We start from the raw sequence: 144179 nt of genomic DNA on the forward strand, positions 1-144179 counted from the left end.
TGCCATACAGCCCCCCCCCACCTCCCCCTTGTAGACAGTGCCTCCAAACAAAAATTGTACTCAACTAGGCCCCGTTGCCACGACGAATTGAGCTGCTCCACGAAGGGATCCTTGCGTAGGCCGGCGTAATCCTGTAGCCGAGTACAGAGTTTCCTGACCTTTTCGGACTCGAGGCAGCACTAGAAAAATAATATTTACTCAGGTCACCCGTACCAAAAATTGTTTCCAGAAAGACAGAAAACTGATAAAAACAAGCACTACACTTGTAGGGTGTGTTCACAGAGCGTTTTTTGTAAGGCAAAAAAAAATCTGCTTCAATATTTGTTCAGGAATTGACAGCGTTGTTTAACCATGTTTTTTGCGTTATTTCTTAAGCCGTTAAAGCTAATGCAAAAGACGCAGGAAAAAAAAGCACAAAACGGGCGCCGCAGGTATTTTCTGCCTTCTATTCATTTCAATTGGAGGTGAGAGGTGGAAACCACTTGAAGACCATCAGCCCCCCACTCACAGTAATATGACCATCAGCCCGCCACTCACAGTAATATGACCATCAGCCCGCCAATCACAGTAATATGACCATCAGCCCGCCAATCACAGTAATATGACCATCAGCCCGCCAATCACAGTAATATGACCGTCAGCCCCCCACTCACAGTAATATAACAGTCAGCCCCCCACTCACAGTAATATGACCATCAGCCCGCCACTCACAGTAATATGACCATCAGCCCGCCAATCACAGTAATATGACCATCAGCCCGCCAATCACAGTAATATGACCATCAGCCCCCCACTCACAGTAATATGACCATCAGCCCGCCAATCACAGTAATATGACCATCAGCCCGCCAATCACAGTAATATGACCATCAGCCCCCCACTCACAGTAATATGACCATCAGCCCGCCAATCACAGTAATATGACCATCAGCCCGCCAATCACAGTAATATGACCATCAGCCCCCCACTCACAGTAATATGACCATCAGCCCCCTCACTCACAGTAATATAACCGTCAGCCCGCCACTCACAGTAAAATGACCATCAGCTCGCCAATCACAGTAAAATGACCATCAGCCCCCCACTCACAGTAATATGACAATCAGCCCTCTCACTCACAGTAATATGACCATCAGCCCCCCACTCACAGTAATATGACCATCAGCCCCCCACTCACAGTAATATGACCATCAGCCCCCCACTCACAGTAAAATGACCATCAGCCCGCCACTCACAGTAATATGACCATCAGCCTCCTCACACACAGTAAAATAACCATCAGCCCCCCACTCACAGCAAAATGACCATGAGCTCGCCAATCACAGTAAAATGACCATCAGCCCCCCATTTACAGTAAAATGACCATGAGCCCACTATTTACAAATTCCCCCAGTAGATAGTGCCACACAGCCCCTTCTAGGTAGTGCCACACAGCCCCTTGTAGATAGCGACACACAGCCCCCTTGTAGATAGCGCCACACAGCCCACTTGTAGAGAGCGCCACACAGCCCCCATTGTAGAGAGCGCCACACAGCCCCCATTGTAGAGAGCGCCACACAGCCCCCTTGTAGAGAGCGCCACACAGCCCCCTTGTAGAGAGCGCCACACAGCCCCCTTGTAGAGAGCGCCACACAGCCCCCTTGTAGAGAGCGCCACACAGCCCCCTTGTAGAGAGCGCCACACAGCCCCCTTGTAGAGAGCGCCACACAGCCCCCTTGTAGAGAGCGCCACACAGCCCCCTTGTAGAGAGCGCCACACAGCCCCCTTGTAGAGAGCACCACACAGCCCCCTGTAAAGAGCACCACACAGCCCCCTGTAAAGAGCAACACACAGCCCCCTGGTAGGGAGCGCCACACAGCCCCCTGGTAGGGAGCGCCACACAGCCCCCTGGTAGGGAGCGCCACACAGCCCCCTGGTAGGGAGTGCCACACAGCCCCCTGGTAGGGAGTGCCACACAGCCCCCTGGTAGGGAGTGCCACACAGCCGCCTGGTAGGTTGTGCCACACAGCCCCCTTGTAGGAAGTTCCACACAGCCCCCTTGTCGGTAGTGCCACACTGCCCACAGCCCCCTTATTGGTAGTGCCACACAGCCCACAGCCCCCTTGTAGGTAGTGCCACACAGCCCCCTTGAAGATAGTGACAAACAGCCCTCTTGTAGATAGCGTCACACAGCCCCCTTGTAGATAGCGCCACACAGCCCCCTGGTAGTGCCACACAACCCCCTTGTAGGTAGTGCCACACAGCCCCCTTGTAGGTAGTGCCACACAGCCCACAGCACCCTTGTTGGTAGTCCCACACAGCCCCCAGCCCCCTTGTAGGTAGTGCCACAAAGCCCCCTTGTAGGTAGTGCCACACGGCCCCCAGCCCCCTTGTAGGTAGTGCCACAAAGCCCCCTTGTAGGTAGTGACACACAGCCCACAGCCCCCTTGTAGATAGCAACCCCACCCCCCCCCTTCCTGTAGATAGCGGCACTATAGCTTCCTAAAAGAGCGGAATCCCCGTGTGGCAGGGGATTCCGTTCCTGGAGCGTTTCGCTTGATTTCTCTGTCCATATACGGACAGTCACATCAGGGAAACTCCTGAAGTGGAATCCCCGTCCACAGCGTTGCCGACGATGTGACCGTGGATTCCACTCAAGGAGAAGCTCCGGTCGTCTGTGTCCATTTACAAACAAATACAATTTTTTATTTTTTTTGCAAAAGTGGTAAAACATAAAATACTATATAAATCTGGTATAGCTGTAGCTGTAACGACCCGTAAAATGCAGTTAAGTTATTTATAACACAAGGTAAATGGCGTAAAATTTAAAATCCCAAAAAGAATGAATAGATCTGGGGTTTTTTCATTGGCCACTAAAAAAGTTAATATAAGTAAACCAATAAATTATACGTACCCCAAATTGATTCCATTAAGAAATACAACTTGTCCTGCAAAAAACAAGACGGCTATGACTATGGAAAAATACAAAAGTTCTATACCATGACTATCCCCAGCAGTGGCCATTACTCACCTACATGCCTGGACAGCCCCAGCTCCTCATTGAGTCACTGGCAGATGATGGCAGGCATGGGTCTCGCCTGCCCGGGATCATCACATGCCGCTCGTTACCCTGCAGTTGTCACCGGAGCTTCAAGGCCGCATCCTGTCTCTATGACGACCGGTACCATAGCGACCGTTAACAAGGCCACAGTGTACTGGCTAGCTGGCTATATTACTCTAGTACGCCACCTGCTGTCAGGTGATGTCCAGTACTCCAGGAGGTCAGATAACTTCAGCACTCCTGCTGTTATGAAACTACAACACCCAGCATGCCCTGACAACTACAGACTTCATTTTCCAGGCAAAGGCTGTGAATTGTAGTTTCACATAAGCTGGCGTGCTGAAGGTTACTGACCCCTTGTTTATAAATCATATAGTAACCTCCTGTCACATTATAATATAACTACAGTCACTAACGTCACCTGTCAGGGTGAATTTTGATGGGGCACGTGACATATTTGAATATAAGGCGATGTTCACACACTGGCGTAATGGTTTATGTTTAGAATGGCGCTGTAATGTTTCCATCGTACGACAGATCAAAATTGTGGCCTATAAACCCCACTGAATTACAATGGGGTCAATCTGGCTTCTGTTGAGGTTTACGCCATTGTGACGGCACAGAGAAAACGCCGCATGCTGCGCTATTTTTGCCCTCAAAAGGGGCGGAAACCTTGACAGATTCCCCGAAAAGAACGCCGAACGAGGAAAGTGAATGTTACACTTTTCTATAATAAATAATTGTAATGAATACTGATTGTTATCTGGGCTTCATATGTTGCGGTACTGCGCGCACGGTCATAAATCAAGCACGTTTTACCGCCAATTAAAATGGTTTTACAACACAGTTGTGTCCATCCCGGCATCATCTGCTGCAGAACCTCATAATACACATCTCAGCTGCAGCAGAACCTCATAATACACAACTCAGCTGCTGCAGAACCTCATAATACACATCTCAGCTGCTGCAGAGCCTCATAATACACATCTCAGATGCTGCAGATCCTATTACACATCTCAGCTGCTGCAGAACCTCATAATACACATCTCAGCTGCTGCAGAACCTCATAATACACATCTCAGCTGCTGCAGAACCTCATAATACATATCCAGCTGCTGTAGAACCTCATAATACACATAGCTGCTGCAGAGCCTCATAATACACATCTCAGCTGCTGCAGAACCTCATAATACAAATAAGGGTGTTACATATCAGTCAGTGGTGAACAGGACTCACCCACTTAGGCTTTATACACACGTTGCGTAATTTGATGCGGAAAATACGCATCAAAACCGCAAGGAACCGCAAGAAATTCGCAGGTAAAAACTGCACCCAACTGCGCGTTTTTTGATGCGGTTTTTACGTTCTGATGCGTAAAACGGTGCGTGTTCATGCTGCCGATTTTGGTGTGTTTTTCCCTAGAACTAGGCAGATACAATTTGCAAGCGGAAACGCAGCATGTACATGAGATTTTCGTACACAAAACCGCAAGTAATACGCATTGTGTGCATTGAACCTTAGGCTTCATACACACGTTGAAGAGTTCAATACGGAAAATTCAGATCAAAACCGCAGATAAACGCAAGTAAAATTCGAACTTAAAACCGTTGTTAGGTGCTGTTTTTACTTTCGACGCGGAAATATGCGGATTATATCATTTCAACGACGGTGATGCAAAATAAATTAACATGCTGTATGTGTATATATATATATATATATATATATATATATATATATATATTGTATTATCACAGAAGACATCTTTCCATTCCGCTATATGGAGTCATTATTTGGCTGCAAGTAACATGGCCGCCTGACTGCAATGATGTCACAAAGCTAAAATCAGGGTTGAAGGTCACTTATTATGAGGGTGTGGTCACTGCAATGATGTCACAGAGCTAATATCAGGGTTGAAGGTCACTTATTATGACAGGGTGTGGTCACTGTAGTGATGTCACAGAGCTAATATCAGGGTTGGGGCTCACTTATTATGACAGGTTGTGGTCACTGCAATGATGTCACAGAGCTAATATTAGGGTTGGGGGTCACTTATTATGAGAGGGTGTGGTCACTGTAGTGATGTCACAGAGCTAATATCAGGGTTGGAGGTCACTTATGAGAGGGTGAGGTCACACTCACATATGATGTCATAATGATACTCAGATATGATGTCATAATGACAAAAAGTTATATAAACCCTGAGCACGGTGACATCAGCGCCATTTCCGGAGTTGATGCTTTTGCTGACACTTCATTTTGGTTCCGGAAGAGCGATCTAGTTTGTATTACACATCTAGTGTTTACTTCCCGAGCATCTTATTGATCCTTGATCAAGGCCCAATAACACCGGGGCCACCTGAGAACATAGTTCTCGAATTTTCCATCAATCCAGCCTCAAGTAACTAAGCCATGAGTTCCCGAGAACTGCGTCAGCTGACTGCTGACAATGATGCATGGCTGAGCCGACCTGAAAATCAAGGTAAGTGACATGTTTGGGGAGATAGACAATATTCCTACCCTGTAGGAACTTTCCTGGGAGGGGTTATCCCTGGGGTCTGTTGGGCAATGTTTTAGTTAGACAGTGCATTTTCCAACTTTATTTATTTTCCTTGGGGGCGGTTTTACCTTCAGCCCAGTTCCACCCCTGCCTTGTGACGTCTATACTCAGCAGCTTTACTCAGACCATAGTTGAACTGATCTTTGCAAGGGCTCCCCTCTCCCTAATTCCCATAACAGCAGCAGGGTCCGTCCCTATGACCCAAAAGTAATTGATAAAAACTTGTAAAATTCTAATAAATTATAACCTCTTTATAGGTCAGGCCATTATTATACAAAGACTCAGGTCTTCCCAAATAGAACAGGGAAGACCTTCTACCATAGATGATGTCACTGGGAGGAGAGAGAGACGGGTCAGAGTTCCTCTGCGGCGCAGGGGACAAGAAGAGAGCAGGGAAAGAAGCCGCTCTCCACTAAGACCCGTCCCAGCGGAGCCCTCCAGAATAACAGGAGAGAGCGGCAGGGATGACGGCCGTCAAGCAAGTGGATCTGCAACCAGCACCACAGGATTTGAATTCAGACGGCCAAATGCCATTCCACCCCTCCGCAGACCCATAGAGGTACCAGCTCCGAGCAGACCTCCTGCCGTGATGACACCACCGCCACAGGCAATGCCACAGGTGCAGCCACCACCACCACCTGCACAAAACCTGCCTATGCAGGGAAGACGGCAGCCTAGGCCCAGAGGGAGAGCGCTGCTAATTCAGAACCTCCCAACAAGGAATATATCATCTCCGGAGGAGGCAGAGTCATGTGTCATCTGCATGACTGAGTATGAGACCGAGGAGCTGGTCACAGTGCTACCATGTACTCATACCTTCCATCAGGGCTGCATCTCTACCTGGCTCCACACCAACCCTCAGTGCCCCCTGTGCCGTAGCCACTGCTTCCAATGAAGCACCAAAAACCAACAAAAAGCTTCAAGAAAGAGGAGAAGATCCTGGCGCTGGCAGGGGAAGAGAACATCTTGTATTCATAGGAACACTGATCCCATCATGTGCGGTGATCCTGATAACTGCGACATCTCCAGACTCGGATGTTGTCATATATTCCATCCATTGTCAAATTATTCCGAAATATAAAACTATTTACCATATTTATATCTGGTGTGTAGAGTTATTGTTTACTAAATACATCATACTATACACCACAGCTGCTGCAGAACCTCATAATACAGAATACACACCTCAGCTAATGCAGAACGTCATAATACACACCTCAGCTAACGCAGAACTTCATAATACACACCTCAGCTGCTGCAGAACTTCATAATACATACCTCAGCTGCTGCAGAACCTTATGAAAGTCCTCAGCTGCTTTAGAATATTATAATACACACCTCAGCTGCTGTAGAATATTATAATACATACCTCAGCTGCTGCAGAACATCAAAATACAGACCTCAGCTGCTGCATAACATTATAAAACACACATCAGCTGCTGCAGAATATTATAATACACACCTCAGCTGCTGCAGAACATCACAACACAGACCTCAGCTGCTGCAGAACATTATAATACACACCTCAGCTGCTGCAGAACATTACAAAACCCACCACAGCTGCGTCAGAGAAACACAATACAGACCTCAGCTGCTGCAGAACATCACAATAGAGACCTCAGCTGCTGCAGAACACGATAATATATAATACACACCACAACTGCTGCAGAACCTCATAATACACACCTCAGCAGCTGCAACATTTTATTAAAAGAATGATCGTGCTACATATCACTTAATGGTTAAAATGAATATCTCTCTACTCTTTAGAAAGAGGTTCTGGAGCAGCTGGGTGTGTATATAAGAAATAATGTGCCTCTACTATGAAGTATAAAGAACATGAGGAGTCCCCTACGTCCTTGTGCTTTTCTATGGTCACAGGTGATCTTGGGCTTGTGTGCAGCGACCATGGAAACCCATTTTATGAAGCTCTGGACACAGATCTGGTGCTGATGTCACTTCTAGAAGCAGTGTGGATCTCTGTAGTGAGTGATATACCAGAGGACAGGGGATTTTTACACTCCACGATTCAGCACTTGGCGGCCCTGCTTTTTGAGTTTGCATGGTCCACCGCTTTGTATCTGAGCTATTGTTACTCCTAAAAGCTTCTACTTTACAATATTAGCGCTTAAAACTGATCGGGGCAGATCAAGCAGATAATAATAACACTTACAGGTGACTGGCGCAGATTTAGCAGATAATAATAATAGCACTTACAGGTGATCAGGGCAGATCTAGCAGATAATAATAATAGCACTTACAGGTGACCAGGGCAGATCTAGCAGATAATAATAACAACAGGAAAAACGAAAGAATAGAGGATCCAGCGCAATTAGTTAAAATAGAACATTGTTCCAATTTTATTTTGAGTATTTAAAACAAGATCGGTCCCGAGTGTAATACTTAGAGATAGATAGATAGATAGATAGATAGATAGATAGATAGATAGATAGATAGATAGATAGATAGATAGATAGATAGATAGATAGATAGATAGATAGATAGTTGCCTACGTGTTTCAGACGCACACCACGTCCTTCCTCATGGCTTTTTGTTAAATGACAAACTATCAGGGAGAGGTTTATATCCGGTTACCTACAGGTGGTAATTAAAACTGGTAGCTGCAACTAGTTCAGCAAAGTAATGCTGTTGGTTCAGCCAAGTGATGCTGTCCAGCATATTGGTTTTTAAACACAAGAGGGCGCACAACTGGTTTAAGCAATTTATGAATGGGAGCTATCTAGCGTAATGGAGCTGTCCAGCAGAGTGGTGCTGAACTGGAACGCCGGTGAAGTATTATGTTGTTATTCTATAGTAGTTGTCATGTTTATCATATTATTGACACTGAAAATGTCCAAAGTGATGGGGATACCACAATATTCCAGTTGTCGCTTGATCTCACAAATGAAATGCTATTTCATTTGTAAGGCTGACGGATTTGCTCATTGCTCATATGTTAGACCAACAAAAACTTTCAGAGATTCAGATAATGTAAATAATTTCACAATCCAAAATCACATCAATTGCAATAGTGAAGCACTAATTTACATTATAGAGTGTAATACATGCAATCTCATGTACATGGGATGTACCAGCCGTAAATTTAAAAGTGAGAATATTGGAACATCTGGGTTATATTAAAAATCCAAACATTGCAAACATTTCCAATGTTGCAAGACATTTTATAACCCAACATAATAGATCCACTACAAGCCTTCAATGTTATGCCATAGAAAAAGTAAAAACACCAATTAGAGGGGGGAACATAAAACATAAAATCTTATCACGAGAAGCCTACTGGATATTCACTCTAAAAACGAGGGTCCCCGATGGATTAAACTTCAGAAAAGAACTTATGTTCCATTTCTAATGAGTAAAAATAATATAGAACCAGTAACACAAACTTAGAAACTTTAAAACATTGGTCAAAGTAATATTATAACTATAAATGCCATCTAAATGGCTATATGTGTTTGTCGGGTTATATTATTCTGCATAATGTGTATTATATCCCAATCGTGAGTAATGAATAAAAATAATGAACAAAAATAATATAGAAATAACTAATGCCAAACTAGAAATATCAAAAGTTTGGCTAACAAAGCAATATTGTAACTATAGTGCCATCTGATTGGCCATTTGTCGGGTCATATTATTCTGTACGATGTCCACCTGTCATAGTATCCATGGGTAAGAAAATAATACTGATACCTGTCCCATTACCCAAACACTTAATTATAGTCATCTTTTCAGTTCAGAACTTATTTTAAATTGTTTGAAATATTGTATTTTTTTAGCCTATAATACATATTTTTAATTTCTCGATGTGAGCAAAAAAGAGGTTTATATCCGTCAGCCTCACAAATGAAATAGCAGTTCATTTGTCAGATCAAGCGGCAACTGGAATATTGTGGTATCCCCATCACTTTGGACATTTTCAGTGTCAATGATATGATAAACATGACAAGTACTATAGAATAACAACTTTACCGGCGTTCCAGTTCAGCACCACTCTGCTGGACAGCTCCATTACGCTAGATTGCTCCCATTCATAAATTGCACAAGCCAGTTGTGCGCCCTCTTGTGTTCAAAAATCAATATGCTGGACAGCATCACTTTGCTGAACCAACAGCATCACTTTGCTGAACCAACAGCATCACTTTGCTGAACCAACAGCATCACTTTGCTGAACCAACAGCATCACTTTGCTGAACCAACAGCATCACTTTGCTGAACCAACAGCATCACTTTGCTGAACCAACAGCATCACTTTGCTGAACCAACAGCATCACTTTGCTGAACCAAGAGCATCACTTTGCTGAACCAAGAGCATCACTTTGCTGAACCAACAGCATCGCTTTGCTGAACTAGTTGCAGCTACTAAGTTTAATTACCACCTGTAGGTAACCGTATATAAACCTCTCAATGATAGTTTGTCATTTAACAAAAAGCCATGAGGAAGGACGTGGTGTGCATCTGAAACGCGTAGGCACTTATCTATCTATCTATCTATCTCTAAGCATTACACTTGGGACCGATCTTGTTTTAAATACTCCAAATAAAATTCAGATCAAAACCGCAGATAAACGCAAGTAAAATCCGAACTTAAAACCGTTGTGAGGTGCTGGTTTTACTTTTGACGCAGAAATACGCAGATTATATCATTTCAACGACGGTGATGCAAAATAAATTAACATGCTGTATATATATATATATATACATACACACACATACACACATACATACATACATATACACACACACACACACACACACACACACACACACTACCATTCAAAAGTTTAGGGTCACTTAGAAATTTCCTTATTTTTGCAAGAAATGCACAGTTTTTTTTAAGCGAAGATAACATTAAATGAATCAGAAATACACTCTATACATTGTTAATGTGCTAAATGACTATTCTAGCTGCAAACGTCTGGTTTTTAATGCAATATCTACATAGGTGTATAGAGGCCCATTTCCAGCAACCATCACTCCGGTGTTCTAATGGTACATTGTGTTTGCTAACTGTGTTAGAAGGCTAATGGATGATTAGAAAACACTTGAAAACCCTTGTGCAATTATGTTAGCACCGCTGTAAACAGTTTTGCTGTTTAGAGGAGCTATAAAACTGACCTTCCTTTGAGCTAGTTAAGAATCTGGAGCATTACATTTGTGGGTTCGATTAAACTCTCAAAATGGCTAGAAAGAGAGAGCTTTCATGTGAAACTCGACAGTCTATTCTAGTTGTTAGAAATGAAGGCTATTCCATGCGAGAAATTGCCAAGAAACTGAAGATTCCCTACAACGGTGTGTACTACCCCCTTCAGAGGACAGCACACACAGGCTCTAACCAGAGTAGAAAGAGAAGTGGGAGGCCCCGCTGTACAACTGAGCAACAAGACAAGTACATTAGAGTCTCTAGTTTGAGAAATAGACACCTCACAGGTCCTAAACTGGCAGCTTCATTAAATAGTACCCGCAAAACGCCAGTGTCAACGTCTACAGTGAAGAGGCGACTCCGGGATGCTGGCCTTCAGGGCAGAGTGGCAAAGAAAAAGCCATATCTGAGACTGGCTAATAAAAGGAAAAGATTAATATGGGCAAAAGCACACAGACATTGGACAGAGGAAGATTGGAAAAAAGTGTTATGGACAGACGAATCGAAGTTTGAGGTGTTTGGATCACACAGAAGAACATTTGTGAGACGCAGAACAACTGAAAAGATGCTGGAAGAGTGCCTGACGCCATCTGTCAAGCATGGTGGAGATAATGTGATGGTCTGGGGTTGCTTTGGTGCTGGTAAAGTGGGAGATTTGTACAAGGTAAAAGGGATTTTGACTAAGGAAGGCTATCACTCCATTTTGCAACGCCATGCCATACCCTGTGGACAGCGCTTGATTGGAGCCAATTTCATCCTACAACAGGACAATGACCCAAAGCACACCTCCAAATGATGCAAGAACTATTTAGGGAAGAAGCAGGCAGCTGGTATTCTATCTGTAATGGAGTGGCCTGTGCAGTCACCAGATCTCAACCCCATAGAGCTGTTGTGGGAGCAGCTTGACCGTATGGTACGCAAGAAGTGCCCATCAAGCCAATCCAACTTGTGGGAGGGCCTTCTGGAAGCATGGGGTGAAACTTCTCCCGATTACCTCAGCAAATTAGCAGCTAGAATGCCAAAGGTCTGCAATGCTGTAATTGCTGCAAATGGAGCATTCCAAGACCAAAGCAAAGTCTGAAGGAGAAAATTATTATTTCAAATAAAAATCATTATTTCTAACCTTGTCAATGTCTTGACTATATTTTCTAGTCATTTTGAAACTCATTTGATAAATATAAGTGTGAGGTTTCATGGAAAACACAAAATTGTCTGGGTGACCCCAAATTTTTGAACGGTAGTGTGTGTATATATATATATATATATATATATATATATATATGGTGATTAACTTATATAAATATATGAATGGCGCATACAAAAAATATGGTGAAATCCTGTTCCATGTAAAACCCCCTCAAAAAACAAGGGGGCACTCCCTCCGTCTGGAGAAAAAAAGGTTCAACCTGCAGAGGCGACAAGCCTTCTTTACTGTGAGAACTGTGAATCTATGGAATAGTTACCGCAGGAGCTGGTCGCAGCAGGGACAGTAGATGGCTTTAAAAAAGGCTTAGATAATTTCCTAGAACAAAAAAATATTAACTGCTATGTGTAGAAATTTTTTACTTCCCCTTTCCCATCCCTTGGTTGAACTTGATGGACATGTGTCTTTTTTCAACCGTACAAACTATGTAACTATGTAATATATACAAGAAAAAATGTGAAAAAAATCCTCCAGCTCACCTTGTCACAAGAAGGGTATAGGAATCGGCACACGGATCCTCGTGTCGGCACACGCAGGAGATACAGCAAAAACAGGGGAATTGGATCCAGCGCTGAAAGGTGCAATTTCTATTAAAACGGGAATCTGTTCCCAAGTTTTATTTAGTCTTGGTTAAAATCGCAGCAACTACGAGACAGCAGTTAGTGACGGGTAGGTATAGTCCAAAGTAACAGAGAGAAAAGGAGGATAGGCGGTAACCTACGCGTTTCAGACCTTCACTAGGTCCTTAGTCCTTGACCATAAGCCATGACTAACTGCTGTCTCGTAGTTGCTGCGATTTTAACCAAGACTAAATAAAACTTGGGAACAGATTCCCGTTTTAATAGAAATTGCACCTTTCAGCGCTGGATCCAATTCCCCTGTTTTTGCTGTATGTAATATATATATATATATATATATACACATAATATTATAACAGAAGACATCTTTCCAAATCAGGGCTGAATGTCACTTATTATGGAAGGGTGTGGTCACTGTAGTGATGTCACAGAGCTAATATCAGGGTTGGGGGTCACTTATTATGACAGGGTGTGGTCACTGTAGTGATGTCAAAGAGCTAATATCAGGGTTGGGGGCCACTTATGACAGGGTGTGGTCACTGTAGTGATGTCACAGAGCTAATATCAGGGTTGGGGGCCACTTATTATGACAGGGTGTGGTCACTGTAGTGATGTCACAGAGCTAATATCAGGGTTGGGGGTCACTTATTATGGAAGGGTGTGATCACTGTAGTGATGTCACAGAGCTAATACCAGAGTTGGGGGGGGGGTCACTTATTATGAGAGGGTGAGGTCACACTCACATATGATGTCATAATGACAATCACATATGATGTCATAATGACATGAAGTTATATAAGCCCTGAGCATGGTGGCATCAGCGCCATTTCCTGAGTTGATGCTTTTGCTGACACTTCATTTTGGTTCCGGAAGAGCGATCTAGTTTGTATTACAAATCTAGTATTTACTTCCCGAGCTTCTTATTGATCCTTGATCAAGGCCCAATAACACTGGGGCCACCTGAGAACATAGTTCTCGAATTTTCCATCAATCCAGCCTCAAGAAACTAAGCCATGAGTTCCCGAGAGCTGCGTCAGCTGACTGCTGACAATGATGCATGGCTGAGCCAACCCGGAAATCAAGGTAAGTGACATGTTTGGGGAGAGATAGACAATATTCCCACCCTGTAGGAGCTTTCCTGGGAGGGGTTATCCCTGGGGTCTGTTGGGCAATGGTTTAGTTAGACAGTGCATTTTCCAACTTTATTTTCCTTGGAGGCGGTTTTACCTTCAGCCCAGTTCCACCCCTGCCTTGTGACGTCTATACTCAGCAGCTTTACTCAGCCCATAGTTGAACTGATCTTTGCAAAGGTTCCCCTCTCCCTAATTCCCATAACAGCAGCAGGGTCGGTCCCTATGACCCAAAAGTAACTGATAAAAATTGGTAAAATTGTAATCAATTATAACCTCTTTATAGGTCAGGCAATTATAATCCAAAGACTCAGGTCTTCCCAAAGAGAACAGGGAAGACCTCCTACCATAGATGATGTCACTGGGAGGAGAGAGAGATGGGTCAGAGTTCCTCTGCGGCGCAGGGGACAAGAAGAGAGCAGGGAAAGAAGCCGCTCTCCACTAAGACCCGTCCCAGCGGAGCCCTCCAGAATAACAGGAGAGAGCAGAAGGGATGACGGCCGTCAAGCAAGTGGATCTGCAACCAGCGCCACTGGATTTGAATTCAGACGGCCAAATGCCTTTCCACCCCTCCGCAGACCCATAGAGGTACCAGCTCCGAGCAGACCTCCTGCCGTGATGACACCACCGCCACAGGCAATGCCACAGATGCAGCCACCACCACCACCTGCACAAAACCTGCCTATGCAGGGAAGACGGCAGCCTAGGCCCAGAGGGAGAGCGCTGCAAATTCAGAACCTCCCAACAAGAAATATATTATGTCCAGAGGAGACAGAGTCATGTGTCATCTGCATGACTGAGTATGAGACCGGGGAGCTGGTCACAGTGCTACCATGTACTCATACCTTCCATCAGGGCTGCGTGTCTACCTGGCTCCGAACCAACCCTCAGTGCCCCCTCTGCCGCAGCCACTGCTTCCAATGAAGCACCAAAAAAACAACTTAAAGCTTCAAGAAGGAGGAGAAGATCATGGCGCTGGCAGGGGAAGAGAACATCTTGTATTCATAGGAACACTGATCCCATCATGTGCGGTGATCCTGATAACTGCGACATCTCCAGACTCGGATGTTGTCATATATTCCATCCATTGTCAAATTATTCCTAAATATTAAAACTATTTACTATCTTTATTACTGGCGTGTAGAGTTATTGTTTACTAAATATATCATAGTACACCACAGCTGCTGCAGAACATCATAATACAGTATACACACCACAGCTGCTGCAGGACCTCATAATACAGAATACACACCACAGCTCACGCGGATCATAATACACACCTCTGCTGCTGCAGAACTTCATAATACATACCTCAGCTGCTGCAGAACCTTATAAAAGTCCTCAGCTGCTGTAGAATATTATAATACCCACGTCAGCTGCTGCAGAATGTTATAAAAGGCACCTCAGATGGTACAGAATTTCATGATAGAGAATACATACCTCAGCTGCTGTAGAACATCATATTAGGAGTCCCCTGCGGCCTTGTGCTTTTCTATGGTCACAGGTGATCTTGGGCTTGTGTGCAGCGACCATGGAAACCCATTTTATGAAGCTCTGGACACAGATCTGGTGCTGATGTCACTTCTAGACGCAGTGTGGATCTCTGTAGTGAGTGATATACCAGAGGACAGGAGATTTTTACACTCCACGATTCAGCACTTGGCGGCCCTGCTTTTTGAGTTTGCATGGTCCACCGCTTTGTATCTGAGCTGTCGTTACTCCTAAAAGCTTCTACTTTACAATATTAGCGCTTAAAACTCATCAGGGCAGATCTAGCAGATAATAATAATAATAGCACAAACAGGTGATCGGCAAAGATCTAGCAGATAATAATAATAATAGCACATACAGGTGATCGGCAAAGATCTAGCAGATAATACCAACACTTACAGGTAATCCGGGCAGATCTAGCAGATAATAACTAATAATAATAGAACTTACAGGTGACCGGGGCAGATCTAGCAGATACTGTTTCCAGCAGCCACAGGTAGAGGAGGAGTCAGTGGTGCTGGAGCTCATTTCCAGCTAGTTTCTTGGGGGAATCAGGAGTTTGTGGAGAGCTGCTCCCTTTCTCTCCAAGAGAGAGTGATTTCTCCAAACCAACTAATCAGTTTTCAGAATCACAGCCTATCTGCAGGAATATGAGGATACAGGCAAGAAACGGAGACTGCTCGAAGAGCAGCTAAATGGTGCCCGTTCACGAGCAAACAATTAATCCAGAGCTAAAAGAATGGCGATTAATAAGGAGATAAATTCTCTAAAAGAACATATTGAGTTGTGGAAAGAAAATACATAAGGTTCAACAGCGGTCCCTTTAAAGAAAACTATGTAATGATGATCGTTTTTTTGAGATGGCAAAAGAGAAGGCGCTGAAGGGGTTAAAGCCAAGCCAGGTCATTCATTAAGAACAAGACTCACCTGGCTGCCTGCAAGTCAATCTGCAGGCATCACACAATGGAATTCCCCCAGAGCAGATACCACTACCATCCACCTCAGAGTCCTGCTCTGATTTAGCCGGAAGAGGATCTGACAGCAGCGGCCCGGGAGGGAGACATCATCAGGACTCTGGAATCCCCGATGCGGCTCGAGGCTTTTTCCTGTGGAGCCGATCTGCCGTGGAGGGCACAGGACAGAGGAGAGAGAATAACAAAGGTAAAAATAAAGAAGTGGTGAGCATGAACTTTGTCCCCTGCCCAGTGGCCCCCCGAGCCGGCCGAGGGGGTAGTACATTGTGTGACACCCGTAGCACAACCCCGCGTGGACTCTGAAGTGGGCCCAGTGCACACTCCTGCTCGTGGTAGCAAAAAAAGTGGTGCAGTGATGCAATCGTCCGAAAGGCCAGACAGTGGTGTTAAAAATGATGATCACAGTGGAGTTTGCGGTGTTCCCAGTAAGGACTCGAATGTCTCTATGTCAGGCGGCGGGGACACTGTCGAGATGGTGGGTATAGGAACAAATGAAAAATTTGCGGTTATGGCGTCTCGAGGCCGGGGCCCTTCCTGGTCTGGCCAAGGGAGTTACCAAGAAAGGAGGGGACTCTGGGCGGCAAGTCCCCTCTACAATCCAAAATATTGTGACGGTCAAGTTGATGGGTCTAGCAAAATGGACAGAGATAAGCAGTGCCTGTGTGCAGATAATCGGCATCTAGCAGACAGTGATATCTATCAGCGGGTATTTGCTAAAGGCAGATGAGCAATTAAACGGCGCCCCCCCTCCTGGTGATTCTCATATGCAGATTGAAGATGACAGAGATAAGCGGCACCAAGGTTCAGCAGCTAATGAGGTGGAGGGTGCAAAGGGGACAGAGAGTAACCCTATCCTAAGTATGGTGGGGGTACCTTGGTCCTCCACACTCAATGAAACGGAGGCTCCCAAAAAGTCTGGTCCAGAAGTAATGAATGTTGCCACAAATAATGATGCTAATATTGTGGGCGATGGAGGGCATGGATACCGTTGGTGATGCTAGTGTTGGGGAGGGTCCATCTGCCCCCCTCCCCCAGCTGTGGCAGCTCCAGCTAGGAGCTATGCATCTGTCACCGCTGGGGTGTCCTTGTCTTCTAGCTCTGGGGACGGTGCTTTACAGCAGCATTTCTTGGAGGCTTTGAAGCCTGGGGAGAGATCAATTATGGTAGAGGGTAGAGAAGTCGAGTTATCATTTTGGATAGAGAAGCACAGGCTCTCAACATTCCAAAAGCAAAGGAGGGGAGAGACTAAAATGGTCCCTTCCTACAACTGGGCCCGGAGGCACTAGGAGGAATGTAGCCCGTCTTAGGTGGATTAGCAGTGATACTTACCCCTCGAGAACAAAAGTTGTTGAGCTTTTCCTGAAGATGAGCTTCAGGGTAGGGGGCATCTTTACCCGGATACATCCCCATGGGTCTCCTGTGTTTGATGTCCGCTTCACGCAGGCTGAGGAGCATGAGATCTTCTATTATGAGCTGGCACGGACAGAGCCCGGATGGCGGGGCTTTGCTTTTCAGACAGTGTCCCGCAAGAACGATACTAAGAGGGTGACCCTTTTAACATGTAACGATTCTCTCTCGTGACGATATTACCACTTGGCTTGGTCTCTACGGCAAAGTTGTGAATGTACCCCAAAAGAACGGTGATGAGTTTGGTATCTGGTCAGGGGCCTGGACGTTCATGGTCTAGCTAAGACGTTCAGGTAACACCATTCCCTCCTCAACCCTCTTGGGGAGGGATAGGATCTTGATTTTCTAGCTGACGAACAACCACAACAGTCAATTACCAATCAAGCACCTAAGTTCGCAACGAAGATTCCGAAGTTCTATCCAATACAGTCCCGGACTGAGTTCATGGACACTTTCCAACTGGTCATAGAAAGGGAATTGCATAAAATCAAGAAACAAATGGGACTTCGCAAAACTACCCACAATTTGACCATCATGGAAAAACAAGCCATCAAATCCTTACGAGATAATGAGGACATTGTGATTCGCATGGCGGATAAGGGAGGTTCTATTACGATCATGAACAAAGATATGTACACAGATCAGATTCATCAATTATTGGATGATATTAATACTTATGTTAAATTATGCTATAATCCTACTAATGATTTTTCCATTGCTTTGAAAAATATACTTGATGAGGGTCTAGATCAAGGCTCGATTACTAGGAAACAGTATGATTATTTATATGTGGAATTTCCAGTGGTACCCATATTGCATGCTTTACCAAAAACACACAAGGGCATTATCCCTCCCCCGATGCGGCCTATAGTATCGGGTATAGGTTCTCTGACGGAGAGAATATCAGAATGGCTTGATTGCCTTTTACAACCACTTGTTTCAAGGGTACCTGGTCACCTGAGGGACACGAAAGATGTGTTATCCATCTTTCAAAACAAAATTTGGAATCGGGACCACACGTGGTTAAGCTGCGATGTGGTCTCTTTATATACTAGTATTCCACACTTGATTGCCATTAAAGCCCTCACCCACCATCTCCACAAATATAGTGGATACGATTTGACATTACAAAATTATATCATCGAAGTGACAAACTTCCTCATGATACAATTATTTTAATTTTTCTGGTACCTTTTATCTCCAACAGAGAGGGGTGTCTATGGGGGCCAAGTTTTCCCCATCCCTGGCCAATTTGGTAATGGCCTGGTGGGAGGAATTAGTTTTGTTCTCCACTTCCAATCCATACGCGGGCTACGTCCACTGGTATGGCAGATACATCGATGACCTCCTATTCATATGGGAGGGCGATGTGTCTGCCATACCGGATTTTCTGGCTTTCATCAATAACAATGATCTGAACCTCAGATTTACCCACAACACAAATGACACAACCATTGATTTTCTAGACATCAGGTTCAGGTCTGAGATTGGATCCAAGGTTTGCACAGAAATCTACCACAAACCTATATCGGGCAACACTTTATTACACGCTACTAGTTGCCACCCAAGACATACAATTTCGGCAATACCTGTGGGCGAATTGACAAGAGCTAAAAGGAATTGCAGCACAGAGACAGGATATGCCAGAGAAGAGTCTAACATATGTCGCAGACTAACGGCACGGGGGTATAGAAAGTGGACACTCGAGAGGGCCAAAACTATTGTTAATGCCAAAGATAGAGATTTTCTCCTGTCTATGGAACGTAATGCAGATACCAACAAGTCCATTAAAACAGATCCTAATATACCAACATTGGTACTTCAGTATAGTAACCAATTTAATCTAATCAAGAACATGGTGCTCAAATATATTCCTCGGTTATATGAGGATGCTAAACTGGAAGAGGTACTGGGTAACGGATGTAGAGTGGTGTCACGGAGAGCTCCCACTCTCGGGAACATGCTAGCCCCCTCACTATTAACAACAAGTTTCCCCAAACCCACATGGTTAACCTATAAAGGTTATTTCAGGTGTGGAACACAACCCTGTAAAGTTTGCAGTTTTTCTAAAAATACAAAAGAGTTTACAAATTCCTCAGGAAACATCAACTTCCCAATCAAGTCTTATATCAACTGCAACAGCAATAACGTAGTTTATGTTATTGAATGCACGAGTTGCAACCTAAAGTACGTGGGATGTACAATAAGAAAGTTTAAACTACGGGTTCTAGAACATTTGGGTTATATTAGGAATCCTAATATTATGAACATTTCAAAACGTAGGCAGACATTTCATCTCTCACCATAATCGATGCACTAGCTCGTTTTGCTCTTATGCAGTAGAGAAAGTCAGGGGAACCATTAGAGGGGGTAACATCAGACATCGCCTCTTGACAAGAGAGGCTTTTTGGATTTACAATCTGGAAACACGTTTTCCCCTAGGTCTCAACGTTAAAAAGGAACTTATGTTTCATTATTGAATTGATAAATCAAATATCATCCTTTTTACATACATGTTCAACTCTGTCCCCACTGGGTGCAAATAGACTAATCACTAACAGTCTTAAAGGGAATGTGTTGCCAGCAAAACATGTTTTGTTTTTTTTAAGTAAACATTTAGTGTGTAGGTGATTAAACATTGTTCAAATTTTTTTTATTTTTTTCACGAGTCAGGAAATATTATAAATTAGATTCTAATTTATAATATTTCCCATTGCTGGTCACTAGATGGAGCTATTCCCAAAATTGCAGCATTGCATGTGGTAAAGCAACCACATTGCTTTTTGCTGCAAAATTGGGAAAAAAAGCACTCGCTCTAGTGAGCTCTGAGAATCCCCCCCTCCTTTATCCTGGCTAGTGCCGGGATAAACGAGGGGATTGAACGGTCTAACCTCCTACACTGTCGCCATTTTTTGAGCTAACACACACAGTGTAGTAGGTTTACATACAGTAGTAAACACACACAAACACGAACATACATAGAAATCTCTTACCTGCTCCTGCCGCCGCGGCTCCCTCCGGCCCGTCCGCTCCGTCTGCTGCCGCTGGTCCAAGTGCACAAGTCCGGAAGCCGCGACCGGAAGTAGTAATCTTACTGTCCGGCCGCGACTTCCGGTCCACAGGAAAATGGCGCCGGACGGCGCGCATTTCAAATTGGACTGTGTGGGAGCGGCGCATGCGCAGTTCCCACACAGACGGCGTACACAGAAGTGGATGGGACGGGACCCATTCGCAGTCCCTATGGGACTGTGGCTGCCGTATTCCATGTCTGTATGTGTCGTTAATCGACACATACAGAAATGGAAAAAAAAATGGCAGCCCCCATAGGGAAGAAAAAGTGAAAAAATAGAAAAAAGTAACACACAAACACACAAATAAATAAAAACGTTTTTAATAAAACACTAACATTAAACTGACATGAAAATTTTTTTTGTGGTGACACTGTTCCTTTAAGTTCTCCCTTTCAAATGGCATTGAATTTCATAGTTTGAAGCACATTCAGCACCACACACTATGGACAGCGCCAATAGGAATGCGAAGCATTTCTACAACACTCGGTATGCATTTCTGATTTACTATAATTAACGAGAATATTGCTTCGCTATAGCGGTATATCAATGGAGGGCACTCATTCCATAGGTTACACTCTGGAATTGTCTAGCACGAGATAATTTTCAGGACCAATAATATCTACGTAGTCCTTCTAACTCCTAACCCGCATTCATACTTAATCTCGGCTGTATTTATATATTTTATTACAGCTCCAAAAACGTCCAAAGAAGTGTCCTGCACTTCTTTTGACGAGGCTGTATTTTTACGCGTCGTCGTTTGACAGCTGTCAAACGACGACGCGTAAATAACAGGTCGTCTGCACAGTACGTCGGCAAACCCATTCAAATGAATGGGCAGATGTTTGCCGACGTATTTGAGACGTATTTCCAGACGTAAAACGAGGCAAAATACGCCTCGTATACGTCTGAAATTTGGCCATGTGAACATACCCTTAAGGACACTTTGGTTTAAATTAGTATTTCTTCGGGCTCTCTACCAAAGTCAACGAGGAGGTCAGCTCTGATCATCCTGTCAAAGGGTAAAGATCCGTCACGTATTGAGAACTGGCATCCCATAGTGCTGCTAAATACGGACAGAAAGATTCTGGCAAAAGTGCTTTTCAATAGGTAGGCACAAGTGAAATTTTCCCCCCAGCTTCTTTCACCGGCTCAGCACTGCCCTGTTCCAGGCCGCAGTACCTTTGGTGCTGTGCTTGGTGTCCGCGAGGCTGTAGAGCAGAGCAGGGTGGGTCCCTGGATCAGGAAAAAGTGTTTGATCGGATTGATCACGAGTATCTCTGGCCCACTCTTTTGAGATCTGGTCTGCCAGGGGGGGTTTGCAGATTGGCTGAAGACATTATACACAGGGGCCGAGTGTTACCCACTGGTGAACGGTTGGATTGGTCGCTCTTTTTGAGGTAGGTTCAGGTGTTGGTCATGGCTGTCCTTTAAGCCCTCATCTATGTTATTGCGATCGATCCCTTCCTTAGGAGGGTAGATCGTGGGCCATTGGTGGGGGTTGGAATGGACCCGAGGTGGATCGCTACTCTGAGGCACCCGGGTACAAGATCAACCGGGAAAAGTGTGGAAGTCTCTGGTTGGGAGAAGACCTAGATTTTGGTCTCCCAGACAACCTCCCTGTGTCACAAGATTCTGCAAAGATCCTGGGCATTGAATTCAGCCAGGGGGATTACCCCACGAAAAACTGGGAGAGCAGGCTGAAGATTGCCGCTCATAAAGGTAAACCAGTGAAAGGGCTGATCTTTGACCCTCAGAGAAAGGCTCAATCTGATCAAAAAATTCCTGCTTCCGCTGTTAATATATTTGGGCAGTGTTTGCATTTTACCAGAACCACTCTGGACTCGGATCTATGGGCTGTTTTTCCAAAATGTTATGGGGAAACAAACTGAACCTAATTAAGGGAGAGGTGACATACTGCACGAGGAGACTTGGTGGGTTGTGTATGGTCAACCCTGTGGTGTTCCTAGTGAACACTTCTTTAAAAATCAATTTGTCAAGCCTCTGGAAAGAGAGGGCTCCTACGTCGGTAAGTCCTGTCGACCCATTTTCGTAAACCACTGACCCTCAGGGACTGCCCAGGTCGGGATCTGTAGGTAGGGTTGAGTCTTTTAAATGCAGTTCGGATCCCTTTCGAAGTTTTGGGACTTGACCTGCGCTGCTTTCATGGTAAGCTATATGTAAGGGATAATTTGAAGTACAGGAACTCTGAGGTAAAGGGTTGTCCCCGGGAAGAGTGTGGCGACACGCTGGATGGCATGGAGCACTTGGTGCTTCAATGTCTATTTAATATAGAGGTTTACAATTGGGTGGGGGCTTCCATTGGTTGGCCTCAGTTGCCGAGCCTCTTCTATGCGGAGTGGGCCTATGGGGCATTCAGAGGCCTGGGTGATCGGGACCGGAACAATTTATCCTTAGTTAGTGCTGTGGTTATGTTCTACAATTGGAATGCACAGTTTATTTTCGATGCGTCAGAAAGTCCTCCCAGTAGAAGAGGTAAGTAGGAACATCCTTGGTGACCTTGTGAAGGTACGCTCTTTGGAATGTAAAAAGCTGGGTGCATCCAAGGCATCCTTTCTTTGGAGGGGTGTCTCTTTTAGGGCGCTGTAGCCTCCAACATCCTGGCGGTGGGCTGAAACATCGGTCACCCTTATTTTTTGTTTTAAAATATAGATTGTTTAGAATGAAAGGCTTACATGACACTGAACCAGGGTCTCTGGGTTTTGTATATTGTTTTGGATGCAGTAATATAGGGTGTAAAGGATCTGGCAGACACAGCTTCTGTGTCGACGCCCATAGGTAATCAGTCTGCACCTGCTTCTATGTCTGTGAGACTGACTCCATCTTCCACCACCCAGGATGGCAGGCTTAGGAGTGGGAGAGCCTATAACAGCCTGGCCAGACGGAGCTAGCTCCCGCCCTCTGTCTATTTATACCTGCCTTTCCTGTTCCTCCTTTGCTTGTGATTCTTCTCTGTTGGTTTCCTGGCCCTGCTGCAGCTTCTTGAACTACTGATCCTCTGCTTGTGATTAACCTTGGCTTTTCTGACCACTCTTCTGCTCTGCGTTTTTGTACCTCGCTCATCTCCTGGTTTGACTCGGCTCGTTCACCTCGCTTGTTGCTCACGGTGTTCCCGTGGGCAACTTCCCCATTTCCCTGGCTTCTTTGTACCCTTGTCTGTTTGTCTGTCGTGCACCTATTGAGTGTAGGGACCGTCGCCCAGTTGTACCCCGTTGCCTAGGGCGGGTCGTTGCAAGTAGGCAGGGACTGAGTGGCGGGTAGATTAGGGCTCACTTGTCTGTTTCCCTTCCCCGACATTACATAGGGTTTATATTGTTTGTCTTGTATTGCAAATTGAGTGTGATTAGATGTTGTATTTGTATATATTGTATATTTATATTATAAGGGATGTGGAAAGGGAAGGAAGAAAGAAGAAAAGAGGGAAAATGAGATAAAAATGTTTTTGTTTGTTATGAAAACTATGCTTGATTTAATTACTATATTATGTTAAGTAAATATGTGGATTTGATTTGTTTTGTGTTCTGTTTTTGATTATTTGTTTTGATCAATTTTCACTTTTTAACCCCTTAAAGCATTAGCACGTAACTGTACGTGATAAGGGGAAGTATGGAACGAGCTTACGGGCTGAGCTCGCTCCATACACAGCCGACACCTCACTGCACCGGGCGTAATCAAAGTTCACTTTGATTCCGCCCGTTTAACACCTTAAATGCCACGGTCAATCGCAACCGCAGCATTAAAAGTGTTATAATCAGGGGGGCGCCCCCTCAAACAAGCCATCGCTCCTCGACAGTTAGTTTTTTTTATGTTCCGATAAAAAAAAGTATTAAAAGTTAAAAAAAAAAAAAAAAAACCTGATTTAGGAAACAATTTGAAATGTTAAAAAAAATAAAATTTTTTTTAAAAAGTTAACATAACTGGTATTGCCACGTCCGTAAAAGTCCGAACCATCACAATATAGCTTTGCTTAACCCGCTCGGTGAACGGCGTAAAAAATAAATATATATAAAACACGCAAATTGCTGTTTTTTGGTCACAGCGCTCCAAAAAAATGAAATACAAAGTGAACAAAAAGTCGAATATACCCCAAAATGGTATCGGTGAGAACTACAGCTCGTCCCGCAAAATGTAAGCCCTCACATCGCTAAATTGATGGAAAAATGAAAAAAGTTATGGCTCTCAGATCATGGCGACACAAAAGATTTTAATTTTGCAAATAGTTTTATTTTTTTAAAAGTGGTAAAAGAGAAAACAAAACAAATTTGGTATCGCCGTAATCATATCAACCTGAAGAAGAGGTGAATGTCGTTTTTATCGCCTGATGGACACTGTAAAAACAAAACCCACAAAAAAAATGGCGTAATCGCTGTTTTTTTGCCCTTTTCAGCCCACAAATATTTTTCTTTTCAGCTTCCCATACATTATGCGGTACAATAAACGGTGCCATGAAAAACTACAACTTGTCCCGCCAAAAACAATCCTTCGTATGGCTATAGAGACGGGGAAAAAAAAATTATAGCTTTTGGAAGGTGGGGAGGAAAAAAACTGTGAAAATCCCAAAAATGGCTGAGGGAAGGGGTTAAGCAGTTTTAGAGGCAAATGGGCCATGATTAGTGGGAGTTATTGTATTGTTTGGTAGTATTATTTGGTAGTGTGGCTAGATTAGTATTGGTACGGGAGTGTGGCTGGACCAGTCTTATAACATATATTATGTCTTATTTGTATTGTTATGTTGAGGTTTATTTGGAGTATATGATCGCATTATGTTTATCGAGGGGGAAAGGGGTGAAAGGATAAAAAGGAGAAAAAAAGAAAAAAAAGGAAATGTTTATGAAAACTATGATTGATTTTGATTACTATATTAGTTTTGTTTTGATCAATTTTTACTTAATGTTTTATAATTTTGATATAAAAGAAGAGCTCTAGCAGATAATAATAATAGCACTTACAGGTGACCGGAGCAGATCTAGCAGATAATATCACTTACATGTATATGGGAAAGATCTAGCAGATCAGAAATTTCATGAACTGACTGGTGGTAAAGGTGGCATCCTACGACAGTGCCACGTGTAAAGTCACTAATCTCTGCAGTACGATCCATACTACTAGCAATGTCTGTTAATGGAGATTACATGACTGTGTGCTTGATTTTATGCACCTGTTTGCAATTGGTGTGGCTGAAACACCTGAACTCGATAATTGGAGGGGTGTCCAAAGTCTTTTGGCCATATTGTATGTCTGCCTTTGTTCGGCATCTTTCATGATCATTTGGGGCAGGAAAAGATATTAACAGAAAATGATCTAAATAAACCTTTTTCATCACGAGTGGACCAAGACTATAGGACCTGAAGGAAAGGTTTATTTTTGTGTATCTTCTGACAGGTCAGATGTCATTGGGGGGGCATATTATCAGGGACCGCACCACCGCTTGTTTGACCGCTATTTGAATGGGACTGTAATGCAGATGCTCGGTAGAGTCCCAAAGATGGACCCTGTCTAATCCCACAACTGTTGTGGGGGGTAGGAAATGCAGCAAAAATCGCTACAGCTGCTTACTATTCATTACCCAGCATGCAATGTGGTCAAGAACCAGAACCTCTTTTGAGATGGTCTTTCTAATCTGAATAAAAGAGGGGAGCCTAAGTGTGTACACCCCCATCCCATTACCAACAGCTTTGCCCTAATGCCTCCACCTTTTAATAAGTTAAACTCCTGGATGTCTTATGTAACTATGTAAAGAAACGGATCCAAAAAGTGATGAGTGTTAAAGTTTTCTATATACAGGATTTTATTCCATGCAAACAGATAACGTGACAGCTCGTTGCATGACAAATTAAAAAACTAAAATTGCCAAAAAGAAATGATAAAAAATACTCCACGGAATAACTTAACAGAATTAAAGATTATTTAATAAATACAGTCCTAAAAATCCTTCACACCGGCTTGAACGTTAAGGCAAAGAGAAGAGTCCAAGTCACGATTCAGAAGACCGGTCTTGTCCCCCATCACCCATAATGGTATCACCCGCTAATTACAGCTCTCAATATTAAGATAAACTATTTAAATCCAGACTGATAATTACATCCTAAATATGTACATCCTGGACAAAAGGTGAAAACATAAATAATACAATTGTTCTGTCGGTTTGTTTTTTAGAGGGTTATCGCAGTTTTATAAAGTGATGCCATATTGTGATGATCTGCCATTAATTTCTGACTAGTGGGGGTCCGACTTCCGGGACCTACACTGATCCGGAGAATAAAAGGGCCACAATGCTAGTTCAGTGCTGTGGCCCCTTTAAAAGTTATTTCCTTCACAGCGATGCTCCCGGCCATTGGCTGTGCAGGGAACTTCAACCTGACCCCATTCACTTGAATAGAGCTGTGCGGCAGTTCTCCAGCAGTCGGGCCCCCAAAGATCAGAAAGTGATGTCATACCTGAAGTCGTACCATATGCCATCACTTTATAAAGATAGGAATACCCCTTTAAGGTTCACATAAGGGCTGCTAGTCTTGAGTATAGTCGGCTATAGTAACGATAGTTAGAAACAAAAACAACGCATATAAGTACATCCCCAATGATAATTTGACTTTGCGGTAAAATTTCAATGTTTTCTCATAGGAAAACATTTAAGTCAGAGTGGTCACGTGATTTTACGGACGTTCCTAATTTCTTTGGTTGCCAATAATACCCTCTATCTAAGGAGATAATAAAGCAAAGAAATGCCCTGCAGCCTATCAGTAGACACGGGTTGATTTACAACAGCCACAGAATACAGACTGTATAACATGGTGACCTGTATTCTGCACAAAAGCATGGACCCAAGGCCGACCTGTATGTGAAAGAGAGACTTTTTACACTAAGTATTTTATTCATATGATCAGCCTTCCATGCTCCAGATCTTGAGAACAGTAAATTGTCTGTTCTTCCACAAACATAATTGTAAAAATCTCAGCTAGCACTTGTCACCACTAGGGGGCCGTTCAGTATACAACTGCATACAACTCCTATAGATTTGATTAGGAGCCACATACAGATTGCCCTCTAATGGTGGTATCAGGCGGACATTTTTACAAGTTTTGGAGTGCAGAGGTAGAGGAACGATGCTCTGTAGTAAAGAAATGGAGCATGGTAGAGAAAAATGTGTAACAGGACGTATATTTTATGCAATTTTTCCGAATGATGTCCACTGCGATTTCACTAATAATCACTCAAGAGTCATCATGAATTCCACAATGATTAATTTACTAGTGGCTGGTGCAAGCAAGTAATATACAGGTTGTACTCCATTTGTAGCGGTTATAGTAGTATTAGTAAGAAGAGGAGTGGTAGGAGTAGTAGCAGCAGCAGTAGTAGTTAGAGGAGTAGTAGTATTAGGAGGCGGAGTAGTAGTAGTATTAGGAGGCGGAGTAGTAGTAGTATTAGGAGGCGGAGTAGTAGTAGTATTAGGAGGCGGAGTAGTAGTAGTATTAGGAGGCGGAGTAGTAGTAGTAAGAGGAGGCTGAGTAGTAGTAGTATTAGGAGGCTGAGTAGTAGTATTAGGAGGCTGAGTAGTAGTATTAGGAGGCTGAGTAGTAGTAGTAGTAGTAGTAGTAGTAGTAGTAGTAGTAGTAAGAGGTGGAGGAGTAGTGGTAGTAGTAGAAGTAGTAGAAGGAGGCGGAGTAGTAGTAGTACGAGGAGTAGGAGTAGTAGTAGGAGTAGTAGAAGTGGTAGTAAGGAGTTCCTGCAGCTGACATGAATAGCTCCACTGTACAATAATGAAATTTCCATCTTCCAGTTCACAAGAACATAAAAATAAAATGTCTTGATGACAACAGATATTTTAAAAGGAGATGTAAAAACAAAAATAAAAAAGCATTTGCGCAAAAATTCCTTGCAGAGCCTCCGGGTGCATGTGGGCTGTCATGCGGGCGTTTCCTAAACATGTGCGAGTATGCGCGCTATTATGAATCTCATTGTGACTGCCTTGGACTTCCCACTGCACTAAGTTTCCACTACTGGTATTTACAGAACAGAACTATAAGGGTATGTTCACACGAGGTGTTTCAGCAGTTTTTCGGGCCGTATACGTCCCGAAAAATGGCTGAAAAAAAAAAAAATCGGAAGCAGAACGCCTCCAAACACCTGCCCATTGATTTCAATGGGAAAAACAGCGTTCTGTTCCGCGTAAAAAAACGGCTGCGCAAAAAAGTACATGTCACTTCTTGAGCAGTTTTTCATAGACTATAGAAAAACAGCTCCAAAAACGGCCGTTAAAAACGCGACTTGGATTTTCCTTTGAAAACAGCTCCGTATTTTCAGATGTTTTTGAGTTTGTGTGTGCACATACCCATAAAGTGCGGGAAGTCCCTGGGAATCAGGTTCTAAAAAACAAATGTTGGATATTTTAACAAGTCCATGTGCAATGACATTTGCAAAAATGTAGAAAAAAAATTAATTAGAAATATTAAATAAGATAAAGCTTTTTAGTGCATGTTCATTCTATGGGGATTGGGGGGATAAGTGGTTACCAGACATCTGATGCCGCTGGTCTCTGCGGACAATAGAAAGCAAAGTCCAACCTATTTCCCCATGACATGAGAAGTCAGATGAGGAGACATTAGTTGGTCGTGGACAATAAAATCTGTTAGATCTAATAACTTTATAATATGCAGACATGAAGCGGTGGGGTCGTTGTTACCTGCTTTTCAGCTCCGCACCATCAGTGGCTCCAGAGTAGCTGCACTGTCTAATGGGAGTTAAAATAACTCACCTCATATCTCATCAGAGACTCAGACGGCTGTTTTGTCCTACCTCCATACTTTACACTGCAGCTCTGCTTTTTTTTATATTGGCTGCTGTGTAGAAGCACAAGCTCACCATGGAAATCAGTGATACAGTAAGAGCTAAATGTCATTACAGGAAGGACTGAATCATTATAAACTAGAAAGCAACTAAACCACCAATGAGATAAAGACTCCAGAAAGCCGATATACAAAAAGTTCTTCCATATCAATAGTGCAAACGCTCCAAAAACGGAATGACTAATAGCACACTGAGCGTAAACCAAAGAAATAACCGTCATTCAACAAAATATATGATCCCCACCCCAATACTCTGCATAGTGATGTATTGTAGAAGACACAGTACATTATATATATATATATATATATAAATAATATTTTCTTCACACACCGCTACAGACCACTGCTCTGACTCTAGCATGGAACACAGCTCCCCCTAGTGGTGACTACAGCCAATTTTATCATCCAACTATGGCTACAGACTCGGTCTAATCTATGTCTCAAAAGAATATTCCAGTTTCAACAAATAAAACGTATTCTTTGCATAATGAAAAGTTAAACAATTTTTCCAATATACTTCCTGTGTCAATTCCTTGCAGTTTTCAAGATCTCTGCTTGCGGTCATTCAATAGAAACAGTCGTTATTTACTTCCAGTGGATAAAACTCTGTCCATGGTCATGTGATGGACACACAGGTGCACGTCTCGTTTCAAGACACAGCTCTGATAAGGTAACGAGCCGTGCACCTGTGTGCCCATCACATGATCAGGACATTTTTATTTTTTTTGTCCCCCTAAAATTCTGCCCACCTATGTGGCATATATATATGCCAGATGGAATCTATCCAAATGGCCTTTCAATTTACACCAATACCAGAAGAAAAAAAAAAAAATCACAGTAGGTTTAATGCAAAAGACAAGGACCCACCGGAAGAGCCCATAGCTAGAACATTAATGGCGCTGCCCATTCAGGACAAACACTGTCCACACGCCCTATTAGGCCGTATCATGGGGGTAGAGGGGCCCGAAAACTACTACATACTAATAGGGGGGGGGGGGGGAGTAAGCTGCCCCATACAACAGAACGAACAGTTCCAGCGAATCTCCACCTTTTATCATCATGTCGTTTTTAAGTCCAAAATTCTGCGCTGATCAATTTTAAAATATTTCTTCCTAGAAGTCAGAGATCTATTTTTATGATACTAAGCTCCAAATCTTATGCACGAGAGGTAAATGCTATAATTCAGACTGCCTGCAGTCACCACTAGGGGGAGCTTAACGGGAACGTGTCACCAGCATTTCACCTATTGAACTCTCCTCACCCCTCACAGGCTGCGGCTGTCAAAAGTTCATTGGCGTTATCCCCTCTTCTCTACTCCTCCTCCGACCGTAAGTATCGGTCTGCAAAAATTTTGCGCCTATTATGGTAATAATCCAGCAATCTCATTTGTTCCTCTTCTTATGCCCACCCACCACTCTGATTAGTCTGGCCCTCAAATCTAGTTACTGCACATGCGCCGCTATGGTGTCCCGTTGTGCACACGCACCAGGACAGGACATCGATCCGCAAGCGCAGGATTTCGTGTGTGCTGTGGGGAGGCCGAGGAACTGTCAATCAAAAGTAAGGAGGCGGGGTTAACTCGGAAAGGCTTGTGGAATGAAGATATGACTCTTTTCTGCTCATTAGCATACGGCACAAGAATACTAAAAAAACTGAATACTAAAAGGTACAGAGCTACTTAGAAGATAATTGTAGGTTACATAATGATTTTTCACCCACTATACCCCTGGTATTGCCGGTTTAATAGGTGAAATGCTGGTAACGGGTTCCCTTTAAGAGCTTACTGCATACTGGTTTATTATGGAGCTCGCTGTATAACCGTATACAGTAAGCTCCCTCTAGTGGTGGCTGCAGGAAGATAGAATTTTTATCTTGTAAATCTGGGGATTTGGAGCTCTGCATCAGAAAGACAGGGGTATGACTACTATAAAGATATTACAAAAATGTATTAGCACTAAAATTTGAATGTATTAAAAAAAAAAAAAAATACATGTTCAAGGGTGAATATTACATTAATGGTCAAAATATCGCCGTAGTTAATTCTGACAGCTCTTAAACTCCCACATTAACATGCAGACTTGGTGTCGTCCTCATGAAGTGTAGTCCATCTGTACAGGGTCATAAATGGTGGCCAGACACCACTGGCGCCACTTATCTACAAAGGGAACAATTGATCCGAAAAGGCAAAAATCCAACCTGCCATAGACAGAGGACTATTATAGATTGTCAAACAGAAGCCTAATGTCTATGGGAAGATGAAAGCCGCATATGGTCATAAAATACAACAACTGGAATGTCATATCCCCCATTAACAAGTAAGCAGAGGGAAAGGACAATGGGATACAATAGATGAGCAGCTGCCAGAGATCTCCGATGCCCCTTAGACCACCAAATCTGTGTATACGGAGACGGGAGATAGAATACCTCCATAATAAGTCATGTGATGGAATATGCCACATTTGTTTTGGGGGTACACTATGGGCCCTATAGATTTCTATGGGGCCGTTTTAAGTATCTGTACAACATGGGTCTGTAATACAGCGGAGGGGTTTAATGAGTGACTCACATCAGGTCCTACATGGCTTATCTTACACAGCATTAGTATCTTGGACTGGGCCCTTCCCGTCCAATGACATTATGATTAGCTGAAATACTCTATTGTCTATACCTGTCCCTTTAAAAAATTCAGACCATGGCCATCCAAAATACTGAAGGAAAGTTGCATGTAAAGAAACCATAGGGTCCTGCGTACTTCAATGATTGACGTATTTACTATATTCAATTGTGTCCATCGGATATGGTTGCGTCGGGACGCTATACCTCATGGAGATACGGAATGGAGTAAGGCCAAGTACGTTAGAGAATTCTTCTGCCACGTATAGGGTATACTGCAAAATGCAGAATAATCAGCGCAGATTTTTTTCAGTTGTATTGTACTATATACATTGCTGCAGATTTCGGATGGAAAATTTGCAATAAATCCTCGGAAGACGATATATACGGAGTAGTGCGCCATTTTTTCTATGCGATGAAGCCAGGAATGGGCGGTGTTTTTACGGTACCAGGACTTCTAGCAGCGAGAACAGCAGAGAAAACCGTAATAAAGCAGCAGCGCTTGCACTGATGATATATAAGCGACATCCACTATACAGCAGCGGGGAACGTGATCAGGATTCTGTTTCACTTTTATACAGTAAGTTTCTCGTCTCCTCTTTCGGTCGGTTGCAGAGTGTAAATATGTGCATGCGGTTAATGGACACGCCACGGTCTATTGTGGTAAGTGAATACATGTGAGCACGCTCCTGCACTACGCTTACGCGTCCTGTACCGGTGTCACCTGTAAATATATACCCTGCCAGACGCGCCCCCCCCCCCCCCCCCCCCAGTATTTGATGTCACGTTGGGTGCATGAGACAGGACGTTAACATGAGATCTTTAGTGTTGAGACATTCGTTCTCCAGGTCCAGTGCAGACATTATACATCATCAAATATTCTGCTGTTAGACTGAGACATGGATAAATACCGTCCAGTTGGCGGATATCTAAATGCCGGAGAAAAAGGGGAAGAAAAAAAAATGCATGAAAAAAACCAAGTATACAAACAGCAACACAATGTGGCGGGAGGAGACGTTCCACCCTACAGTCAATACAGCGGTAACGCTTAAAGGGGTTGACCGCTTGTTACAAGGGCCTTTTTGAGCAAAGAGACCAAGCTGATCACATGGGCCTTCTAGCAAACAGGGTCAATCTGCAAAGGAAGCCGGCAGCAAGAGTTCAATTTTCCTGCAGCACCTCCACAGGGAAAATGAGGAATTACACGTTTCTCATTGACATCAATGGGTCGGCTGTGTACTGCATGGTCACATCTGGTCTTCCAAAGACTGAGACTAATTGATGTAGGGTCCTAAACTAGCTAGACCCCCCCTATAAACTCAGAATAACCTAATGGGGTATTACTGCTCTAAATCAGACAAGCTCTTGAATGCATTTGATCAACTTTGAGGAGTGAAAGATATACTAGAGAACTGTAAATACTTCTATGTTTGGGGCTGATCTGATAAAAGGGAAAGGGCATAACATCAGGGAGGAGTCAAATTCTATGCAGCTTCTCCACCGCCGCCACAGCAGCAGACACGTTTCAAAAAACGATCCAATACCGAACCACAGATAAAATATACCATCTTCTCTGCCTGCGGCACCATAAACAGAATACAGGCTGCCATAAACAGCTGCAAGTTTCTTCCTGTAGCTTCAAATAACATGGAAGACCCAGGACTGCTCTGCTTATGATGGGATTACATCAGCTCATAGCGAAATTAATTCCAACAACAGAAATACATAAGACATCCACATTATATGAAGATCACTAATATAGAAGCTTCGCTTCATCTATTTTAACCCCTTCAGGACTGAGCCTGTTTTGGCCTTGTGGACGCAGCTGATTTTTGGAAATCTGACATGTGTCACTTTATGTGGTAATAACTTGGAAATGCTTTTAGCTATCCAAGCGATTGTAAGATTGTTTTCTTGTGATATATTGTACTTTATGATAGTGGAAAAATGTGATCAATAAATTCAGTATTTGTTTAAAAACACCAAACTTTAGAGAAAATTTGCAAAAATTAGCATTTTTCAAAATTTAAAATGTATCGGTTTGTAAAACAGATAGTAATACCACACAAAATAGTCACTAGTTAACATTTCCCATATGTCTACTTTAGTTTGGCATTGGTTTTTGAACATCCTTTTATTTTTTGGGGACGTTACATGGCTTAGAACTTTAGCGGCAATTTCTCACATTTTCAGGAAAATTTCCAAAACCTATTTTTATAGGTACCAGTTCAGTTCTGAAGTGGCTTTGAGGGCCTTATATATTGGAAACCCCCCCACAAAAAAAAGTCACCCAAATTTAAAAACTGCACCCTCAAAGTTTTTAAAACAGCATTCAAAGTTTCTTAACCCTTTAGGTGTTTCACAGGAATTTACAAATTTCTTCTTTTTTTTTTTTTAACAGAAAATCCATTTTAATCCATTTTTTTCTGTAACACAAAAGGTTTTACCAGAGAAATGCAACTCCATGTTTATTACCCAGATTCTGCAGTTTTTAGGAATATCCCACATGTGGCCCTACTGGACTGAACATAGGCCTCAGAAGCAAAAGGTGCACCTAGAGGATTTTGGGGCCTCCTTTTTATTAGAATATATTTTAGGCACCGTGTCAGGTTTGAAGAGGTCTTGTGGGGCCAAAATAGTGGAAACCCCCCAAAAAGACACTATTTGGCAAACTACACCCCCAAGGAATTTATCAAGGGGTATAGTGCATTTTAACCCCACAGGTTTTTTTGCTGAATTTAATGGAATTAGGCCGTGAAAACTTGTATTGTTTTTTTTTACGGCGTTCACCGTGCGCTATAAATGACATATTTAATTTATTCTGCGGGTCGATGCGATTACGGCGATACCATATGTATATAGGGTTTTTATGTTTTACGTTGTTTGCACGATAAAATCACGGTTTTAAAAAAATGATTTCGTTTTTGTGTTGCCATATTCTAAGAGCCACAACTTTTTTATTTTTCCACCAAGAAAGCCGTGTGAGGGCTTGTTTTTTGCGGAACAAACTGTAGTTTTCATTGGTACCATTTTTTAGTACATGCGACTTTTTGATCCCTATTTATTCTATATTGTGAGAGCTGAAGTGACAAAAAATAGAGATTCTGGTATAGTTTTTTATTATTTTTTTATGGCGGTCACCGTGTGGGATAAATGACATTATATTCTTATAGTTCAGGCTGTTACGGACGCGGCGATAATTATGCAGTTTATTATTTTTTTTCCTAATAATAAAGGACTCTATATGGGAAAGAGGGAGATTTTTAATTTTATTATTTTGAAATGTTACTTTTGTCAATTTTTTTTGTAACTTTTTTTTTCTTTAGTCCCACTAGGGACTTAAAGATCAAATTGTTGTATCGTTGTTATAATACCCTGCAATAATTCTGTATTTCAGGGTATTATACCTGTCAGTTACGTACTGACAGGGGGCATATTAGCCTTCCATTGATGGCAGACCGGAGGCCTTTGTTAGGCTTCCGGTTGCCATAGCAACAATCAGCCCCCGCAATCGCGTTGCGGTGTGCCGATGTTGTTATAACAACTTAAATGCAGCGGTAGCTATTGACCGCCACATTTGAGGGGTTAATCGGCAGGGATCACGGCTGTGATCCGACCCGATATTTTCCCCCAGTACGAAGGCTGCTAGTAGCGGCCTGTACTGGGAGATGCCGGCTGCGGGGAGCGCCTGTGCGCTCTGTTAGGAGCACACGTAGATTAACGAGCTGCAGGCACAAGGACAAGCGCTGCAGCCCGCTAATCTACGTGGGGTGGTCGGGAAGGGTTTACTTAGAGAGAAAAAAATAACGCAGCAGAAGGAAAGCAAGACAGCAGGCACTTTAGTAAGTAAGGTGTTTTGTATGCAATATATATATATTATACAGTATATTGTTTTTTTTTCTTAAGGCATCTGTTAGTCCTGAGCTAAAAGGTTCAGACCTGGTTTCAGATTTTATTTAATATATAACCGAGAACATCAGAGGCATCGTGTGGATGGAACCATTAAAGGGGTTTTCCATCTGGGACATAAATCCCTGATAAATGTAGGTCCCAACTCTGGGACACGCACTTATCTCTAGAGCAGTGACCCCCTGACCCCCAAAGTATCTTGCTCAGCTCCCACTGCTTCCAGGCCACTGTCGGACGAGACGGTCAGGAGTTAGAGAAAAGGCGTAGCTCAGCGAGCTACGATGTTTGCAGGATTTAGGAGCTATAGAAACAGCTCGCCATGTTATGCTTTTTCCGTAACTCCCATTCACTTCTATGAGAATCACGGAAACGGGGTAGATCAGCGAGCTTGACTGCATCCATAACTCCCGACCACCTTGTCAGACAATGACCCGGGGAGCAGCAGATGAGCAAGGTAGGACGGGGGTCAGAGGGCCCGGATCTAGATATAGGTGTAGTTCTCAGAGGTGGGACCCGCCTCTACTGGACATTAATGGCATATCCTGTGGATTTTATTAAAGGTGTATTCTGGTTTTAGTCAATAAAACGTTATTCTTCGTATAATGAAAAGTTGAACAATATTCCAATATACTTTCTGTATCAATTTTTCACTGGTTTCAAGATCTCTGCTTGATGCTATTACATAATTATTTACTCCAAGGAGATAAAAGTTATTAGTTATAACCGCTATTAGAGATATGCACCTGTGTGTCCACCACACGACCTGGACAGATTTTATCCACTTAGGCCTCATGCACACGACCGTAAAAACTCCCGTTATTACGGGTCGTAATCACGACCCGTAATAACGGGCTCATAGACTTCTATTGGCGACGGGTGCCTTCCCGTTTTCTCACGGGAAGGTGCCCGTTCCGTTAAAAAAGATAGAACATGTCCTATTTCTGGCCGTAATAACGGCACGGACAGTCCATAGAAGTCTATGGAGCTCTCGTAATAACGGGTGGCTACATGTGTGCACCCGTCATTACGGCAGCGTTGCTAAGCGACGTCAGTAAATAGTCACTGTCCAGGGAGCTGAAAGAGTTAACTGATCGGCAGTAACTCTTTCAGCACCCTGGACAGTGACTACCGATCAGTATAAACCTGTAAAAAATAAAAATAAAAGACGTTCATACTTACCGACAACTTCCTGCTTCCTCCAGTCCGGTCTCCCGCCCGTTGCCTTGGTGACGCGTCTCTCTCGACATCCGGCCCGACGTCCTGGATGACGTTTCAGGCCATGTGACCGCTGCAGCCAATCACAGGTCAATCACAGGCTGCAGCGGTCACATGGACTGCCGCGTCATCCAGGGATGTCGGGCTGGATGTGAAGAGAGGGACGCGTCACCAAGACAACGGCCGGTAAGGATGAATTTCTTTAACTTTTATTACAGAAAAGGCTGTCCCTTCTCTCTATCCTGCACTGATAGAGAGAAGGGGCTGCCGATTAGTGCAGCACTATTTTGCCGCCAAAAACGTGCTCGTAAATACGGGTGGAATACGTGTGACACCGGACCCATATTTACGAGCACGGGTTCGTAAATACTGGTGCAAAACGGGTGGAATACGTGTGACACCGGACCCGTATTTACGCCAGTATTTACGGGTGGGAAAAAATACGGTCGTGTGCATGAGAAAGCGCCTATTAAATGACAGCAAGCAGAGATCTTGAAAACAAACAGTAATTACCGAACGTATATTGAAAAAAAATTATAACTTTTTATTACACATATTTGCCAAAACCCTATATTAGTTTCCAAAGCATTCTTACATCCCTCTCCAGCCTAACATTTTTAATTTCACAAGTTTATTCTGGCAATTGTGCCGACACAAAACGAACCTTCCAGACTCTGAATCCAGTGGATCATCTGTGAAATTGTCTGCATTAAAATCCTGCGGTTCTGCATCCTGCAGGAGCTCTATCCGGTCCCGCTCTGTTCGGTTATTCGACCTTGTATACTTCGATGCTAAAACGAAATGGGGGAAATGTATCAAAACAAGTGTGATATGAGACCCGACTATTGCAACCAATCAAGTTCCAACGCTCGTTTGCAGAAGGCTACAACCTAATAACTATGGGCTATTCCTCCTTAATGCGCATCGTCATATGATTAGGCAACGCTGTCGCTCTATTTATACTGCTTGTTCTTTTGAATGCCCTTAAAGGCATTTCCAAAGTTAGAAAAAGATGGGCTGTCCATGGGTTGTGTCTGGTATTGCAGCTCAGTTCTACTGAAGTGAATAGGGCTGAGCTGCAATACCACACACAACCTGTGGATAAGGGTATGTGCACACACACTAATTACGTCCGTAATTGACGGACGTATTTCGGCCGCAAGTCCCGGACCGAACTCAGTGCAGGGAGCCGGGCTCCTAGCATCATAGTTATATACGATGCTAGGAGTCCCTGCCTCTCTGCAGGACAACTGTCCCGTACTGTAATCATGTTTTCAGTACGGGACAGTTGTCCTGCAGCGAGGCAAAGTATTGGTTCACAATTGCAGAGGCTCTGATGTGAAATAATAAAAAAACTGCACCCCTTAAGGCATTTATTAAGGGGTGTAGTGAGCATTTTCACCCCACAGGTCTTTTCCATAAATGATTGCGCTGCGGATGATGCAAAGTAAAAATTTCAAATTTTCCCTAGATCTCACATTTCAGTGGGAAATATGTTGTGCCCAGCTTGTGCCACACACCACAAAAATTGTTAAAAGGGTTCTCCCGGGTATGGCGATGCCATATATGTGGAAGTAAACAGCCGTTTGGGGATGCCGTAGGGTTCAGAGTGGAGGGAGCACCATTTGGCTTTTCGAGCGTGGATTTGCTTGGTAGTTGATTTGTTTGAGTATTGCTGGTGTTTCCGTTTATAATGTGGGGGTACATGTAAGCTGAGCAGAGTACATCAGGGGCATAGTCAGGTGGTATAATAATTGGGTTAATAAAAAACACAGTAAAATGATCCATAGATGTGTGTTGGTCCACACTCCGCACATTTGCAGTTTGGGGAATTGTGCTGGGAAAGTGTTGTCCTGGTATAATGCGGGTGCCCTCGCTTCCAGCGGATATGTTTGAGCTCTCCCCTTCCTGGTTCTCTAATTTTAGGGCCTTGATAATTCGTCTCTTAAAACAGAAGAAATGTTCCCCTCCGTCTGTATTTCTTTTTTGCGGGACGAGATGTAGTTATTGGTACCATTTTGGGGTCCACGCAACTTTTTATCCTATTTTTTTGTAAGGCAAGTTGACCAAAAGGGCGGGTTCACACGTGGCGGAATTTCACTTAAATTCCGCTGCGGACACTCCGCAGCGTTAATCCGCAGCGGTGCCGTTTGTCCATTGACTTACACTTTAATTTAGCAGTGTTCGTTTAGACGAGGCGTAAAATTCCGCTGCGGAGCATAGGCTGCGGAGCGGAATTTGGTGTCCGCAGCATGCTCTGTCTGTTGCGGAGCAGTGGCGGACTCATGGCGGAATTTCTCCATTGACTTCAATGGAGAGTCAAAATTCCGCAATGAAGTCCGCAGATCTTATGTGTGCTGCGGAGCGTATTGTTTTTACTACCATGACATTTCTTCATTCTGGCTGGACCTATGTATTTCTAGGTCCACAGCCAGACTGAGGAAGTCAATGGGGCTCCCGTAATGGCGGGAGCGTTGCTAGGAGACGTCTGTAAATAGTCACTGTCCAGGGTGCTGAAAGAGTTAAGCGATCGGCAGTAACTGTTTCTGCACCCGGGACAGTGACTACCGATCTCAATATACATGTATCTGTAAAAAACATATAAGTTCATACTTACCGAGAACTCCCTGCGTCTGTCTCCAGTCCGGCCTCCCAGGATGACGTTTCAGTGTAAGTGACGGCTGCAGCCAATCACAGGCCAAGCACAGGCTGCAGCGGTCACATGGACTGGTGCGTCATCCAGGGAGGTCGGGCTGGATGCCGAAAGAGGGACGCGTCACCAAGACAACGGCCGGTAAGTATGAAATTCTTTTACTTTCCCTAGGGAAAGTGCTGTCCCTTCTCTCTATCCTGCACTGATAGAGAGAAGGGAAGCACTTTTCCCGCAGTCCGCAGCAGCTAGTCCGCATCAATTTTCTGCACATTTTGGGCAGATCCGCTGCAGAATCTGCAACGCAGATTCTGTGCGGCATTGATGCGGACAGTTGCGGAGGAAATCCGCAACGTGTGGTCATGCCCAAAGACAGCAATTCTGGCACAGTTTTTTTTATACAGCGTTCACCATGCGTTATTAACAACATATTAACTTTATTCTGCGGGTCAGTCCGATTCCGGCGGTACCAAATTTATAACACTTTATGTTTTACAACTTTTTGCACAATAAAATTACTTTTGTAAAAAGAATGTATTTTTTTCTGTCGCGAAGTTGTGAGAACCAGAACATCTTAATTTTTTCGTCGACGGAGGTGTATGAGGACTTGTTTTTTTTTGCGAAACGAGCTATAGTTTTTATAGGTATCATTTTTGGATACGTGCGACTTTTTGATCACTTTTTATTCCAATATTTGTATTGCAAAGTGACCAAAAAACAAATTCTGGTATAGTTTGTTTTTTTTACGCGGTTCATCTGTGGGATAAAGAACATAATATTTTTATAGCTCAGGCCGTTACGGTCGCGGCGATAACAAATATGTATGGTATATTTTATTTTTTTCAATAATAAAAGGACTTTAAAGGGAAAAAGGGCGAATGTGTTTTCTTTTTTTTTAATCAAGTAATTATTATTTTTTCCGCAAAAAAGACCCCATTTGTGATACAACACAACACCCCAAAGACAGAATCCCCCCTCCCCCCATCTTCCAGAGCAAATATGACCATGATTACACATTATTCGGACATATAAAAATACAAAAAACATTGCATAGCATGTACAGTTCCAAAATACATAAATATAATGATTACCAAAATCTCACATAGGCCAACAAGCTACACTCAGCAGCACACATATACTAGAAAGCCATTACGGTCCAAAACGCGTCTCAGCAACAGCATCAGGCAAGGAATTCAGGCCTTGTCGCAGAACCCAAGGGGACCATATTTTATCGAACTTGTGTTTAGCATTCCTGAATGTATAGATGTGTTTTACCATAGACGTTAGCCAATTTATTCCAAAATTCTGACAATGTAGGGGGTCTATCATCCAGCCAGTGTTGTGCAATAAGCTTCCTAGCTACATACGAGCAACAGCCAAGGTGACATGCTCAGAGACAGAAATATCCTCCACGTACCCCAAAACACAAACAAATGGAGTGAAATCTACCGATACCTGATATACAGAAGAAATAAGGTCCACTACCTCAGACCAAAACTGCCGCAGTTGTACACATTGCCACATCATGTGTATCAACGTGCCCGGTTCCCCACCGCATCTGGGACAAGCAGAGGAATCCCGAAACCCAATTTCATTCAAAAACACTGGTGTTCTATAAACCCTATGTATCAGAAATAAATGAGAGCTACGATGCGCCTCATTCATGGACAATCTAGGAATCCGCGACAAAATATCACCCCACTGGCTTTCTTGTATGGGCCCAAGATCTCTTTCCCATTTACCTCTCAACACAGAAGGAAATCCATCTATGAATCTCATCAATAGACCTCTGTATAGACGAGATATAAGGCCAGAAGTGTGACTAGCCGTGCCGATAACTCCGATCAGGACATTGCCCATTACCGTGATATCAGTAGACCTACTCTCAACGCCGTACGCGTGCCGAAGTTGAAGGTATTTATAAAATGGAGTATGAGGAAGACCAAATTCTGACTGTGGACATGAGAATAACTCGAAATCTTGATTCTCCAACAGCTTCTCTATTCTACGGACCCCTTTGCTCTTCCTCAAGGCAAAATCTGTTAGTGTATTCATATGAGACATCCACGGAGTATCCCAAATAGCCGTATACTGCGTACATCCCGTAATACCTTGCATATTCCTAACACACCACCAGACCTTATGCATCAAATAGAACATTGGATATTTTTTAGTACGCGGTTTAAATTTATGCGCCTCTAACGCCTCGTACAGTGAATCCGTACATAGGAATTGTTGCAGCATCAGCTTGATGGAGTCAACCGAGTCAGCAATATCCCAACCTCTGAGAAGCCAAATAGTATAATCTAGGGTTAGGAACCGCCAGACCTCCGTCCGTCTTATCTCTTTTCCAACTTTATGCGTGCATGCCCTGTATTCCAAATAAGAGATCGAAATAACACGCTGACCTTATAAAAAAAGGTAACCAAATAGGCGCATTGTGCAGAAGATATAACCACTGAGGCATCCATATCATTTTGATGAAATTGCACCTGCCAATGACAGGGATATAATTCACACCACACCTCTAACTTAAACCTGGCCAGTAAGGGAGTCATAAAATTTTTCAAAATCCTCCATTTTCATGGATATTTCCACACCTAGATATTTAAAGGAAGTAACACACTTCATAGGGAGATCTTCATATGTCACCTGTGCGGATGCACCATCCACCCGCATCAGAACAGACTTGGACCAATTAATGGTCAATCCCGAGAATTGACCAAACTCTACAATTGCAGACATGGCGGCATCCAAGGAGGCAGCATCATCCTCCAGAAACAGTAGAATGTCATCAGCGTACAACGCGAATTTATCCTCCTGTTCTCCATGACGGAATCCAACAATATCTACCGAACCCCGGATCAAAACTGGTAATGGCTCAATAGCTATGGCAAAGAGCAGTGGAGAAAGCGGGGAGCCCTGCCGCGTACCTCTACCCAATGGAAATGTATCAGTCAGAAAGTTATTCACCCGAAGTCTAGCCACAGGTCTATCATACCGCATCCTAATCCATGAGATAAACGAGTCCCCAAAGCCCATCTTCCTAAGCACTGCCCATAAATACACCCATTCCACACTGTCAAAGGCTTTTGATGCGTCTAAGGAGAAAAGCACCCGTCTACCGGAGTTATCAGCTTGAAGTTTGTAAATTCATAAATAGCCTTCTGAGATTTATAGCTGTAGACTTTTTGAGGCATAAAGCCAGTTTGATCAGGATGTATTACAGTCGTGATGATCTTAGAGACGAGAACGGCCGGCTACGGCCTTAGCGATTATTTTAATATCTACTGGTAAGAGAGATATCGGTCTATACGATTCAGCAAGCAAAAGATCTTTACCACTATCATTGCCTCTCTCATAATGTCAGGTAAACCCTGATCTCTAACAGCTGACATAAAAACATCAAAGAGGTGCGGCAAAAGAACATCACCCAATTTTTTAAAAATTTCCCCCGGAAGACCATCCGACCCCAGAGCCTTATTTTATTACTTTAAACTTTTATTATAGGTTTTAAAACTTTCCACACTTTTTTTTCCAAGTCCCACTAGGGGACTTGAAGGTCCAACTGTGATTTTTTTTCCCTAATATATTGCACTACCTATGTAGTGCAATGTATTAGATCTGTCAGTCATTCACTCACAGCAAGCCGATTAGGTTTCGCCTCCCGGCGGGGCCTAATCAGCTTTTGTAATGGCAGAGCAGGAGGCCATTGTTAGGCCTCCTGTTGCCATAGCAGCAGTTGGCAGCCCTGATTGCATAGCAGGGCTGCTGATCTGCTAGCAACCTCTAAGATGAAGCGATCGATTCCGATTGCTGCATCTAAGGGGTTAATGGCAGGAATCGGAGCTAGCCCCTGTTCCTGCCGTTACAGGTGGATGTCAGCTATAACATGCAGCTGACTTCCACCGCTGATGACGCTGGCTCAGCTCATGAGCCGGCGCCATCTTGCAGTCGGCTACGGAAGCCTTTCAGGCCCTGTCTCTGGGTGGGGCTTGGAAGGTTTCTGTGCTAGGCAGAGCGGGAGGCCAGTATTAGGCCTCCAGTTGCCATTGCAGCCACCGAAACCGCTGCAATTTAATTGCTGGCGTGCCGATGAGCAGCAAACAACTTAAATGCAGCGATCGCTTTTGACCGCTGCATTTAAGGGGCTAATGGCGGGGATGGAAGCTAATTTCGGTCCCCACCATTACAGTCGGATGTCAGCTGTAATACACCGCTGACATCCGGCGACGATGGCACCGACTCAGCTTCTGAGCCGGAGCCATGCATTTGTCCTATGGATACGGCAAAATGCAGGAAGAACTAGCTTTCCATGACGTATCCATACGGGAAATGTCGGGAAGGGGTTAAAGAAGCAATCCATCACATTTTCAAACAGGGGAAAGCAGAAAAATAAAATGATTAGAGCGCAAGGTAGTTCGGTGTATTGGCTTACCGAATGCTTTATTTCACGGGTAGCCGCTCCGTTCCAGGCCGCCGTTGGGTTACGGGATCTCTATTCTGCCTCTCTGCAATTCTATGAGAGCCTCTGTGTGAGTCTTATAAACTTGCATTGAGACTGACCTGAGGTTTCTACATGTTGGGTGGTCAGAATGGAGATCACGTAAACCAACGGCGGCCCAGAACGGAAACCCATAAAATAAAGCACCCTGTAAGCAAATACACCGCACTACATTTCACTTAATCACATTTTCAAATGAGTGGGTGAGAGAAAAAAAATTAATTGCTGGAGCGCTTCTTTAACCAGTTCAGGACCGGGCTATTTTGAGCCTTCAGGACCAGACACCGTTTAGCCCTTTTTAGCACGTGTTAGTTAAACGGCTATAACTTTTTTTTTTATTTGTTGGGCTAACGACGTGATTTGTGCTTTGTTTTTTCCGTAGACAATGCAGGTTTCTTTTTTGTTATTTTTATACACATCCTTTTTGCTATTTTAGAATTTTTAGGCTTAAAGTTTAAAAATAATAGTAAAAAAATAAAAATCTTTTTTTACTTGTTAGCCATTTTTTTTTGGTAATAACATAGTTTTACCCTAAAATAGACCTTTTATTTGTGATCGTCATTGTCTACCGTAAATTGTAATATATTACATGTCTATTTTAGGGTAATTGTCTCAGGGCTAGCGTTACGACAACGATTGGCTGGGGGGACGGGACTTTTTTTGGAGTGGGTATTTTATGTGTATTTATTATTACTTTTTTTGCACTTTACGTTTGTTTTTTTATTACTATGGTCTGTCCCTCAAAGGTCAGAAAAGACCTTTGGGGGACTATTTTTTCTTTCTTTCTTTTTTCGCTGTAACTGGGGCTGGTGTGTTAGAGGGGAAATCAGCCCTCTTATAATGACTATTGTCACGAATAGGGCTGTGCCAGGTCTAGTAAGACCCAGCAGCAGCCTGCCACTAACGGAACCCGGCGATCATGTGACCAGTCACATGATCACCGGGACCAATAGAGGCAGCGGAAATACCGCTGCCTCTATTCATAGACACAGTGCTCATTGAGCGCTGTGTGCAAGAGATCAGAGAAGACAGAAGCAGCGAAAGCCGCTTCTATCTTCTCCTCAGGGCCCCCGGCAGTCACGGACAGCCGGAGACCCAACATTCAGCTGCCCGATTGCTCGGGCAGCAAGCAAAAACTCGCTGTTAATAGTCTATGGCGTGGGTTTTAAGGACCCTGACCGCTGGCCGTAAATACACAGCCAGTGCTCGGGAAAAAGTTAAAGAACGTTATAGTTCTAAAGTACAAGTGGTAAGTATGCCCTAAGAACAGGCAACTAGACAGATGGCCCTAGGGTCCTTTATTGGACCCGGTTGTGTCTACCCATATAAAGTATGAGTATCGATACCGTGATATCATCCTTTGCTTTATTCTTTGATGAGCTTTGATCCCTATACAAGGGGTTGAACAGCAAAGATAATTGTTTTCTCTGATCTCCGTCCTTGTATTACAGCCGTTATCCTGCTCTTGATCACACTGGTACAGTAACACCACAAATGTGATCAGTGTGCCGTAATAGTAAAGCGCAGGTCCTGTGAAGACTTGGCGCATTGTACCATTGCTGCAGCAGTTGGTAAGGGGTTAAAAAGTTATATATATTTAACCCTTTTCCGCATCATGAGGTAACTGTATGTCATGGCGCAGTGGGAGAAGTATGGAGCGGGCTCACGAGCTGAGCCCACTCCATACGTAGCAGGGGTCAGCTGTGTATTACAGCGGACACCTCGCACCAATGGCCGGGATCGGAGTTAACTCAGATCCCAGCCGTTTAATTACCGAGATGCCACGGTCAATAGCGACCGCGGCATTTAGTGTGAAACGTTTAAAAGTGGAGGTATACTCAGCAACCACGTATATCAAGAACCTAGTAAAAGCAGCGCCTCCACTGAATGACACTCACATCGGCTGGTGGTCATCTCTGTGTATGTCGGCTCCTTCGGTTCAGAGTTGATGTTCCTATTTCGGCTGGAGTCCTCCCGGTTACTGGCATAACGCTCCTTCCACTCCTGCAACAACAGATCAATCAATAATCATACAAGCAATGGTTTATGGACGGTATGCAAATGTGAAAGTTAAAAATAGGATTTTGTTTTGCAACAGTGATGTAAAGTAGATACAACTGCTACCTCAGAAGGCAAGGTTTTTTCCATTGCGGATTTTGGTGTAAAACTTGCTTGTGTTACAGTCATTCCAAAATCCACAATGAAAATCTGTGGCAAAATCCACATGTATTGTCCATTAGTGGTCCTGTCACACAAAAGGGTGAACTGAAAAAGAATATTTTTCAGTTTCTAGGACTATGGAATGGTCTCTGTGACCTAACAGGAGAAGAAAAAGGTATTTTCAAAAAAATGTAAAAAATTCGGAGCGAATAGATAAGGGCCCCCAGCTTAGGATCCTCAACTATTAGACAAAGTGAAGCACGGCAACCCAATACATTGATGCATCTCATAGCCAGTCCATTGATTTTAATTGGCACCATGTAATGCTTAATTTCACCTGTTGTGGCGCTGCAGGAAAACAGAACACTTGCTTCATGGTCCAGCCAAATAGAACAGCTGATCACTGGGGGTGCCAGCAGCAGGATGACTTGTGATCAGCTTATTATCAGTGGGAAAAAGGGGATCGTCCATAGTGGACAACCTACTTAACAAATTACAGGTGGAATCCAGTTTCTTTTTTTTTTTTTTTTTACAAAAACACCACTTCATCTTACCCTTCTGCGGGTTTCTCCATCCTCATGCCTTTGACGTTTTCTTTTCTCTGGAATAAGAAGCAACACATTATTTTATGCTTTTCATTTCTTACAATGGATAGCTCTATACGGGGATATAGACATTGGTTAAGTATCGACTGAAAGTTGGCAATTCGGCATGATACGGAGGCGGTCTAGCCATCTACTCTCTCCGCCATCAATAATCTCAGAGAAAAATAAAAGAAATCCAACATTGGGAAGGGGGTTGCCAAATAGAACAATTAGACAAAAAAAAGTCAATGCGGCTACTTTTTTTCTTTTTTGCTGGCATTTCCCTTTAAATGTAGGAAAAAAAAAAATGATACTTGTGTTTTCCTCAAAACAAATGTCCCATTTAATCGTCGGCAGCAGATCATCTCACATTGTCTTACGTCGTTTATTTTGAGAACGTACCTCTCCTTATTAACTCCTTTCCCTCGTCCGTCAGGTCAGAGGTCATGTCGTTGTCCCCCATAAACTGCTGAAAGCCGAGCAAGTTCAAACAGCGTGTCCCCAAACTGAGATATAAACACAGAGAACAATGAAGAAGAGACTGAAGAACTCTGGGTACAACAAAAGATCAGTCATCCACATAGGTCCTACGTCGCCGCCAGAGGTCCTAACTAAAGCTTCCCAAACACTTTACATTATTGTTGACGGAACCTACCGATTTTGTATGGATTTGCTGACAACCTATTTTCTATGGGGGCTGTCAGATCATACTCCAACATCTTCCGTCTGGATGGAAAAAGGGAATTGAGGAAGATTCCCTGACCCCTTGAGATAAGCAGCTACTACACATCCCTGGTTCCGCTTATCTCAGATATTTAACATGCATATTAATGAGGGAATAAAGATTTGCCACCAACAGATCGTGTGTGACAGTTGGCAGGTAACCCCAATACTCACAGATATGGGGAGTCCATAGATATGGGGGGTCCTCACACTAGACAGATTGAGGTGAGCAGGATTTATTTCCCTAACTAACAAAACGGATTCTGTTGGGTAACAAAACAAAGAAATAAAGCTATGCAGTGTGATGACCCTTCCAAAGAGCTCCCTATACGTCAGCTTCATTGCCACCTGGGACTACAATATATTCTGCCCTATCCCTTGGGGTGTATGTGGATGAAGGAGACAGTGAAGTGGAAGAAGGCTGCGCAGGAGGGATTGCTCACCCCGACGTGAACGCAATAGACCACCTTTACAAAGTTATCTTACACCAGTCTTAGTAAAAAAAAGGTAGATAGAGCGATATGTGCCAAATTTATTTAAAGAGGCTCTGTCACCAGATTATAAGTGCCCTATCTCCCACATAATCTGATCGGCGCTGCAATGTAGATAACAACAGTGGTTTTTATTTCGAAAAACTATAATTTTTTAGCAAGTTATGAGCAATTTTGGATTTATGCTAATTAGTTTCTTAAAGACCAACTGGGCGTGTTTTTACTTTTGACCAAGTGGGTGTTGTAAAGAAGTGTATGATGCTGACCAATCAGTGACCAATCAGTGACCAATCAGCCTCATACACTTCTCATTGTTCCAGCCCAGCTTCTTTCACTGCACAATCACACTGTGACAATGGGCTGGAACAATGAGTAGTGTATGTCACTGATTGGTCAGCGTCATACACTCCTCTGTACAACACTCACTTGGTCAAAAGTAAAAACACGCCCATTTGGTCTTTAAGAAACGAATTAGCATAAATATAAAATTGCTCATAACTTGCTCAAAAATGATCGTTTTTCGAAATAAAAACCACTGTTATCTACATTCCAGCGCCGATCAGATTATGTAGGAGACAGGGCACTTATAATCTGGTGACAGAGCATCTTTAAAGGTATACGCCTAATAAATTTAGTGCCTTTGAACGGTCTATGAGGCAGAAATTCAAATCAAGTGCAGATTTGCACCATTTTCAGTTATTCCTCTTAGTAAATTTGACTTAAAGTACGTATCGGAAACTCTATTTTCTTGTTACTTTTTGGAGAGTGACAAGAAAAATCACAATTTACCTTAAAGGGAAGGGGTCATTACATTTTTATTTTTTTATCATATTGCTTTTAATATGATATTAACATAAATTTTAAATTTATTTGTGTTCTCATGTTCTACTTTTTACTTTGTTCTTACTTTTACTTCTCTATGGGGGCTGCCATTTTTTTTTTCATCTCAATGTGTCGATTAACGGCACATACAGAGATGGAATACAGCACATACATCCCTATAGAGAATACGAACAGGAGCCGTTCCATTCTCTGAAGCGAACGCCGTCTGTGTGGGAACGGCGCATGCGCCGCTCCAACACAGATCAAAACGAAGCTCGTTCGCAGAGCGAAATACGGCGCCATTTTCATGTGGACCGGAAGCCGCTGCCGGACAGTAAGATGACGACTTCCGGCCCGAAGGCGCATGGAATAGGAGCGGAGGCGGCAGCATGAGGAGGTAATTTATGTTTGTGTATGTGATGTGTGTATTATGTTCGTATATTACTGTCTGCACAGTGTAGGAGGATTAGATACAGTGCTTAGCAGTCGCTCAGAAAATGGCGGCACAGTGTAGGAGGTTTGAAGATTCAAATCCCTCTTTATCCTGGCACTAGCCAGAATAAGGGAGGGGGGATTGTGTGAGGACACTAGAGAGAGCGTCTACCCCAAATTTGCAGCATAAAGCAATGAGGTTGCTTTACCACATTGACCATGCTGCAATTTTGGGAACTGCTCCCTCTAGTGGCCAGCACATGGAAATATTCTAAATTAGAACCTAATTTATAATATTTCCTGACTTTTGAAAAAATTAAAACAATGTATAATCACTTAAATAATAATTGCTTAACTAAAAAAAAAAAAAAAATTCTAGCGACACATTCCCTTTAAGCACAAAAAAAACATTGCAAATCTTACCTAAAATAAGTAGCAATACATAGAAGGACAACCAGCATGGGGTAATAGATGTAAAATCCTCCAGCGATAAGTGGCAAAACTTTTAAAGACCCCATAATCTGCGGTGGGAAAACAAGAGACATTTTTCTAACACTATTTTCATGGGACTGCGTTCAGAAAATAACACGTTCCCGTACTTACAGATGTGTAGGCCGTCTGCTCTGTATTTTGGTGGGAAATGGACCCATCCATGTGAGTCAGACCCAAGAAATTCAGACATAATGGTGGCGTCAGCCGACAAAACAACCTAGGGGAAGATACACAGAAGAGTGGTCAGAAAGGCTCCTACACCCATCATATAACGTGATAGCCTACGCTTTAACGGTCCTAGCGATATGCCCAGACTTGAATTTTTCATTTACGAGCCGGAGACTGGAGTGACCATATGGTTGTACGGTGCAGCAGCGTGAAAGTCATTAGAATTACTGTACAAATCTATCAGCGGAATACAGGCTGCCATCGAGGCTAGAATGACTTCTGCCTAGGGCTACATTGTGCATCGAAAATCTGCGACAAATTACAGTACAAAATAAGTGAATTGGGTTTTTTGTTGCTCCCAATAAACCGGTTTTCAGACCGTCCCTCCTTTACCCTGCAGCTTCATTCTCCTATAGATGGGGGTTCATCCTTTAGTGGCAACAAAGTACATATCCTTCACTACCACTTGGGGCTCCAGTAGTCCACAGTCTGGTCTGCTTTTCTTCATACTTTAACTTCTCCCCCCATTGATGGACTCAGCTCTGCACATTGGCCTCTGCTGTGCTGTCAGTCAGAGACCCCCTCACAACGCAGGAAGAGGCCACAATTGGCTAATCAATCTCATTGAATACCAACAACTTCTTTCAGTTTCCGTTTAATTTCCAATATACTTTATGTACCAATACCTCACGGTTTTCAAAATCTCTGCCTGCTGTCAAGGTGTACGGCTCGTTACAGTACAGTTATGAGAGCCGTGCCTTGTAACGAGCCGGGCACCTGTGTGATCATCACAAGACCAGGTCAGATTTTTATGCAATGGAAGTAAACTCTGAAAGTTCCAATTGAATGACAGCAAGCAGAGATCTTAACCCGTGAGGAAATGATACAGAAAGTATGCAGCATAAAAAAAAACCCTCACCAACAACATAATAGCAAGAATATGCTACCAAGGACAAGTACGTGAAAGGGCCGGTGTTCTAGTACACACCACAAAAGGACAATTGACTTACATCCCACTGAACAGGAGACTGTATGCGTCTGTTTGGTGATGGGAAGCAAAATAGTAATAGTTAAATACCCGGATCCTGAAGACTGTTGAATAAACACAGATACTCAAGAAGAAAATGGTCAGGAAACAGGCCACCTAAAAAAACACAAGGACACAAAATATCGATGAGAAAAACGGCATGTTGTCATTACTACAAGAGAGAGAGGCATACACCTTAAAGGGGCAGCGTTAACAAAAGTCAATAGATCGACATCTCGGTCTGGCCAACCACCGAGAAAGTTTCTATTAGGACTTATTTAGACGTGACATTTAATTCTGAACAAGATGTAGGAAGAAAAAGGGACCTCTGTTTTTGGGGTCGATGGGGGTCCAAAAGGTCGGACCCCCACCAATTGGAATGTTATGCATTATAATATCGATGTTATATGGATAGAAAAATGTGTAAAGTGCCGAGTATGGAAACCACGAAGCAGAAGCTACAAGGAACATTAAAGGGGTATTCCGAGCAGAGAGGAAAGTGAAGAAACGGCACTCACCCACGCAGTATTCGTTCTTTTACTGTGGCATGCAGCAAAAAATTAAAAGCGTTCAAGGGAGGACAGAACAGATAGCATGGCAGGTTACAGCCGGGAATAGCGCTTCTTCTGGGGTATTCCCATGTAATAATGGAATTGCATATCGCCATTGCACAGTATAACATTCCGATTGGCGGGACCACCACCGACCCCAAAAACAAAGGTTACTTTGACAGATTTTTTTCTTTGCACACCAGTCCTCTGGACTCCCCGCTGTAAAGGGAACTGAACTACAGCCCCATACAAGCGACTGGAGCGGTATTGTAGTCCTCTGCACAGGGTAGAACCGGGAGCGCTGCGGTGCAGGGAAAATCTGTGAAGGAGATGCATTACGGCACCGATCCTGGCATTTAGACCTTTGCCAAGAGAAAGTGATGGCATATCTTAGAAATATGCCATCACCTACTGGTGGGAAAACAACTTCAATACATCTATGAAGGCAAACATACAAATGTCCCACTGACACAGCTGGCTGGTGGAACATTATTCGTTCCGGATATGACATCATCCACTCTCGGGCCATCTGTGTGAAGTCACCATAAAAGGTAGGTCAAATTCATCCAATTTCTAGGAGTCAATAATTTGGCGCTGTTACATTACTGCTAGTACCAGGATGACTCATGGCGTCTTGTGGTCATCACAGGGTGAGGTTTCGTCCTTGCCCTCAATAGGATGATCTCAACTATGGACGACCATAATGATTGGCTGCGATGGTCATGTGGTTTTATCGTCTTTACATAAATCGCAGCATAATGTCGCGGCATTGCTGCGATTATGAAAATTGTGGTAAAAAAAATGTGACAAAACCGTGAAAAAAAACCACGGATATACACAGTCTCCTGAACAGCCTCACCCTCCTTTCAAGTACAGCCGCTCACATTCTCCAGACCTAGTGGGGGTTCAATAGCACACGTCTTCCCCCTCCAACCAATCAGCTGCAGATCTACTCACAGCCAATAGTAAGAGACTGTGAGTAAAAGAACCCTTTTCATTGGCTGAAGGAGAGGAGAATTTAGACTTAACAGTATAAGTATTGTGCGCGGCGCACCTTTTCCTCTATGTTCAGTAGGAACACACAGGAGACTGATTTGAAAGCATGACAAAAGGCGCTATTGCGATCTGGGGGCAATAAACAATCCTACAACCGTGGCAAACTTTAGGACACATTCGGCTGAAGAATATAGCGAAAAAATATAAAATATAAATACCTCAATATAAATATAATTATAGGTTCTTTCAGCTTGTTGTATGAACACAGCAAAGAGAGACAAGACGGGATGCGTGCTGAAGAAAGTGCACTCGGACCACACCACTACGGCGGAAAATATCGCCAGGACGACAGCCAAGATCCGGGAACACCAGGGACGCAACAAACACTCCCAGTACCACTCTGCAGGAGAAGAAACACTCGTCACATCACAGGACAATTAGGTAAAAACAGCATGGCCACCAAATCTCCACCAATGTTGTATCTATACGTGGACCCCAATGGTGTCCCAGCATGAATACGATTCCCACCATCCTGCGTTTTACTTTAGACATATACGGCATTTCCACAAGACTCACTTGGTCTATTACAGAATGTACTCCCTTCCATAATTTTACAGCATTTCTTCATAGAATTTAGCATTGTGCTATTCCTCGGAGATTCCTGGAAATGTATGAATAAATTAACCACTGAATGCTACCATTGCCCTTGTCAATAAGGCGAGACCCTACACAGTCGGATACGGTCAGCACTGGTTAGTGTGAGAATTGTTTTATTGGAAATTCAAGTATTTACTAAATCAGACATGTCAGCAGGACGGTGGACAGTTTGTCTATACTAGGGATGTCACGATACCAGAATTTGGACTTCGATACCGATACTTCGTTTAGTATTCCGATTTCTATACTTTGCCAACAGTAATAAAAAAAAAAAAGTTCTTCCGTTTTCTGATGTGAGGCGCGGGGTGTGATTACTAGTCATTAACCCCATCATGTTTCTCAGTCATAATGGGTTAATGTGTAAGGTACATGATGGGGTTAATTTCTATTAATGTGAGGCACATGGAGGTTAAATTCATCGCACCTCGTGCCCCACAATAAGTGATAGAAAGCAGTTTTTATTTTATTTGTTACAGAGTACACATCATAAATGATACAAAAAAATAGTTGTGAAGGTTATTACGGCCGCGCCAATACGGAATGTGTATATTTTATGCATTGAGACTTATTTTAATGTTTATTGTAAAAATGGTGTATGTGTATTTTTTGAATTTAACATTACTTTGTTTTTACTTTATTTTTATATCAGATATGTGCCAGTACATTAGCCTGTGGACCGATAGTAGACAGGCAGTTGTTAGGACATATCTCAGTATGCCCTAACAACAAGAAATATGGTAAGACAGCCCTGGGGTCGGTCAATAGACCCTGTGCTGTCTGCCCATATACGGTATGGCCCTCTATTGCATCACAGGAATTCCCTGTGACGAAATCCATGGGCATCCCCCCCTTCTCATTTTCTCATGAATGCTGCAGTCCGCTTTGATGGCAGCATTCAGGGGAATAGCGGCGGCGATGAGCGGTTTCTCTGATCTCCGCCGTTATAGAGCGGGGCTGCGGCTATGTAATACAGTCATTGCCCAGCTTCTAACAGGAAGTGCGTGGTCAGCATGGGGTGATGCGGCCAGCGCTGCAGTAATAAGCGGCGGTTCAGGCACTGAAGACACAACATAGGGGTGTTTTGTAGTGCACCCGCCATGTTGTCTTCAGTGCCGCCGCTCATTAGTGCAGCACTGGCCCCATCATATCATCCTGACAGCGCGCACTTGTTATCTGGACTCAGGAGCGGGGAAATGGCTGTATTACACAGCCGCAGCCCCGCTCTCATACAGTCAGGTGTCACTATACTTAGCTGTGCGGCTGCGCAGCTAAGTATCGAAATACAGGAAATAGCGGTATCGAACCGTTTGGGGATGAACAGTATCGAAGTTTCGATGCATCGTGCATCCCTAGTCTATACTACACCACACAGGAAAGCTGACGGATTCTCTAAACTACACCACACAGGAGAACTGACAGATCCTCTATACTACACCACACAGGTGAGCTGACAGGTCCTCTATACTACACCACACAGGAGAGCTGACAGATCCTCTATACTGCACCACACAGGAGAGCTGACAGATCCTCTATACTACACCACACAGGAGAGCTGATAGATCCTCTATACTATACCACACAGGAGAACTGACAGATCCTCTATACAACACCAAACAGGAGAGCTGACAGATGCGCTATACAACACCACACAGGAGAGCTGACAGATGCGCTATACTACACCACACAGGAGAGTAGACAGATCCTCTATACTACACCAAACAGGAGAGCTGACAGATCCTCTATACTACACCACACAGGAGAGCTGACAGCTCCTCTACACCACACCGGAGAACTGACAGCTCCTCTACACCACACAGGAGAACTGACAGCTCCTCTACACCACACAGGAGAACTGACAGCTCCTCTACACCACACAGGAGAACTGACAGCTCCTCTATACTACAGCACACAGGAGAGCTGACATATCCTCTATACTACACCACACAGGAGAACTGACAGCTCCTCTATACTACACCACACAGGAGAGCTGACAGCTCCTCTATACTACACCACACAGGAGATCTGACAGATCCTCTATAATACACCACACAGGAGAGCTGACAGATCCTCTATACTACACCACACAGGAGAGCTGACAGATCCTCTATACTACACCACACAGGAGAGCTGACAGCTCCTCTATACTACATCACACAGGAGAGCTGACAGCTCCTCAACACCACACCACACAGGAGAACTGACAGATCCTCTACACCACACAGGAGAACGAACAGATCCTCTATACTACAGCACACAGGAGAGCTGACAGATCCTCTATACTACAACACACAGGAGAACTGACAGGTCCTTTATACCGCACCACACAGGAGAGCTGACAGCTCCTCTATACTACACCACACAGGAGAGCTGACATGTCATCTATACTACACCACACAGGAGAGCTGACAGATCCTCTATACTACACCACACAGGAGATCTGACAGATCCTCTATACTACACCACACAGGAGAGCTGACAGATCCTCTATACTACACCACACAGGAGAGCTGACAGCTCCTCTACACCACACCACACAGGAGAACTGACAGCTCCTCTACACCACACAGGAGAACTGACAGCTCCTCTATACTACAGCACACAGGAGAGCTGACATATCCTCTATACTACAGCACACAGGAGAGCTGACATATCCTCTATACTACAGCACACAGGAGAGCTGACAGCTCCTCTATACTACACCACACAGGAGAGCTGACAGATCTTCTATACTACACCACACAGGAGAACTGACAGGTCCTCTATACTACACCACACAGGAGAGCTGACAGATCCTCTATACTACACCACACAGGAGATCTGACAGATCCTCTATAATACACCACACAGGAGAGCTGACAGATCCTCTATACTACACCACACAGGAGAGCTGGCAGATCCTCTATACTACACCACACAGGAGAGCTGACAGCTCCTCTATACTACATCACACAGGAGAACTGACAGATCCTCTACACCACACAGGAGAACGAACAGATCCTCTATACTACAGCACACAGGAGAGCTGACATATCCTCTATACTACACCACACAGGAGAACTGACAGCTCCTCTATACTACACCACACAGGAGAACTGACACCTCCTCTATATTACACCACCACACAGGAGAGCTGACAGATCCTCTATACTACACCACACAGGAGAGCTGGCAGATCCTCTATACTACACCACACAGGAGAGCTGACAGCTCCTCTATACTACACCACACAGGAGAGCCGACAGCTCCTCTATACTACACCACACAGGAGAGTAGACAGATCCACTATACTACACCACACAAGAGATCTCACGGACATCACAGCAGCAGGGTGATGCGTGTGCAGGGCTACGTTTACAGCAGCCTGTGTTCTATGAACCAATGTGCACAGACTATCACAATGTACTGATGAGGCATCACTGTCGTCCCTGTGAGTGGAGTGGCCCATTCTGAGGATAGAGGCTGCCAAAAAACGAAATCCTGCACACTCATTATGAGACTCACTCCCATTTGCAAAGTGAGCATTCCTGATAATCACATATTATGGAATGGATCATAATGCATTTCCTCATTTTAAGTGGCTCCAAGATTTCAAATCAATTTGCGGCGGTCGTAAGCTACGTTCCTACAACTTACTGACTACACAGAGAAAGAAGGCAGAACTGAAGATTTTATATGCCAGGACCAGCCACATCAGTATAACGTTTCACATAAACAGCAATATGAAATGCTAGGTGGACTTTAAATCTAATACAAATGGTCAAAAATGATCTTGTATTATATCTTCAGGACGGACAGGTTAGACTACATACCAACAGCGGGAGTGTAGAAATGCCTGGTGATCCAGCTTTCTGGCTCTTGAGGTGGGAAGGTATGTACAAATTGTTTGGCGGCACTTGTCTCGTTTTTTGCTACATCCTCCAGGTGAAACGCTTGTTCCAGGAGCATTCGCCACTGGACCTGGGTGCGGTTATGTCTCTGGACAGAATAGATCGCCTGTCAACAAAATAGTAAAAGAGTTTTAGACATAAGCAATGATAATAAAGGTGGTGTGAAAGGGGAGTTTAAAGGGGTCTTATCATAGAAAGTGATGGTATATCGCAAAGAAATGCTATCGCTTACTGTTCGATGAGGGTCAATCTGCCACAGAGGTAGCTAAGCTCTGCAAATCGTTCTGAGTGTGAGTGTTTGCCTGCACACAATACTCCCTGCCACTCACTCTGCAGGGAATTGCACCTCAGCTCCATTCACTTAAAGAGGCTCTGTCACCAGATTATAAGTGCCCTATCTCCTACATAGTCTGATCGGCGCTGCAATGTAGATAACAGCAAAGTTTTTGTTTTTTTTTGAACAACGATAATTTTTGCCCAAGTTGTGAGCAATTTTATATTTATGCAAATGAGCTTTTCAATGGACAACTGGGCGTGTTTTGTGTTTTTACCAACTGGGCGTGTTTTGTGTTTTTACCAACTGGGCGTGTTTTGTGTTTTTACCAACTGGGCGTGTATTGTGTTTTTACCAACTGGGCGTGTATTGTGTTTTTACCAACTGGGCGTGTATTGTGTTTTTACCAACTGGGAGTCATACACTTCTCATCGTTCCCACCCAGCTTCTTTCACTGCAGCGTGACGTCACCCACAGGTCCTTCAACCTTGACGTCGGACAGAGAAAATACATGGGCTCCAGCCGTTCGAGAAGGTAATATGCTCTTCTCTAGGGAGTTTACTATGCTTACCTGCACACTGTGATGCTGCTGCAGATTCAACTGTACTCTCTCGGACGCCTGGAGCCGATGTGTCTTCTCTCGTCCGACGCCAAGGTTGAAGGACCGGTGGGTGACCTCATCGTTCCCACCCAGCTTCTGTCACTGCAGACACACAGCGTGACGTCACCCACAGGTCCTTCAACCTTGGTGTCGGAAGAGAGAAGACACATCGGCTCCAGGCGTCCGAGAGAGTACAGTTGAATCTGCAGCAGCATCACCGTGTGCAGGTAAGCATAGTAAACTCCCTAGAGACGAGAATATTCCCTTCTCCGACGGCTGGAGCCCATGTATCTTCTCTGTCCGACGCCAAGGTTGAAGGACCTGTGGGTGACGTCACGCTGTGTGTCTGCAGTGAAAGAAGCTGGGCGGGAACGATGAGAAGTGTATGAAGCTGATTTGTCAGTGTCATACACTTCTATTCACAACGCCCAGTTGGTAAAAACACATTACACGCCCAGTTGGTAAAACGAGAAATCACACCCAGTTGTCCATTGAAAAGCTAATTTGCATAAATATTAAATTGCTCATAACTTGGGCAAAAATTATCGTTTTTAAAAAAAACAAAAAAAACAAAACGTTGCGGTTATCTACATTGCTGCGCCGATCACATTCAATAGGAGATAGGGATTTGATAATCTGGTGACAGAGCCTCTTTAAATGGAACTGGGTTACAAATTCCTGCAAAGTGGGCGGCCAGCGGCGCCGCTATGCCAGAGGGAACACGCAGGGGATCTCTGTCCCTTCATTCTCCTTATTGGCGTGGGTCACCAATGTCGAACCCCCACCAATTAAAATGTTTGGCATATCCTAGCGAGAATGAATCGTTCACATCTAAAAGGCGATTCCATAGTATCTTCCTCTTCTTTCTAGCCCTTAGGTAGCCATTAGATTAAAGGAACAGTGTCATCACAATTTTTTTTTTCATATGTTAAAGAGGTTAGTGCTTTATTAAAAACGTTTATATTTGTGTGTTTGTGTTTTACTTTTTCTTATTTTTACCCTTTTTCGTCCCTATGGGGGCTGCCATTTTTTGTTCCATTTCTGTATGTGTCGATTAACGACACATACAGACATGGAATACGGCAGCCACAGTCCCATAGGGACTGCGAACGGCTCCCGTCCCATCCACTATGGTGTACGCCGTCTGTGTGGGAACTGCGCCTGCGCCGCTCCCACACAGTCCAATTTGAAATTGGCGCCGTCGGTGCCATTTTCCTGTGGACCGGAAGTCGCGGCCGGACAGTAAGATTACTACTTCCGGTCGCGGCTTCCGGACTTGTGCACTTGGACCAGCGGCAGCAGACGGAGCGGACGGGCCGGAGTGAGCCGCGGCGGCAGGAGCAGGTAAGAGATTTCAATGTATGTTCGTGTTTGTGTACATTTACTACTGTATGTAAACCTACTACACTGTGTGTTAGCTCAAAAAATGGCGACACACAGTGTAGGAGGGTACACCGTTCAAACCCCTCGTTTATCCCGGCACTAGCCAGGATAAAGGAGGGGGGGATGCTGAGAGCTCACTAGAGCGAGGGCTTTTTACCCAATTTTGCAATGCTGCAATTTTGGGAATAGCTCCATCTAGTGACCAGCAATGGGAAATATTATAAATTAGAATCTAATTTATAATATTTCCTGAATCGTGAAAAAAATTAAAAAAATTTGAACAATGTTTAATCACCTACACACTAAATGTTTAATTTAAAAAAAACAAACATGTTTTTCTGGCAACACATTCCCTTTAAGGTCAGTCTTATAAACAGACTGCTCATTCTTAATTGTTTGTTACCTGTTTATGAAGTTTTACTAGCGTCTTCTCACTAGGATAGTTGATATTTTTTTCTTCAAAGTCTTCGTAGTCATCCATGTTTCTTCCCATTTTCTCTTGGTACTCAGTAGGACACTGGGAAGATACAGCAGTGAAAAAAAAAAAGAAAAACATTTTATTTAACTAATTATTAAATAATTTCATTAAAGTCGCCAATAGACACCTCTGGTGGCAGCTTATCGCCAATGGGAAGTAAGGATCGGGCATGTAGAAATACAACACGCCTGATCCTTCTTTTCCACAACATCTACCGTCGGGGGAGAACAAGATATCCCCATATACATTAATCGGCCGGTCCCGCTGAAATCAGCAAATTCGGCTGACATGTATCTCACATCTTTGGCCAGCTTAAAGGGGTTATCCGACGGCCTTAAAAAAAAAAAAAAAAGCCAGACACATACAATATGACTCACTTAAGCTAATCGGCAATTACCGGAGGAAAAAAAAAAAAATATCTCAATGTCAGTAACCTATCCCTAATATCGTAGACCAAAAGCCAACCAAACTTCAGGGTTGCGGGCGGGGTTCACGGCGTCACTATGTACTTGTACCATGATACAGTACTGCCCTAACGGCAGCCTAGTCGCTGCCCACAACTAGATAACGAACGGGCTGACTTAAGAAATGATCAGTAGCAGTGCCAGCCTCTTTTGGTCACACGTCAATGACGCACCGACACCAAAGGGGAGTAGGAAGCAGCCAAAAAAGTCACGTGTGGGTGCGTCATCATGTAGCTGTAAACTACAGGAGGATGCGGGAACACCTGGAGTTTTATTTCCCATTTTTTAGCAAAATTGAAAATAAGAGAGTATTTGTAAGCATGTTTAACTCTAATTATAGGATTAATAAAATAAGCAAGTGCTTATTTTCTACGGATAACCCATTTTACTCCAGGTCTTATAAGAGAAAGCAACATGTTCATAAAATTACTCTCCCGGGCAAGCAGAAGTGGCTTCGCGGAGCAAGTGCAAGTAATAGGCACTGTTCATAGACTATGGTAAGGACAGGACGAGTAATATCAGCGACTGTTTGCTACGCTCAATTCCAGCCGGGAAGGAGCACTATGCCACTGAACGGATTTTAATTACCGAATAAACATGGAAATAATGCCTTGTAGACAATGCAAAGAAAGAACGATATGTGACAATCAGACACGTCCTGTTTATATAATACAATGTTGATAATGTTGGCAATTCGCTATGTTCATTGCACCCCCAGCGATCAGTTGTGATCTGTGGCACTAATTGTTCAATTTCCATGCAGCCACTTAATGAGGGATCGGTTCCTTCAGTATCCACTCTTTGGGAGGCGCATAAGGCGGTGATGAGAGGGCAATGCATAGTAATGGGATCTAGATTGAAAAGAGACTCTCGGGCCAAGCGGGTGGCTCTCCATCGGACAATTACTAAGTTGGAGAGAGAAATGGGGATTAAACCGGCGGTCCCGACACTACGGAAATTGATAGAGGCTAGAGCACAACTCAAGGACTTAGCTATGAAGGGGGTAGAAAAGTCATTACTATACACAAAAAGGAAATATTACGACAAAGGTAATAAGGCGCACTCGCTTCTGGCCAGACTATTGCGGGATCAGGCGACTGTTCGTACTCCACAGGCGGTTCGGGATAAGGCGGGCATACTCCAGCATCACCCAGACACGATAACCACACTTTTTCATGACTATTATAAATCCTTATACCACCTGCCAAATACCTTACCACCTGATCCGGCTCGTCGGAGGGAAACGCTGCAAGCATATCTCTCTTCCTGTGCTCTCCCTAAACTGAAAGATGAGGAGCTTTCATCCCTGAATGCCCCGATCTCTGCGGAGGAATTGTTTGATATATTGAAGGACCTCCCTAGTGGTAAGGCCCCTGGACCAGATGGCTTTACATATGGGTATTATAAGACCTTTGCAGAGATCTTGGTTCCACGGATGGCTTCGTTATTTAATGAATTCCTACAGGGTTCTCCCATCCCTCAAACATTCCTGCATTCTCATATCACGCTGATCCCTAAACCGGGTAGAGACCACGCAGAGTGCTCCAATTACAGACCCATAGCCCTTCTGAATTCGGATCTAAAAATTTTCACCCGTCTTCTAGCTAATAGACTCAATGTTTGGCTCCCTTCTTTGATTCACAAAGACCAAGTGGGCTTTGTGCCTCTTAGGCAAGGAGGAGACAACACACGAAGGGCCCTTGACCTCATTGATGCCCTCCAAAAGCAAAAGGAATCGGCGATCCTTCTTAGTCTAGATGCAGAGAAGGCGTTTGACCGCTTGGGATGGCCATTTATGTTCGAAACTCTAAATTCATTTGGGATTTCGGGCCCTTATTTGACAGCACTGCGTGGTCTCTACTCCAAACCAACAGCGGCAATTAAACTCCCACACTCCACCTCCCCTCCGTTTCAAATCTGGAATGGTACACGTCAGGGGTGTCCCCTATCCCCACTTTTATTTGTGCTATGCATAGAACCTTTAGCAGCTCAAATACGGAAATCCAGGGATATAGCGGGGGTCCAGATACAAGATAAAGAGTTTAAGGTTTCCCTGTTTGCAGATGACGTCCTCTTGACTATCACTAAACCTCATACCTCCCTCCCTAACCTTACTACAGTTCTCCGTAGGTATGGGAGGCTGTCAGGATATAAAACTAATACATCTAAAACGGAAGCGCTCCCTCTTAATGTTCCACACCAGGAGCTCCAGCTACTCAAACACAACTACACCTACAACTGGAAGGAAACCTCCCTGACTTATTTAGGAGTTCAACTCACTCCCTCCTATACGTCGGTTTACAAGGCTAATTTCCCCTCTCTGTTTGTAGAGCTACGTCAGCTAATGGCCAGGTGGGATCCTCTTCCCATGTCATTTTTTGGGCGCATAGCAGCGGTCAAAATGACCTTGCTCCCTAAATTACTGTACTACTTTGAGACTTTGCCGGTAGCAGTACCTATGAAGGAATTGCGGGCTATGCAGTCTTCTATCCTCAGGTTCATATGGCACTCCGGCAGACATCGAATTCCGAAATCAGTTTTATTATCGGGTCGATCTGCGGGTGGGCTATCGGTCCCTGACGTGGTGAAGTACTACTGGGCGGCACACCTCCGTCGCATACCCAGCTGGGTGTCTTTAAGGGCGTACAATAAATGGACCGAAATAGAGAAGCTATGGATGGCCCCGGTCCACCCAAACTCCCTGTTATGGGGTGACCCACTAGTAATGCCGACTGCATCTTTATTGGGTCCCATGAGATTTCAAAGGGAGGTGTGGGAAACCTGTAAAAACCGCTTCCATTTGGCATCGGGTTGCCCGCCCTTGACTTCGGTACTCTACACTCCCACTATCCCGGGGGGCACTACCTCCCGAATAGTCCGATTGTGGACGGGAATTGAGGTATTTCACCTGGCTGATATGGTTGATCCCCACACGCAAGAGCTTCACCCGTTTTCATACTTTCAAAAACATCATAATATTCCCTCCGCTGCGTTCTTTCACTATCTTCAGGTTAGACATTACATGCAGCAAACTTTTAGATCCACGCGGGTTACTGCACCTACAAGCTTCGAAAGGTTATGTCGGTATGCTACCACCACCAGGGGGCTTATCTCAGCCATTTATGCATTATTGCTATCCCCGGAGGGTTCCCCTCCGCCTGGGCATAGATACATGTTGAAGTGGGAGGCCTTACTGAATAAATCCATCCCGCTCTCATTGTGGCAGATTATTTGGTCGCAAGCAGCTAAAACCTCCATCTGCACTGCATATAAGGAAAACCAATATAAAATCCTTATGTTTTGGTACCATACCCCTGCCTTTCTGCATAGCTTCAATCCGGGTATTCCGTCGGATTGCTGGCGATGTAGAGGTCAGAGAGGTGATCTGTTCCATATTTTCTGGAGCTGTTCACTGGTACAACAGTATTGGTTGGAAGTTAAGAACTTGGCATTGGCGGTGTTGCAGCAGGATATTCCCTTAGACCCTCTTCATTACCTCCTAAATGTTCCCCCTAGGTCTTTGGGGAAATCACCAGCTCGACTCTTTCGACACTTTCTTACAGCCGCTAAGACGTTGATAGCATGGAAATGGAGACAGACAACCCCTCCCTCCCACATCGACTTAGTAACTAGAATTAGGGAAATACGTACAATGGAGCATATGACGGCCTCTATTGACAATGAACTGGACAGGTTCAAAGTGGTGTGGGACCCGTGGGACAAGTATTGGATACAGGGAACTCAAGATTAGGTGGTAGGTGGAGCTCCGACTATCCCCCCCCTCCTCACCCCCTTAAACCCCTGTGTTTTTTCCCAGATGTTTTGTCTGTCTATTGAAAGTTACTGTCTTACTATGTGAATTGCATGGCCCTTCATGCTGCTCTAAGTTATATGTATGTTGTTGAAAAATTTTCAATAAAAACACAGTTGAAACCAATTTCCATGCAGCGCCACCACAGGGGGAATTAAGTATTACTGAATCCATTAATATTAATGTGTTGTCTGTATAATGCAGGACAGGACGGGTCCTCCAGAGAGAGAAGCTCTTTATAACCGCTCTCCACCCTGGCCAAGAGATGGAGGTCCTCTGTTCAGAATCCCCATCTATTAACTTGGAATTCCCCAATAAGGTGTATGAAAATGTTTTTTCTAAACTGAACAATCCCTTTAAAAATTTGATCCCTGAGCCAAGAACTTGGGGGTTGGCAGTGTATGGACAAGGTGCATATATAGATTTGTAAGTTGCTCTCTGCAGGATATAGCCTATCTCCAGGAGCATAGAGTACCCCGTATGCAGCACATCTATGCGCCAAGCTGTATTGGAAATGTGTTTGCAGCAATATCCGCGTTGCATACACAGTGCCGGGTTCTACCTGTTGATTATTAAACACCTTAAGGACCAGCCTATTTTGGACCTCAAAGTGGCTGTAAGTGTTTTTGTCAGTGTTAAGTTGACAGACATCCTATTAGACCCTGCCTTGCCCTTGGCACAGCCTAATACAATCACATACATGGCAAGCCTGGGGTCCTTTATTAGGCAACCCTCATGGCAACCCAATGGCACCCTGCAATGGCGTTGGGGTGGTGCCGATAGCCTTACAGGGAGCGCCATCCCTCTGTAAAACCACTCAGACGTCACAGTCGCTATTGACATGACATCTAAGGGGTTTAATGGCCAGGATAACAGCAGCAGGATGCCAGTGGCACATTACTATGACGTTTCTTACCTTTCTTAAAATGGTGTCAACACATTTCCGCAAGGGGTGGTTGTACTTTATACATTCATTCACTTTACGGACTTCCTGCATGAAAAGAAAAAATGATGAAACGTGAGATTAATGGGTAAAATATTGTAGTGATGATGGAGGTGAGGACACAACGGCAGACGATGGAGACCTCACCTCCATGACGTCCTCCAGGTTCTCTTCGGCGTCTGCTTTTTCCGTCATGAGTTTGGCGGCTTTGAAGTAGGTCTTCATCAGCAGGTAGCCTTTCTTAGCCCCGTTCCAGTGGGAACGCGGGATCTCTACCAGGCCGTACCCCAGGAGCAACACGAGGAGGAAAAGACCCCAAGTGTTGGCGGCAGCTATTCCTATAGTCTGCAGCTGGTACCTAAAAACACAAGAACAAAGTTCATATAAGATTAGCAGCTCAGTGAATAGCATTCCTAACACACCATTTTTTTTAGTTAGCTCTGGGATATTACAGCTGCTATAGGGACACCCAGCTTTCTCACACTCCTGAAAAGCGAATATCTATTTCGTATTCTGGTGTTTTTCCAATTTGCTGGTCCTATTTACCACTGCATAGAAGATTTGGAGAAGGGGACAATATGGATGATAATTGCCGCCGTGAGCCGTATGCATATGGGCCGGCTGTTATTGCACCGGAATACAAGGAGACGACCAGAATTGGAGAAAGCTTCGATTACAACCGTTTAACCCCTGAGATGTCGTAATTAATAGCAGTCGCAGCATCAATGAATGATACATAAACACACCATGAAAATTCTCAGCCCCGGCAACCATGATCGGTTTTATAGTGACAGCCATGAGCATAATAAAAGGAGTCACACTACTAGATCAACAAAAAAAGTTATGGTTCTTCGGTGAGGCAGAAAAAATAAAATAAAAATAGTCCCTGGCCAAAATCTTCCGAGTTCTTAAAGCTACATTCAGACGAACGTAGCCAACCTGGGACGTGAAAAACGACAGTTTTTCACGTCTGAGGTGCGGCTCCCGTGCAGGACGCGTTATTACGCATCCCCCATAGACTAGAGCCTATGGAGGGATGCATGAAGTGCAAAAAAATAGGACGTCCTTTTTTTCACAGAATCTTCACACGCTCCGTTTTAACACCATACATGAGTCCGCGTGACGGGCCGTTATTTTAACGGCCGTCACCCGGACTACATATACGCTCGTCTGAATGAGCCCTAAGAGGTTAAATAATGGCAATATGTTCATGTAATCAATAGGACAGAAAATGTGCATAGTAAAAACAAAGATATCAGTTACAGACTTCTTACCATTCAAGGTGAAACTTCGGGTTGACAGCAACATATATTAAAAGGGCGCCGAAGATCAACAAGTATGTGCCGTAGTAAATGGCATTTTCAATCAAGGCAGTTTTAATTTTTCCTGTGATCGAAAAGCCCCCAGACCGCGCATAAGACTGCATGAAGGGCAACAGAATCCTGCGAGAGAGACACACGCAGTTATAAAAGCAGTATGTGCAGACCTGTCTCCATGGTTACAGACTACAAACAGACCCTGTGTAGTCTGATCCTGCAGTCCTATTGCCTTCCATCCATCCCCTTCTTAACAAGTAGTAGAGGGCAGAAGGAGGTAGTATGACTGCAGGATCAAACTACACAGGGTCTGTTTGTAGTCGGTTACCATGTAGAGGGATAAATCTGCATTGGAGCTGTAGACAGAAAACAATTGGGAGTTTTTTTTTAAATCAAGACTATTTGCAAAATTCCTTAATTTTCTTTTTAGATAAATTGGGACAAAAAAAAAAAAAAAAAGGCTGTGAAAGTGGACATAGGTGTTTTCACATGACAACTATTTAATTAGATACGCCATAAACGTCCGCTTTGTGGTGTCAGCGTGGTCAACATGTGTAATATGGGCCTTAGACTTTAAAGGGGTTATCCGGGTTCCTAAAATTGCTGGCCTATCCTTAGAATAGGCCAACAATATTAGATTGTTAGGGGTCCAACTCGCCGTTTAAAGCGGCCACTCTGATTGTGATCTTCATGGTTTCCTCCTGTCTCGTACTTGCAGGCGCCGTTACATTTATAGCGGCCGTGCAAGGTATTGTACCACTATCCCATTCACTTGAATGAAGGGCAGAACCATGATCAAAGGGGGTGAGGAGAGTCAGATCCCCACTAATCTAATATTGATGGCCATTTAACAGAACGTGATCATGCATGCACAAGCGCTTCTGTGTTGAGAACAAGGACTAGGCATGACTATTCTGGGGATTTAATGAGGATACAAGTAGTCAAAGTACCACCAGTCAGACACTTATAGTATATAGAATTAATATGCCATTAAAGTTTGTCATAGGGAACAGCCCTTTCAAGTGGTTGCACAGGAGTAGGAAAATCATGGCTGCTCTCTTCTAGAAACAGCAGCACAATTATCCATGGGTTGTATCTTGTATTGCATCTTACCCCTCTTCCCCCTTAACTTTAATAACTTTAAAAGAAAGCAGCCAGGTTTTGTTTTTAACCTGGACAACCTTTAAATCCCCAAAATTGAGGGGCTACATTTGCAGGTAGGCATGGGCATGTTTACAGGAAAGACCGGTCAGTCTAATCTGTATGGGTGAGATATAGTAACCGCCGTGTGCAGCACAGACAGCAGCCAGACGGGCTGGGAGTGACTCCATAAGGTGCTGGTAGGATGTCTCAGGTATCTGGCGCCACGCGGACTGCAGAGAATCCCACATTTGCTGCAGGGTGCGTGGCATTCATAGAGCGAACAAGGTGATCGTGGCGGACCCATAGTTGAATAAGGGGGCCGGGGAAGTACTTGGAAGTCTTGGTCGTGCTCTTCCAGCCACTGTCGGACATTTCTGGCCGTGTGACATGTCGCATTGTCTTGCTGGAAGATTCCATCTGCCCCACCAGGGAAGACAAACAGCATGTATGGGTGGAGGTGATCTGCAACGATGGATTCATACCCAAATCGGATCAGAGCCTTCCACATGGATGAGTGGGCCCAGAGAATGCCATGGAAAACTTCCCCAGACCATAACGCTGCCGCCACCGGCTTGTGTTCTTCCAGCAATGGTTGCCGGGTGTTTATTCTCTGATGTTTCTCGCCTGACACGCCAACGTCCATGCGTTCGATGAAGCAGAAAAAGTGACTCATCAGAGAAGGCAACCCTTTGCCAATCATTGGTGGTCCAATTACGATACGGTTGTGCATATTGAAGCTTTTTTTCTGATGCACCTTTGTTAGCCTAGGACCAGTGATCATCCGCTAGGAACAGTGATCATCCGTCTTCTTCGGAGCCCCATACGCAGTAGGGTTCACTGAACTGTTTTTTTTTTTTCAGACACCCGTCTGGTAACCCCCTGGTTGATTTTCACGGTGAGCTGCCCCACCGTAGCGTGTCTTCGGCCCTCGCACAACTTCGTAGCGGACGTTCACCTCTCACATCAATGACACGTGGTTCTCCGCCGTTTCCACGCTTTCACCACAGCAGCACGCGAACAGTTCACAAGCTGCGCTGTTTGAGAAATACTGCCACCCTTGGGCCGAAAATCTATAACCATCCCTTATTGCAACTCTGATAAATCACCCCTTTTACCCATGGAAACAACGAGTGATATGTGATCAGACAGCCTATGGCACACCTTATATACCCACCAAGCCAGCCCACCACACATCTACTTTCGACGTCGGCAGCGTGTAGCCCATGAAGAAGTGGAGGTGGTTTATTACAGTGAAATTATGTTTTATTGGTTGCTACGAGGCACAGTAAGGTTACGCTATTTCAGATATACAATAAAGGAGTCATTCCACCCAGAACTGGTCTGGCTGATCCTCTTGTATTGTAGTAGTAAACACAATGGGGTTTAAGAAGCTCTCGTAGCTACAACAGAGTCTCCAGGATAAATTTCACACTGTATGGACCACGTGGATTCAGTCTTCCCATATTGCACAATGTGATCCGCCCGGATATGTCCCAAATACCCCGCATGGCCTTTCCACCATGGCCCTACAGGATCCACTTTACCTCTACTGTTATATAACAATCCCTCCTTTTCTCACGATAGCTATCTTTGTCAAATGTGTATATTTTACTTTTATGTATTCCTTTAGGTGCACTTAAATAACTTATCTTTAGGTCTTAAAGTTGTGAAAGGGGTATTGTCAACTCAGACATTTATGGCATATCCATAGGATATGCCATAAATGTCCGATAGATGCGGGTCCCAGTACGTCTCACCTCTCCATTCATTCATTCTCCAATGTGATGCAACAGCCGGTGAGGGTCGGGGGGACTCTCACTCTCGACATAGATGGGGGACACCACATCTATCAGAAGTTTATGGCATACACGGTGGATATCCTCTTATTCACTGTATATAACTTGTCATTCCTCTGTTATGTTGTAATAGAGTCTCATTTTGCATTAAAAAATGGCGTTTATAAGTTTCACCCTCTCTTTCAACCCATAAACACTCTGATAGCAGAGGTCTTGATACTGGTATTACTGGAAATCAGTTGATCGGAGGACAAACCTAAACCCCTTTCTGCTACGCATACTCACCAGGTAAGAAATTGGGATGTCCAATAGACCACACGCCAAAAGATGGGCATAATGCCCTTCGGGATGTAGCTCCACGGCTTGTAGCATTCTTGGGGTGAGCTGCTCTCAACACTGAAAATAAAGCAGATATCAGCTCAATCACAGGGTCAGAGGACACTGTATCAGCCCTGACCTCATATCGACATGAGAAGTGGAAACAGTCAGCAAGTACAGAAAGTATATCACCAGTTATATAGTATACAAGAAGATGAAGAGCACTTTGGATTAGAGGAGATCTAGGAGTCCCTACCATCACTAATCACTACCATCACCAACAGGCCACACTTCCCAAATGTGAGAATTAACCCTTTCGGTAGTAACCAATATGGCCACCATTATCGCTCCGACAGTGGCTGCCCATCTTTCCTATATGTGCTGACAGCTCCTCTCTCCACCGACTAGAAATACAAAGACTACAGGTAGGAATGTTGACGGTCATAACGGCAGCGAGGAGAGGAGCTACACAGAGTTCGTTTTCAGCCCCGCTGCCCTTTACTGTGATCTTCTTCAGCATGTAAAAAAAAAAAAAAATGTTATTTCACTCTCCCCATTGAGAACACACGCACGCTCGACCGACCGAACTGAGAATGAATGTGTATGCGGCTGGGGACGGTCGGGACGAATAGCTGTAGGCCGATCGAGCATTTGGCTGACAGCCATTGAAGTTCAATGGCCACCTTAAGCTGGTATAACACGGCCCGTCCTGGGCCATGTAAACGAGCACCGATCAATGAGACAGCTCGTGGATCGGCGCTCTTTTGCTCCTTTCACAAGGTGCTAATATGGGGACGAGCACTCGTTACTCCGATTGTTCGTCCCCATACATTTCTATCATGACGGCAGCACGAGGGAGATATGCTGCTGACAACGATGATATTTTGGACATTTAAAACGATACGATCGTTTGCTCATTCACCTGCGGATTGCTGCCCTGTTTACACAGGGCAATTATCGGCAACGAGCGTTCTTTGAATGCTCATTTGCCTGATAATTGGCCAGTGTAAAAGGCCCTTTAAACCGCTCCCAGACTCCTCTAGCAGCAGCTTATCGGGATTAGCCCATTTTAAACTAATGAGTATAGCCAGCTTAGAGAGGCTCTGTCACCAGATTCTCAAATCCCTGTCTCCTATTGCATGTGATCGGCGCTGCAATGTAGAGAACAGTAACGTTTGTTTTGTTTTTAAAACGTTCATTTTTGGCCAAGTTATGAGCTATTTTATATATATGCAAATGAGCTTTGAAATGGACAACTGGGCGTGTTTTCTTCCGTTATGTCCAACTGGGCGTGTATTGTGTTTTTAACTGGGCGTGTTTACGTGTATGACGCTGACCAATCAGTGACCAGTCAGCGTCATACACTCCTCTACATTGATTTACACAGCAGCGATGTGCAGCCACATACACAGAGATTAACGTGAATCAAGTGTCCTGATAATGAATACACATGAAATCCAGCCTGGACGTCATGTGTATTCAGAATCCTGACACTTCTGAATCTTTTCTGTGACATTCCAGCAAGCCACACATAATCGCACGAGATTACGGAGGTAAACGAGATTTCGTTTCCCTTGCTGGAATCTCACAGAAAAGATTCAGAAGTGTCAGGATTCTGAGTACACATGACGTCCAGGCTGGATTTCATGTGTATTCATTATCAGGACACTTGATTCACGTTAATCTCTGTGTATGTGGCTGCACATCGCTGCTTGTAAATCAATGTAGATGAGTGTATGATGCTGACTGGTCACTGATTGGTCAGCGTCATACACGTAAACACGCCCAGTTGTCCATTTCAAAGCTCATTTGCATATATATATAAAATAGCTCATAACTTGGCTAAAAAAACAAAACACTTTACTGTTCTCTACATTGCAGCGCTGATCACATGAAATAGGAGATAGGGGTTTCAGAATCTGGTGACAGAGCCTCTTTAATGCTTTCAGATTAAAAAAAGGACTTGGATACAAAGAGCATAATAAAATGTGTAAAGCTTTTTGTGTCATGTTTACCCTGCAGATCTTGTCTTGCTACAGACAATTCAGTTTCAATGACATTCATCCTTAATTCTTGGCACTTTGTTCAGCACAAAAGGCAAAGTTGAGATCTTGTTTACCATTCAGCCCGATCAGTTTCACTAAAACCCTTGTGTCCTCAAGAAATAGTCTGGTCTGGTGACGTGTGAAAGTTATCATGGGAGAGATCGGCACCGCTACCATACACATGGACATAAATCATCCATTCACATCATGCACATAGTGCGGAGTGCCAGTCATAAAAATACGTTCTCACACATATCTGACACCAACCCGCTGTGGCCTTTGAATGGAGAGGGGGAACCTAAACTAATTTCCGGGCTATACTGGAACTTCCTTATTTTGTTTTACATTTTTGTTGGCCTGTGGAAAAATAATTTGCTTTTCTGTTCCTGTTAAAACCGTATGCTGGGGTCACGTGTGGCTAAAAAATGGCCACATATAGAGCACTTAGAACACTAGAAAACCCACGGTGGGCCCTAGAACTCAATCAGAATTTCTGTATTTCTCGCGTTGAAATTCATCTGCCTTTAGTGTAAGAGTCAGGAGATCCCCCACATATTTTAATCTGCCAAAATCAGCAGGTCTGGCCGGCACTTATCTAATGGCCACCCTTAACCCCTTCAGAACGGAGACAGTTTTGGCCTTGAAGACAAACCGGATTTTTTCAAATCTGACATGTGTCACCTTATGTAGTAATAACTCTGGAATGCTTTTACCTATCCAAGTGATTCTAAGACTCTATTTTCGTGACATATTGTACTTTATGTTATTTAAAAAATTTGGCCGATAAATTCAATATTTGTGTGAAAAACAAAATTTGTAAAAATGTGCATTTTTCTAAATTGAAACGTATTTGCTTGTAAAACAGATTGCAAAACCACACAAAATAGTTACTAATTAACATCCCCCATATGTGTACTTTATGTTTGCATCGTTGTTTGAACATCCTTTTATTTTTCTAGGGCGTTACAAGGCTTAGAACTTTAGCAGCAATTTCTTATATTTTCAAGAAAATTTCAAAAGGCTATTTTTTCAGCGGCCGGATCAGTTCTGAAGTGGCTTTGACGGCCTTATATATTAGAAAGTCCCCATAAATTACCCCATTTTGAAAACTGCACCCATCAAAGTATCCCAAACAGCATTCAGAAAGTGCTTTAACCTTTTAGGCGTTTCACAGGAATTAAAGCAATGTAGAGGTGACATTGACAAATTTCTTTTTTTTTCGCCAAAAGTCATTTGTAATAGTTTTTTTCTGTAACACAAAGGGTTTTACACGAGAAATGCAACTCAATATTTATTGCCCATATTCTGCAGTTTTTAGAAATATCCCACATGTGGCCCTAGTGCGGTAATGGACTGAGGCACCAGCCTCAGAAGCAAAGGAGCACTTAAAGAGGCTCTGTCACCAGATTTTGCAGCCCCTATCTGCTATTGCAGCAGATCGGCGCTGCAATGTAGATTACAGTAACGTTTTTATTTTTAAAAAACGAGCATTTTTGGCCAAGTTATGACCATTTTTGTAGTTATGCAAATGAGGCTTGCAAAAGTCCAAGTGGGCGTGTTTAAAAGTAAAAGTCCAAGTGGGCGTGTATTATGTGCGTACATCGGGGCGTTTTTAATACTTTTACTAGCTGGGCGTTCTGACGAGAAGTATCATCCACTTCTCTTCAGAACGCCCAGCTTCTGACAGTGCAGATCTGTGACGTCACTCACAGGTCCTGCATCGTGTCGGACAATAGCAGATAGGGGCTGCAAAATCTGGTGACAGAGCCTCTTTAAGAGGATTTTCGGGCCTCCTTTTTGCTTTTAATATATTTTAGGCACCATGTCAGGTTTGAAAGTCTTGTGGTGCCAACACAGTAAAAACCCCCGAAAAGTGACCCCAATTTGGAAACTACACCGTTTTTGTTTTTTTTTGCTAATTGTATTTGAATTAGTCTGGGAGGGAGAAAATCTACTTTTTTTCTGAAAAAACATAGAAATTTGTAATTTTTACAAGGAATAAAAGGAAAAAACACACCCCAGCATTTGTAAAGCAATTTCTACCAATTACGGAAATACCCCATATGTGGTCATAAACTGCTGTTTGGACCCACAGCAGGGCTCAAAAGGGAAGGAGCACCATTTGGATTTTGGAGCGCTGATTTTGCTGGATTTGTTTTCAGTGCAGTGTCGCATTTGCAATGGACTGGAGGGACCAAAACAGTAGAAATCGCCAAAAGTGACCACATTTTGGAAAATAAACCCCTTAAGGAATCTAGGGGTATATTTAGCATTTTGACCCCACAGTTTTTTTGCTAAATGTATTTGAATTAGTCCGTGAGGGAGAAAATCTACTTTTTTCTGATAAAACATAGAAATTTGTATTTTTACAAGGAATAAAAGGAGAAAACACACCCCAGCGTTTGTAAAGCAATTTCACCCGATTACGGCAATACCCCCATATGTGGTAATAAACTGCTGTTTGGACACACAGCGGGGCTCAGAAGGGAAAGAGCACTATTTGGCTTTTGGAGCTCAAATTTAGCTGAAACGGTTTTCGGGTGCCACGTCGAATTTGCAAAGCCCCCGAGGGATCAAAACAGTGGAAGCCCCAGAAAAGTAACCCCATTTGGGAAACTACACCACTTAAGGAATCTATCTAGGGGTTTAGTGAGGATTTTGACCCAAGTCTTTTGCAGAATTTATTAGAATTAGGCCATGAAAATTAATATCAACATTAAATCCACTAAAATGTTGAACGTCACAAAGGATAAAGGAAAAAAAAAGAACCCCAACATTTGTAAAGCAATTATCCCCGAGTACGGCCATACCCCACATGTGGCCATAAATGTTTATTTGTTAGAAATGAATTAGCCCTTTCTAGACTGATCCATTTTTGCTTTTTTATTTTCGTTTTTCACTCCCCGCTTTCCAATAGCCATAACTTATTTATATTTCCATCAATAAACAGGTGTGAGCGCTTATTTCTTGCGGGGTGATTTGTATTTTCTATTGACACCATTTAATGTACTGGGAAACTGAAAATAAAATTCTTTGCAGGCTAAAAGTGGAATAAACTGCGATTCCTCCATTGTTTTTTGGGTTTCGTTTTTACCGCTTTCACCGTGCGGTAAAAGCGAGAACTTAAATTTTTTTCTGAAACTCAATACAATTACGCTCATACCAAATTGATATGTTTTTTTTTTATATTAGTTTTTACTTTGTAAAAGTAGTATATTTGTTAAAAATAAAAAACTTGTTTTGTTTCACCACACTCTGAGGCATCACTTTTTTTTTTTTTTTTTAGTCGATTGAGCGGAGTGAGGGCTTATTGTTGTGGGACAAGCTGTAGTTTTTATAGGTACCATTTTTTGGCACATACAACTTTTTGAGCACTTTTTATAAAAATAAAAAAAAACAGCTGTGAAGTGACCAAAAAAAAACTGCGATTTTGGCGTTTTAAATGCTTATTTACGGCGTTCACCATGCGAGTTAAATAATGGTTTGGACATTTACGGACGAAGCGATACCAATTTTGTGTATTTTTTTACATTGCTTTAGCGAAAAAAATGGGAAGGGGGTTTTCTTTTGGACTTCAAACATGGAAAAACCTTCCCCTTTCCTTATATGGTAGGGTAAAGCTTTTCAAAATGATATATCTGCCTACATTTTAATATATCCTCCATATTTGTCCAATTATATTGCCCAAACAATTTTTTGGACAACTTGATGGTATACTACACATGCTCTACTGGCAGTGTGGCAACCCTAGGTTTAGTCTGTCTTTTACAGGCCCCAAAGAGAATGGGGGGGGGGGGTGGCAGCGCCCAACCTTAATCTATACTACTTGGCTTCGCAGCCGGTACTGGCTCACTGGTGGATTTGAATTGATTTAAGTAATGCGGCCACTGCGCTGGCAGGAGCACTTATGACTTCTTACGAGAGTCTTACCAACTTATTATATAGGTTTAAATCCCCGTGTCGTACGCCACTCCCGTTACAACCTATAGCTAGGGCCTGGAGGATGGCACACGTATTACTGAGAGGTGTTGCAGATTCTTCTCACTCCCCTAGGACCCCATTATGGAATAATCCAAGGTCGCCTTACCTGGTGTCCCTGCCGGGAGAGATAAATTGGGCTGGGGGTTCGATGTCTGGGTCACTTATACTCTGTGGATAGTGGTTTGGGCATTTTTCGGGGTGGAAAAGACATATTCCAGATTTGGCGGAGGAGGGAGGTGGAGCTCTCATTCCTTGACTTAGTTATCAGTGCAAGAGATTTTCTAATAGTCGCGGTTCATACACCGGATTTATTACACTCCGATAAGACTCCAAAGAATTGGGGCCTCGGGGTTGGATAGCTGTTTTAGGTGCCAATCTGATGTCGGCCCGTACCTCCACTGTGTATGGTTATGTCCTAAGATTTCGCCATTTTGGTCTGAGGTAGTGGAGTTCCTTCATGATAAATGTGAATTTCCTCGGGTTCTCATCCCTCAGGTGTGCCTCTTGGGCATTATGAATGAGATTGTGCCGCCGCCGTCACTCTTCCCCAGGGGGGGCCTGTATCCTGACTCTGTGCGCTGTTTTCTGCTCCCTCCTAGAGACGGTACTCGTGAGCAACGGGCACCTGGACGGCGCTCGCCCCGAAGAAATTGATCGACCAGCGGCCTGAAGGCTAATGTAGCACTGTACCCATGAGGATTTCATTGGGGGAATGTCGGTTATGATTGTTTAACCCTCCTTCCTTTCCTCCACAGGTTTTCGCTCAGGTTTGAGGCGGGAGTGAGTGTTGCCAGGCCAAAGGGGAATTTTAGGTGGGCCAGGGGGTTTAGTCTGTTAGGTCTGGGGGAATGTCTCAGGGAGCCTTTTTCTCCCCCATACTGCGCTGCGGTGGGAGGTCAGGAAACCACATACACCCGTTACAGTAATCCGGCCGAGTCCGGGGTTCCGGCCTACTCCTATTTGGGCTTATACAACCTTAGTCCCAATTAGTGGCGAGTCTCAGGGAGATCACCGCTTCACGCCGCTGTCCTTCTACGTTCCCCACTAGGTTCCGCGCTGCTGTGTAGTGTTCAGGGGGGGTTTTCCGCCGGGCCCGACAACACGTGAAGTATTGTTTAGGGGTGTGGTACTCCGCTGTTAGTGGGACGCTAGTTTCCCTTTTCCCGGCCCTTCCCCCTCTCTTCGGGGGTAACCGTCTCTTTCCCCGCTTTACTCCCCCTTTTCTGTTTTCCTACTGTGACTCCACATGTCTAACATTACAGTTGTTTCCCTGAATGCACAGGGCCTGAATGTTCCAGAGAAGAGATCCTCCATCCTTCAGGAAACTCACTTCCGGGCGGACAGCGTTCCACGGTTGACAGACTCTCATTACACTGAGGGGTATCACAGTACCTCACCGGAATTCAAGACCAAGGGAGTCTCTATCTTGATCTCTCGTTCTTTGCCGTGGGAGCACGTGGAGACTCGCACAGATGGAGCGGGACGGTATATCTTCTTGAAGGGTAGGTTGGCAAACACACTGCTCACATGCTATCTCCCCAACACTGGTCAGGTCTCCTTTTTTGAATGGGTCCTGACGGAGTTGGATGGTTTCTTGGAAGGCACTCTCATACTAGGGGGGGGACCTGAACCTTAAATTAGACCCGACCATAGACTCCTCACGTGGACACTCGTCGTTACCTAGGTCGGCACACCGCCGGGTGCGTCGGTTGTTACATGAACACCAATTGATAGACGCGTGGCGGCTTATGCACCCGACGACAAGAGATTACACCTTCTTTTCGGTCCCCCACAACACATACACCAGACTAGACAACTTCTTCATGCGCCACTCCCATCTATCCAACCTCTCCTCAGTCTCAATAGATAACATAACATTCTCAGACCACGCCCTCATTACACTCTCCCTCTGTCTCCCTGCAGCCCACCCTCGCTCCTGCAGGACCAGACGGTAATTTCAGAAATACACAGGGACCTACGGGAGTACTTTGCTAGGGATGTCTCCTCAGAAGTCAGTCCGCTCAATGTTTGGGAGGCACATAAGTGCGTGATCCGGGGTTCCTTCATCCGGATCGGATCTAAACTTAAAAGAGAGCGGACGGCTCACTTGAGTGCACTGTTATCTCGCATACACCTCCTAGAGCAGTCCCACAAAGCTTCCTTGGATCGGGTGATGGGGCGGAGCTGGGGCAGTTGCGTGTTCAGGTCCGCTCTCTTGGTCTTCCTAAGGCTAGGGCCTCCCTAGTAAAGTGTAGACGACATTTCTACGAATTCAGTAACAAACCAGGTAGGACTTTAGCACGGGCATTGCGGAAAACTAGGTCACGCACCTATGTCCCCCAGGTACAGGTCCCTGGTGTTGGGGGTTTACACCACCCCCAGGATATTTCGGAAGCCTTCCGGGCGTACTACCACTCACTCTACAATCTCCCGCAGACCTCTCCCACCGCAGAAGGGGGAACTAGACGGGAGCAGATGGAGGCATATCTCCGCTCCTCGGGGATGAATAGTATCCCGCAGGAAGCTCTAGCGGCTCTGGAAGAGCCGATTTCGCCAGAGGAGTGGTCGTGGGCCCTGAAGGATTCTCCAGTGGGGAAGGCGCCGGGCCCGGATGGGCTCCCTATTCAGTATTACAAGGTCTGTTCAGATATTCTCGCGCCTCATTTCCTGCAGGCCTATAACTCTCTCACAGACGGGTGCTCTCTCCCTCAGGATGCACTGCGGGCATACATTACGGTTATACCCAAGGAAGGTAAGGACCCCACCAGCTGCCAAAACTACCGCCCCATTTCACTGCTTAATGTAGACCTCAAGCCGTTTGCGAAAATCTTGGCCCATAGGCTCACACGCCTCCTCCACAGTTTGATCCACTACGACCAGGTGGGCTTTATGCCTCTTAGGGAAGCTAGGGATAACACCACTAGGGCAATTAATCTGATTTATCACGCGGCTGCCTCGTCTCTGCCCACGTTACTGCTGTCCACGGACGCAGAGAAGGCCTTTGACAGGGTAGACTGGGACTTCATGTCGACCACCTTGCGGCACATCGGGCTGGGCTCCCACATGATGCAATGGATTTCGAGCCTCTACTCATCTCCTTCAGCTAGGGTTAAGGTTAACGGTACCTTATCTTCCCCGCTCTCCATCTCCAACGGTACGCGGCAGGGATGCCCCGTCGCCCTTAATTTTTATTTTGTGCCTGGAGCCCTTCCTTTGTCGGGTGCGCTCAAACCCAGACATAGCGGGTGTATCAGTGGGAGGAAGATCCCATAAGGTGGCTGCATATGCGAACGACCTTCTGTTCTTCCTCACGGCACCCAGGATCTCCTTGCCCAACCACATGGCGGAGATGAGTAGATACTCGAAATTGTCAAATTTCAAAATTAACTATCAGAAGTCCAAGGCTCTTAACATTTCACTGCCGCAGTCCCTAGTGGACGACCTGTCGGGGTCCTTCTCCTTTAAGTGGGCCAGAGACTCGCTTCAATACTTGGGGGTCCAGCTCTCCAGTGATCTTTCTCGCCTTTATGCAGTCAACTATCCTCCTCTCCTTCAGCGGGTAAAGGGCGATTTGGAATCCTGGACGAAGGGTACCTTCACGTGGTTCGGTAGATGTGCAATCTTCAAAATGAACATTCTCCCACGGATACTGTACTTCTTCCAAGCCCTACCGATCCACATCCCCCGCACTTTCTTCCGAGCTCTGTTGTCCTTACTCCACCGCTTCATTTGGGTGGGGAAACCGGCCTGTATAGCCCGCTCCACGCTTTTTCGCTCTAAGAGTGAAGGGGGCGTGGGGCTCCCTGACTTCGTATCTTACCATCAGGCCTCGCACTTGGCGCGCATCTTGGATTGGTTCCGCCACACGGAGGTCAAACGATGGGTGTCGATGGAACAGTCTTCTATGGCGATCCCCTTGCAGGCCCTACCTTGGCTGGGCAGGGATACCCCCCCCCCTACCAGCAAGGACTCATCCAACGATAGGGCCCTCACTGGCAGTTGCGTCGAAGGTCTTCCCCCAGACAAAGATCTCCCCTTCCCCCATGTTTCCAGTCCTGGGCAACCCGGCGTTCCCTCCAGGGCGGGAGGGGGGTCCATTTCGGAGCTGGTTGTAGGCAGGCAGGGGCCCCACCTCTCATTATCTACACGGGGAGTCTTGGATGACTGGCCCGCAATTGTTGTCTTTGACAGACCCTCTCCCCCTCACTCCCTGGCAGGTCACTCAGCTGAGACACTTCCTGGTGTCCTTGCCCAACCCTGTGGAACATGCTCGGGTTAAAACTCTGTTTGAACTCCTCTGCGTGGGCACTGGCTCGATGCGCCACACACTATCCAAACTATACTCCCTACTGATCTCCCCATCTACCCTCTCCACGCCCACATATTTGCTACGGTGGGAAAGGGACTTGGGAATCACGTTTTCAGCGGAACAACTAGATAGGATATACACAAATCGTCCATGGCCAGCAGGTATCAGGAAGCGGGTTTTAAAATTTTAACGCGCTGGTATAGGGTGCCTTCCAGATTACATGCTATGATTCCGGCGGTCTCACCGCTGTGCTGGAGATGTGGTGACCAGGTGGGAACGATACTACATGTCTTCTGGCAGTGCCCGTGGCTGACTGCATTTTGGTCAGAAGTGTGGCGTATCACCTCCAAATTCACTGACTTCCCGCTCCCGTGCACACCGGCCTTCTTCTTGCTCCATCTGTGCGAGGTTCCGCTGTATTCGTATCGTCACTCAGTGGTCCGCCATCTGGTGAGCGCTGCAAGGGCCTGCATACCAGCGCTGTGGAGACAATCGGCTGCGCCATCGCTCAGCATGTGGTTCGATAAGATACAGGAGATCATGAGGATGGAGGATCTCACGGCATCTATGAGAGGTACTCACGCCAAGTTCATCAAGACTTTGTATCACTGGGTCAGGTTCGAATCAGCTGTGGAATTCAGGAATATCGTAGCCTCTTGATGTGCTCTTCAGACATGACACTTAACAAAGGAACTCGTCCCTTCCTTTCCCTCTTCTGTCGTTCCCTTTTTCTCATTTCCTTTTTCAAAATTTCTTTTAAGTTATGTTTCGCTGTGGGCCTTGATGCATGTCTGCAGGTTCAGGATTCAGGGGATTAGCCCCGATTATTGCCTGGCGATACCCTGTCTGTACATTTACCTTACAGGATGACCACATATACCGACCGGCCTGTGTGCCGAAGTACCATATGGTTGCGTATTTTTGACATTTATCGTGACATGTTTGTAAAATTGATAAATAAAAGAATTTATAAAAAAAAAAATATGAATGAGATTGTACAAGGCTATTATGATAAAATCGTTTTCCGCTTAGTTTTGTGCTAGGAAGGTTATGATTGTGGCGTGGAAAGCCACGACGTGTCCAAGTCTGGAACACTGGTTGCAATTAGTAAATAAATATGTACCCATGTATCAGCAATGGTACCTTAACAGGAGATGCCCTGACAAATTTGGGAAGATTTGGTCTGGGTGGTTGGAGACCTCAGACAATGCCATCTAATCCATTTGTGTCTTACTGGCTGGAATGGGAGCAATGCGGAATGAATGGAGCGCATGGGTGAATGGCGTATGATTGGGTGCTCTCTTAGTTGGTTCTGGGCAATGACTATGGTCACCTTATTATCCGGATTAACTGCAATTTCCATATATCATGATGTGCTATTCCTTCTTTTGTCAACTGCGGTCTCTGCAATTTGAATGTATTATATACCACGGTGATTGGTAATTGCCACTAGTTTTGGTTGGTTAGTATGTTTTGTTTGTATTTGCTCGTACTTTTGTACATTGGAAAAGTTAATAAAATAAAACCTTTTAAAAAAAAAAATAAATATATATATATATATATATATATATATATATATATATATATATATATATATATATATAAAATTCATTTTTTTCACTAATAACTTTATTAAGTTCACATTTTATTAGTCCCCCTAGGGGAGTTGAACCAGAGATCATTAGATCGCTGGTACAATACACTGCAATACTGATGTATTGCAGTATATTGTATATTGTTATTTTTACAGGCTGCTGCTGCTGTAATACACAGCTGACACCCGCAGCGTATGGCGCGCGCTTAGCACATGAGCCGGCTCCATACCTCACCCCCCGCACCACGACATGCTATTAAGTCGTGGTGCGGGAAGGGGTTAATGCGCAGTGGATGCCATTTTAGTGCACAATATGTTGTGCCCAGTTTGTGCCACTGAAGACAAATAGCTCATAAAATACGAATCGGGTTCTCCCAGGTATGACGATGCCAGATCTGTGGACGTAAACTGCTGTTGGGGGACATGCAGTTTTATCACTTTTCATTCCATTTTTTGGCAAGCAAGGTGACCATAAACCATCAATTCTGACCATGTTTTTTATTCTTTTTTTTTTTTACGGCGTTCACCATGGGCTATAAATGCTGTTTTACTTTATTCTGGTCGATACGATTACGGCGATAGCATATGTATATCGTTTTTTTTTATGTTTTGCAGCGTTTGCACAATAAACTCACATTTTTTTAAATACAATTTTTTTTTTTTGTGTCACCATATGCAGTGTAAGGCCTGTTTTTTTTTTTTTTTTACTTGTCCCACTAGGGGACTTGAAGACTTAAAGCTCTGATCGCTGCTAAAATACATTACACTACCTACGTAGTGTAATGTATTCTAACGGTCATTGTGACGTGACAGTCACTCTGACAGGAAGCCTATGAGGACCAGCCGTCCTCATAGGCTTTCGTAAATGGCAGCCCATAGGCCATTGTCTGGCCTCCGGTTGCCATGGCATCCATCGCCACCCCCCGTGATTTCACGTGGGGGCTGCCGTTCTGCTCCAAACTCTTCGCAATCGACCACCGCATCTAAGGGGTTAACAGCCAAATTCAGCGGTGATAGGCCGCTATTCGGCAACGGGGAGAGCAGGGCAGACACCCTGCACAGTTAACTGCCGCTGCGAACAGACACACGCAGGACCCGCGGACACTGAACCCGTCAGGTCCGCGGGACTGACGTATTCAGTGAATAGCGCTAGATACAGCTGCTCTGTATAGAGAATACAGAGCAGATGTCTCTAAAAAAGTAAAAATAATTTTTAAACAAAAAGTATTTACAAAGTGACACCAAACACACTGATACACCTTTTTTTTTTTTAGAAAAAAAATAAAAAGTTGCCTTTCAAAGGTTTACAAAACTCCTGCAGTAATAATCCCCAAAAAATGTTATACTTACCCCAGCCGTCGTCATGGTGACGCGTCCATCTCTTCTGAGCGTAGCGCGGCCTCCTAGGAGGACGCTGTAGTCCATGTGACCGCTGCAGCCATCACATGGGAAGGAACGCCATCCCAAGAGACCGGGGTCAAAATAGAGGATTGCGTCACTAGGTCTACGGCCCGGGGTAAGTATAAACTTTTTTATTCATTTCAAATAAAAAAATACCTCAATACCTTTGTTCAAATCTCCTTCACTCTGCTGCTACTGTAATACGCTGCGGATTTTCCGCAATTAAATCAATTTGCGAAAAATCTGCAGTGCTTACGCTACGTGTGAACACACCCTAAAGTGTTAAATATACACTGGTAATTCCATCACTATGAACGTATACATACCTTAAAGACTTCGTGGCCACGTCAGGTGAGGAGGCATTGGTAACAGCAGCTCTTGTGGTTGTAGTAAACTGGCTGACATTGATGGTGGCGGGAGTGACTGCGTTCCTGGCAATGCATCGATTGTATATGGTCTGAAAAAGCGATAACCAGCAAAACATTAACCACTTTTGTTGCTTTCTATACACGAAGTATCCTTCTGGTTTACAAAAAAAAAAAAAAACATCAAAACTTTTTCGGAGTCGTGATCCTGTGAGGTATCAGTCTTTTGACAGATCCAAATAGACACGGTTGGACCTCATTGACATTAATGGGGTAGAACAGAGTTCAAAAATACCAGAAAACAAGAAGAGCGCCGCAGATTGCGCTACTCTTGTCAAAAATACCGGAAAAACTGACGGTGGCTCTCAATGCAATCATATCAGTGTGATCAGAGCCTAAGAGCCTCTGTATATCACTTTACTAGTTGTTGACGATGCAAAGGTGGAGTTAGGACGGTTTCAGACTCTATGGTGATCTAAGGTTCTGTTCACACCTGCAACATGGCTTACCATCAAAGCGGCCGGCAGAGGCCACCGGAACCCAACGCACCGGTGACTTACAATGTCGGGTACTGGTGTGGTGTCTGCCGATTTGACTGGGAAAAAGAGCTCTGCCTGCTGAGCAATTTTTATGGTCAAATTTGCCAGAATCGGCTACATAGATGTGAGCAGAGCCTTGGTTCGGGTGCGTAGAACTTGCGGGGATCGGGCTGTCACAGCCGTAATATGGATGCTAGAACGCAGCTGCATTACGTCTGTCTGACAGAAGCCTTTACGGAGTTATCCAGTTTTAAATTAAACTTCAAATCACTATATAAATAAAACGTCTGCAGTATTCAAATAGACTTTACTTTTCAATTCTTACCTATATGCAAGATCTCTGCTTGCGGTCAGGAATGGAATCACTCTTGCTAAGTCTAGGTATGCACTTGCAATTTTTTTTGCAGTATGTTTACTTGCTCAACAAATAGAAAAACTGCTGCAAACTGATGTCAGGTGTCACACACGTACCTACATAATACTGGCCGCTGGGCTGGAATATTAAAAGGGATTTTCCGGTTTTATATAAACAGAGCTTAATCTCTGTATAAATAAAAAAGTTCTGCAACTTTCTAATATACTTTGTGTTTTCATTCTTCACCATTTTCAAGTTCTCTGTTTGCGGTCAGTGAATGAGAACAATGTTTACATTCAGAGGCAGTAAACTTGTACATAGCTAGTCCTGCTCTCAGCTCAGAAGTGGTTACAATCGCATCCAGTCTAGACAAGGCTCTGTGATTTAAAAAAAAAAAAAAACCTGGATTCCAGACTGATACATTGCAGCAAACTACCAGAGCAATTTGTGCAGCTCCTGCTGTAGATTGCTCAGCCAGCTACGTTACAATGTTGCCAGGGTCCGGTGATCTACTTGTCTATGGTCTCCACGAGTCCCTGGCGAATGGCATTACTCACCGTACTAACATCCAGCGGGATGATAAATACAATCAGGAAACACAGGCACCAGGCCAGCAGCGTGGCCACCAGCACCAGGCGATGTTGTTTCTTGAAGTCTCCATATCGGTGAAGGAGGAAAAGGGCAAGAAAGAAGACAAACACGATCTCTATCCCAAGGGCAGCGCCGCTCATTCTTGCCAAAAACCTGGGATAACGGAATGAAAACCAGATTCAATCCTAGAACAGAAAAACAGGAAACGTTACTGCAAATTACACAATAATACAACCCGTTCTGGTTAATAAAGGGGGTCCTGAGTGGGAGAACCCCTCTATGACATCCGGAAGCTTGTAGAGGGTTTATCTTCAAGGAGTAGAGAAGGTGAGGGGACACCTCGGCCACCGCTACTCCAAGACGAGAAACAAGTGTCCAACATGGCCGATTCATTCCCCTCCCCCCATACACAACAGCAGGACCCTCAGACGTTCTGTATGGGTGTCACTATGGACGGTCCTATACAGGCGTCACATCACAAGCACAAAAGAGATTGTGAAATATTAAGGAGAAGCGTACGCACCCTCCTGACAAAACCAGGAAACCTGCGGCCCAGCCCCAAATACTGCAATAATAAAGTACACCCTGTAAGTTGCCATTAGAATGTTACACCCACTTATTACAGTGTATTTATTAGGAACCAGAACAGGCAGCTAGTAACTAATGTAATCGTACCCGCGAACGTAGCCTACTCGGGGTATGATCACACAACGGATGTCATTGCGGCAGATCCGCAGCGTATTACAGTAGCAGCAGAGCGGATGAGATGTGAACAGATCTCATCCACACGCTGCGGAAAAAATCAGCAGAAAAAAACTTTCAGAAATTGACCTGCGTTGCGTTTTTTTTAATCCTCCGCAGGTCAATTTATACTGCGGAGTGCGGACTCGCGGCTCTTCTGTTGCGGGTTGAATTCAATGGGGTGGTAAAACCCGCAACAAATAGCAGATGTCGTGATTTTTGCTGCGGAAAAGCTGCGAATCCGCTGCAGAAATCGCAAATCAAAAAGAAACTATTTTTTTTTGGTTTATAAAAAGATTAATACTTAGGCCCGGCCGTTGTCATAGATACGCGTTCTTCTTTTCTCCTTCCAGGCAGGCCTCCTGGGATGACGTTTCATCCCATGTGACTGCTGCAGCCAACCACAGGCTGTAATAGCAGCGTCATGCAAGGATGGAGAATAGGGAGACGCGTCGCTATGGCAACAGAAAACGGGGTAAGTATTAACTTGTCTCCGCAGCGGACATGCCGCCAGAAAACCTGCACCACAATTTGGTGCAGTTTTTTTGGCCGGAATTCCCTGCGGATTCTAGGAAGGATACACTGTGTACTTTTACTGTGTGAACGTAGTCTTAATGCAGATATTCTGCAGCAGATTTCACCCCTTCTACATTGAAAAGGGTTAAAGCCCAACGACTGCTGGAACGAAGGGCTATAGGGCAATGCTCCTTCAGCATCACTAGGGAGATTCCCATGAGGGAAGTCAACAGGGCATTGTTAAAGTGCCGCAGCCCCTTTATTCCAACGATCAGCGAGGGTCTCAGCTCATCGACACCCACCAATGACCTGGTCTGACAGGTCAGAAGATGTTTAAAGGGGCAGATCGCAAAGCAGGTCAGTGTAAAAATCGTCATTCTTCACTTTTTGCTCGAATGCTCTTTAAAAGAGGTATTCTCAAAATCACAGGATAGGTGATCATTTTCTTCCCACCGATCACGAAAACGGGGGTCCCGAACATCCTCCTTACTGATTGACCCCAGTTATGAGGACATTGAATGGAGCGGTAGTCAAGAACGTGCAGTGCCATTCAATGTCTACGGGAATAATGGAAACAGCCGCACACAGCGCTCGATTGCTGCTCTATTCAAGCTTCGCATCACTGAGGGGAGCGGACTGGAGGATCTGGGGTCCCTAATTCTCACAATCGGTGGGGGTCCCAGTGATCATAAAAGTAGATCCTGTGATTTTGGGAATACTCCTTTAAATGTGATCACGGCCTCATCTCCAGACCGAGCTCCCTGCATGGATGAACGGACACGTGCCAGTTAGAGTTAGTGAACATACCAGCATGTCACAAGATGGGTAAAGTCCATGAGTCATCCTCTTCTGTCTTCAGTCCATTTTATCCACCATTACACCTCCCACAGTCATCCAGCTTTTCTAGACTACTGAATGGCAAATCTGTCTATTTAGCCATGAACTGTGGGAGATGAATGAAAAGGAAAAACGGCATAGTTGACCCTGACAACCAATCAGATTCCACATCATTTTTAAGAGGATGAATTAGATTGGTTGCCTTGGACAACTACTCCACTTTTGATACACCGCCCTAATTTTTTTGCGGTCAATAAGTGGAAACATTCTTGTACAGGAATACTTCTCACAGCTGATGGTTTGTTACACTCTAGATCAGTGTTTACAAACCTGTGGCTCTGCAGCTGTCTCAAAACTACAACTCCCAGCATGCCCTGACAGTCGGCGGCTGTCAGGGCATGCTGGGAGTTGTAGTTTTGCAACAGCTAGAGTCACAGGTTCTGTCCTGATAAATTGCTACAATGGATCAACGCAGGTAAAATCAACCTGGAGTCCAGACGGCATATAGTATTATCTACATTGGATGCAAATGTACCAAATTCTCTGCTGTGACAGGTATTGCATCTATAGGGTGGTTGTCGTCCGGTTTCCATTCACTGGCAGCAAGAATATATCTGGAAAACGTTTAAAAACAACAAATGTATTTGCATTATTGGACTTATTTTTGTTTGATTTTTAACCCTTTCATGCTACTATTGGAGCAAAAACAGATTTGCTTTTACATTGACCAAAAAAAAACCCCATCAGAACACACGTCCGATTGGACAAAGCAAGGTTACTGGGTAAGCCATCAATGTACAGAAATAAAATAATAACCCCTCTTCCCCACAATCCATGTTAAGGAAACCACCTATGCACAAAATGCAATGTGATAAATGGATAAAACGAATGGCGTCACTTCACCTGCTCCCGGATCTCTCCACAAATTACCCGGCAAATGTCATCCCCCGGTACTGTTCAGCCTACCGGGACTCACGGCCCAGGGACACTCAGCTGACAACACGGGAAAAAATAATCAGCTCTTACGTCACTTCCGGACAACTTTCGTCCTGTAGAGGTAATCGAACGTCAATACTGCTGAACTTCCGCCCAGTAGTGACGCACCGGCGCTAGAGGTGTCATATGATGCTACTATTATAGCGTACTTCTGTCCCTGCTAAGGCAGCCATTTTGTTGGTGCCCAGTAGGTTATCTATTCTGGGCGATGTAAAAGGACTGGATGTGACTAAATTATTTAGGGCAAAATTAGAAAGGGTCAAGAATACACGTTATGTTTTTGTTTTTTTTGTGTTTTCCTCTTTGCTGTAATTTAGATGTCGTATGTTAGGCTTTTTTTTGCAATTGCAATACCGCAGGCGCATGACATCGCATGTACACATGCGATCCCATAGGAATACGTTACGGCCATTATTGCACTGTAATTGGCTGCAACAGTCACGTCCTGATACGGCACGTTGTCATCACTGCTGTAATGTAAAGAAAGACCGCTGGGATATTATTAAAAGTACTATAATAGTGGTGTGGCGGGTAACGTTTCTGGTTACCTGCAAAATCGTGGGGCCATAAGGGTCTATTCATAAATGTCCGCATGATTTCGCAGGTAAACAGCAATTTTACCAGCAACACCGTGCGGCCATTAACAAGCAATATGACGAATGCGTCAAACCCTTAGAATACTACCCCCTGCCTCTTGCAAGTCATGTTGATGAGTTAACGGGGTTTTCCGGGCTTAAAAATAATTATATCACCAGTTTTTTGTTCTTTTTTTATAATTCATTATTTATAAACAAAGAGCCGGCAGGCGGCAGCAACATCACAATGGAAAAGTGGAAAATATAATCCAACATGAAAAAGAGCAGGTATACCAGTACCATAGAGACCTAAAATGGAATCAATTCGTAGGCTGTCATTTGGAAAACCTGGGACACCTCGTCGGGGATGTCCGTAAACCCATCAGCTGTCCATGGCGTCACATATTGTCACCTACTCACCTTCCAAACCCAACACCGCCACAGCACGTAGTCCCTTACTGGTGTCTGCTTGCATTGCTGCAGCGATGACACGCCATACTGACATCACCGCTGCGGCCAGCTGTTGACAGCAGCAGTCACATACCCATATGGCACGTCTTAGCTGCAGGGTGAAGTCACATGTGGCGTATTTGCTTTGTATTTCCACAGCATAAAAATACGCTGCAGGAAACTTCACAATGTAAACCTATGGGAAATCTGTCTTAGTTGCGGTATTTTTTTTTCCCCTGCAGGATATTATAGTTTTCTGCAGCGTATTTTTACAAATACGCCACGTGTGACTGCACCATAAATCTGTGCTTTTTTGTTGTTTTTTTTTGCTCACCTGTGCTTTGAAAAAATATACATATAAGCCATAAACGTGTGTCCTTAACAACCCGAAAATGAACATGAAGTGCAGCCCTCCGAACAAAAGAAAACTCATAATTCTACACTCCAATAATGTGACCATCACTGACACAATTGATGCAGATCACTACCTAATGCAGCAGAAAACATGTGCCAGCTGTTCCAAAAGTTTTAGTTCATAAATGTCTTGAAACTTGGACTTCAGAGGAAGCCTCGTAACACGTCTGGCCTGTTATAGGTCTATATTATGCATACCTCCCAACTTTTGAATTCCGAAAAGAGGGACATTTTAAGCCACGCCCCCTAACCACACCCAATATCCCGCATAAACACATCAAATCACGGCCAGATCCTTCTGCAAATAAGAAGCGCACATTCTCACTGCGGATCTCTAGACTGTCTGGATATCACAGATAATATGGATCCGGTTATGTCGTCTTTATGTTACTTTTCCTATCTTGGGTATAACATTTGCTCATCACGGCGGCAGCAGCTGCAGGACAAAGCAAAAGGCTGAGAACAATGAAAGTCAAGAGTGAGACCCTGTGGTGGATGACTTTTCAATTGACAGGTAGCAGAGTTCCATGATTTTGATTTTTTTTTTCCAGTTGTGTAACTCTGCTACCGGTCAATGGAAAAATCATCCACCAGAGCCCCCCTGTAGATTGCTCCACACACAGCCACCCTGTACATAGCGCCAGACACAGCCCCCTGTAGATAGCTCCACACACAGCCCCCCTGTAGATTGCTCCACACACAGCCCCCCTGTAGATTGCTCCACACACAGCCCCCTGTAGATTGCTCCACACACAGCCCCCCTGTAGATTGCTCCACACACAGCCCCCTTGTACATAGCACCAGACACAGCCCCCCTGTAGATAATCCGGCCGGCGATTGGGAATTCCGACTCCTACACGGAGCAAAAAAAGACCCTCCTCCGCCTCACATGCACTCTGCACTGTGAGGTGGAGGAGGAGGAGGAGAGAGAGCGCGAGCGACGGAAGACACAGCCGTCACTCGGGACACATTCCAATGATGGCCGTGTATTACCCGGCCCCATAGACTTCTATGGGAGCCGGGCGGCCGGGTAAACGGCCGAAAATAGGGCATGTCCCAATTTTTGACGGCCAGGTTTCCCGGGCCGTCAAAAAATCGGTCGTGTGAATAGCCCCATCTTGAGTCTATTGTTCCTACTGCAGCCGTGTGACAGCCGTTTTATGAACGGCCGTCACCTGGCCGGGAAACCCTGTCGTGTGAATAAGGGCTTAGCCGGCCCTACTAATGCCACTCTCCGCTCTGCTTTGACGTCACTCACCATCAGAAGAAGGCAGGAGTCTTGCGGCGGTGTTCTCACTGGTGTCGATGCCGGCCCGGGAGTGAACCAGTCCAGTCACCTGACCGGTGAGGTGACAAGTCAGATGACAGGTCAGGTGACTGGACTGGTCCACTCACGGGCCGGCATCGATCCCAGTGAGAACACCGCCGCCAGACTCCTGCCTTCTTCTGATCGCTGCTGCAGTCAGCAGCGATCAGCTGTTCTGATGCAGCGCCCAGCGGGACATTTTGCAGACGGTGCGGGACGGCGGGACAGCAGTGAGAAACCGGGACTGTCCCGCCGGATCCGGGACGGTTGGGAGGTATGTATTATGTACAGTATTTTTCGGGCACACATAAGAAACCGTGTGCATCACGCTTTTGCCCTACATTTAGCGTGTACATCGGTAAGGGTATGTTCACACACAGTGTTTTCAGACATAATTCGGGCGTTTTACGCCTCGAATTATGCCTGAAAAAACGCCCCTAATACGCCTACAAACATCTGCCCATTGCTTGCAATGGGTTTTCGGGTGTTCTGTTCCCACGAGCCTTAATTTTACGCCTCGCTGTCAAAATACGGCGCGTAAAATGACGGCTCGTCAAAAGAAGTGCAGGACACTTCTTGGGACGTTTTTGGAGCCGTTTTTCATAGACTCTATTGAAAACAGCTCCAAAAACGGGCGTAAAAAACGCTGCGAAAAACGCGAGTTGCTCAAAAAACGTCTGAAAATCAGGAGCTGTTTTCCCTTGAAAACAGCTCCGTATTTTCAGACGTTTTTTGTTAAGTGTGTGAACATACCCTAAAGCTCAACATGTCCATAGGGCTTCATTAGCGTGTTCTTTTGGCCTCCATTGGGCTGGTATACATCGGTATACTTTTTTTTTGGAGAATGGAATATCGTAGTAGACTACCCTATTCCATCCTGGGGGATCCTGCAAAAAAAAACTATACCGTGTGGTGGTAGCCTATGCGTGACGAATGCCACTGTATGGCATGTGTCAGAGGTATACGTTAAACATATACCTCGAGGAGCTTCCCTTGGGTCTGGAGTCTCCAAGAGCATCAGGTAGTAGGGAACCCCCTGACATTACTGTCCATATATATATGGACTCTGACGTCAGGTGCTTCTCCAGTCCTGGAGTCCCCGGCCAGAGCGCTACCAATGCTCTGGCCTCGGATTCTGTAATTGAAAGCCCCTGAGGTCACTGTCCATATATGGATAGTGTGGTCAGGGGCACTTCCCGGAGCGGAATCCCCCGCCAGAGCATTGCCGACGCTCAGGCCGGGGATTCCATCATCTCAAGTTCCTAACGTCACTGTCCATATATGGACAGTGACAATAAGGGCTTCCTCAGGTACAGAGCTTCAAGTAGCGCTCTGCCAGGGAGTCCAGCCGAAGTATCCCACTATATGCCTGTAGAGTGGGATATCATGTTACTCACTACCTTCCGTCGGAGATATACTTCCCATGGAAGGAAAAAGAGATGTACACAGGGCCTAACAGGTGTAGCAGGATGATACACGTTATAATGTTGCTACTGTATATTTGCCTTCCATGGCCACCTCTCAATTTGTAATGGGGCACAGCACCCACATTATCTGGGTAGGTGGGGTTCCAGAGGTCGGAATGCCACTGATTAGACATGTCGCCTTTACAAACTGAGAATGTAATGTATGGCAGAACAGGTGGCCTAAATCTAATGTTCTCTTCAATGACATATCTTATTTATATATTTGTCGAAAAGAAAAATACTTTAACCTAGTACACGTTTCTCATATTTCCTGAAGCACCCGCAACATTTAGGATTAAAGTGTTCCTCTAATTATATATAAAAATGACTAGAGTTCAAGTTTTTTGCAAAATAATAATTTTTCTGTATAACTTGTTTTGTGGATTCTGCTTCTAAACAGCAGGACGGTGCGGCGGCAGTCCATGCCGCGGGCTGCTCATAACTCTGTAGTTGAAGGCGGCGTCCTGCTCTGTTTCCTAGGCTCCCGTCTCCAGTATACAGCACTGTAGTATGTAATGTGACGCTAGTGCTGCGTACAAGAAACGGGAGTCTAGGAGACGGATAGTGAACCAATTCAGCTGCATTTTAGCATCTGTATTATGGCCGCAATACCCAGAGCCTGAGGGTATGTTCACACGGCAAAGCCAATTACGTCTGAAATTACAGAGCTGTTTTCTCTTGAAAATAGCTCTGTAATTTCAGACGTAATTGACGTTATCGTGTGCACATACCCTTAGTGAACCGAACTAAGATCACCCTTGGAATCTAAGGGTATGTGCACACGATAACTGCAATTACGTCTGAAATTACGGAGCTGTTTTCAGGAGAAAGCAGCTCCTGAATTTCAGACGTAATTACATGTACTCGCGTTTTGCGGGGCGTCTTTTACGGACGTAATTGGAGCTGTTCATTGGAGTCAATGAAAAACGGCTCCAATTACGTCCCAAGAAGTGTCCTGCACTTCTTTTGACGAGGCTGTATTTTTACGCGCCGTCTTTTGACAGTGACGCGTAAAATGACAGGTCGTTGGCACAATACGTCGTAAAGCCCATTGAAAGTAATGGGCAGATGTTTGCCGACGTATTGGAGCCGTTTTTCAGACGTAATTCGAGGCGTAAAACGCCTCCATTACGTCTAAAAATAGGTCGTATGAACCCAGCCTCAGGTGTTCCAAGCCGTAATACGGAGGCTAAAATGCGTCCGCCCTACGGTCGGCTGATCTGGCTTTCCAGCACTTGTTATATTACAACTCCCAGCATGCCCTGACAGCTGCAGACTGGGAGTTGTAGGCGATTGCAGACCCTTGGTCACCAATGCAGTATAGTGTCTCATGTGTCCTTGTTGTCCATAGCAGCCAGACTTCATCTTTCATTTTCCCAGAGCAAATGAAAGCTGAACACTGATAGGTTGCTATGGGCAACAGGGGGACTTTTTTTTTTTCTATCTGTGAGACTAAATTGATGTATAAGGCAGCAACTTCCTCTTAGTCAGCAGGAAGGAACACGTGACCAATATGTGACGTTTCACAGGGGCAGCGGAAGCTTCCCACACATGCGCAGTACACGCTGGGTGCCGTCACCGCGCAGCTACGTGCAGAGAAAGGGACGCGGGAAGTTCGTATAATAAGGAGTCGGTCGGACGCGCTGATCAAGATGAGGTAATAAATGATGGCGTTTATGTCGCGGCTCTTCTACCTGCTTATGACGATCTGTGAGGGGATTGCGGCGCCTTTCTATGGCAGTTTAATATAATGGGAGTTGTGTTGTTGTAATACGACTCCCAACATGTATGTACTTACTTGGCTGCTAGACATGTCGGTGGATCTCACCCAGATATCAGCAGTATAAGTATGAAAGTCTATCTGGGTTACCAGGACCCATTCGATGACTAAAGCCTTGTTCACATGTTGTGGGTTTCTGTGCCAAAATCTGTGAAAAAACTCGCCTCCCATCAATTTCAATAGGAAATCGCGTATTTTTGGGGGATTTAAAAATCGAATGGAGTTAATCCACGTGCGGATCCGCTGCACCTCGAATTGCGAATTCGTGTCAGACGTTCGAGATAAGCTCGGATTTCTGCCGCAGATCCTGCTGTAATTACGGATCGGATTTGCATAAGACTGGGTCTATGTGTTGTGGGAAAAATTCGTATTTTGCCTTGATCTGCGGTAAAACTGCACCAAAACTTTTGTGATTTTTGTAAAGTCGCTTCACATTGACAGTGTGTGGCAAAAAATGCGTTGTGGCCGTAACATGAGGCAAGGGTTATATGGCGACTCTAACTGCGACACAGGTCGTGCGGCCAAAGATCGCTGTGTCCCTGCACCCACTCCACGTAATGAAAGTCAATAGGGCCAGTGCGCGACCCACGGGTTGCCGTGATCCCGACAGCCGTAAGTAATCCAGCAAGTTTCGATCTCTTGCGACTGTCGGGGCGCGGGCACAGCAACCTGCGGGTCGCAACGCAGTTGCATTGATTTTCATTAAGTGCGAGGCATGGTGTCGCAGCCAAAATCGCCGTGCGGCCCTAGCCCGAGGCCTCTAGCAGACTTCAGTGATTTTCCTCCGTGTGCGATCCGTTTTTTTTACCGGGTAGCACACTGACCCATTCGTTTCTATGGGACCATGCACGCTTCCGTTATTTTCGCGGATCTTTGTGTCCGTTCCCCCAAATAATGGATCACTACTCCTGTTTTTGAGGTTCCGTCTCGCCCATTGTAGCCTATGGATCCGTCAAAATAACTGTGACCAGCAACAGCAGGGTGGGCCAAATTTCCAGGTATTCCTTGTGACAAGTTCAGCTCAATTTTACTTCCGTTTCTGTTGCGGACCGTATAAAACGGACGACCTACGGAAGCACAACGGACGCAAAATAAGGAGCAACGGTCATTCAGTTCTTGGCCCATGGTCATTGCAGCTTCCGTAGTCCATTTTAACTGGTGGCTGACAATGACTTGTATGCTCGTCACGAGCGCCAGGACGTTCAGACAAAGCTGCTCGTCAATCTGATGGCCCCGCTCTAACTTCAGCGAAACCTCTGATCTCCGCCATTAACCCCTTGAATGCCGCTATCCAAGCTGATCGCGATATTCAAAGGGAAAATAAGAAGGAGGGACCCCCTTTGATCGTGGTCACAGGGAATCAGGGACATACCATATATGGGCAGACAGCTCAGGGTCCATTGAAGGACCCCAGGGCTGTCTTACCATATTTCCTGTTGTTAGGGCATAAGTAGGTATGCCCTTACAACTGCCTGTGTACTATCCGTATATAGGTATATGCCAGTAAATTCAAGTTAAAAAATAAATCTGGATTAAAAAAAAAAAGTAATGTTGTAAAAAAAACAAAAACAAACACCCAAATGCACATTTTTTTTACAATAAACTTTATTAAATATAAGTCCCAAAACATAGGTAATTAACACAATTGGCATCGACATGACCGTTACAACCTGCACAACAAATGTATGGCATCATTATGATGATTGGTTTATGCTGTAAAAATAGAATAAAAACTACAGTGAATCTGCTTTGTTTATCTTAATTTTTCCAAAATAAAACTTAATATAAATTTAACTATAATGTAAATGTACCAAAAAATGTCACTTTGATAAAGTACAACTTTTCCCGTAATAAACAAAGTCTCATACAGCTACGTCGAATAAAAAAAATTTGTGAGCACCTGGATTTAAATGAAAAAATCAAAAAATTGGCCTGATCAAAAAAATGTACCTTAGGTATACCTTTGAAAGTGTTTGTTTTTGTTTGTTTTTTTTTAAAATAAAAATGGCTTTCAGTGTGTTTTGTGCAACTTTATAATTCGTTTTTATTAAAAATAATTTTTACTTTTGAGATACAACTGCTTTGTATAATGTATGCAGAACAGCTGTGTCGTGTGCGAAGACCTGAATCCGTCTGGTCCGCGGGACTGACAGGTTCAGCGTCAGCGGGTCCTGCGTGTCGATCCATTTGTAATTGAGCACCTAGATATGATGGATAATAGGTGGATCCGCAGGACCTGCTCACACTGAACCCATCAGTCCCACGGTCCTGATGGGTACAGGATTCAGCGTAAGATCAGACTCCGCAACCAGATTTACTAATATTTATTGAATGAGGAAAAGATAATAAAATAGGAAAACTCAAGTTTCACGGGATATACCCGCTTCTTCAAAGGTAGTATTCTGACGCGACATAACTGGGAAACCGCTTATGCACATCACAGACGAGGAGATCGGAGGATCCAACCTAGGCATCTACACCTGAGAACAATCCTCTGCCTCTAGAAATGCTGTGCTCACACGCTTAATTTCTATCACATATATATTACACTGTGGCATGGGCGCTACCTGTGATATAGGTGCTACCACAACTCTACATCAAACCCCTAAAAATACAATTGGAGCAAGCACAGAAAAACTGGTACCACACCCTATTGTCTAGAAGGGGTTAAGTAGTTTGGTGATCTACTAATCTATATAAATCGGGCAATACTGCTTAAAGAGTTCTCCGCTTTGGACACTCCCTACTTGTTAGAAGGGATCCCTGACAATAAACTGATCACAAATGGTCCTCCTGCTGGAACCCCCAGCGATCAGCTGTAATCTGTGTGGAAACCTGTCAGTAAGTGTTCAATTTCCCTGCAGCGCCACCACAGGGGAAACAAAGCACTACACAGTGCCCATTTATATGAATGTGTTGTCTGTTTAATACAGGACAGGACAGGTCCTCCAGAGAGAGAGACGCTCTTTATAATCGCTCTCCATTCTGGCCAAGAGATGAGGAGCCTGAACGGAGGATCCCCACTATTAAAAGGGCTGTGTCACCACATTATAAGTGCCCTATCTTGTACATGATGTGATCGGTGCTGTAATGTGGATTACAGCAGTGTTTTTTATTTAGAAAAACGATCATTTTTGACGGAGTTATGACCTATATTAGCTTTATGCTAATCAGTTTCTCAATGGACAACTGGGCGTTGTGGAGAGAAGTGCATGACTCTGACCAATCAGCATCACACATTTCTCTCCATTCATTTACACAGCACATAGTAATCTTACTAGATCACTATGTGCAGCCACATACACACACACTAACGTTACTGAAGTGTCCTGAGAGTTAATAGACATCCCCTCCAGCCAGGACGTGATGTCTATTCAGAATCCTGACACTTCGGTAACGTTTGTGTGAGATTTACAGCAAGGCAAGCGTAATCTCGCGAGATTACGCTGTAAACTGTCATTTAAAACGAGATTACGCTTGCTGTGCTGTAATCTCACACAAACGTTAGCAAAGCGTCAGGATTCTGAATAGACATCACGTCCTGGCTGGAGGTGATGTCTATTCACTGTCAGGACACTTGCGTAAAGTTAGTGTGTGTATGTGGCTGGACATAGTGATCTAGCTAGAACACTATCTGCAGTGTAAATGAATGGAGCGAAGTGTATGACGCTGATTGGTCACTGATTGGTCAGCGTCATACACTTCTCTCCACAACGCCCACTTGGTCAAAAAGTAAAACACGCCCAGTTGTCCATTAAGAAACTCATTAGCATAAAGCTAATATAGGTCATAACTCTGTAAAAAATGATCGTTTTTCTAAATAAAAAAACACTGCTGTAATCTACATTACAGCGCCGATCACATCATGTACAAGATAGGCCACTTCTAATGTGGTGACAGAGCCTCTTTAACTGGTTCAGGACCAGTATATGCACAGTGGACGGTCCAGATCTTTAAAACCCGTGCCATAGTATATGTACGGCGCAGACTTTAGCAGTCAGAGACTTCCGAGGACCCTAGAGAGAAGTCAAGTGTTTTTTGCTGCTTCTGTCTTTTCTGATTTCCCATACACAGCGCTCTATTGATCTCAGCGGTCATGTGACTGGTCAGTGGAAGGCCGCTGCAGATCAAGTACAGCACTATCGGCGACATTACTCCCTGTAACGCCTCATGCACATGACCGTGTCTGCCAGCCGGGTCTGTCCGTGATTTGTGGAAAGATAGGACATGTACTATCTATCCACAGATCAGAGAGAGTTATCACGGACCAGGTTCACCCGCTAAAGTGAATGGGTCTGTGAAAACCGGTCCAAGTAGCACTCGGTCGTGTGCAATGGTCACAGGGGTAAGTTCACACAGGGCGGATACGCTGCGTAAAGGTACACAGCGTATCCGCCCTGGTCGCCGCACTAAATTCTGGCCGAAAAACCGCACCAAATTGTGGTGCAGTTTTTCGACCAGAATGTCCCCTGTAGAAAACTGCACGTTAAACCCGTAGCTATGGAGATGCATTCCGGCCCCCTGGGATGATGTTTCATGCCATGTGACTGCTCCAGCCTGTGATTGGCTGCAGCGGTCACATGCAATGAAATGTCATCCCAGGAGGCCGGCCTGGATGAAAAAACATAGAAGTATAAAGTCAATTCCTTTTATTTTAAATAATTTACGCAGCGTGTGGATGAGAGTTGCTCAAATCTCATCCACTCTGCTGCTACTGTATTATGTTGCGGATTTTCTACCACAAAATACGTTGCAGAAAAACTGCAGTATTTATGCAACGTGTGAACTCCTCCTGTAACATGCAAATGGGTTGGGGATTGAAATAGGCGCGTTCGGCCACATCTAATGTTTATGGCTTTCTTGCTTCTTGGATGTGGCTCTCGACTCCCCTCCCCATGCCAAACAAACGTCCATGATTCAGATTTATTCTGCCCAAAAGATTTCTCTGGTGCATTTATGTGGCTACTGATTTTCTGCACAGATGTTAGTAGTGTAAGGCTACATGCACACGAGCGTGACAGATTTCCGCACGTAAATCTGTCCGTGTGTGTTGCGTTTTTACATCAGTGTGCTTTGCATGTGGCATGTTTTTCACGTACTTGCAAGCACTTTTTTTTTTTTCAATGTAATTGATGCGTAAAGCGCACACGGATGTGCGTACGTGTGCTGTCCAGGGTTTTCACTCACCCGTTGACTTCATTGGGCGGCTAGGTGTGTGAAAACGCACCAATATAGGACATGCAGTGAGTTTCACGCAGCGAACACTCGCTGCCAGAAAACTCACGCATGTGTGAATAGCCCCATTAAAATGAATGTGGTCGTGAGCTGTGCGTTGTATCAACACACAGCACACAGACAAGAATCACACTAGTCTGAATGAGCCCTAAGTCCAGAGTTAAACTTTTATAGTTCTGACACTTCAAGGATGTTGTGAGGAACTGATAAAAAGCAGCCTATGGCCAGTTCTCACAGTCCAGTGGGCTTCTAGCATATTCTGGGAATTTTCCATAAGCTTAAAACGTGTATAATGGTGGATTAAACATCGGGGTTGGGGAGCTCTTCTGGATCGTTGACAGCGTGTAAAGGACATTGCGCTATTCTCGTTGAACTGATCTGTTGTACACAACAAACACCTTCACGGGTCATTGAAATTAAAGAGGCTCTGTCACCAGATTATAAGTGCCCTATCTCCTACATAATCTGATCGGCGCTGTTTTTATTTTGAGAAACTATCAATTTTGAGCAAGTTATGCACAATTTTAGATTTAGGCCTTATTTACACGAGCGTTGCGCCCCTCAGATGTGAAAAAGGATAGTTTTTCGCGGCCGAGGTGCATCCGTGCTCGACGCTGCGGGACGCAATGTCTCGCATCCCCCATAGATGAGAGTCTATGGAGTGATGCGTGAAAAGATAGGACATGTCCTATTTTCCCACGGACCCTTCACATGGTCCGTTGAAACAACGGCTGTGTGAACGGCCACATTGAATTACATAGGTCCGTGGGACGGCCGCTGTTTCAACGGCCGTCCCACGGACGTTTAACACGCTCGTGTGAATAAGGCCTTATGCTAATTAGTTTCTTAATAGACAACTAGGTGTTTTTTACCAACTGGGCGTTGTAAAGAGAAGTGTATGACGCTGACCAATCAGCGTCATACACTTCTCTCCATTCATTTTTAGCTGTAATTGCAGCACAGCGAGATCCCGCGAGATCACGCTCTGCTGTCACATACACCCACATTAACTTTACCAAAGTGTCTTGAGAGTGAATAGACATTGCCTCCAGCCAGGATGCGATGTCTATTCACACTCCCGACACTTCCGTAAAGTTTTTGTGGGACTTAATCACAGCATAGCGTGTCCCACATAAACTTTACGGAAGTGTCGGGAGTGTGAATAGACATCGCATCCTGGCTGGAGGCAATGTCTATTCACTCTCAAGACACTTCGGTAAAGTTAATGTGGGAGTATGTGACAGCAGAGCGGGATCTCGCTGTGCTGCAATTACAGCTAAAAATGAATGGAGAGAAGTGTATGACGCTGATTGGTCATCGTCATACACTTCTCTTTACAACGCCCAGTTGGTAAAAAGGTAAAAACACGCCCAGTTGTCTATTAAGAAACAAATTCGCATAAATCTAAAATCTTTACATGTTTTTTTCCTATCTTTCTCCATTATTTAGATATTGGTGCCGTTATATTTGGCGCCCGCTATTTAAATAACCCCCTGAACTGTAAAGAGGGCGTGTAATAGCAAGGGGGCGTGTAACATCGCTGTGAAACCGTCCAGTCAGCTACGGACAATGTCACAGCAAGAGCTGGAGAGAGGAGAGTGTGTGCACGCGCAGCTCAGAGCTGTGGGCGCGCTCTCACTCACGCTTTAGCTCTTGGCCGACAAGGACAAAACTGCGATCCCTGTGTGATGTGATTGCACAGTCTTGTCCTTGTCTGCCGAGAGCTGAAGTGAGAGTAAAAGTGTGTGCGCGCACAAGCTCTCCAGCTCTTTCTGTGGCAATGTCTGTAGCTGATTGGACTGTGTCATATTTCCTGTTGTTAGGGCATACTGAGGTATGTCCTAACAACTGCCTGTGTACAATCGGTACACAGGCTAATGTACTGGCATATAGATAGATATATATATATATATATATATATATATATAGTACATTAAAGTAAAAAAAAAAAATAGGCAATGTTCAATTAAGAAAAACAACAACATTTTTTACAATAAACAGTCTCAATACATAAAATATACACATATTCGATATCGTCTCGACCGTAATAGCACATTTATAGTGTCATTCATGTTTACGCTGTTATAAAATAAAAAACTGCTTTCTTTGACCTATTAATGTGAGGCACGAGGTATTATGAATTTTAAACCTTCATGTGCCTGACATTAATAGTAATTAACCCCATCATGTTCCTCACACATTAACCCAATGTCGTCCATTATGACTGAGGAACATGATGGGGTTAATTACTGTTAATGTGAGGCACATGAAGGTTTAAAATTCACCACACCCCGTGCCCCACATCAGAAAATGGAAGAACTTCTTTTTTTTATTATTGTTGGCAAAGTATTGTTTTGGTATCGAGTATCGCAATACTACACGAAGTATCGGTATCAAAGTCTGGTATCGTGACAACCCTACTGTGGATGTTATTACTGTGATGGCCATACATTTTACATAGCTGTCACTGAACAAGCTATTCCTCTCGACTCCCCCATACACATGTACGCTCGGCCCAGCATGCCTGTGTTCTCAGGGAGAAAGCTGCTGCCAGACACGTCTAATAACGGAAACAAGGATCGGGCATGTCAAAATTCAACATGCCAACCCCCCCCCCCCCCTGACATCTGCAGTCACAGGAGAGTCGAGACATCGCCACACACATTAGATGGTGTATGATCCAGCTGAAAAGGTTTGGCCACAATGCATCTAATGTACGGCATCAATTATCTATCGGTCACACAGCGTTTTTTGGCAAGTCAGAATATTGGTAAATGTTTTCAGACAACAGATCTTCATCACACCTTCTGTTAACAACAATAAGGTAACATCTCAATGTAGAGCATACACTAAGGCCTGGTTCACATCTGAGTTGCAGGCCTCCGTCACAGATCCGGCCAAAATGACCAGAAACAATAGGGCAGAATGCTGCGCTATTGTTTCCAGGGAAACCCGACGGAACCCAATGGGCGCCGTTGGTGTTTGTCGGATAACGGAACAGGCGCTTTCAGTATTTTCGATGTTGTGCTGCTCTGATGAAGCGGACCAACAGAGAGACCCACGCAGATGTAAATGAGGCCTAAAATAATGTCTAGTATAGTGTCTCATGAAAATCACAATAGGAGTCTTGCCATAGTCTAGAATCGGACAAAATGCATGTAGATCGACTCCACTAGAGGTAGGTGTAGGTACATAGAGGGTGGCATCCACGGCTAGTTCTGATAATATTATAGCAGATTAATATGCAATAGTTTATAATGATGAACATAGCATACATCTAACACAGCATAAGAACGATATACAATATATATATGTCAGCAGGTGGCACAGCGGAGGAGAACAATGTAAAAACATGACCAGGAGTCATGAGTAAAAATAAGGAAAAACCAGTTGAATCCTGGTATAGGGTTGGGTAACCGGGAGCCACACTGCGGCCACACTCGGTACATAGGATCAGTCCTGGATATATTAGCACCAATAAGAAGTGAGGGGCAGGAGCGGTCTAGTCTATAGAAACTTCCGCGGCTTCCATCACTGTAAAGCGCTGGCAATGTATTCAGTGTTACCGGATAAGAGAGGTCACTGGAATCCATAGTGGGATATAGTCAGACGAGACTTCTATTTAGGACGTTTTCAGATCCTGTCATAAATGTGTGGCTCTTATTATAGGAAACATCTTCAGGAAATTCCGGCTTCGGCCATGAATACATCAAGGCTCAGTTCATGGTCATGGAACACAAAAAAAAGTTCAGATCTGCTCAGTGGATTGGGAGTGACCCCAATGGAGAAAGATCCGCAGGACACGGAAAACACTCCTCAGGACCAGATTATGCAGATGACCCCACCACAGAAGCGGCAGAGACAGAAGGAGAAAGATGATGTCTTTTTTATTGCCAGACGTCCCAGGACATCCAGATCATCTCAGCCAGGTACCTATATATATATATGCCAGTGAGATTATGTTAGTAGCCGTAGACCTCAAAAGAAAACAACCCAGAGAGGTAAAACACAACAACAAATGTCTGGGCCCATTAACCCTGCTGCTCCTGGGTTTTTCCGTCCTTAGGCCTGGGATCTGCCTGAAAATTCCTTCAGGAATTTTGAGGCAGATTTTGACCTGCCTGTGTTTTTTTGCCACGGTTTTTCGCCCGCGGCCATTGAAGCTAATGGAAGGACCCCAGGCGGAAAAAAAATCAGCGCCAAAAAAACTCTACGTGAACCGGGCCTTAGATCAAGTGAAGCAATTTTTTTGCAGTTGTAGAATTCTGGTGTCTTTATATTGTTGCTGCTTGATCAAATTCTCTCTTTACCCAACAGGGATACCCTGGGACTCCATTCCTGATGAGCTACTTTTGGGCATCTTTTCCTACTTACATCTAATTGACCTTCTTAGAGTGTCTCGAGTGTGCAAGCGCTGGAACAGACTTTCGTAAGTCCGTAAAATGTGAGGTGAAGAATGTAGGAGAGCACTTAAGGCATTGTACATAGTCCTAGTTGCACAGCTCTTTTTCATATGCCTTGTTGGGGGAATCTGAGGTTAATAGATGGGGGGTCTCCAGATTGGAGAGTCTCTACAAATAGCTGCTCTCACTGGGGAAGAACCTGCACGTTCATTCCTTACATGATGGCCGCTCCATTCATTTCAGTAGGCATTGTAAATTCTTCATATCCCCTGCAGTGTAAATTATCTTTCGGTGCTACTAACTAAAAGGGTAACTAAACTTTTCAAAAACTTTTGACATGTCATAGTAACATGTCAGAAGTTTTGATCAGTGGGGATCTGAGCACTGAGACCTCCATTGATCGCTAAGATGAAGCGGCAGAAGCGCTCGAGTGAGCGCTGTGCTGCTTTGTTTCTGAAAGGCTCACCTCGAAGTGGTGTACGGACTCAGACTTTCTATTGAGCCCGTACACCGCGCCGAGAAAATCCGATCAGAAACCAAGCGGCACAACCCTCACCCAAGTGCTTCTGCCGCTTTGTTTTAGTGATCGGTGGGGGTCTCAGTGCTCTGACCCCGCCAGTCAAAACTTCTGCAATACCACTATGACATGTCAAATGTTTTTTTAAAAGTTTAGTTACACTTTAAGCAATCGTTGATCACCAGGGAGAGGGGGTATTGTCAAAAAAGGGACAATTGTTTTTAATTACTGTCTAATTAAAATGAAAAAGGGAACAATTAAAAGGGTTGTACGAGAGTTAAAAAAAAAAAAAGACTAGCAGCAGCAAATGTGTGTGTGTGTGTGTGTGTGTATGTGTATATATATATATATATATATATATATATATATATACATACTAGTCCTTCTCAATGAATTAGAATATCATCAAAATTAACTTATTTCAGTAATTCAATTCAAAAAGTGAAACTCCTATTCTATAGATTCATTACACACACAGTGATCCATTTCCAGCATTTTTTTCTTTTAATGTTGATGATTATGGGAACAGTTAATGAAAACCCAAAATTTAGTCTCTCAGAAAATGTGAATATTATATAAGCCCAATTTCCAAAATGAAATGTAATACAGAAATGTTGGCCTACTGAAAAGTATGTCCAGTATCTGCCCTCAATACTTGGTCGGGGCTCCTTGTGCATGAATTACTGTATCAATGCAGCGTGGCATGGAGGCGATCAGCCTGTGGCACTGCTGAGGTGTTATCAATGCGGCGTGGCATGGAGGCGATCAGCCTGTGGCACTGCTGAGGTGTTATCAATGCGGCGTGGCATGGAGGCGATCAGCCTGTGGCACTGCTGAGGTGTTATCAATGCGGCGTGGCATGGAGCTCATCTGCATTGTTGGGTCTGGGGTGTCTCATCTTCCTCTTGACAATACCCTATAGATTCTCTATGGGATTTAGGTCAGACGAGTTTGCTGGCCAATCAAGCTCAGTGATACTGTGGTTATTACACCAGGTATTGGTACTTTTGGCAGTGTGGACAGGTGCCAACTCCTGCTGGAAAATGAAATCAGCCTCTCCATAAAGCTTGTCAGCAGAGGGAAGCATGAAGTGCTGGGAAATGTCCTGCTAGTTGGCTGCATTTTTAGGCATATTTTTTTTCTGCCTGCGTGTTCCTCCATGTGAACAGGGCCTAACATTTGCTGTTTTGTTTCTTTTTTTTGTATTTTTTTATTATTATTAATATATTTTCACACTCTGCCAACCCCCTTAATAACAGAGGAGCAAATGAGCTATGAATATGGTGGAAACATTTGAAAAAATGAGATGGATTGTACCATTGCTGCTACAAACTAGTGCTGTATACATTGATAAATAGTTTCCCTCTTTTAGGTGCGATGAATCACTATGGCACAGTGTGGATCTAGCTGGCAAACATCTAGCAAATGGTGTTATTGGGAACTTGCTATCGCTGGGTGTTGTTGTCCTGCGCTGCCCAAGGTCGTGCATTGGAGAACCGCTATTTAAACAAATCAGGTGAGAAATCGCTTTGCTAGAAATCCTACATAGAGTTTGTCATGCTGATGTGCAGATAAGCCTGCATTGTATAGTGTTCAGGGTGGTCTGTGTTATAAATGTTGCTGGCGGCCATCGTTACAACTTGACATCATTACACAGCTTTGTCTTCTGTCCTGAGGGTTTATGTTCCTGCTGTGTATTGTGTAAGCGTTGATGTTTCCTGTATGGGCATTTCAAATTCTGTCCGATTCTCCTTACACCGGCAATAAACTAGATGAGGATCGGACACCACGTCGGATCATTTGTATGAACGATCTGACCATCAACATGCCAGACTAAACTAGCAGATCAGGGACATAGTGGCGATCAATTGTAAGACAACCCAATGAGCTTGTGCAAAGTGGCGAATGATCGGCCGTCACTGGCCCATCGTTCCATGCACACCTAGTCCAACATCTGATTTTTTTTATTGACACACAGCAGTCTCCCATCGCAAATAATTACCGTATAATTTTATAATGATGGCCAGCTGAAATTGTTATAATCGCCATTTTATCTTGTGTGTATGGCCAGCTTAAAGGGGTTTTCCGACTCTAACTTCAAATTTTTTGAAAAGTCTGGGCGCACTAAATACCTCTCCATAACCCCCCCCCCCCCCCCCCAATTACCTTCTTGTTTCTGATGTTTTCCTCACGATTCCTCTCCTTGCAAATGTTTCCGTTTGCCTATATCCAGGAGTCCCGGTCCACGTCAGTTTCCGGTCCCTCCTAGACTACATTTACCGCAATGCATAGAGCTGGTATTTCAGGCAGCTCCAGACCCGCTTTGCACACCATCTCTGTTCTTAGGAAGACCGCACATTGGTGCTCCACTGGTCTCTGGGACTAGCACCGTGTAGTCAGCAAGGATTGTGTGACAAAAGCATACTCACGCAGGTGTAGTGGAAGCCATGGATTGAGCAGGCGTGGAGGAAACCGTTTGTTTGAACAACGCATGTTCTGTGAATGATTGAGCATATCCGGCCCCGTACATTGAGCAGACCTGAAGGAAGTGCGGACAGTGAACGGACGGGAATTTACCAGAAGGGTGAAAATCAGATGGGGGTTAGCGTCACGTGATCCGCGATATGATCAGGAAAACCGTACGTGACTTGTATTGGAGGTTGTAGGTGATTGACCATTACATGTCAGGTTCTGGAAAACCCCTCTAAGCAACAGACTGTAAACGTCTTCTCTGCCTTGTGTTTATGAGGGAAATATACGAAATATCCTCTCAGGAAATCTCCGATAAAGGAAATTTACCATTAATAATGTCACGCGTGTCGATTACATCACCTCTGAATTAATGTCCAGGATTAGAAAAAACACGTCTGCTTTTTTCAGAAATAGCGCCACACAGGTCCGTGGGTTGTCTGGTATTGCAGCTCGGCGCCAATTACGCGAGTGGGGCTGAGCAGCAATACCACGCACGACGTGTGGACAGGTGTGACGTTGTTTTCAGAAGAAGGCAGCCATGTTTCTTTTATTCTGGACAACCCCTTTACTGACATGGTGCAACTCTATTGGGGTGTTAGATTCCCTCATGTAAAGTAACCCGTCCTGCTTCATATCGGTACGAGTCTCTATGCATTTTTACACCTGGTGATTCGTATTTTGTACAGACCCCTGCGCCTCCAGCATGCAGACTTCTCCAACTGTACAGTAAGCACCGACACTGTGCAGAGCGTCATCTCCCGCTGCCACGACCTGCACAACCTGAGCCTCGAAGGACTGGATCTGTCTGATGCCATCATGTGGTAAGAGACGTGTGCCATTATCAAGCTATAGTTCAGATCTATTCTTCTTACAAATCAAAAGAAAAGTTAGATTATTCGTAACGTTTTCATACATCGTAAGGAAATAAAGGTGACATTATAAAGTAAGGTGATGCATATATATTAGTCCAGACAAAGCCCATTCATTGTAAACATATTGGTGGTTCTCTCTTTTGGGGTGGCAAACCATATTGGGTTAGGAATACTTGTATAATTTTCTTTTTTGTTTTTTTTTGTTTGTTTAACAGTAATACCAAGAGATAATTTCATAAATAATTTTCTTTATATAAATAACTTTTTAACATGTACTGCTATAATTATTTTACGTAACTTCACAACTTTTAACCTCTGCAAATACTTTTTTATCAGAAATACAATTGGAATAATGTATAGCTAATTGATTATAACTTCTGTGTTCCCAGGCAGGGAACAGGTTAACAGAATCTATAATCAATGATGCGCTGCGTGCACTCCCCCTCTGCCCTTCACCACCTCTGCCGGTCTCCGACATTGCAGACGGTAGCAGGGCCGGGCAGATAGCGCCGAGCGGGCATTCTGGGGCGAGATTACATTATAGTGTGAGCAGGACTCGGTGCGGTACCGGCCCCACGATAGCATGTTAAATAAATGACATTAAGGCCGGATTCACACGACCGTGATTGGACCGTGAAAAACATTCTGTGTGTCAGCCAGATTTCCCGGCCCAAACACGGTACATGTGAACGGGACTCCTCGCATCAGTCATTTAGGCTGCGGTCCCATAACAGTGAAAAAAAAAAAAAGGCCATTAAAAACTGTCAGTTTTTCATGTCCATTTTGCATCATTGTGTCCAAATGGATTTCCTTCGTCATGGTGTTTTTTGTCCCAGTCCCCTGAAAACACCACAGTGCCCATGTAGATAGTGGCACAGTGCCCACATATAGTGGCATAGTGCCACCCCCCCATATGGTGTCACACACCCTTGCAGATAGCAGCACCCTCCCCCCCTTGTAGATCGCACCCCACATGTAGATCGCACCCCCAAACCCTTGTAGATCGCAGCACCCCCATCCTTCTTGTAGATGACGCCACTAGGAGCTGAATCCCTGGCCAGAGGTTGCCGACGCTCTGACTGGGGATTCAGCTCCTAGTGGGAACTACAGTGGCGTCATCTACAAGAAGGATGGGGGGGTGCTGCGATCTACAAGTGGGGGTGGGATCAACAATGGGGGGTGTGATCTACATGGGTGGGGTGCTGTGATCTGCAAAGGGGGTGCTATTTACAGCGGGGTGGTGACTCTACCTACAAGGCGGTGTGGCTATATACTAGGAGTCTCTGCTTCCCCACGGAACTACTGTTCCGTACTGTATCATTTTGTTCAGTACAGAACAGCAGTTCTGTGGGGAAGCTGGGGCAGAACGGGGCGCAGCTTCTCAGACGGGGCAGACCAGGCAGGGGACGAGGCGGAGCCCCCCCTGCAGCATGGCGCGACAGCGGCGCTAAAGAATCAATGCAATTATTCTGTTAAAAAACAAAATTGTCAGAGGCCTTGAGTGCAAATTAATCAAATTAATTTGATCACCCAGCCCTACTCTTATGCCTTGCCACTGTAAAGCTGACCATACGCAGATCCAGCTGTTATCGATCACCTCTACGTTCATGAACTTAGATTTGATTGATAACAGTTGGATACTGTGTGTCAGAGACACAGGACCAGCGTTCACTGAAGCAGTCAGTCTTGCTGACCAGATTTGGCTTTGACGGCAAGTTACATCTTGTCACGATGCGGGGTGTGGACCCACTGGGCCGTACCGCGCAGCGGGATGGCAGCTGGCCAAACGGGTATGGTACAGAGTCAAGAGTCCAGAAAGGTTACCTGAGGCAATGTAGACAGTAGCAAGGCAGGCACGGCTGGGACCAGGCGGCAGGCAGACGTCAGGCATGGAAATGCAGCACAGCACGGCAACCGTTCAGCATGGCAATAGATCAGGATAGTACTGGATAGCATGGGATACAGGTACGGGGAACACTGGGAAGCTGGAAGACACTTAGGAGACCATTTGCAAGACAGACTTTGGGAAACAACAACACTCGGGTGAGGATCAGAAGGGGGGTGGCCTTATAGTCCAGGAAATCATGTGAGTTGATCATTGTGATTTCATGCGCGTGCTGGCCCTTTAAGATCGGACGCGCACCCTCCAGGAGACAGTCTCGATACCCGGGAGTGAGTGCCGGCGACTCACAGGCGGACGACGCAGCAGGATGTCCATGGCCGCGGTTGTGGAGGGGTAAGTTAGAACGACAGACCGCAGCCATAGACGTTACACAACTTGTATGTATGCAGGATACATAGAAGCTGTATCTCAAAAAAAGTTAAAAATTTTTACTAAAAAACTATTTAAAAGTTGCATTAAATCACATAATACATTATTTTATTAAAAAAAAATGACTGCAAAGGTTTTCATATCCTTTACGTGTGTGTAATGAGACTATGGACAGGACAACTCTGGAAAGATGAATGATGATGATGTATGTTCATAGAAAACAGGAATTTCTATAAAAAAAACCATGTATTGATCAGTGTTCCATGTTCTTATCAGTGCCATCGCTCAGAATTCAGATCTGAAACGTTTAAACCTTTGTGGCTGCTCAGGCTTTTCTCCAGAATCCCTCACACAGATGTTAAAAAGCTGCACTAGGTAAGACTTCAAAAAAACATTTAAAGTATTGATAACCTATCCTGCAGGGATTTCAGACCGGTAAAGCCAAACGCATGGTATTGTATGTCAAGAATTGGAACCAATCAGCCTGGCTGCCCCCTGGATGGAAAACCGTAAGGATCCGTTCACATTACATCAGAGCAGGAGTCCGCAACCTTTGGCACTCCAGCTGTTGTGAAACTACAATTCCCTGCCCTGACGGCCTTCAGCTGAAATAATAAAGCCACTGGCTGTTATGGGAAGCTGGGAGTTGTAGTTTCACCACAGCTGAAGGGCTGCTGACCCCTGCGTTGGAGCATTATGAGGACGGAAGACTGGCGTGGGCAATAGCCTCCCATTGTAAAAATTAAAAAAAAAATGCGATGCTTAAAGAGGATCTGTCCCTAGTTTAGTAATGCCCAATCTCTTAGCTAATCTAATAGGCGCCGTCACACTGATCATGCTAGTGAAAATGGTGTCCTAAAATGTTTATTATTTTAGAAGTTATGAGCTTTTTTCTAAATATGTTAATGAGCCTTTATTAGAGAAGTGGGAGGTAACAGCAGCGACTTTCCTGAGGTGGAGTCTCCTCACAGCCTCTGATCCTGTCCTATCAGCATGAAGCTGCTTCACACAGTGTGAGAGACTGAGGCTGGAGGGAAGGGGAATCACTTAAAATAGCCATATCTCCGGCTGTGGATCACCTAGAACAGAGTTTCTGGTGGCATATGAAAGAGGAGATTCTAATCTTTCATTTTCTAATATATGACACCAAGATCGATGTTGTAGCTGTAAAACAATCGGAGGTATCACCAGTTAAAGACACAGAACAGGAACTGTATATGCATATAGTATACAGCTTTCATTCCCGACTGTGTCGACAGCCAGAGATATGGCTATTTTAAGTGATCCTCCAGCCTCAGTCTCTGACACTGTGTGAAGCAGCTTTATTCTGATAGGACAGCGTCAGAGGCTGTGAGGTAGCTCCACCCCAGGAGAGTCGCTGTTACCTCCCACTTGTCTAATAAAGACATATTTAGAAAAAAGTTCATAACTTAAAATACTAAAAATTTTGGGACACAGCTTTCACTAGCATTATCAGTGTGACCGCCTATTAGATTAGCTAGGAGATTGGGCATTACTAAACCAGTGACAGATCCTCTTTAATGAAGCCACGCAATGCACTGACCTCTTTACATTTTTCCTTTTATTAACAAAAATTGTAAATGGTCAATAAGGCTATGTTCACACGGCTTACTTTCGGCCGTTTTTCGGGCCACAAACGGCCGAAAAATCTGAAGCAGAACGGCGTTCTGTACCGATCGGCCGTTTAAAAAAACAAAACACCAGTGAAAAAGAATTGCATGTCACTTTTTGAGCCGTTTTTTATTGACTCTATAGAAAAACAGCTCCAAAAACGGGCGCGAAAAACGCGAGTTGCTTAAAAAACGTCTGACAATCAGGAGCTGTTTTCCCTTGAAAATCGCTCCGAATTTTTAGCTAAGCGTGTGCACATACCCTACTGTTTCACCGCACCAGTATAAATGTATCCATAGATTAAGAATATAAATGTCAATATTAGCTGCATTTTTTTTTTATTTACTGATGTCTGTTTTCATAAATGCTGGAGCAGCTGCATTGTGCTGTTCCTCTGTTATTCCTCTTGGAACTTTATGAATAAATTGACAACTGGGTGTTACCCTTCCCCTAGTCTCTACACAGTCTAATACTGTCAGCAATAATTGCCATTGAACAGCCCAGCAGACTACGCCATTCTTGCCATCAAAAATACCAGAACCCATGAAGGAGGCAGCATAATGCAAGCATGAACAGTAGAGTGGGGATACCTATAGCATGATGGGAGATCAGGCCTCTACGGAAGAGGAACTTTTTATTTTGTAATAAACATTTAACCACGCCTCATGTAACCTCTCCTGTCTTGTAGCCTGGAGGAATTGAACTTGTCTTGGTGTGATTTCACAGTGGACCATGTGCAGAATGCAGTGCATAACTTCCCTAGAAATTTAACCCAGTTGAATTTCAGTGGATACCGACAGAACCTGGAGATAGTTGGTAGGTGTATGTATGTATGTGTGTGTGTATATATATATATAATCACCGGTGAGGGGACGTTTCATTATAATACACTTTTTTGGTTTTGCAGATGTGGAGACTTTAGTTCAGAGGTGTCCTTCTCTTATTAGCTTAGATTTAAGGTAAGAATCACAACTGCCCTAAATACTAAAAACTTTGTGAGAAGTCCGTGTGTGGGTAGACGGATGGATCTAGATTTATGGCATACGTTTGCACGTTCTAAATGAGAAGTTTTACAAATTTCTAATATACTTTAAGTTTCAATTCCTCAATATATTCAAGATCTGTTTTCTGTCAGCAAATGGGAACATTCTTGTTTACATTCAGAAACAGCAAACCTGTACGTAGAGTTGCAAGAAAAAGTAAGTGAACCCTTTGGAATTACCTTAATTTCTGCACTGATTACTAATAAAATGTGGTTTGATTGTTACCAAAGTCACAATTCTAGACAAACACACTAAGGCTGGGTTCACACTGGGCATATTTTTTGCTTTTTAAACTTTGGTAGATAAGCTCCCATGTCTCAACAGCAAGTCCTCAACCAAAGCCCCCAAAAACATGCTAAATGTGCAGTGCCCAACTAAACTAATAACGCACAAACCGTTGTACTTTTCATGTCTTTTATTGAGTAAACATCTTCAGTGCAGGGAGAAAAAGTAAGTGAACCTCTCTATTAATGACTTCTCTCAGAGCAGATTAGTAAAAGGTGTTTCAATTAAGGAGATGAGATTGTGTGGGTGTCACAGGTGCTATGCTCATTTAATAAAGGCACACAAAGCCAGGTTACTGACAAATCGGTGTTTCTCAAGAAACGTTGGTTATTGTGAACCATGCCTCGGCAAATAACTTTCAGAAGACGTGTTATAGAGACGCATGAAGCTGGAAAATGCTACAAAAGCATTACTATATACCTGGGTGTACAATCCACAGTTAGAAACATTGTCTACAAATGTTGCTTCTGTACCTATGAGTGTTTTTCCTGTTAAGATCCCTCCAAGAGCCCAATGGGAAATCCTGAAAGAGGTGAAAAAGAACTCAAGAGTAACTGAAAAAGACCTACTGAAGATTCTACAGATTGCAAAAACCTCTGTTCATGTGTCCAATATTAGAAAAATACTGAACAAGAACGGTGTTCAAAGAAGGAAGCCGCAAAGGAAGGGGTCTGGTGGAGGGGCATCATGGTTTGGTGCTGATTTGCTGCCTCAGGGCCTGGATGCCGTGCGATCATTAAGGGAAAAATGAATATAAGGTTTTATCAAAACATTTTCCAGGAGAATAGAAGTGCAGCGGACGGTGACCTGAAGATGAAGAGACGCTGGGTGACGCAACAAGACATTGACCTAAAGCACAAAGGTAAATTACCGAAAGAATGGCTGAAGAGGGAGATTGCTATTTTGGAATGGCCAAGTCCCGGCCTTACCCATTTCGAGATACTGTGGCAGGACGTAAAGAGCGCTGTGCACACAAGGCATCCCGGATATATTGATGAACTGAAGAGACATTTGCAGGAAGGAATAATCCAAAATTCCTCCACAACGTTGTGCAAATAATTTGAAGCTGCAGAAAACCTTTGGTGGAGGTGATCGCTGCTAAACGGGGATCTACAGGTTATTAAAATCAAGGGTTCACTTACTTTTTCTCCCTGCACTGTGAACGTTTCCACAATGTGCTCCATAAAAGACCTGAACGTTACCACTGGTGTGCGTTATTAGTTCAGTTCCATGTTGTTTGTAGAATCCGTGCAGAAATCCAGGTCATTCCAAAGGGTGCACTTACTTTTTCTTGCAACTGTAACGAGTCCTGCTCTAAAAAAAAAAACCCCGATCAAACAGGTGTACGTCTGCAGCTTCCGTTCTATAAATCTCTATCGCAACCGTACGCCCCTGAAAACGAATCATAGTATATTCTTTAATATATGTTTTGCTGCAATTTTGTCATCTTTTTATATGACATTGCATGTTTTAGTACAGCATTAAAAAAATCTTGGGGATAAAATTTCCACAGCTATAAAAGTATATATTTATTATTTTTATTTTTTTTAAATGACACGGTTTGCACATTCATGCTCTAAATCTGCAGCAGTAGGTGAAGCGCGTGTGTGTGAATGGGAATTCCTTAATGAAAAGCTGCAAGAGTGTGGACCGATGATGAAATTTCATGTACGGTATAACAATATATTACATTGATCCGTGGTAAGAACTGTACTTCTAGGTCCAGTTATGTTGGTGGTCCATTATTCGTGGCCTGCACGGTGCTCGTGGATACCCTCTCATGTTTTGTTTGGGGAAATGTTGACCTTTATAAATAGAACGGTCTTGGAGTTGGGTTAATACCACAAAGTACTGCGCTCCATATATACCGATAACACAAACTGCCTGAACAGCACGAGGGTTGTGTCTAATGCTCTTTTCCTCTCCGCAGTGATAGTGTGTTGCTCACCGCTGACTGTTTCCCAGTATTTCATCAGTTCCAGCTCCAACACCTCGGTCTCAGTCGCTGCTATCAGATCACTCCTGATGCTTTGCTGTAAGAACTTCATTTACTTCTAAGAATTTAACCCCCGAGTCACGCTAGACGGACCCGGACTGTATCGTTCATTGTTCTGAACTTGCTATAGTATAATGTACATAGACAATTAAATGTCCCCTGTGGTGTCAGGCGGTTGGACTCCGGAGCTGCATTCTGTATTGATCTTATGGGTAAATTCTCCACATACTTAATAGGCTTATTGGTGATGATGGACAGAAAGCTGGCGAAGCTGGCATCATCACGTTGGTCCTAGAACTTGCCTGTACATGCGTATGCATACCGGTGGTATTGATAACAGAGTATTTTTTTTATATTTTTTTTTCGAGTATTAGGCCCATGGCATCATTATAGCCTGCAGAATACTGGCCTGGCCGCCGCAGAATCCAGCTGTTTGCCCACTATAGTCCGCGTAACTCCAATACTCCAGCATCTTTAGTAGTTTGGCACCTTGATGGTCCTGAGGACGCTGGATCGGAAATGTTATTGTATATGGCTGGGGTGACACAAGCTTTTGACACGCGGCTGCTTTTTCAGTCCAATTCTATGTTTGTTGCACAACGTCGGCCACAGGGACAAGTTTTCTTTTAAAATGTCTCCGATCTATAATGCAGGCGATACCGTGTCCCTTTTTTAGAAAGGTTCTTGGGTGTCCTATACAAATATCTGATATTTTTGTGACCTTTTCTTAGTCTTCTTCTAATGCTGTTGGATTCTTTTTAGTGATCTAAAAAAACTCCTGCACCTGAAGACCCTCAGCGCGTTTGGTATAGTGACGGACAATTCTTTACGAGTGTTGATAGACTCGCTCCCACGTATAAAGATAAACGGCTCTTACTTCAGCACCATCGCCAGGCCCACCACCGGAAGCAAGAAGAATCGGGACATATGGGGCATAAAGTGCAAGCTGTCACTGAATCGCATAGACTCCTAATAAGAGTGGCCGCGGCGCTACAAATCCACAAACTTGAATTCTTCATGACTACAAGATACTATGAATTACCAGTGTTGTTTCTTATTTAACTATTGATGGTAATATTTATGAGGAGGAGAGATCACGTGGTCCCCGTAGATGACATACAATTCTATGCGGGGCTGACCACTATCTGTGATACTGCTAGATCTAGCCGTATACCTATGTAATCACTGACCAATGGAGCGGTGATGTTATTTTAAAGGGGACCTGTCACTTGTAAAGTAACCACAGAACGTGATGCCTCATTACGTATGTATCGTGAATATTTAGTAATGATCAGCCCAAGACTCATGGGAGTTGGACTGCTCTGTGTGATTTCATGCCTCGGAGCTGAATTCAACCGCTTCTGGAGGGGGACATGCTTATAATGCAGATACTCTTTCTACCAGGAGCTCAGATTTTTCTTGTGCATTATACAGCCCAGAAGTTATTCTGTAGAGTCAATGATCGTGATACTGAACCCACCGCCGGCCTGCTATCTAATGTGTACGGGGATGTCCCGACCCTCCCTCCAAAGGCATTTGCAGAGGGAAAGACCGTTTGGGCCTGTTGGATTTCAACATGCCCAATCCTTTGTTCCTGCAGGAGAATAGCGGAGTTCACACTCGCTTCAGCGTTCATGTGCATGGGCAGCTTTAGGGTATGTTCACACGGCCTATTTACGGACGTAAATCGGGCATTTTTGCCCCGAATTACGCCCGAAAATAGCGCCTCAATAGCGCTGACAAACATCTGCCCATTGAAAGCAATGGGCAGACGTTTGTCTGTTCACACGAGGCGTATATTTACGCGCCGCTGTCAAATGACGGCGCGTACATAGACGCCCGCGTAGAAGAAGTGACCTGTCACTTCTTTGGCCGTAATTGGAGCCGTTATTCATTGACTCCAATGAATAGCAGCGCTAATTACGGCCGTAATTGACGCGGCGTTCAAGCGCCTGCACATGCCGGTACGGCTGAAATTACGGGGATGTTTTCAGGCTGAAACATCCCCGTAATTTCAGCCGTTACGGACCCCCGCCGTGTGAACATACCCTTAGACATAATGTAGCGGTAAGTTGAACGTATGCTATTTCTCCTGATTCCACCCTAAACGTGCACGCTCAGTGGAGTGGGCATGTTTATTTGGATGGGGTGAGAGGAAAGAGCCACCTTCTAACAGCGTCACATCTCAACAAACATGTCTGATCCCTCTTTCCCCTGACATCTGCAGTTGGGCACAGATGGCAGGCCCCAATACACATGAGATTGCCGGCCGATACCACCAAAATATACAAGTTCAGCTATCTTATTACTTTTATATTACCCTATTTTTTTTTTTATTATTGCTCCGTTGTATTAAAAATGAACAATAAAGCAACTTTGCAAATAGTCTTCATTAAAAAAATTCTACCATTTTGTGTCTACACCTGCTATGCCGATCTATGTGTCTCCATGGTAACAGACAACAAACACTGTAGTCATACTCCTATCTATTGGCCTCCTATTTCTAATTAACTTAATGTATGTTGGGAAGAAGAAGGGGACGGGGAAGTATGACTGCAGAATCCGACTACATAGGGGTTGTTATTCTGTTACCATGGAGATCATAGATTTGCATAGGAGCTGTATGCACTAAATAGCAGGACATGTTTAATGACGGCTATTTACAAAGTTGTCTGACCTTTGATGCTCCAGAGCAATAAAAAAACAAAAACATTGGTTTGTGAAGGTGAACATCTCCTTTATTTGTGTGGCTTGACTGTTACCCAGAGAGTTGCTTCATTATAATATATTTTTTGTCTCCTATCCCTTTCTGCGGTTACTTTACACGGGATCGGTCCTCTGTAATCGTGTTCAGGGACCTGTATACCTGGCTATAGAAAACTCCTCTGCTGTAAACTAAAGTTTTAACTGTAAGTAAGAAGCTGTAGGAGGCATTTAGCCTTCCTTTTATTGTTGCATCTGTATCTTTTTAGGTTTGTCTAAATAGAAGCATTTTATGGTAAGAATTCATAGGAAGGGAGAGCTGCTGAGACGGGAAACCTTCGCCACAGGGTGTACGCTGGTGTCTCTACCACAAGGGGGAGACAAATGTTTTTAGTTTATTCCCTTTTATTGATATTTAATGTGCTTTGTAAATGCAACACTGCCTATATGATCCAATCTACGTGTGCCCGGTGCTGGAATCTCACAATTTATCTACTAGGTATGTTTATAGTGGTATTTTTTTACTCTTCCAGGGAGGTAGCACATCCTTCATGAGCGTTTTCCCATAATAAAAAAAGTGAGTTGTCCTCTTCTTCTACTACTACTTTAATTCTGTTCAACCACAATGGCCTACAGAGGGAAAGCGGTCTAGTTTTACAGTGATCTATCCCTACTGCATTGCTACGTAGATATACTGTCAATGGGCCTTTGTGCTGTAATGGCAGACATAATGATTGTCACCCAGCTTTCCCAGGAACCGATGGATAGACTTGGCAGAACCGGGGTAACGCTCTTTATGTCAGTGCTTGTAATTATTCTTTCACTTTTTTTTTCTGCACTTCGGTGTCTTTTATTCTACTGAAACTAGTGTGTACTTTTATAAGGTAGTGTGGTTTTTTTTGTTCTTTTTATATTTCGCAGGAAGAGATAGGGGGGAAAAAAAAAAAGGTTTACAATGTGTATTGAATACTTTCTCATCCTTCCGTACTGGGAGTACTCACAGATCTATACGTTCAGGTTCAGTAGTGTGTAGCTGGCATTTGCCATGTTGGGAGTTGTTGTAGTTGCAAGTAATGTTTTTATATCAGCTAGAGACAAAAAACATGTTACCTAGCAGCAAGACCCCGCCTGGTGTTATTGGAGTGAACATGATGCGCAGCGCCCCCTATGTGCTGATGTAGAGGAGTGTCACGCGAAGGTCCATTTTAGACTGCAATAATATATAGCCGCACGATCCAGAACCCTCCTGCAGTTCTACCGAACCAGATTTAGATTACTATAAAACCTTATGGTACAGGACAAGTGCAGGGTGTTGCTGCTGTAATGGGGACACTCATGTGGCCGTATCACTGCTGTGTGAAATATGGATGGGGAACTATAGCTTTTTATCATGCGATGTCAAGGATTTACAATGGCGACAAGAGACAGAATTGTTACTAAGGCTGCACGCGTATGGCCATTGTACTGTGGACGCAATACATTATTCACAGCCTGCCATCAGCCCATACTGTACCTGCAGTTTTCTACATGGCATGCGTCACTGGTTGCTGTATTACATACAGTATTCTCCCCTGGGAGCAGAGCCATATGCATGAGCCCCCTACAGAACTGCATAACGCCAGTCACCCTGGCAGATGTGGATCTGGTGTCGATCCCATAGACATGAACGATCTGTATCATCAACCCCATTGTAAAAGCCGGGCAGAGGCCTGACATAATTGGACAATGCTGATAAGGTTGTATGAGGAGCCACATCGGATTTTATGTAAAAGCTACGCGTTTTACTGATTGTAGAGATAAGGCTGCAGGCCGGATGAGCTCGTCCCACTGAGATAATAAAAAAAAGCTTTTATGTGTTATTTGTCATGTGATGGTTTTATGATGGAGTGACTGACTGTCTCCATGTACTGTACATCGTAGTCAATGATGATGTGTTTAGATGATTCTACCGTCATAAATAACCGCACGCTGCTGGCAGTTGTCAGCCATGATTAACTATTTAATGTACTGGTCTTATTTATTTTTTTACAATGATAGTCTGCTGCGCTTTTTTTCTTAGAGCAAGGAAATGTGCAGAATCCAGCATTCTTCCATGTTTAGGCCTCATGTATACGGCAGGGGGTGGAAAGTGCTGCAGGTCTATGATATGGAGCTGTTAGAATATATTCACATGCAAATATTGGTGTGACTTGCAGAAACATTCCCATTCACTTGTAGGGATTTCTGCAACGAGTCTGCCACATGGGAACGTCTCCTAAAAGCTACGATGACAGGTGTCAGAATGGTAAACAGGCAGGGAAGAGCTCTAGTGACGCTCTTCACACGGCCACAGATCAGATTCCTACAGGAGCAAAAATATGTCTACATGAAGGTTTTATAGGTTGTGTACTAGTAGACAAAGGGGCGGGTGGAATTTTAAGGCCGTCGCCTTCTGTCCTGAAGTCTGCTGAATTTTCCCCGTACATGAATAGGGGTTTCAAAAAGGAATATACAACAAATCCTCCATAAACGAACATGGCCTTAACCCCTTAACGCCGAAGGACGGCTATATCAGTCCTCAGCAGCTGCTAGTTCGCGCAGGAGGACGGATATATCCGTCCTGTGATCGCGCGGGTACTGCCAGTGTACCCACGCGATCAGCGGCAGGAGCACGGCTGTTCTACACAGCCTGGCTCCTGCTGCAACTGCCGGAATCGAAGCGCGCGCCGATTCCGGCAGTTTAACCCATTAAATGCCGCTGTCAATAGTGACAGCGGCATTTAATGTGTTTGACAGAAGGGGGAACTCCCTCTGTCTCCCGATCGGCGCCCCCCGCAAACAAATCGCGGGTCGCCGTCGGGTTTCCATGACAGCCGGGGGTCTAACAAAGACCCCCAGGTCTGTCTTCAGCATCTGCCTGTTAGGCGATGCCAGAGGCATGACCTAACAGGTTGCCTGTCAGTTTTACACTGACAGGCAATAATGCTTTGGTATACGAAGTATACCAAAGCATTATATATGCGATCGGCATATCGCATAGTGAAGTCCCCTGGTGGGACTAAAAAAAAAAAAGTAAAACAGTTAAATAAAGTTTGTGAAAAAAAAATAAAAATAATTACAGTCAAAGTCAAATAAAATACTTTTTTGCCCCAAAAAGTGGTTTTATTTAATAAAACGGTCAAAACAAATCACACATACACATATATGGTATCCCCGCGATCGTAACAACTTGACCAATAAAATGAACACATTAATTAAACCGCCGGATGAACGGCGTCCAAAGAAAACGCAAAAAAAAACGGCAAAACTCTCTTTTCTCCCATTCCCCCCATAAAAAATAAAATAAAAGTTAATCTATAAGTCCTATGTACCCCAAAATAGTACTAATGAAAACTACACATTGTCCCGCAAAAATCAAGCCCACGTACGGCCACATCGACGGAAAAATAAAAAAATGACGGCTCTTGGAACGCGGCGATGCAAAAACAAGTAATTTTTTTCTAAAAGGGTTTTTATTGTGCAAACGTAGGAAAACATATAAAACCTCGACATATTTGGTATCCCCGTAATCGTGCCGACCCATAGAATAAAGTGAACATGTTATTTACGCTGCATAGTAAACGGCGTAAATTTATAACGTGAAAATTAATGCTGGAATAGCTGCTTATTTTCAATTCTCTCCTAAAATAAAGTTAATAAAAGTTAATCAATATGTTATAAGCATCTAAAAATGGTACAATTACAAAATACAACTCGTCCCGCAAAAAACAAGCCCTTATACGGCTATGTCGACGGAATAAAAAAAGAGTTACGACTCTTGGAATGCGACCGTGGAAAAACAAAAAATAATCCTTGGTCATTAACGTGCAAAATGGCCCGGTCATTAAGGTGTTAAAGGGGTGTTATCAGAGTAGAAAAATGGGTGCTGCTTCAGCTGGACATACTCTGCAGATACAGCCCAAGCTTACAGTATAAATTGTTGGCCCATTTTAACTACAAGTTCAGGTTATTTCCGGGTTGGATGTAACATAACACACGTTTACCTATCCAAAGCATCTCGGGAAGCGGGAGGATTGGGAGAAGCTTCAGAAGCAGTGAAAGAAACGTAAACATTTACCAAAATACACTCGTCACAATGGTGAGCGTCCGACTAGTCTTGATCTCAAGTCAAGATTAAAAAGGTATGGTGCCCAGAGAAAAACTATGGCCCATTTATTTTGATGATTAGTGAGGGTTACAGGGTACAAACAGCCCCACTGATGACCCGTTCTGATGGGTACATGTCCGCTGTTTTATGCTGTAGCCACAACCTATCTTTCTAAACGTAGTGTGCCACCAATAGTGCAGCTTAACCCTTTAATTGCCAGCCTATTTTAGGCCTGAATGACCAAGCTATTTTTTTACATCGTTGCAGTCAAAGCGCCATAACTTCTATTTTTGCATCGAGACTCGAGATAACTATAAGGATTATTTATTTTTTTTGTTGCAGGAAAAGTTATATATATATATTTTTTTTTTAACAGCACTATTTTGGGGTACATATAATTTGATTAACTTTATGTGGATAATAGAAGAAAAAAAAAACAGCAATCGTCACTTTATTTCAATCCTTCATTTGCGCTGTTTACCACGTAGTATAAACAACCAACTTTATTCAGCGGGTCGTTACGATTGCAACGATACCAAGTTTATTTGGTTTTATGTTTTGCTACTTTTACACTAAAAACTGAGTTCTTTCAAAATTATTCGTTTTTGTCCCCCTGTATTTTAAGAGCCATCACTATCACAACTTTTTTTTTTTTGTTTAATGAACAGAAATCAGCAATTCTGGCATTGGTTTTTATTTTTTACGGCATTCACCGAGCGGGTTAAATAACGGAATAGCTTTATGGGTGGTCATTATTTTTTTTTATTTTTTTACTTGTTCTTATTTATTAGTTCCAGTAGGGGACCTCATTATGCAATTGTTTGATCGCTTTTATAATAATACTTGTGTATTACTGCCTGTCAGTACGGACAGGCATCTGTTAGGCCATGCATCTGGCATGGCTTAACCGGCATTAACTAGAGGCAGACCTGGGGTCCTTTGTTAGGCCCCAGGCTGCCATAGAAGTCATCGGCACCCTGCGATCCATCACATCACTGGGTGCTGGTGGGGTGAGAGAGCTCCCTCCAAAACCACTGAGGCAGTGCTCGCTATTGAGTGAAAAGGCATATGGGCGGTCACTAACGGGTTAATAAGCACTCCAACAAAACGAAAAAAAATGTTTGCACATATAACGCTATTGTTCTCTGTTACATCTATTTGAGCTCTTATTATGGGCAGCTGTGTAAATCAGTCTGACCACCAGAATAGACCATGCTCTCGCGTGTGGACAGAATGTAATTTTTTTCCTGCGTGCCTGACTTCCTGTGACCCACAGGATTACATCCCTCCTGAGTCCCCCACCCAGCTCCATCCTCCTCGTTTCTCTATACCCCCATGCTTATAGTGCTGCGGAAAAGATCATTTCTGCCTTATCTAAGGGAGCATGAGTGCCGTGATATAATAGGCGAGTCCATACAATGATTAACTGCAGAGTAATAAAACTCCCCTGAATCACTAACTGCCTATACTATCTGTACATTGGAGAGGCAAGTGTATTTCTATGAGGATCTGCTACTCACTGCCTCCTGCTTGTAAAGGCTTATATTGAGAAACCTAGTAGGAGCCAGGTTGAAGCTGCACCACATAGGAATACGCAGACTGGAGTGTTAGGACAGAAATTGTCTCACTAATCTAAGAATTGCTGCACTTCGATATGACTCGGCAGTGCAAGTGCAGTGTCTGCAAAGTCTGAAGCTTTATGGAAAATGTAATCTGCATTAAGGGAACCATATCAGGGGAAGACGGAACCAAGATGGCAGACAACCGAAATGGCACATAACTAAAACTGGCATACACAGAAGCCTACATTATTCTTTAATAGCCGATGCTGCAATATATAAGCAAAATTGCTGAAGTGCTTTAGCCTAGAATGCACTGTATGCAAGTTAAAGGAGAATTGGCCGCATTTTGAGCGCTTGGCACTAATGCCACCCAGCTTCGTTTGATTGATGCGCCAAACGCCTCCCGTGTCATCTACAGCCAATTTTCAACCTCACGAGTGGGCTGTAGGCAAGAATGCCAGTGCTAGCAGTGGAAACCACCTTGTCTGGGCGTCAGATATACAGCCCCTCTGCACATGCTCCAGTTCAGATCTCACTGTAGCGAGCGAGATTAGAGACACAGATCTCCACTAATTTACAGACTGCACAGGAAAGATTAAGGCCGCTGTCATACAACACCTGTACTACGAAAGAAACACCCAGACGTGCTGTTCATAAGAACCGGTGTTAAAGCACTATAGACTTCTGAAGTGCTGTGACTCCGGTTCTGATGTACAGTGGGACGTCCATAATATGGGCACAAAAATGCAACCATGATATGCACGACTGAAAAGGAGTCCAAAAAGTTTCTTGGGTAAGCTGTACTATTGGTAGCACACAAGGTTATGTTTAGAAAGAGCTCGAGTATCTGTATCAGTTACAGCAGTTTAGGGGGAATTAAACAGCTTTGGCCTCATTCACACAACTTCATTCGGTCCATGAGATACAGACTGAATATGTCGGCCGTGATTCCTGGACCGAACACCGTTCAGGGAGCCATACTTCTAGCATAATTTTCCATGATGCTAGTAGTCCCAGCGGTCAGACCCCCATCTCCTCTGGGTCAGTGATTTAAAAAAAAAAAAAAAAAAAAAAAATGGTAAACCCCAGAAAGGAGTGAATGTATAGCCACCTCTGCTTTAGGGTACAGTCACATCCAGCAGATTTTGTTGTAGAAATCCACACACCTGCTGTAAAAACAACCCCATTCAGATAATCAGAACACTTTCAGTTGCAGACATTTCTGCACGTCACTGCACCTGTAAGGGTATGTTCGCACGCACTGTTTTTAGGCGTAATTCGGGCATTCTACACCTCGAATTATGCCTACAAACATCTGTCCATTGCTTTCAATGGGTTTTACGATGTTCTGTTCCCACGAGCAGTTATTTTACGCGTCGGTGTCAAAATACGGCGCGTAAAAAGACGGCTCGTCCCAAGAAGTGCCCTGTACAATTTTTGACGTTTTTGGAGGAGTTTTTCATTGAAAAACAGCTCCAAAAACGGCCGTAAAAAACACAGCGAAAAACGAGAGTTGTTCAAAAAACGACTGAAAATCAGGAGCAGTTTCAGCTGAAAACAGCTCCGTATTTTCAGACGTTTCTGGTCGCTGCGTGTGAACATACCCCAAGTCTCAGCAATGCGCGCGGATTTCAATGACGCAGAGTTCATCTATTAATACTAGTGCAACGACCCACTTCTGGACACTGGTGCGCGGCTCGGCTGCTGCCCTCATAAGTGACATTACCATTAGGGCAGTGAAAACCAAACTTCAAATGATTGACATACAAAGTCGTGCAAAGAAAATACAAACTGGCAATTCACCTTCGAGTTATAGATGGACTTCAAAAAGCAGGAATTAGGCAGTAGCCAAAAACATTTTATCCAGTGGCCGTTAACTCTAGAGTTTATTGTTTTGCTAGAAAAACAAATCTTAATGTAAAGAAAGCTAAAAATATTCTGGTGCACAAGAAACAGGCTATTTAAATAGCATCAGTTGTGGCAATAATCTTGATTTTTTTATTTTATTTTTCTTCTCTATTTTTTTTTTACAAATGTACAACAGTGATGTAGGGTTGGCAGTAGAGAGGAAATGGTGGTGTTCTCCGTGTAACAGACGTTAATTCCAGCCACAATATCTTCCATGGTTGGCATATGATCCCACAAGCTGCCTTGCACATTTTCTGGTTGTCCTGAGGTTAGGTGGGGGAGCAGGGGGATGGGTTTAGAAGTCCAGCGGCTCCGAGAGTTTTCCTATAGCAGGGGCTCTTCTGCTGGTCACTCATCCAGAAGAACGGTGCACAGAGCGTCCTCACCGTCCATAGATATGGCTACAATGGCTCCATCGTTGAATTCAAAAGATGTTCCACCATCAACCACCATACAGGCATCCCAACACCGAGACCGCACACACACCCTACAAGAGCATGACAGTACAGGTTACATTCTCTATGGGACAAATAAATAGTGTGCAAAATATGTATAGAAACTTGCAGAGGGTTTTTAGGTATAAAGGTCCTATCACACCAGCCAATTTTGGCCGGTGCAACGAGCGCCGATCAACAAGACAGCTCGGTGATCGGCGCTCGTTTGCTCCTGTCACACGGAGATATGGATGGGGATGAGCATTCGTTACTCAGATTGCTCGCCCCCATACATTTCTATCATGTCGGCAGCACGTCTGCCTGTTTACACAGGGAGATGTGCTGCTCACAACGTTAATATTTCAGTTTTTGTTTTTTAAAACGATACGATCAGCAGATGAACGAGGGTTTGCTCGTTCATCTGCTGATTGCTGCCCTGTTTACACAGGACAATTGTAGGCAACGAGCGTTATATGAATGCTTGTCTGCCCGGTAATTGCCCTGTGTAAAACCCCCTTTAGTCTGGAATGATAAAGGGGTTCTCACCACACCAACCCCTGTGCATATGGCTTATTATGGGATATGGACATCATAGAGGGTGTCCCCTAATCTGGACCCAGTCTATATGCCAGGACAAAGGCAAGGGAGATTTACATACTGCTCTATCACCATCTGATAAACTGGCAGCCACCAAGTCCCATTGATGCCAAATTAAAGGAATTTACTCCCAGGAACTATAAAAGATATAGCCATTAGGCTTCCTTCACACATACTCTGTGAGGTGTTTACTTTGAGCTTCTAATATAAATCTCCATGAATTTTTTTTACACTAGAGTTTTTAGCCTTTTTCCCCTATAGAGAAGGCTATGAGAAAACACCAGAAAACCTTCCCCCACCCAAAAAAAAAAAAACCTTGCTGTGATTTAATGTCCTCCTGCTGGAACCCCCAGCGATCAACTGTAATCTGTGGGGAAACCTGGCAGTAAGAGTTCAATTTCCCTGCAGCACCACCACAGGGGAAATAAAGTATTACACATTGCCCATTCAGATCAATGTGTTGTCTGTGTAATACAGGACAGGTCCTCCAGAGAGATGCTCTTTATAACCACTCACCACTCTGCCCATGAGATGAGGAACCTGAACAGAGGGAATTCTGAAATAGAGGGGGGTCCTAATAGGGTGTGTGATGTTTTTTTCCATATATACAGGACAACTATAACTCTTGAATCAGCACAATGTTGAACCTAAAAAAACAAACCAATGCTATTAAAAGCTGAAGATTTACTTAAATTTTTTTTTCTAAGAAATATCAGGTACAGGAAGCCGGTGAGAAGTGAATTATTTTATTGTCCCCTTCTTTGGGATCTGAGCAAAACAATTTTCAAATTGAGAATCACTTACTTGGAGGTAAAGCCACGCTGGCGACTACTGGAAAATACTCTATTTGCAATCGGTTCTCGTACACTAAAAAACATTTTTTGCTCCTCCGGGCTGAATATCAGAGAGTTGTTGTATTCATTGGTCACTGCAAAAAAATAAAAAAAATAAAGAAATATTTAGCTCCCGTATAAGTATTTGTACTGCAATTTACTAAACAGTGTTATAGGAGGAGAGAAGGGTAAAGAAAAAAACATCCCCCTTATAACATGAAAAGGGGTAGGAGGAGGAGCTGAGCACATGGATCCCGTGGGCGGTGCTACTCAGTGATTGACAGTTCTCTCTATGCATGACCACAATCATTTAGTAGGACCGTCCATTAGACTCGTAGAAAACTATATATCAATCTGCTCATTTCTTCCTGCTCTATAAGGCTGGGTTCACACGAGCATGTTTGGTCCGTAAAGGACGGAACGTATTTAGGCCGGAAGTCCCGGACCGAACACACTGCAGGGAGCCGGGCTCCTAGCATCATAGATCTGTACGATGCTAGGAGTCCCTGCCTTGCTGCAGGACAACTGTCCCGTACTGTAATCATGTTTTCAGTACGGGACAGTAGTTCCACGGAGAGAGAGGGACTCCTAGCGTCATACATAACTATGATGCTAGGAGCCCGGCTCCCTGCACTGTGTTCAGTCCGGGACTTGCGGCCGAAATACGTTCCGTCCATTACGGACGTAATGTGCTTGTGTGAACCCAGCCTAACATAAGGCATGCAGATAGGACCATGTTTAATGCGACAGGTTCACTTTAATATTATGAGCTCCTCGCCATCATCTGTCTGATATTAAGACTTCATAGATATAAACCTATTTGTTCCCACATTTCAAACTCACCTGTCTCTATGAGGTCGCGGTCCAGAGTCAGGTTCACGATCTTGTGACGTTTCACTAAAAAAAAAAAAGTTGCCTTAGCCCCAAGGTGAATGCAAAAATGCAGAGGGAGGTTCACAGCCATTACATTTTAACAACTCCATAAGTGACAGGTGACATCCAGTTCACAAAACTGCTGCAAAAAAAATGCAATTTGTTTGTGGATTTTTTTTTTGTAAAGAATTTTATAGATGAGATTCCAAGTCCCCATAAATGTTTTTGGCTGTTGAAATTGCAATTGACGACATTTGGAAAGACACTAGAAACTAGGTTAGAAAAATTCCTTACAGGGATTGTCCAGGATTAGAAAAACATGGCTGCTTTCTCCTAAAAGACAACCCCTTTAAGTGTGTTTACTCCACAAAAGGAGAATTTTTTTTTCTGGACCATGTGTGTCGGTTATAATGGCGAGATCACACAGCACCCCCTAAACTTCCCATGAAACTTCCTTCACCTCCCTGCTCCTTATCATTCATGTTCTGCTATTCTCATTTTTTTTTGGCTGTTTTCACCTGGCTGTAATAAGGTTGTATTTTAGGGTTCATATTATGGTTCCAGCTCCTGGAATCCCTGCAGTACTGCTGAACCAAACTCAGGTCCTATTTATTTGGTGATACAAGTTTGATTCCAGTCGAATCACTGAGGTAGCCAAGTGCTGTATTTGGCTATCTTAGTCAGTCCCCATTGAAAAGGAGGACTCGGGATCCCCGTTCTGGGATCGGTGGGGGTCCCAGCAGTCAGACTCCAACCGATTTAGCAGTAATCACCTATTCTGTGGATAGATTAAAATTACTTAAAAAAGAACTCTTCACAACCAGAATACCCCTTTAACTCCTTAGCGAGGCCTCATGCACACAAACTTATTTTTTTCCTCCTGTAAATACTGGTCCTTGGTCACACGTATTCGACCCGTATTGCACCAGTATTTATGGCCCCTTGCCCGTATATATGGGTCCGGTGTCACCCGTATTCCACCCGTATTTACGGGCACGTTTTCGCTGCAAAATTGCACTGCACTAATCGGCAGCCCCTTCTCTCTATCAGTGCAGGATAGAGAGAAGGGGCAGCCCTTTCCGTAGTAAAAGAAATTCATACTTACCCGGCCATTGTCTTGGTGACGCGTCCCTCTTTCGTCATCCAGCCCGACCTCCCTGGATGACGCGGCAGTCCATGTGACCGCTGCAGCCTGTAATTGGCTGCAGCAGTCACATGGGCTGAAACGTCATCCTGGGAAGCCGGACTGGAGGAAGAAGCAGGGAGTTCTGGGTAAGTATGAACTTCTGGTTTTTTTCCTACACGTTGATCTATATTGTGATCGGTAGTCACGGTCCCGGGTGCTGAAAGCGTTACTGCTGATCGTTTAACTCTTTCAGCACCCTGGACAGTGACTATCCCGTGACGTCACCTAGCAACGTTCCTGTAATTACGGGATCCCCATAGACTTCTATGGGCTGCCCGTGCCGTTATTACGGCCTGAAATAGGACATGTTCTATATTTTTCAACAGCACGGGCACCTTCCCGTAAGCATACGGGGAGGTACCCAAGGCCAATAGAAGTCCATGGACCCATAATTATGGGCGTTTTTACATTCATGTGCATGAGGCCTCAGTCAATTTTTAGTTTTTCCATTGTCACATTCCAAAAGCCATATCTTTTTCCACTGATATTGCCATAAAAAAGTGCTTGTTTTTTGCAGGATGAGTTGTAGTTTTTAATGGTACCCTTTATTGTACCATATAGTGTTACTGGGAAACAGAGGGGGAAAAAATAAAAATAAAAAAATCAATCTTTGTGGGGTGAAATGGAAGAAAAAAAAAAACCAAAGCAATGCCTCTATTGTTTTTTACATCTACTGTGCGGTAAAGAAAAAACGACATGTTAACTTTCTGGATTACGACAATAACAATTTTTTTTCCTATAGGATTTACTTCTTTTACAAAGAAAAATCTATTTAAAAAAAAAATTGTTTTGTACCGCCATATTCGGAGAGCCGAAACAAATTAATTTCTGTCCATTGAGCGGTGCGAGGGCTTGTTTTTTTATGTCTTTTTTTATCGGTATAAATTGGGGTCCATGCGACTTTTTGATCACCTTTTTATTGGGAGATGACCAAAAAACAAAACAAAAAACCCAGCAACCACCCAGTGGGTTATATAACGTGGTATTTTAAATAGCTCAGACTTCTACAGAGATGGCGATATCAATTCTAACTTTTTTTTTTTTGCTTACATAATTTAGAAGCAAAAGAAAAAAAAAACGGAAATTATTTTTTTTTTTTTAAAAATCTTTAACACTGTTTTTAGCTCCCCAATGGACTTAAAACATGCAATAAATGGTAGTATTGTCTTTATCTGTGCTCTACTATTAAGCCTTGCCTCTGGAAATAATTAAGAGTAGATCACAGAAGGCAGAACTGGAGGCCTTCAATAGGCCTCCGACTGCCATGGCAACCATTGATTTCATCACTGGGGCGATCGGCGAATAGAGGAAGCCCCTCCATATATTCGCTCAGATGCCACACTCGCTATGGATTGTGGCATCTGAGGGGTTAAAGGGCTAGGATCGGACTTCTCCGTTTTGGTAAGCAGCTTGAGATAGCCAGCATTTTCCGCGTATGGTGCGGCTCAACTTCTGAGCCCGCACCATGTTGTGATGACGTACATCCAATGTAATAGTATTTTTGCCCAAAAAGTGGTTTAGTAAAAGTGTCAAAACAAACACCACATACATGGTATCCCCACGATCGTAACGACTTGAACATTAAAATGAACACATTAATCCGCCGGATGAACGGCGTCCAAAAAAACAAAACTACAAAATTCTTTTCTCAAACTCCCCCCATAAAAAATTAAAGTAAATCTATAAGTCCTATGTACCCCAAAATAGTACTAATGAAAACTACACCTTGTCCCGCAAAAAGAAAGAAAAATTAAGCCCACATACGGCCACATTGAAGGAAAAATAAAAAAAGTTACGGCTCTTGGAACGCGGCGATGCAACAAGTATTTTTTTTCTAAAAGTGTTTTTATTGTGCAAACGTAGGAAAACACAAAACCTTTACATATTTGGTATCCTCGTAATCGTGCCGACCCATAGAATAAAGTTAACATGTTATTTACGCTGCATAGTAAACGGAGTAAATTTATAGCGTGAAAATCAATGCTGGAATAGCTGCTTATTTTCAATGCTCTCCTAAAATAAAGTTATATTATAAGCATCTAAAAAATGGTGCAATTACAAAATAAAACTCGTCCCGCAAAAAACAGGCCCTTATACGGCTATGTCGACGGAATAAAAAAAATAAAAAGTTATGACTTTTGGAATGCGACCGTGAAAAAACAAAAAATAATCCTTGGTCATTAACGTGCAAAATGGCCTGGTCATTAAGAGGTTAATAGGGATTTAATGATGGCAGCCCTGAGTGCCTTTATTAGGCCCCCAACTGCCATGGATACCAATCGGCACCCCATGATCTTGCCGCAGGGGCCACCGAACGGGTGACAAAAGGAGCCCCCTATAGATAGCAGCATCTAAGGAGTTAAATAGCGGAGATCAGAGATACCCGTGATCCCCGCTGCTGGTTACAGCTGACGGTTGTCGGTGATGGAGTCACGGTGCTGTACATGTGCCGCGTGCTGTGTTAAGGGGTTAAACATTTAAAAAGGTTTAAGGGAGGCATATAGAGCATCTAAAATACACAATACCTTTGGCGCGGGCCATGCACATCACTTTTTGCTGCAATTTGTGACACATATCAAGCGCATTTCATCGCATTAATCTCCCCTGATATCTTTACTGGGAAGACAACATCTACCATTGAAAATAATGGAGCAGCAGATAAGACCTATGCACAAGGGACACGGCACTCACCAATGTTCAGTATTTCTTCCACGGTCTGAGGGGCCATCTTGTTGATGTTGTAGGACCTATAAAAGCCAAGGAATATACTGAGCTCCGATATCTTATTCTAAGTAGATCTAAAACAAAACACATATATGATGTGGAGAACATCAAGCGATTGAGGCGATAAGCCACCGATCATTTCATTCTTCACATGTGATCACCATCAGTTGCATCCCCCTCCTCCCGGTCTACTCTAGATGGATTTTTTTGGTGACTGAGGTTTGTGAACATATACATAGAACCTGCAGGCAGGAAAAAGCAGCTACAGGCTGCTGGAATGTGAGAAAGATGCCATTTCCCCCAAATAACAGACTAGTCTCGCTCAATGAATTAGAATATCAAAAAGTTAATTTATTTAAGTAATTCAATTTAAAAAAAAAGGGAAACATTATATAGACTCATTACACTACAGAGTGATCTCTTTCCAGCATTTTTTTCTTTTAATGTTGGGGATTATGGCTAACAGGTAATGAAAACCCAAAATTTAGTGTCTCAGAAAATTAGAATATTGGGTATAAGTTGAAGATTGTAGACCCATGATGTCACACTCTAATCAGCTAAATCAACACCTGCAAAAGGTTTCCTAAGCCTTTAAATGGTCCAACAGTCTGGTTAAGTAGGCTACACAATCATGGGGAAGACTGCAGACATGACAGTTGTCCAGAAGACAGTCATGGACACACAAGGAGGGTAAGCCACAAAAGGACATTGCTAAAGAAGCCGGTTGTTCACAGGGTGCTGTATCCAGGCATATTAATGGAAAGTTGAGAGGGGAAAAAAAAGGGGGGCAGAAAAAGATGCACAAGCAACAGGGATAACCGCAGCCTTGAAAGGATGGTCAAGAAAAGGCCATTCTAGAATCTGGGAGAGATTCACAAGGAGTGGACTGTGGCTGGAGTCAGTGCTTCAAGAGCCACCACACACAGACGTATCCAGGACATGGGCTACAACAGTCGCATTCCTTGAGAATGTCAGACACGTCTTACCTGGGCTAAGGAGAAGGACTGGTCTGTTGCTCTGTGGTCCAGAGTCCTGTTTTCAGATGAAAGTAAAGTTTGCTTTTAATTTGGAAATCCAGGTACCAGAGTCTGGAAGAAGAGTGGAGAGGCATCAATCCAAGTTTCTTGCGGTCCAGTGTGAAGTTTCCAGTCAGTGATGGTTTGGAGAGCCATGCCATCTGCTGGTGTTGGTCCACTGTGTTATATCAAGTCCAGAGTCAGCGCAGCGTCTAGCAGCAAGTTTTCGAGCACTTCATGCTTCCCTCTGCTGACAAGCTTCATGGAGATGCGGATTTCATTTTCCAGCAGGACTTGGCACCTGCCCGCACTGCTAAAACTACCAATACCTGGTGTAATAACCACAGGATCACTGCGCTTGGCCAGCAAACTCGTCTGACCTAAATCCCATAGAGAATCTATAGGGTATTGTCAAGAGGAAGATGAGACACCAGACCCAACAATGCAGACGAGCTGAAGGCCGATATCATACAACCTGGGCTTACATAACACCTCAGCAGTGCCACCGGCTGATCGTCTCCATGCCACGCCGCATTGATGCAGTAATTCATGCACATGGAGTCCCGACCAAGTACTGAGGCAGATACTGGACATACTTTGCAGTAGGCCAACATTTTGGTATTAAAAATCATTCTTGAAATTGGGCTTATATAATATTCTAATTTTCTGAGACACTTAATTTTGGGTTTTCATTAACTGTTACCATAATCAACATTAAAAGAAAAAAAATGCTGGAAATGGATCCCTCCGTGTGTAATGAATCTATAGAATAGGAGTTTCACTTTTTGAATTTAATTACTGAAATAAATTAACTTTTTGATGATATTCTAATTCATGGAGGAGGACTAGTATATTACAAAGTTTTATGTATTCACATGAACTACTGATTTTCGCAGGACTGGTAGACTTTTAGAAATAAAATGGAGAAGGGTTATCTACCTGTTAAACTATGCCGCAGGTATTTTTCATGAACAATGCATTATTTAAAAAGGACACCTCTTCATTTCTTGCTTCGATAACTTGAAGGGAGATCAGAAATAAGGGTTTACTTTCTTTTTTCCCCTGAAAAAAGTTGCGACCCTTGTCCACGGGTTGTATCAGTTTTTCCCCATTCAACACAACCCATAGACAAGAGAGGGGCTCTAACAGGCGCTTATTACTAATCCTGGAGAACCTGTTCGGTCCCTTAAAGGAGTTGTCCAGTTTCGAAAACTCATGGTCATACACCCTATTAGGGAATTGTTAATTAATAGACGGGGGTCCACTGTTCTCGATAGTCTGTTATAAAGATAGTCTCTCTCTCTCTCGAGGACCAGGCCTGTCCTGTATTACACAGACATTACACAGTGTTCATTCATATAAATGTGTTGCTTCTTTTCTCCTGCGGTGGCGCTGCAGAGAAATAGAACACTTATGGACAGGTTTTTCCACAGTTTACAGCTGATCGCTGGGGGTCCCAGCAGGGGGACATTGTGATCTGCTTATTGTCGAGAGACCCTTCTAACAAGTAGGGATTGAAGGTTAACATGATAGAGAGATAGAAGCCGTACACTAGCAGAGGAAAAAAGTCAGAATGCAATTACAGCTCAGTATATAAAATATAACAGGATTCTCTCTACCCAACTTATCTCATCTAGTCATTCCTTTCAGACGGCTGATAATCACAGATTTCATATACCTTCTTGTTAGAGGGGTAGAGAGCAGAACAGGAACATGAAAGTGTGTTGTGTCATAAGGACACTGTGGTCGTCACGTGTAGGGACAATTCTCTGTCATACACAGAAGTGGCCCCAGTTGTAGCAGTAACTACTCTGTGGACTTTGCTGTGTAATATGGTGCCACCCATATAGCAGTGCCCAAATTATGTGTATTACTGTGTAGTGGGTCAATGGTCTGAGCAATTCTGTGCACTACTATTTGGCCAACACAACAGTGAAAAATAGCTGCAAGTGGCACCACAGTTTGGGCACTATGTGGTAGTAGTGTGGACAGTCTACCACTGCAGGTACTATCTGAACAATTCTGGGGCATCACACAGACTTGGATAGTAAGGTGCACATCTAAAAAATTTGCTGTGGCGAACACGTCTACCTCCATGATTGTGGCCGCACCGGGTAACAGCGTTTTACTTGAATGCTAAAACATTCTGTAGCCACCGGCCTCGTACTGATGACTGACCCTTCTTGTCTCATCTGTGAGCCGAGGGCTGAACAGGATTGAGAAAGTATTTTAAGGCCAGAAGTTACCAGGCTTTAGATCCGGTCCCTGTGCAAACATTCAGTCCTGAGCTCTTCTGCTTCTCCCAAGGCCCGTCATCCACCGAGATCTCATAGTAGGATGCCCTATGAAGCGAGAAGGTAAAACGTGGTTTGCAGAATTTATAGTTCACCCTGAATAAGACAGAACATAAGTGTGTATCAGGTGTGCTAACCTCACAGAGGGGGGTCAGATGGATATTACACTACAATGTAGCAGCCAAGCCAAAGGAAGCTGATGGAAAAAGCGAAATCAGCAAAAGTACATCCAACACAGCAGCCCAAAATAAAAAGTGAAATGATAATAAAATGGAGGTACTCTGGTCATGTGACATACTAGTGCCGCAAATGCTATCACTCTGGTTCGCCAAGTTTTCAAGGTGATGTACACTATATGTCAAAACAACGCCCTCTGACATCACTTCCTGCTCTGGAGTTATAGGCTGAAGCTGCATCTCACAGACTTCCTGCTCTGCCCACCCCCTGAATGCACTCTGAACATAATACTGAGAACTCACGCCCTAATTTTTTGGTCCAAATACAGGTGGAGGCAGCTAAAATTCAGAGTTCTCCTCCGTATTAATAGTATTATGTACAGAGTGCATGCAAGGGGAGGGCAAAGAAGAAAGTTTGTTGGGTGAAGCTTCGGCCAATAGCTGCAGAGCAGGACGTAATGTCAGGGGAAGTGTCATTTTTGCAACGTCTACTGTACTTGGGGGGTGGGGATAAGAAAAAATATCAGTGTAGCTATAGAGCACACAGTAAACAATAGAGCCAGAGGGGTTTCAGTCAAGAGTAAAGACTAGCGTTTGTTTTTGAATGTAAAACATATAAAGCATAGAATGAAAGTTATTAATACAGGCAGAGCGTCATGTTAGGCTAAAGAGCACACACTGGAGCAATAGCACAGTCCAATATCAGTAGATCACAATTTATATGGTTTAACGAGGGGAAATAAAAATTTAAAAAACACTTTAAGGCAATGCATCACCTCAATTATTTTCTGAAATTAAAACAAGATCGTGAAACAAAAATCTTTTTTTCTAATCAGTTTTAATTTGATTGTAGATTTTTTTTGCACATGAACAAGCGGGCAGCCATCTTGCTTGGGCTGCTGTTAAAAACATTTAGAAATAGGATTTATAGCAGCTACATGGACCATAGGAACCTGTGAACAAGAGGAGAACCCATTGACTGGAAAGTTTTCTAGGCTTGCTGTGTAACCTGTGCAGAGGTCATTGTGCAGAGAGGGGTAGTAGGAGAGTGGTGTCCACCTATTGTCACTGCTTGATCCTGTGTTATCTAAATGGAGTGGTTACCCGTCAGTATAATCCTACCTGTGATAATGACTGCTGAGGAGTGATCTCTACAGAACAGGAAGTGTCAGTGTATTGTAAGGCTCAGTGGCCAGAATGAGAACTGCAAGATTTTAGGATTTTAACATGCACAATTAAACATTTTTTGGCAATTTATTTATTTTTTTTCCTAACCTTAAAGTTTGATTTAAACAAATAATTTCCAGATTACACATTCTCTTTAAAATTGCTCCATTGCATCTAAGGATCTGTTCACATTTTGTATAACTTTTACATCAGGTTTACATTGCTTTTTGAAGGTCAGAATAGTGAAGAATGCTGCATTTTTATATACAGTATAGAAAATAGCTGTTCACGTCTGCGTCAGAGCCTCCGTCGCAAATATTCAGATTTGACAAGAATAATATCGCTGCAAGCAATGCTACGCTTTCTGTTAAAACAAGGTCACCACAATAGAACCCATAACTTAAAGGCCGAGCGCACACGTGTACGGGGGAGTCGGGTGGTACAACTCATTAAGGCTAAAGCTATTAAAAACGTATGGACACCTTAAAGGGGTTTGTCCAGGATAATTAAAACATGCCTGCTTTCTTCCAAATACACGGTCACACCCGTCCACAGGTTGTATGCGTTAGCTCAGCCCCATTCACTTCAATGCTCTTGCAATACCATACGCAACCCATGGACAGGTGTGGCGCTATTTCTGGAAGTAAGCAGCCATGTTTTTTTAATCTTTGACAAATCCTTAAAGGAAGCACCAGAGGACCCCTTTTTACCAATCCAGCTTTCTAAGACTCAAATATCGCTTGGAACCGGCTTTACAGAGAATTAACAACGTGCCAGAAGACTTCTCAAGGGTATACTAAAGGAACACAACATAAAAAAAAAATCCCAGCAATTCCTTGAGAAATACATAAAGAAATCATCTCTATGCGTCTCAGGAGACCATTTCCCCCTCCTGACAATCCCACGTTTGCTTGTAAATAAACATCGGCTGAATGCATGAAAAGTCGGCTGTACAAACACATGACCAACCGACCACATTACAGACATGGTTGACTTTGAGCGAATCGTTGTTTGTTTTACAATACAGATTACAATCTCTAGCAGGGGGAGCATTTATAGAAATGATATTGTACCTTTTAAGAAATTTTGTTTGTTAGCACAGCTCAGCTGGGTCCATTACACACAGTAGACCACTTCAGGTTTATGGCCAAAAATATCCAACATCACAGATCTAAATTACAAACGATTGTCAGCTTAAAAAAAAAAAAAAAAAAAGTAGAAATGGCTTGTTTTGGCCGCTATTAAATCGAATGTCTATGGTCAGCATAGAGACAACTGGCTGCAGCAGGAGCCTCTACCCTGTCTGCAGTACAACAAAAGTTCCGCCCACTTAGCCATTTACCAAGCAAAAATGGAAGAGATCAGCAAGAAATGAACCCGTGTTTTCTGCAGGGCTGTTTATTTCAGGAACATGAAGACAATCCTTCAGACTGACAAACAGTCCGAATAAGTTTATGTCGCGTTTACTTTTATTTCTAGATTTAGTGTTGCTTTAGGAATGTGTCAGATCTCTTCATTAATCTCAGGAAGGATGAAGCTATATTATCCCAGATGGCCTAGTGAGGCTGGTAAGGTAATTGCTTACCTCTTCTTCCTAATTTACCTCCCCTGCTGTCTCTGGAGGAGATTTTGAGAGCGTGACCACAGCAGAAACCCTTCTTTCCCTGTAATAGTACTAAGAGGAGACATGCTCTATGGCTCATGTGTCAGATATTATATAACATCACACTGCTATTGATTACATTAGAAATCTTCATAGATATTGATAGGCATTTCTGACATTATAGAAGTCTTCCGGGTTTATATTATTGATGGCCTATGGTGCCTGACTCCCAGCAATGAAGCCGATCAGCTCACGGAAGGGTCCGCGGTGCTCTAGCGAGTGCGGTGTCTCCCTTGTTTTCAAGGCACAGCGCCATACGTTTGGTAGAGGCTGTGCCTGGTATTGCAGCTCAGTCCCTATTTAAGTGTCCCATATTTGCCCGCATACATTGCTTAAGGCTCCTTTCACACTAGCGTTAGTATACGTTTGCCTCTCTTCCGTCAGAGGAAGAGAAGATCAAAAGATTTAACTGAAATCAACGGTTCCATTAGAAATACTATGGATTTCAATGGTAATTCTTTTGTTTCAGTTGTTCTCCGTTCGCTAGGTTTCAGTTTTTCTCATGGACAAAAAAAAAAAAAAAGTTCAGCAGACTGCACTTTTGCTTCCGTCAAAAAACGGAAACCTAGTGAACGGAGACAAACTGAAAGCAACTGAAACAAAAAACAGAACCGTTGCTTTCCGTTGAAACTTTCGATGCGCTCTTCCTGACGGAAGAACGTAGCCTTACAGAACAATCATTAGCCATATAAAAGATCATTTAGTAAAATACAAGTAATATTACCTTGAGGACAGAGACTCTCCAATAAAGACTTCATTTAATGCTCTTACAGGTAAAAGTTGGGGCCCCAAAAGAGTTGCAGATGCTAAGAAAAAAAATAAAAAAATAATACCACAAGATTGATATTCTGACAATACTATTACATTGTATTTACCGCTGCAGAATTAGGAGTAATTCACTAATGTACTATTAGCAGCTAAACCATCTGTTAAGGCTTGATCATTGCCAGTGTAAACGCTCGTTCATGGGTTGATCGTATCTTTTATGCGAACAAAAAAAATAGTCGCTAGTTGGCAGCACATCTCCTGGTGTAAACAGGGAGATGTGCGGACGACATGATGCAAACGAGTGGGGTCAAGCGACTGTAGTAATGATCATACATCCATATACATTAAAGACTGTTGCGCCTTTTGAATGGAGATATTGAGTGCCGATCGATGTGCTTTATCAACCGCTGCTAGTTTTCACGGCCAGTATCGGGCCGTATAAAAAAGGGACCTAAAGAAAGTCCCACTAAACACTGGCTGCCGCAAATAACACAATACTGATAACATTATATTGGGAAATTACTCTTAAAGAGGGTTTCTGGGGATATAGTCATTTTTTTAAAATAGAAACACGCTCCCAATAAGAAAATAATCACTAGAACCATTGGATGATACGGTCACATGACTGTATGGATCCTGTCTACAGTGTTCACATCTGGCCCAGGTGGATAAAGGGGCCCGCAGCGCTGCTTTAGCTTTAAGTGAATGGGGCCGGCTGCAATTCCCTGCACATGCGGGTGGCCGGAAGCGCTGCGATGGAGAGAAAACTTAAGAGGCTGTAGTGATAAATCAACGCTGCGGTCCCTTCAGTCTCAGGATTGGTGGGGGTTCTAGAGGAGGGAACCCCACTAATCCTAAAGTGACAGCATAGCCTAGCGACATGTCTTCACTTTAGAAGATGGGATTAAACCTTTAACGCTAGCAGAAAACATGTGCACAGTAACATTTCATAAAAATGTCAGCTCTCGTGGGTGGTGTAGTATAGAGGAGCCGTCAGCTCTCGTGGGTGGTGTAGTATAGAGGAGCCGTCAGCTCTCGTGGGTGGTGTAGTATAGAGGAGCCGTCAGCTCTCGTGGGTGGTGTAGTATAGAGGAGCCGTCAGCTCTCGTGGGTGGTGTAGTATAGAGGAGCCGTCAGCTCTCGTGGGTGGTGTAGTATAGAGGAGCCGTCAGCTCTCGTGGGTGGTGTAGTATAGAGGAGCCGTCAGCTCTCGTGGGTGGTGTAGTATAGAGGAGCCGTCAGCTCTCGTGGGTGGTGTAGTATAGAGGAGCCGTCAGCTCTCGTGGGTGGTGTAGTATAGAGGAGCCGTCAGCTCTCGTGGGTGGTGTAGTATAGAGGAGCCGTCAGCTCTCGTGGGTGGTGTAGTATAGAGGAGCCGTCAGCTCTCGTGGGTGGTGTAGTATAGAGGAGCCGTCAGCTCTCGTGGGTGGTGTAGTATAGAGGAGCCGTCAGCTCTCGTGGGTGGTGTAGTATAGAGGAGCCGTCAGCTCTCGTGGGTGGTGTAGTATAGAGGAGCCGTCAGCTCTCGTGGGTGGTGTAGTATAGAGGAGCCGTCAGCTCTCGTGGGTGGTGTAGTATAGAGGAGCCGTCAGCTCTCGTGGGTGGTGTAGTATAGAGGAGCCGTCAGCTCTCCTGGGTGGTGTAGTATAGAGGAGCGGTCAGCTCTCCTGGGTGGTGTAGTATAGAGGAGCGGTCAGCTCTCCTGGGTGGTGTAGTATAGAGGAGCGGTCAGCTCTCCTGTGTGGTGTAGTATAGAGGATCTGTCAGCTCTCCTGTGTGGTGTAGTATAGAGGAGCTGTCAGCTCTCCTGGGTGGTGTAGTATAGAGGAGCTGTCAGCTCTCCTGGGTGGTGTAGTATAGAGGACATGTCAGCTATCCTGGCTGGTGTAGTATAGAGGAGCTGTCAGCTCTCCTGACATGTGTTTTATTAAATACTTTTATTTCTTATGAAATATTATTGCTAAAACATATTTTCTTAGAGGAACGGCACAACGCGAAGTTCTATTATTACTCATGGAAATGTATGAATACATTAACTGGGCACTTCCATAACCCTTGCCAATAAGGTTTGTACTTACACAGTCTGATCTCCGCTGCACTGACTGCACAGTGTAAGGCCTCATGCACGCGACTGTGTTTGGTCCGTGATATACGGACCGCATGTCGGCCGCATTTCCAGGACCTAACAGTTAAGGGGCCAGGCTCCTAGCATCATAGTTATGTATGACGCTAGGTGTCCTTGCCTCCCCGTGGGAATACTGTCCCATACTGAAACGTTTTCAGTACGGGACAGTATTCACGCAGGGAGGCAGGGGCACCTAGCGTCATACATAACTATGATGCTGGGAGCCCGGTTCCCTGAACGGTGTTTGGTCCGGGAAATGCGGCCGACACGCGGTCCGTATATTACGGACCGAACACAGTCGCGTGCATGAGGCCTTACACTGTCCAGTCAGTGCAGCGGAGATCAGACTGTGTAAGTACAAACCTTATTGATAAGGGTTATGGACGCCATATTCATTCATTTCCAGGAGAAATAACAAAAGATGCTACAACACAGGTTCTAGCATTGGTTATTTTACAGGGAATGCAGGTATTTACATATCAGGAAAGCTGACCGGTCCTCTATGAAGATGTAAACCCTAAAATGTAAATAGATATGCACTAGTTTTCCAAGAAAATATATATTTATGCCCTTTCAATAGACCATCTAAGATAAATAACAGCTCACACACAGGATAGACCCAGCTTTTCCTGGTTTCTGAATATAAAATTTGCCAGTCATGCAGTGATATATTCTACATAAGGAAGATTTGCCTTCCAGGAGTATTGAAAAGCTGGGCGATAGCCCGTGAGATCTGTGATGGCCGCATATCCATTCCCATTTTGAGATCCCTCATCTGCCACATGCAGTGTTATGTATAGTTGAGTCTTCTTCACCTTACTTTGCTCTTGATGACCTCCAGAACTATGGGCTTTGCTGTGCTGTTCCAGGCTTAGTTGCTGCTCATGCAAGTCTACAGGTGTGAGGTTTATTCCAGTGCCTTCAAGGTGCAGTCTAATCCGCTGACGCCACTGCCACCTAGTAACGAAAAAGAAATACTCCGAGATCACTTTCATAAGACCTGACCAACCCAATGGACCCCCCTCAATCTCACAAGAACGCTTATGCCGTTCTGCAGATTTTTTTTTCCAGTCTTATCTAAATAAAGCTTAAAAGGGGTACCCTAACTTTATGGCATATCTACAGCTGACTCCGCTTTTTCGCTTCAGAGCACACAAAGAATTGTCTAAATTGCATGAAACTGTAACCAACCCTCAGCCGGGGGACGGGGGGGTGGTCACACTAAATATTCTTTAGCAGAGTAAAAACACTACGTGGATTAGGTATTACTTCTTATGTTTTTCTAGAAGCTATTGTACGGAGGGCGGAACCACTGGGTGGCTGTAAATGACGTGACACGCAGGCGCCGTCACTTAAGTGACATCATTTGGAGCAGCCCAGTGGTCCCGCGTTGGCGGCTCCATACAACAGTTTAAAGAAGTTCTGAAAACGTATTTACGTCTTTAAACTCTCATACTGTATCACCAGTACAATACCCCTGCCCCAAACTAATTCAGTCTCAGGAGTATGGATAGAGCACTTCAGGGCATGCGGATGCCATTACAGGCATCATTGTAACCTACACCTTCAACTGTGAGAAGTAGATCGGGATAGTATTCAGCCCGTGGAGGTTTTCCCTCACTGACTGCAAGCAGAGATCTAGAAAAATTGTTGAAATGCGGAGTATATATACATAAAAAAAAAAAAAAAAAGTTGCAGAACTTCATTACAGCTACAAGGAAAGCCTCTCGCTTAGGAGTACCCAGCATGTCACAGACAAGCCATTGTGTAAGGTTTTATTTCTCCTGTGGTTGCGCTGGAGGGACACTGAATACTTGCTGCCTGCTTCCTCCACACTTTAAAGTTGGTTGCTGGGGTTCAGCTTATTGATGGGGACCCATCTAACAAAAAGGGACTGTCCACGCTGGAGATACATGGGTTAATACATTAGGGACTCTGGCTAGTAGAATTACTCATTCCTGCTGCAAACAAGAGACCCGCAGCTTGGGTACGCTTCAATAGTTAATAATGGAGTTCTGACCGTTCCCTTACGTTCTAAAATAGTGAAAGGCAGAGATACCTGTGCTAGGAGCATGACGAGAATCGTACCTGAACTCACCGCGATAAAGCTTGTGCAGCGCCTCGGGGAAGGAATGAGTGTATCGCACCGGTAAGCAAAGATGTCCTTCAGATCTTGGAAAATAAAATACAGAAAGTGATTGCAATAAGAAAAAAAGCCTTATGTATCAATATAAAACACAAAGCACAATCGTGTCCACCAGCTACATGTAAAACCCCAAATGCCCTATATGTAAAGTCTAATTACACGATACCTGGGATCCCCACCAAGGTCTGTGGGGTGGGTCTCCCCACTCTCTCTGGACCGGGTCTCCCCACTCTCTCTGGACCGGGTCTCCCCACTCTCTCTGGACCATCTACTACCCTAATATTGTCCTATTGCTGCCGGATTTGTGATGTTTATGCCAGCGTTTCCCTATGGACTTCAGAAAGTATGTTGCATGCTACACTTCATAAGTCTCCCCCGCGGTTTACCAGTGCAACTCCCCTTAGTCTGTGCTCATATACAGTTTGTGAACTACGTTTGGCGTATGCACCGGAACAGCTCCTGGCACATACACCGAGTGTATCCATAGGGCCCTATTCACCCAGCATATGCCAAAAGGGTGTCCTTTTTACTTATTCTTTGCTGTATGGATTAAGCAGTAGAGTAGTATATTACGCTATACAGGGGGATAGAGTAAAAAAAAAAAAAGTATACTGCGCATTATAGGCTTTCAATTATGGGGTTCTATCGGCGAAGTTGTCTATACAGCGGCATATGTCCCAGCCTTCCATTGGAGGTATGTTAGGAAATATTCCTGATATAAACTTCCAACAGAAGGATCAAATGTAATGTGAACAGAGCCTAATAAGAAGAAATATTTTGCTCATAAATCAAACTCCTAAACAGTCATGTTTGTTCTGCGAAAGCATGAAGTTACCTTTCTGGATCAGTATTCACTCCAATCACAGGCTTGAACTTGTCTAGCACTTTGCTGGCAGCGAGGAGCATTGTACCGTCCCCTAACAAAAAAAAAAAAAAAGAAAATTAAAAAATAAAATAAATCGAATAGGTGAATAGGAACATTTAGACGCATGCACTACCATAGAGACA

General features: G+C 44.0%; 3 protein-coding genes across 5 annotated transcripts in view; 1 reads left to right on the plus strand and 2 right to left on the minus strand.

Annotated features, from left to right (window-relative positions):
* Positions 1-32842: 32842 nt before the first annotated feature.
* Positions 32843-88197, minus strand: LMBRD2 (LMBR1 domain containing 2). Of its 2 annotated transcripts, none has more exons than XM_075841966.1 (18): positions 88060-88197; positions 85029-85247; positions 83539-83669; positions 69850-69960; positions 66584-66751; positions 65457-65667; positions 65283-65357; positions 60017-60130; positions 57278-57461; positions 53030-53211; positions 51248-51381; positions 50181-50286; positions 50001-50098; positions 47512-47615; positions 47080-47126; positions 46264-46369; positions 37876-38002; positions 32843-33016 (listed from the first exon to the last, which is right to left on the minus strand). In XM_075841966.1, the coding sequence occupies exons 2-18, from the start codon at positions 85200-85202 to the stop codon at positions 32950-32952; spliced, it is 2139 nt and encodes a 712-aa protein (XP_075698081.1). In that variant the 5' UTR covers positions 85203-85247; positions 88060-88197; the 3' UTR covers positions 32843-32949. The 2 variants fall into 2 exon arrangements, with proteins under 2 accessions (XP_075698081.1, XP_075698085.1); XM_075841970.1 differs by lacking the exon at positions 88060-88197 and adding an exon at positions 87692-87711.
* A 2849-nt stretch (positions 88198-91046) lies between these two features.
* Positions 91047-118165, plus strand: SKP2 (S-phase kinase associated protein 2). Its single transcript, XM_075841977.1, has 11 exons — positions 91047-91171; positions 93893-94020; positions 103048-103307; positions 103696-103807; positions 105671-105814; positions 107457-107591; positions 110191-110289; positions 112235-112362; positions 112454-112505; positions 114805-114909; positions 115633-118165. The coding sequence occupies exons 1-11, from the start codon at positions 91076-91078 to the stop codon at positions 115841-115843; spliced, it is 1470 nt and encodes a 489-aa protein (XP_075698092.1). The 5' UTR covers positions 91047-91075; the 3' UTR covers positions 115844-118165.
* Positions 118166-125236: 7071 nt separating this feature from the next.
* NADK2 (NAD kinase 2, mitochondrial) overlaps positions 125237-144179 on the minus strand; it is a 45761-nt gene continuing 26818 nt past the window's right edge. Inside the window, exons 4-12 of one of the 2 annotated variants that reach the window (XM_075842003.1) lie at positions 144007-144088; positions 143114-143197; positions 141846-141982; positions 138857-138938; positions 135079-135222; positions 131784-131839; positions 127877-127930; positions 127005-127128; positions 125237-125656 (exon numbers count right to left, since the gene is read on the minus strand). In XM_075842003.1, the coding sequence (XP_075698118.1) occupies positions 125518-125656; positions 127005-127128; positions 127877-127930; positions 131784-131839; positions 135079-135222; positions 138857-138938; positions 141846-141982; positions 143114-143197; positions 144007-144088 (902 nt within the window). In that variant the 3' untranslated portion in view covers positions 125237-125517. The remainder of the gene's footprint in view (positions 125657-127004; positions 127129-127876; positions 127931-131783; positions 131840-135078; positions 135223-138856; positions 138939-141845; positions 141983-143113; positions 143198-144006; positions 144089-144179) is intronic. The other variant, XM_075842013.1, reaches the window with a different exon arrangement.

Source organism: Rhinoderma darwinii, chromosome 1 (assembly GCF_050947455.1).
Source record: "Rhinoderma darwinii isolate aRhiDar2 chromosome 1, aRhiDar2.hap1, whole genome shotgun sequence".
Classification (NCBI taxonomy): Eukaryota; Metazoa; Chordata; class Amphibia; order Anura; family Rhinodermatidae; genus Rhinoderma; species Rhinoderma darwinii.

Coding starts and splice junctions, on each gene's coding strand:
- LMBRD2 (XM_075841966.1), bottom strand. CDS start 85,202: ATGAGCGGCGCTGCCCTTGGGATAGAGATCGTGTTTGTCTTCTTTCTT. Junction 50,287..51,247: donor AGTCTCCTGTTCAGTGGGAT/GTAAGTCAATTG, acceptor ATCTTCCCCTAG/GTTGTTTTGTCGGCTGACGC. Junction 47,616..50,000: donor TGTATTGCTACTTATTTTAG/GTAAGATTTGCA, acceptor TTTATATCTCAG/TTTGGGGACACGCTGTTTGA.
- SKP2 (XM_075841977.1), top strand. CDS start 91,076: ATGCAGCGCCCAGCGGGACATTTTGCAGACGGTGCGGGACGGCGGGAC. Junction 91,172..93,892: donor GGATCCGGGACGGTTGGGAG/GTATGTATTATG, acceptor GACGTTTCACAG/GGGCAGCGGAAGCTTCCCAC. Junction 103,808..105,670: donor AAGCGCTGGAACAGACTTTC/GTAAGTCCGTAA, acceptor TCCCTCTTTTAG/GTGCGATGAATCACTATGGC.